Source organism: Fringilla coelebs, assembly GCF_963513975.1.
Source record: "Fringilla coelebs genome assembly, chromosome: 2".
Classification (NCBI taxonomy): domain Eukaryota; kingdom Metazoa; phylum Chordata; class Aves; order Passeriformes; family Fringillidae; genus Fringilla; species Fringilla coelebs.
Window position 1 is genome coordinate 71,855,097 of NC_140029.1, and position 136,464 is coordinate 71,991,560.

The 136,464-nt window shown below is 39.5% G+C and overlaps 4 protein-coding genes across 4 annotated transcripts in view; all 4 read left to right on the forward strand.

The window, feature by feature from the left end:
* LOC311150958 (uncharacterized protein) overlaps nt 1-7,480 on the forward strand; it is a gene marked incomplete at both ends in the record, with an annotated part of 8,546 nt that extends 1,066 nt beyond the window's left edge. Inside the window, 2 exons of the mRNA XM_084201016.1 lie at nt 1-737; nt 7,427-7,480. The exon at nt 1-737 is cut by the window's left edge and continues 1,066 nt beyond it. Coding sequence (XP_084057142.1) covers nt 1-737; nt 7,427-7,480 — 791 coding nt within the window. The remainder of the gene's footprint in view (nt 738-7,426) is intronic.
* Nucleotides 7,481-13,745: 6,265 nt separating this feature from the next.
* SPATA13 (spermatogenesis associated 13) lies at nt 13,746-40,002 on the forward strand. Its single transcript, XM_084226142.1, has 11 exons — nt 13,746-14,009; nt 17,177-17,321; nt 25,910-26,046; nt 26,605-26,784; nt 27,838-28,023; nt 30,098-30,277; nt 30,887-31,119; nt 33,474-33,603; nt 34,137-34,509; nt 38,308-38,382; nt 39,605-40,002. The coding sequence occupies exons 1-11, from the start codon at nt 13,779-13,781 to the stop codon at nt 39,784-39,786; spliced, it is 2,052 nt and encodes a 683-aa protein (XP_084082268.1). The 5' UTR covers nt 13,746-13,778; the 3' UTR covers nt 39,787-40,002.
* Nucleotides 40,003-48,914: 8,912 nt separating this feature from the next.
* Nucleotides 48,915-52,848, forward strand: LOC311151169 (uncharacterized protein; the record flags this gene model as incomplete). Its single annotated transcript, XM_084201404.1, has 3 exons — nt 48,915-49,080; nt 51,030-51,092; nt 52,043-52,848. The coding sequence occupies 3 exons, from the start codon at nt 48,915-48,917 to the stop codon at nt 52,846-52,848; spliced, it is 1,035 nt and encodes a 344-aa protein (XP_084057530.1).
* Nucleotides 52,849-54,313: 1,465 nt separating this feature from the next.
* Nucleotides 54,314-119,947, forward strand: MIPEP (mitochondrial intermediate peptidase). The gene is made up of 19 exons (XM_084201323.1): nt 54,314-54,555; nt 57,507-57,680; nt 59,523-59,611; nt 60,609-60,695; nt 61,657-61,720; nt 63,412-63,594; nt 66,140-66,296; nt 66,687-66,735; nt 67,376-67,436; nt 68,077-68,129; nt 82,193-82,346; nt 83,289-83,366; nt 84,332-84,536; nt 87,293-87,402; nt 92,271-92,345; nt 98,053-98,172; nt 111,991-112,112; nt 112,931-113,004; nt 119,707-119,947. The coding sequence occupies exons 1-19, from the start codon at nt 54,382-54,384 to the stop codon at nt 119,799-119,801; spliced, it is 2,124 nt and encodes a 707-aa protein (XP_084057449.1). The 5' UTR covers nt 54,314-54,381; the 3' UTR covers nt 119,802-119,947.
* Nucleotides 119,948-136,464: the final 16,517 nt, after the last annotated feature.

A 136,464-nucleotide genomic window follows, 5' to 3' on the forward strand; every position in this document is an offset into this window, starting at 1 on the left:
AGGATTTTGATCGAGTTCTGAAACTCGTCAGTAACGTTACAGATGTTGCAAGGAAGAAGGATGGCCCCAAGAACATGGCTCCTTCTCCCAGTGAGCTGTCCCAGAGAACAAGGTCAAACAGCAGGCTGCATGATGACTACTCCCGCAGGGTTTCCAGCAGCACGGATCATGACAGGAAGAGATGCACCTCCTCAGTATCCAGTCCAGACTCTTCCTTGCCAGGAACACCTTGCCTGCAAAGCCCTGTGATTGCTCAGGATAAAAAGGCTGAAATGAATGTAGCTGTCACTGAGGATAAAAGCCCCAGGACATCATCGGGTATCCCAGACTCCGATAGCTTTTCACCTACTCTGGATGACATTAGTCCATTTCCCAATGAAGTCTTTTATTCGGACTCAGATGAACCAAGAGCTACTCAGCAGTGTACAGATGAAGCCGAAAACCTTCACGTTCCAGTCAGGCCGACTACTCCAAAGCCTCAAAGTCCAACTGCAGGGAAGGTCAAGTGCAGTATGAATTTCCAGTGTCCAAACCATCACAGCACGTTGTCACTGAGCTCATCAGAGAGCGAGGAGAGAGTTGAGGTACCAGGGCTGAAGCTGAGCAGGAATCCTGTTTGCTTCCAGGACTCAGTGAAAACTGTGTATTATGATGATGGAAATGAAGACAGTGGCATAAGCAGCCACTCTCAGCTGAGCCTCAATTTGGCCTCTGGTACTGAAGAGAAAAAGGAAGAGGTAAGAAAGAAAGCAAAATCCTTCAGAAGCGATGTACATTCCCTATTGGGTTTTGTCTTTATTAATGCAAAACAATGCAAAGTAATGGCTGCTGCAGCTTGTTATTGCTAAAATATGCTGACAGCAATTATTTCCTTTAAATATTCTCTTTGGATGCTAATGTACAATTATTTTTTCTTTGCACATTAAAATCAAAGGAAGTTTTGGCAGCAAAGGTATTCGTGTATGTTTTCAAGGGCAGCTCATTGCGCCCTGAAGATACACCAGCTTGTCATGTGGCCTTGTCAGACTTTACCAGCCTGAGCAGGGTCTGGCTGTGTTTCCTTCACAACTGAAAGGTCTTTTTAATTTTAAAGCATCCGTGTATTCTGAAGTAGTGTTGACTTACTGTAAAACACTTTGCCTGTGAAACCTTGCAGAACATGGTAATATTTGTAGAGCAGTGTGGCGTGAAAGACACAGTACAGAGGTTTAAGCATTCAGTTGTGTCCAGTGTTTTCCCTGTGCAGTGATGACCATACTGAGGGTAAACTGCTTGCTTGTTCTTTTGCTCGCCAACTGCAGACAGCAGTACTTTAGACACTGGCCTGAGTGTTTTGCTCCTGTTGTTTTGGTGAAGACATGGTTGTTCTCACTGCACCTGATGAGTGATTTCATACTCTCAGTGAATGGGTAGATGGATATATTGCAGCACCTCTGAGGTAAATTCACATGATAACACTGTGCCCCAACCTAAAAAATGCTGTGAGCTGGCACCAGAGAACTTGCAATGATTTGGCAGCCTTGGTGAAAAGCTGTCAGACATATCCTGGACCTGTCTGAAGCAGTGAGGCTTAGCTCAGCCCCAGCTCACTGTGGCAAATATCCATCTGGATCTGTATAAATATGCAAGACATTCACAGAATAAAGCTGACATATCTTTTAAGCCACCTCAGTTTGACTAAAGTATCTTAGACCTTAGGTATGAGATAGGCAAGGCAATGCTGCAGCTGCACAAGCTTCAGGCTTTCATGCCGTGAAGTTTTAAAATGTCTGTGAAGCTGTCCTACTTTTAAAGGCTTGGCACAGTTTTTGCAGACTAACTGTAAATGGTTACTGAGCTTTTCAGTATTGTCCTTCTGCAGGAGAGAAGCAATTTTGTTTACTGTTGTGTTTGCAGCAATGGTAAGATTGAAAAAATAAACTCAGTGTGTATAAATGTCTGGGCTCAGAGTTTATTCCTCTTCTGGAACCATAGAATTGCTCCAGCCATCCATATTTTTCAAAACTCTCACTTATATGCAAGGAGTAGCTTTCACACTGCCAGAAGAGGCGAGAGTCCTAGTGTGGATAGATGCCAGCTGTATTTCTCAGGAGTAAAATGGGAGGTGGAATTAATGCTACTCATCTACCATCTAGTGGTGAGCTGCCATCATGACCCAGAAGAAATTAATCTGGTCCTTCCCCTTAGCTCCCAACAAACCAGTACAGTTTTTACATGAATGTGTGTACATTGGGTGGATAGAAGCTACTGCAGTTTTTAGTTTTAACACCACATTCTATTATTATCTAACATGCAATTTAAGCTTTCTCTTTATATTATAACATTTTTTAGGGTAATTGTGAGTGTCTTTTAGTGCTTGCTTCAGTTGTCTAAAATACAGAGTGTGCACTGGTGGTAGCTCTGGGTTTGTATAATGGGCAGGCAGACAATATGGGATGGATCCCAGCAGAAGATGGAGGGAGTGGTGGCCAGGGAACAGGCCCCTTGGCTGTAAGCTCTCACTCTGCTGTGAGCACTGCCTGGAGCCCCCGTGCTTTGTAAAAACAGCTGTGGCATAGCTGCATCCAGGCAGACCTCTCTTCTGATAGAAAAAACCAAAATTTTTGGAGGTGGTAGGTGTGGGTTGGAAGCAGGGACTGTGCAAGAGAGGGTCTGCTTTTGTGTTGCTGTACAAGGGGTATAAAGTCTGCTATTTCTTTTTTCCATGCCTGTTTCTCGTCTCATGCACAACCCTAAAGCTGTGGCACTCAGAGTGACTGCAAAACAGGTAGAGTGGTATGGTTTCTTTGGAGGATTTAATTTCCTGCTTTACAGCATGCTTCCCTCAGCATGGAGCTAGCTTGGCACCAAAGATACTTATGCCAGGTTATTTTTTAATTGGAATTTATTCAGCCTGTAGGCACTTTATGAATGCCACATACTCAATAAATGAGGTCACTGGGTTTGAACTTTTGACTACAATTCATTTTTACCTTACACCTCCACGTTGCAGAGCTGTACCTGCCCAGCAAGTTGTTCTGTGATGCCTGAATGCTTAGTTCGCTCTCAACAATCATTTGAGATGTGGTGTGGAGCCATGAACATCACACATTTTTAAAATTTTGTCTGAACCTTAAATACGCTGTGTTGATGGACAACTCTGCACTGTTTCCATGTTTCATGGATCTGCCTTTCTGTTCAGATTTCATGTATAAGCCAATATGTATTCCAGTACAGCCACTAAAGCTTGAAGACATATTTTGATGTAAAGCTTAGAAAGTCCTAACCAGTCAGGCTCAAATAAAATCACTTTTCAGGACTGGCTGCTGTAGCTGGAAGCAAGTGTAGTTTATTTCCTTACTCACTCATCTGATAGATTAGTCAGCAAATGAAATATGTGGAATTTGGACCATCTCTATATTTTCCCAAATATGGAAACTAAATAATTCTACCTTGTGTTTCCCCACTACTGTAAAGCTGATTTTGCAGTATTCCTGCAAGGACATCTATTTGTTCATCAGAATTGATGTTTTGCATTGTTTGTTTGGTTTTTTTTCTTACATGATGGAGTCTTGAGATCCTGTCATTTCACTTTGTTCATTTCACTAAAATGTTTGGACTGAAGCAGGGGAGATTTCTTGGGTTTTGGTCCTGACAGAGATTGTTTCCCAGGGAAGAGCTCATGAAGTGCAGCCTGGATCTGTGCCTCAGCACTTCTGAAGCTACAGAGGTGTGAGTCACCAAGGCTCACCTGTGACATCCCATGCTTTGCCACTGTCTGCTTCATGCTACTGCCATTTATATTCAATATATTGCATTTAAATGGCATGAAGAGATGATTAAGTACAAGCTTGTACTTGTTTGGAGTGTTTCACATAGTCTTTGCTTTCATGAAGGACGAGCCCCATGTCAATGGAATAATGAAAACTTAGTCTCAGACTAGCATGTGTCAGCCACTAAGGCTGCCTGAACAAAACTGTTCTGAATTTGTTACAAAAAGGTAAAAATCAAGTTACTTGACATTTCACCTAGTTTTTTACGAACTCTTAGATCGTGTGGTATTTAGGTTGCCTTGCTGGCATCTGGCTTCACAGTACACCAGACTTTTTATTACTTGAGTACCTTATCTGCATGACCATAAGTGCATGATAAATTACAGTGAAGAGGTAACTCTGCTGTAATTATGACTGAGTCACAGTTTATTTGCAGACAATATTTTAAATGTTCTAAGACCTGTCTGTCAACTCATTTATGTTCATGCCATATAAAAGTCACTGGTCCCAGCTAGTCCACATCATAAAGTGCCCAGTGCTCAACTGTTGGCAGAGTTGAGCTGGTTTGTCCTGGACAGGTCTCTGGGCTCTGAATATTGAGCAGACAGGGTTTAACTTGGAGGACAGGTTAGTAAAGATGAAGAGGAAGAAGACCTTTAGGGGTGGGATACAGAGGACTCAGATATGTCCTCACTGTTTGTCCTCACTATTTCTAGCTTCAAAAAGTGTCTTCCTAGTGAAGGACCAAAGGGTGGTAGCTGGATGTGGTCATGTTCAATGCCTGCAAGGAGCAAGCAGCAGCCAGGATCTGAGGGTGGTCATCTGTAGTACATGCCTCAGGTTCCTGAGTGCTGTGGGTTGGGCATGAGCACACCTGCTGGGAGCTGCTTTCCGCTCTCTGAACTCTTCCTTTTGGATTTATTCACCTCTGGTTCATCCATGTGCAATTTAGAGTGCACCTTTATCAACCTAACGTGTATAACTGTAAATATGGTAAACTGTGAAGGATAATTAGGTGAAGTAGCGGCGGAAATTTAAACTGGGTTTACTCCTAAGGGGCTTGTAATTTGGAGTGAGGGTTCACCACTCTGGTCTTGCTGACTGCAGGACCTGGGGACAGAGCAGCAGAGCCCCGACACATGCTCTGAACAGCATCTTACAGAAAACTGGGGGTTCAGTTAAGCCAAACAACACTGGATTTACACTAAACTCTAGCTGCTCTGCACAAGTCAGGATGCATTCACACCATGTCACCACAGTCACTCAGGGAGTGACTTCCAGACGCATTTGCCCAGCGCTGGACTACAAACCACTGCTCATTGCTACAAACCTACATTCCAGAATCCCTTGCTGCAGTTATGCAGCATGGAGCCCTCAAATGACAGGAATATCTTCCTATAGCAGCAAAAACTCTTTCAGCAGCAGAGCTGTCATCCATTAAGTGCAGCCCTTAATCATTTGTTGCTGTATCCGCTACTAGGAAGAAGAAAAACAAGGCAGTCATGACAGTAATCTGAATTCTGGATTGGCTTGAATTTTAGACCAAGTAACTGTGCAGTTCTTAATAAAACTAGCCATTCCTGGAAACTGTAGGATAATATAGGAGTTACTGTCATCCCCTCAGAAATGTTTTGGATGGTGACAGGGAGAGCTCAGATGGACTTCACTGCAGTTAGCCTGGGGCAAGCTGCACCTTTTCTTTATTGCATTTGTGCATCTCTGCCTTTCCAGAGCATCTCGTATTTGACTCTGCTGTAGTTGTCCAGTGCACTCCAGTAATACCCAGGTGTTGCTCACGCTGGGCTCAGGAGTAATAAATAGTGCCCCAGAAAGTGGAACAGCACTGTGCCCATGTGATTTGGTTTCTTACATCAAGTGCAGTGTTGCATTGTTGGTACTGAGAAGCCATCTCAATGCTAGGTGGCTGAGATTTCCAAAGTGAGCAGAGGCAGCTGCAGAGTTTCCCCTGGGCTATCTGCATTTTCCCTTTCTGCCATCTGGAGGCTGCCATGTTTCTTGTGGTGCCAGGATGTGTGGCAGGCTGGGAGACCAGCCGTGTGCTGGGGGAAAGCCAGCCCAGCAGCCTTGCCCCCACCCCATTCTCTGGGAAGTAATAGTTGGCAGAGTTGCCCAAGGCAGCTCCACCCCTCCCTGGCTGGGGTTGTGACTGCTGCTGGGACTTGCTGAGGGCAGGGCTTGGGCCGGGGCAATGAAGCTTTGCTCTGAAAGGGTGGAGAGAGTGAGGAACCAGAGGACCTCATTTTGGAGAGACTCTGAAGAGAGGCAGAGGCTTTCGGCTTTTTAAGTTTCGCTTTGTTAACATGAAGTTCTGCTTCCAACCTGTCATTATCATCTGGCTTTTGAGATCTGCCAGTGGGTATTACAAAGAAAGCCTGAAAGAAGAAAAAAAGTCACTCATTTTGCCAAATAAAGGGAAATTAATTTTTCTTTTTTAGACCTGTTACTTTTTCTAGGGTGTTCTGAGTAAATTCAGAAAATACGTAGAGATTTATTTAGGATTTATTAATATCTATACATCTAAAAGAAGCTGAGACTATGAATACCCCTTCACTATACACTACATGTTTGCAGTTCCAGTTCAGATACTGAAGGAAAGAAGGGACAGTCAGTATAAGAGCATCATCCAGCCATCCCCAAGTATCAAGTCACCAAAAAACTAGAGGAAACAGTTTTCTGGTTTTAGGACATTTGCATTTTTATATGAGTGATAAGATTATTTCTGCAAAGGAAGTACATTTCCCTGCAAACTCCTCCCATCTGCCATTAGGAAATATGTTAGCTGATTTGGATTTGGAAATTAATTAGAGGAGAGGACGAAGGAAATCCTTGAGGCTGAGGAACAGATTTGAGAATCATGAGATCCGCTTGTCATTTCCAGTCCTGCCTTATGCTTCTACATTACTTAAGTGCTTTGTATCTGTTCCTTATCTGTGAAATGTGGATATTGCCAAGGTGAACTCGCTAATCTTGGTGAAGCATATTGCTGAGAGGGAAAGCTTTATGCTTTATCATTGTTTGTGATAAGCAGGCTTTCAAGGATCAGGTTAAATGAAGCAAACCTGCGTTAAAAGGCCTTAGAAAATAGATGGCTAAATTTTCTTTGTATCTATATAGCCTGATCTCTTAATGTGGCTTTAGATGTAACAAATAGATGTATTTGTTAGTTAGAACACCACAATTGCTTTGGTGTTCACAGATCCCAAGTGGAAAATTATATACATTTTCCCCCCAATTTTTAAGACTTCTAAAATTAGTGTTTCACCACAGCAATTTGTTGCTAATGGGGGTTGCTTTTGCTGTGTCACGGGGCACAGTAATATAATTTTTCTTTACTAAAATGCATAGTATTTCCTGCATCTATTCTGTGAGCTTATACTGGTGTAGTGCAGTGGTATTCCTTTAGGGAGTCTCCCTCAGAAGCAGCGCTTTGCAAATTTTTCAGCTGCAGCTCCACACATTTTTTTTTGCAGGGGGAGGAAGGGGAAAAGAAAATGGAGGTTATCCTCCAAGCAGCTAAAACTTATGTAAATGTTGGCCATAGTTGTATTGCATTGATTGCTTCTGCTTTGCTTGTGTAAGTGTATTTAGTGTAAGTGTATTTTAGCAGGCTTTTTTTGCAGTTGTTTCATAGGTTGTGTTTTTCTGTCTTGCAGACCACTGGTGAAATTGCCCTTGATATTCTAGGGATAGATAATCAATGCATTTAAGCGGGGTCTTCTCAAAGGCTAATTAAAAAGAAAATACGTTAGTGGCAAAGGAGGCAGAGGGATGTAAAGAAAAAGAATATAGTGCAATTTGCATTTAATTACAAAGGAATAGATGGAAATTTTCTTGAATTGGACTGGTTTAATAATTCTTGTTTGTTTGTGATTGAAGATGCAATTACTGAAAATGTGCTTTCTTTGCAGTAAAAGCAGTCATTTCCATGGTAGTTCTTGCTGTGGTATCACTTGGAAATTGTCACTGTTGGATCAATAGGGGATCACTGGGCTCTCTTGAAACTTCAGAATCTTTTTATAAAACCTAGAAAGAAAGCAATAAATAATTTTTCTCTGGGATACTTTATTTATCCAGAGTTTCATAATCTCTGTGTCTGTCGCAACAGTTTGCAAAAAACCCCAACGTATTGATCATATCCATGAAGCATAAAACAAGCTTTTAACCTCATTTAGTATTGGTGATAAATGAACTTCAACTAATGCTCTCCCAACTGCTATTTATCAACAAGAAAAAGTGCAGCGGTTACTTTTTATCATGTACCTAGGTGGAGACATGTCCAGACTTTTACTCGGTTAGGTCAAAGTGGTAAAATAATTTATAGCTACTAGGTCACAATCCCTTGATCCTTTTTATGTTTGGTGGCTTGTATAAACTGAAAATCAACTTCTAATATTACTGCTGAGTTCCTAAGATTTGGCAGTTACTGTTTTATACAGAAATAAGACCTGTTAAATAGTCACCAGTTAAAATATCTTTATATAGCTGTCATTGCTAGTGAAAGAAATTTGTAGATTTTTATATAGATCCCTGAATATATGCAGAAATGTATCTTCTTGATGAAAATAAAAAGATACCTACATGACCTAGCACAAATACTGTGATAGTTTCAAGCCTTGTCATTTGCAAAAGAGCACGACTGATTACCCATCAAAACTTTTCACTGAGAAGATGTAGTAATTGTGTTCTGAAACTTCTCAGCCTACTCAGGTTTTCTTCATAACTTTTTCTCAGTCAGAATCATCATCTGTTTAATTTATCACACCTTTCAGTAAATTGCATTTGGTAATTTATGTGCATTTTTGTAGATACATTATTAGATTTTGATTATCTGTTTTCTCCGGGTTAGAAAAAGGCAGTAGTAGTTATCAAAATTACATTTCAGCCAGGCAGCTCAAACATACAGAGATAACAGAAGAAGAAGTATTGCAATTTATTGTGTAGCTAAGGAAAACAAACAAACCCTCCCCCCTCCCCCCCAAAAAAAAAAGAAAAAGAAAAAAATTAGAAGTGTAGTCAGGATGCTCTTTTCCCTGGGGAAGAGGAATGCTGGGGGTCTTTGTCCAAGAGGCACCTACTTGTGACTTCCCAGAAGATTACCAGGTAGGGAAAACTTTTCGGGAGAGAAATGTTCCCTTATACTTTAGTAGTTGTCTGTATGTGCATGTTATGGATCATTGCCTTGACAACTTAAAGGTTAAATTTTGAAAATCCAAATAGGTAACACTAGGGGTTGAAATGCAGATTAGTGGTCAGGGACTCTCAGCAACGTACACAGTCATCAAGACCTTTATAAAGTGGGGATTTTAATTAAGGAGTTTATTGGCTAAACACATTGGAAAAAAAAAATCACTCAGAGCTTGTTTTTCCTTTGCTATCATGGTGTCAGCCTTCAAAAGTGTCCCAACAGCAGGAGGCTGACCAGCAGCATTTTCTGTTGGGTCAGACTTGTAGTTTGGGCTTTCTCTGCAGCAGAGAATGGGGTCAGGTATGGAGGATGAAGGGTTATTCATGGTTGGTGTAAGTGCACCAGCAGAAGTCCTGCCACGCAGTTTCAGGTACTGGCAATTTCTTTGCCATATCACTGATAAAAGTTACATCCACATAAGCAACATTTTATCAGTACTGTGCAATTCAGATGTGCTCCTTGGGCAGCACTTCCTCTGAAATTAGTTCTGAGTGCTTAATTTATCAAAAGTACACAGTACTTTTCTGAGTAATAGCTGGAGAGCTGGGCTCTAAAGACTAAGCTAAGATTTCAGTGATTAAACACCTGATGCTGCTGTTGCTTACCTTGGTTATTAATGAGTACAGAGAATGCCAATAGCAGTCATGTGCCATTCAATGGAACAGGCTTGTACCGGTGCCAGGCTGAGCTGAGTGAGATCATGGTCGAGTCCTTGAAGTTGCTGTAGCTGGATTGGGAAATCAGTCTGGGCCCAGGCATGGGAGGGGTTTGGTCTGGCTAGGCACAGACTCTGTGGTGTCTTTGTTTACCTGGGAGCGAGCAGCCTTGGAGAACTCCCACTGTAGCCTCTTGGGTGTGGTCAGGGGGTCCTGGAGACCACAGCATGAACACACCTGAACGTGGCGCCTGGAGTTGAGCCCAACTAAAAATATCTGTCAAATGAAGTGAGGGGCAGCTATCAAAGACAGCTGCACACAGCTGGAAAAAACCTTGTGGTGAAACTGCACATTTCTGGAGCAGGAGGTGGGGACAAAGCAGGGTTGTCCACAGCACTGGGGAACATAGTTGTAGCTCCATCTAAACCCACCTGCAATCTAGCTTGACACGTGGCTCCTGCCTGTAGTGCTGCCTGGCTGGTCACTCAGTAGGCTTGGCTGATGATCTTGTTTAGGGGCTCAACTTGATTCCTGGAACATAAAAGATCCTGCACTGCTGGAGATGTCATGACAGGCTTTCCTTTGTCCCCAGGGGCTGCTTCTGGATGGCCCAAGCCTCCCATAGGTCCTGTGTTATACTTGCATGATGTGTGGCACGTGGAGATACATTAGATTCCTTTGGACATTTGAAATGGCCCTGGTTTCTTATGCTTATGTTCAGGCAACAAAATTTTATCCTAGGTTTCTCCTGGCTATAATGACAGCTTTATTATCTAGTTAATTTACAGACAGCTCCATTGCAGAATTGAAATTTGAATGCAGAAATCTGCAGCTAAGAGTGACATATTGAAAGGGAGCAATAGCAAATATAAGTGTAACCTGGATTGAAGTCGATATTAATTTTAAATGGTTGTATTTGTAGATACAGTGCTGTCAGGAATAAGGAAAGCAGTTCAATTACAATGATTTAACTAGTTTGCTGTTGTAGGAATTTAGTTATCCAGAAAAAATAAATTCATTTGCACAAACAAGCAGAGCTGTTTGCATTTGCAGTCTCAGAAGAAACCTAACTGAGGATACAGCCTAAAAGGCAAGATTAATAATCTTGATTTCTAGTATTGGTGATCCTGTGCTGTTGCTAGACTAACAGGTATGAATTTCAGAAAATCCAATGTGGATTAATCTTAGATCTTAATTTGTCAGAAATCTCAAAATGCCTTGAAATTTTTGACCCACACTTACAATGCATGAGCCAGTGCATGAGATTTTGATTTTCTTCCTATATGAAGTGCCATGTGTATCTCTAGACATCTGTAGATGTTCCCAGTAATAATTGCACAACATCAACCTGCTTTCACTTATAAAAGATTCATTAGGAGAAGGTAATTTGAGGTCAGCAGTGGTGCACCAGTATAAAGCCAGTCACAGGTGGAGTACAGTTGTTTCCTCAGAATTTTTTCCTTGATGTCAAGAATCACACTTATGCTTAAGTGACTGCAGCACTGGAGCCTATGAGTTGTGTACTGGATATTTTTATTCCTGCTAGTAAGTGGTCACTTGATAAGGTCCTGCTTGAGCAGGCCACTTAGAGGAATGTGAGATTATCAGTCTGGCTTCCCCTGTTTTTTGCAGTGACAGGATTATGCTTTCTCTTTTAGTATTATTCAGTGCAGTTTATAGATCTAAGACTAAAAACACACATCCTTCAGCATTGTTTGTTGTACAGCAGAGATTAATCTGGCTGTCATTTGGATCACTACTTAAGGTGGAGTCCTGCAGAATGCAAGCAGTCCTCTGCAAATGTTATTGCTCAAGATAAGGGTGTAAGCAGCAGATTATGAGATGACGTGTGACGTGTCCTTCCTCAGTCTAAAAGTACAGGATCATGGTATGAACTTTGCCTGACTGGTTATGCAGAGAGTGTGCTCACATTTGTAGCTCTTATGGACGAGACTTTGCGAAACAAAAACAAAAAATGACTCTTATGAGCTCCTTTCTCAGTCACTGTATATGTGGAGATCCTTTACCTGTGTCTGATTCTGAGGTAAGAACCTTATTTAACCTGTGACTTTGCTGCTCAGTCTTGGAGGGGCTGTGCTTAAGGGACAGCTTTGCTGAAGCTGTGTTAATGCATCAGCCGGGCAGGGACTCTCTGCTTCATTAAATGTACTGTTAAAACTGATCCTGAACACAAATCTGTAAAGAACCTGAAGTTCTTGCTTGAATGACAGGTATAGAAGCAATTTTTTTTCAAGTACTCTATTTAGAATAAATTTAATGCTGTAAAGGAAATAATTGAATGTGGAGCAATATACTTGGGAATATTTTAAAAGTACAATTTTCATAATTGCAGTAATCGTGTTGAAATATTGACTGTTTAGTAACTCTGCTTACTGGCTGAAGTGCTTTCATACCATGGAATTAATCTTAACCTGTCTTTCAAACAAAAAGCAACATCTGCCCACTGTATCATGAGGCTTAAAAAAAGCCATTGGATTTGTAGTGGCCTGGCTGAAAATGACAGGTGGACAAGAAGGTGACAGAAGATAAATTCTCTGGCACAGACATCATTGCAAAAGACTGCTTCTGGGCTGCATGTTTGCTTTGGTTATGCAATATCTGGAATGCCTTCATCTGGTCTGGAACAGATGAACAAAATATAGTTAGAGAGAGACAAAATTATGCTTTTCTTTTTTGGAATACTTACTAGCTTTCTCTCTTTCTTTTCTGTTTTTATGAAGGAGCTGGGAAAAGCCAAGAAATACCAAGAAATCAGAAATTTGAGGGAGAAATGAACATAAATTTTTGTGTGTAGGGATTTTTTTTCTGAAAAATTGCCAGGATTTTACTAGAAAAAATTAAAACAGTATTACTTCAAATGCACTGAAGTGCCTCTACCAAGTATTTCAGCTGAGATTATTTTATTTCCAAACTTGTAATTCCACTGCAGTTGTGATACTTGAAGGCATTAACCTGTGTGAGCCAGGTGTGCTGTTATATAGGAAAAACATGCTCATTTTCTAAGCTTCCTATCTAAGCCCATCATTTTTTCCTGTGTTTGTGCTATTATATATCTCTGATATAATCTGCATGACTTGAACCTCCCAGAGCATATGGGAAGTGAGCTTCTCCCTTCCAAACTGGATGAGCTCGCTCACCTAATTCAGTCCTGGCTGCAGAATCTCTAGATCTGACCAAGTGGCATTGTGGGAGCGAGTGGTAGGAGGGAGTGTGACTGCCCAGTCTGGCATCAGATTACAGTTACATGGATCTGCAAGCAGTCAAAATGCAGCCTTGCTGTTTGTTTTCATCACTGAGCAGAGGGGAAACAGAGAAATATCACAGGATGGGTTGGTTTGGAAGGGACCTTAAAGGTCATCCACTTCAAGCTCGCCAGCCATGGACAGGGACATCTTTCACTAGACCAGGTTGCCCAAAGCCCCATCCAGCCTGGCCTTGGACAATACCAGGGTTGAAGCATGCACAGCTTCCCTGGCCACCCTGTTCTGGTGCCTCACCACCTCATGGTCAAGAATGTCTTCATAAAATGTAATCTAAATCCACCTTCTTTCAGTTTAAAATTGTTGCCCCTTGTCCTGTTGCTACAAGTCTTGGTAAAAAGTCCAAAAACACAGCTGAGTTATTTTTACTGGTGTTACCTATAATATCCAGCTTGTGCATAGAAAAAAGTTCCATGAGCCCAGAGCTATCTTTCTAAGATACTATTCCATGAGTTCAGTGTCTCTGATAGGACCTATCTGTACTGCTGAGGTAATAGGTCAGTTTTTACTGTTACTGGTCTGGTTTGCCAAAGAGGTACTGATTGTTGGGTGTTTACCTTACTCACCACAAGCACCATGATGTCTCTGCTTTGCAAAGTTATCTCTTCCTGAATTGTCAATTGCATTTGTTGTATTTATGGTAACTCCTTCTGTTTTAGACACGTTAAGTTGATCTGACATACAACACATTCACAAATGATTAATTGTCAGAAAATTCTGTGGCTTATTTGACTTGTTCACATTTAAAAAGGTTGTTTCTGATGACCACTGGAAGAGGTCCACATCCCAGGAGGAAGAAAAGGCAGACTCACAAAAGGTCACACCCAGGAAATGGGGCTCTGGAAAAAGATCCCGGCCCAGACCTCTCTCAGACTATGGCCAAATGTCAATCCGAAGTTTCTCTATACCAGAAGATGCAGTTGCAGTGGAGTCTCAGAACACAGACTGCACAGATGGAGAAAATCAGCCGGGACTGGCATCCGTTGTGTCTGTGATCCAAAGCAATACTGTAGGCTACCACAGAGGGAGAAAAAGAAGACCCATCTCTGTAATAGGTGGGGTCAATTTCTATGGAGACGATCAAGTAGAAGAGAGAGAAAATCTGCTGACACAAGTAAGATAAACAGATGTGCTCTGCAAACTGCAAAAGACCCTTTCACTTCCTTGTCTCTTATCTTCAGCCTAGAAAATAGAATGGATGCTTCCTTCTCTTCCTTCCCTTTTGTCAAGCTGACACCGTGTACTTAGAATACTGCTTTCCTGGTTACTAATTACTTTGTCTTCTTGCTAAAAATATAGCATGGAACAAACCTTATACTGACTTTGGGATAATCTCTTCTGTATTGTAAATTAATCTGATTTCTTTCTTGGCATGGTCATTATGTCTTATGTTGGTCTATAAGGGCTTATTTGTGTGTAAGACAGATGTGTGTTTAGTCTCCTTATAGAGGGCCTGAGGAACAGAATAATACAATCAAACAGAATGATAATACATTATTTATTGGTCATTTCAAATTATCCAAAAGCAAGCCTGTTCAAAAACTGTGGCATTAAAACTGGTGTTCACAATCTTGGTTTTGGCATAGCAAAGATACTTAAAACTAATGAAGACAGTGCTTGAGAAAATTGGTAATAAATTAAGAAATTAATGAAATTAAGAATTTAAGAAAACTGACAATATGAATACAATGTCTGTCCATGTACTACTAAATTGATCAGATGAAACAAAGGTAGGAAACCTATAAGCAAGCAGTGTGTACTTGAGCAGTACCTATGATTGCCATCTCTGATGGCTGAAGTAAAAGAGTGAGAAATTAAAAACTTCTGAAAGGTAAAAATTGCTCCTTTCTCCCTGGAGGTAGTGCTGAGCAAGTACAATGTGTAGAGGAACTTACTGTTATGTTGGTGGTCATGGCCCCATCTTGCATTTGGTTGCAGAGCTTCAGCTTTTGTAAGACTGCGCTCATCAGGTATTTCCTACTTTCTCTGGAAGCTGGAGAACTTCTGCCTAAAGCAATTGTCAAGCTGATAAAGCAACAGAAAAAAGAATTAGTATTTGCATCCTCAAAAAATTTGATTCTGGTGGTTATTAATGAAATTTGAGTTCTGTTAGTCTTTCTCAAGCCACTTCATCTCCCTCTGGGAAGTTTACTGATAGTAAAGTGCTGAAACAATGTCAGGATTTTCAGTTTCCTGTGAAAGCATTTTGTAACATGAACACTACTATTGTGTATTACATACTTTTTCTTTGTAAGTCCCTGATGAAAAAATGCATCTTAATGCAAAACTCCATCTGAAGCCAATGAACCTTTTACCCAGGCAAAGGCTGTATTTCAAATCATATGCAATTAAGATATTTTAAAATTAATTATATTTCTTAATTTGGAAGGTTAAAAAAAGAGGAAAATTATCGTTGTAAATTCTAGGCCATCTTACTCAAGAATAATAGATGGATTTCAGGAGATAGTAAGTATGGGCAACTTGTTGTACTGTGTAAAGGATTAAACACTCTCCAGGCTCTTCATTTATAGTGCTGAGACCAGATTGATCTCTTTTCAAAGCTTGTTCACATCAGTTTAATAGTGAAGGAACATGCATCAAGGCAACTGTTTGAGTTGACTCTTGCCATGCTCCAGTGCTACCATAACGGCTTGATTTGGGTTAAGTTAGCACATTGCTGGATCACTGTGGTCAAGACCAAAACGATGAAGCATACCTAATATTATTAAACCAAATTATGGCCTTCCCAGGCCAGTTTCCCAGGACTGCCACGCATCCATGTCTGTCCAGGGAAAGGATTTGGACTGAAGCCTTATAAGAAAATTTTAGTTGCCCAGAAATAAATAGCTTTTTTTACTTACTCAGCCGGTTACTTGCATACAGTAGTTGCCACCACCCTTGTTAGCTATTTGATACAACAAATCAGACTTTTTGTGGTGAAGGATCCTGGTATACTGATAAGGCACTTAGGAAATGAGGTTTAAAGATGAGGTTGTAGATGAATCATATTCCATACACATTGAGGTTTTTGGCAGTCATAATAAAAAGTAAACTTTTTGCTGGAATGTGATAAAGGACTCATCAAGCAGGCATATATGCTCTAGAAGTATTTTATGTGGGGCTGTCAAAGACTGCTCTTCGCACTGGTGATTTTTTTTTTAAAGCTTTGAAAACCCTTGGGAATATTTGAAAAGTACAAAGCTAATTCCTCTTCGCTGTATTTTGTTTTGGTCTGACAGCTTAGGTGTGAGAAAACCTTTTCAAACAATACTGTCATGGGTTTCGTAATAGAGTGTCAGGAGGTCGTTCATTAAAAACCATCCCTGATGTTTCAGATTACCTGATAGAAGAACACTAACAACTGAACAATAAGAGATCTTAAGATGAGTTTCTCTGAAGTTCATGTGCTGAAGCCTGGCTGTCTAATGTCAAATCTTATGCAAGATCATTCAGCCGGCTAATATGGCATTGTTCAGGGACAACGTAAAATCAGACTCAATTTGCAAATAAAACAGGGGTAGGTTTTCCTGTCATAATTTAAGAAATGAATGATTTATCCAAAGAAAATGGCTTTGAGATAACATTAATAATAAGCTTAGTTTACCTCTTTCTTACGAGACTCCTAGGAACTCAAAACAGAGCATCATTTAGACAACTATTATTGTCTTGTTTATTTTACTGACAAGGAATACATTTTACTGATGAAAGCAGAAATCCACCACCTCTGCAGAAAACTCGTTCTAGTGGTTTACCATCCTCACCCTAGAAAGCCTTTTCATTAATCTAAATTGGCTTTCCTTAAGTTGAAAGCTATTCCCCCTTGTCCTATCACTACATGCCACTGTAAAGAGTCCCCCTCCAGCTTTCTTCTAGACCTCCTTGGGTACTGAAAGGCCATAGTGAGATCTCCCTGGAGCCTTGTCTCCTCTAGGCTGAACAACCCCAGCTCTCTCAGCCCTGTCTTCATAGGAGAGGTGCTCCCGCCTTCTGATTTTCTTCAAAAAAGCATATTACAAGATGAAAATTACAGAGCATGTCTGACCACAACAGAAGGCTAAGGAGTTTTCAATGTAACAAAGAACTGTAATGTAATAAAACTTGTTCTGTGATGCTGGTCGACATGGAATGCAGTGTTTAAGCAATGTCACTTCAACACGGGAGATTTTACTGCCTGTGTAATTACCTGGACTATCTGGAGAAACCTTACTTCATACCTGAGCTTTGCTCAGTTGGACTTGCCTGTGGCTTTACTAATACTGGATTTTCCTGTTTCCTCGGTAGCCTGTGGCACGGCCACCCGTTCCAGCACACAAGGTGCCCCCGTACAAGGCTGTTTCTGCCAGGTTCCGGCCACTCACCTTCTCACAAAGTACCCCCATCGGTCTGGACCGTGTGGGACGGAGGCGGCAGATGAGAACATCTCATGGTAAGATGAGTATTTTTCACTTTGTAGATCAGAAAGCCACACTCCAGGCTAAGCAAGAATTAGAATATAGTGTGGAGGACACAAGAGTGCAAACCAACTCAGTGACTAAGTAATACCCAGCTAAGTTGCTTTGTTTTGTGAGTTTCTTACTAGTACCTGCTGATCTCATGGTAAACTTTTTTTTCACGTCTACTCTTTGACATCACTATGGTTTGTTGTTCTGTACCACTTACATGCCTGTATTCTCCACTCTCTTAGTCATATACTTGCCTAAAGTCAATAGATTAAGAAGGAGGTAAGTTCTAATATGCTTCAGTTCGTACCTGAACCCTAGCCACACCACACATGTATTTTTAATATTTTGTTTGCCATGCATTCAGCTTTACTTAGACAGGCAAGCCTTCAATAAGTAAGTGGCTTGCTGGTGAGTATAGTCCAACCAGAACTCTGGTAGATGAGGGACAGGTTCTTGGTAAAAATTGCCTTTTTTGGAAGCACTGCACTTTAACAGGCTCGCTGATGTGTCCTGTGTAATTTTGCTGTAATTGTTTACTCTTAGCATGCAATGCTATCTGGAGTTAATAGAAGTGGTCTATTAACTAGTCTAGATGTAGTGGAACATTTCTTCACAGGTGGGTCTAGAAGAACCTGGGTTAACACATTCAGACACTGGCAAGACTTGTAAATAAAAGCAAAATTCTCACTTTATATCTTTCACTGTTAATAGTGAACAAAACACTGTTGGGAGCCTTCACCCTGAACCTTCTCGATCAAGGCTTCCCATGACTGAAGTAGGAAACTTAACAAATAGCATTTTCAATGTTTATTAAAATTATGTGTATGTTTACAAGTCAGTACTTGGCTTCTATGGTTCTTAGCTAAGTTTTAGCTGCAGTGATGTCGAAATTACAACAAAAATGCTTTAACTACAACTTAATTTATGTAAGAACGTGCTAAAACGGAATTCTCCTCTTTTAAATAGAACATGAAATCTTTTTTCAGGAGGTACCCTTCAAGAAACAGACTTGAGAATTTCTAACTATGGCAGTAAGAGGGACTTATCCACTGAGATGAACTCTGTTGGTTGGAGCGTGGCGTTGATAATGCCTAGGCTGTGGGTTTGATTCCCATATGGGCCATTCGCTCAAGGGTTGGACTTGATGATCTTAGCGGGTCCCTTCCAACTCAGAATAGTCTGTGATTCTGAGATACATTATTGTGCTGGTTTAGACAGCTGGTTTAGGGAACTAAACTCCAAATAAGCCACTCCCTTTCCCCCTGCCCCTTTCAGTAATGGAGGGACAATAAGGAGAAATTACAAGATAGCAATTTACTGAAATTGCAGTGACAACAGCAGCGTTAATAGCAAAAAGTATGCAAAAAGAAGTATGAGCTACCCACAAAAAATGGCATTTACCACTGTGAAAAAAACTCCAGGTCTTCCTGAAGACAGTGCCTGCTGTGGTCTCCACACAAAGGCAATATAATTACTGTTCCTGCATCTGGGCCACGTGGTATTTGGGACACAAAGGCAATATGTCAAGGAGAGCTTCTGCTGTTTTATGTTCTCCCTCACCCCAGTCGGAAAACAATGAAGGAGCAGGGCAAGCAAACCCCTTGGAAGCGCAACCATCGTGTTGTGCCACAGTGCTGCCTCAGACTGCTCTGCTTTGCTGGTTCCATTCTGCACAGCTGCCTCTGGCACTGATGCTGCTCCGCCCAGCTTGGCTCAGTCCCACACGGCTGCCTCCAGCACCGGTGCTGCTCCAGGTGGGCTCTTCTGGAGCTTGGGCTCTGTGTAGCTCAGCTGGGCTCGGCTATGTGCTGCTGCCTCCTTCTGTTGCCTTTTGTTCCCTTGGAGTGGCATCTCAGACTCATTATTGCTGTCCTTCAGCGCTGTGGCTTAAAGCTGCCACCTGAAGGGATGGGAGAGGAAAGTGGCTGGATCCACTTGGTTGATCCCAATACCTTCTCCCTGGAGAGATCCGGCAAGATGGCAAACTTTGGTTTCCAGCGCCCAGCTGCTTCTGCCAAAACCACACCCCCAGCAATGATGTGGGTGGTATGGAATAAGCAGCGCTAAAAGCTCCACCCCCTCTTCTCTCTAACCAGGGCAATTATATATACTCCATTTGTATTTTCCTTGAATTTATATTGTAGTAAAATATTGGGATCTACTTTAAAACCTATGTCTGGTGTGTGTTCTGCTGTATGCTTCTTAGTACACTTAATGATCCAGATCAGGCACTGAGGTAAATTGGACATCGAACGCTGTGACTCTTGCTGAGATTCTGTGCAGTCTCAGTCCGTGATTCCAGAAGGACCACTCACAGAATAACAGGTCTTCCATAATGTGGTTTGTGAAAAAAGGGGCTCTTTTGTTATCACAGAGCAGGAATTATTTTTCTATTTTTAGTTATCCTTTCTAATTGATGTTTGGAAACCACATGAAATAGTATTAGTTACCCAGACAACTGCCTGAGAACAATATCTCTCCAGGTATTTAGATTTTGAATTACTGGTCTCCTAAATTTAAGCATCATGGTGACAAATACACAAACCAAGATTTCAGGACAATGAAGCCAAAGCAACCTTGATTATGTTAGATGTGACTTTTATGAGACCTTACAATAAACTAGAAGTGGAGCAGGAAAAGTCTCTGAAATCAAAACTCTGAAGGCAAGTGTGGAATATCATGGACTTCACAGTTTGAAAGCAGTTACAAAAATCTGTTTGGTAGCTCCAGAAGAAAATACTAAAGTGACTAGTGTCACAAATTCTGATCTCTTTTCTTTTTTCTCTTAAATCACAAGGCACTTCCTTGTCTTTGAACATGTGAGAGTTTTTTGTTTGCTCATGCACAGTGAAATTTGATAGCACAAAAGCCCTTTATTATAGAAAGTAATTCTAAACTCGAGCTCTGAAAACCAGTGGTATCTTATTTTAGTTACTTGCTAAAGCCTAATACATTACTTGCTTTCTTCTTATAGCAATGGCAGATAAAAGTAGACATGTAAAATTTTAGAAAAGTAGATGTTACAAGACAGTAAATCATCATCTGTAGGAAAGAGAGTAAGAATCAGACAACACACAGGAAACTGCCCTTGAGACTTACATTGCTACTCTTGTGCTTGAAGGGTTACAAGTTTTAAATTACATTAAAGAAGTTGTCTATTTGTCACTACAGAGTAATTTTTATAAGCATCTGAAAAAATAACCCCTTTTTTTTTGCATATTTTTGGGTGGGACTAGAATTTGGCCTGTGTGGAGCAGAGCTTGGGAAAGTGGCTGGTTTTCTTAAAGAGAGAGCTGATGAGTGGAATCAGATGTTCAGTGTCTGCATGAATGATGTGGAAAGGGAGGTATAAAATGAAATGGTAATTCTTGCTGGTGTGCTGAATTATTCACAGTAGTAAAAGTGAGACATGAGGCACTACTCTGGCTTCAGGTGTTGGTAAAGCCAAGGTAATGCATGTGGAGGAGGAAAAGACCCTGATGTGCTTACAAAAGGATGGACTTTGAGCTGGATATTGCCATTCAGGAAGAGATCTTGCAGTCTTAACAGACATTTACAGAGTCAGTGCAGTGCATAGTAACAGACAAAACAGTAAATAAAAGGGCAGGATTTTGTAGGAAATGAATAGAGAACAAAACAGAAGGCCCAATTGTGCCACTGGTGTGTGTGGGGGCCATCTCCCTGTTCCTTTCCATCCCAAAAGGCATTTTTTACAGGGGACGATATAGAGAAAAGCAGAAGGACAAGAAAATTGACTCAGTGTGTGTCTCTGAGAGGAGTGATTAATGTGGCTTGGGCTCTGGAACATGGAAAAAAGGACAATAGGAGAATAAAAGTCTGTTTGGCATAAGAAAAATGAACAGATAATAGTTATTGTTTTCAATAATTTAAGAACTAAAGGGCACCAAATGAAATCACCAGAGAGCAAGCTCAAAATGAAAGAGAGTTTTCACAGACTGTAAAATTAAACTATAAAACTAATTGCTACACATTGTATTTCACATCCCAACAGTTTAAAAAAATCAGAAAGTGGTTTGAAAAGTCCAGTTCATTAAGCACAAAGATATAATTTCTGCCCCAGGAGGGATCTGACTGATCTGGAAGATAACTGGAATTTAGAAAAGCACATCAGAAAAATGCCATCACACGCCTCATCTATTTTTATGTTTCTCCCTGGCTGCTGTCAGAGAAGTGGTTGGGGGTGACCTGTGGTTTGCCTCAGGATGGAGGGTTCTGTGATACCAGGGTGTTTCTAGAACTGAATTTTCTTGAGTGGATAAACTAGCTTTTAGTATTTTGGTAAGTGCTACCCACAGCCTTTTCAGAGTGCCCTGCACAGTGGCTAAGCCAGCTCAGCATGCATTTGGACAAGGTCACTGTGGACTGCCACTACAAAGGACAGGCTGTGCCTCCTGTCCCTGGCTGATCTACAAGGAAATGAAGCCACCACCACTTCACCCCAAATGAGCACTTCTGTGGTGGTTCAGTTTGCCAGATGTGCCCATACAAAGGAGGGAGGGCAAACCCCCCTCCATCCGAGCCGCATCCCACGGTGGCATTAGGTTAGTCATTGGGCAAAAGCACACAGTCTGATCCTTTCTGCAAAAATCAGACCAAAAGAGTTTCAAGTTGTTTTTCAGAGGTTGTTTTTTTTTAAAGTGTCTTGTAAAAGAGCTGTGTGGGGTTTGATCTGGTTTCCTTTGGCAGTTGAACTGTTTTTCCCCGATGAGCAGGGGTTTGACATGGCAAAGATCTTGTGATCTGGCTGATTAAATGTGTGAAATTTTCACTTGCAAGTCCCAGGATCATCAGCACTTCAGTGTCACCACTGTCACTTTTGTTTGCCAGCTTGCTTTTTTTTAATGGTTTATGCCAAGAAAAATGCTGTGTGTGAAGATCTTATGTAGTAGCTTGTTTTTATTGTGCTATCCAACTAGAGTCCTTGCAGCAAGAAGTAATAGGGAAGTTTGAGAGATTCAGAAGATGATTTCTGTCAGTCTCCTGTGGAGTGCAGCACAAATAGGATTTTTGCAGAAAAACAGCATTAATATTTCAGGGTGATGTTTGGCCTTTCCTTCTATGTCTGAGGCAGCGCTGGGGAAAACCATGTGATTTTAGTGGGTGTTGAGAAGTTGCTGTATGCAGAAATGCCTCCAGGGTTTTGTGAACACATCCCTGGAGGAGGCAGTCCCCAGTTACAGGACAGGCTCAGCTGAGCAACAGTTTGCAGCTAAAGAAGAAGCCAATAAGTTTTTGGGGCTTTCCAGACTGTAGGCGTAGCGCTGTGTACAGACATAGGTTGCAGCAGGCTTTGCACTCTCCTGACGGGAACAGCTCCTGCCTTTGCTTCCAGTGCATGGCCTGATCCAGCTTCACTGCAGGAGGACACAGATTGCAAGGGTGAATACTGGCCCGTGGTGAATGAATGAGGTTGTGATCTGGCTGGGTCAGACCCAGAGAAAGATGGATGGTTTGAGTTCTTTCCTGCTTCATTCCCTATTTCATAGAGCAGCTGAATTAAGTTTGTAGTTTTAGTGAGAAAATGTCTCCCTCCTCTCTGTTTTCCTGGGAGCAGTCTGGAGCAGCCTTAACACTTGTGCTGCTTGTGCCCTAAAAAATGATACAGCATTTGCCTGTGAAGCAAGAGAAATTGTGCAAAAAATACCTTAATTGTTTACTTCTTCTGGAATTTTAACTGGTATAGTATGACAAAGATAGACCGATACTCTGAACAGTGATGTAATACAAGGAACTCCCAATTCCTGTCCAAATAGTCTCTCCCTCTGGATTGCAGTCATTTGAATATAGATTGAAATCGCGTTTAGCTGCTTTAATGAAAAACAAATGCACTCCCTGGCTTGCTGTGTTCGCAGTGTTCAGGCTCTGTGGGAGCGGTCTGGGTGGCTGCAGGCGCAGCGCGGCCAGGGCCAGGCAGCCGGGGTTTTGTTTCTTTTCTGGAACTTCCTCCCTAAGGGCACCCCATGATGTCAGAGAGCCGGGAGCTCGCGGCAGCCAGGCTGAGCGGCTGAGTGCGCTGCTGGCAGTTCCCAGCCGGGCTCGGCCTCGGAGGCACCGCCGGGAGCTGCAGGCAGCTGACAGCCTGTTCCTCTGAGCTGTGCGCAGCTCAGAGCCTCTTGTGATCCTCCACCAGCCCTGTAGGACTGAGCATCATCACCTGTTAGAGGGCTGACGGCAGCATGGTAGCCAGGGGGGCAATGGCACGTTTTTGGAGTCTGGAGAGCCTTCAGATGGGTACGTGTGAGTAGAACATGCTCGCTCTTGCTTTTTTCATGATGTTTTTTTGATTGAACTGGTAGACAGTGGCAGTCAGGGGGCCTGATTCTGATGACACCTACTCTGTGTCATCTGTGGGAACCTGCAGTACTGGTGAAAAGCTGCTAGAAGATCGGCATCAGTTCCAGGCTGTCTTAAGTTTTTTGCATCCCGTTGGTGCAACTGGAAAAGCACACCCCTCCCTCTGTATTTCTGTGTGTATACAATAGAGGAAAAGATGCAGAATTCAAGATTTCACTTGATTCTACCCAACAAAGTCAATGTAAGCTTGTTGATTTGGTACAGAGTAACAAACAGCTTTCTGTCCCAAAATTGTAGTTCTTTTTTGTCTAGAGTTAAATGAATTAGGTTATTTTGATGTGCCATTATTACTGGAACAACCCCACAGGCAGTATGGATAGTGCAGTGGAAATGTATAAAGGATCACTGGATTAATTTTTTGGATGTTGCTTTATAAGATAAAAATTGATTTAATGAAATATTTATTTGCAGGTTTTTTTAATAAAGCATTTTCAGTAAGTTTTGCAAGATGTGTTTTAAAAGTTTATCAGTGCTCAGATTAATGAGTTTGTAGGGAAAAAAAAGTCTTGATTTTTTAAATAGGGGTTGTGCATCCTTCTTGCTTAAGCAGATGATACTGTTAATGTGAATGTCTATTCAAAATGCTAGGGAGTAGAACAGAATAGCCATATTCTGTTGTATCAAGATGCCATATTTTTACATTTTTAATGGAAAGAAAAATTTTGCAAGTTTTTTATTGAATCTGTGTGATGATCTGCTTTGATCTCTCTGGCAAATAAATGCTCAGATAAGTGAAGATGCTGGTGATGGTATGCGTGCCCTTTGGAGGGGGTTGCAGTATTTCTCCGTGTAAGGGAAATAGCAGATGGCAGCAGAGTGCCTGGTGGTAGTAGGTGCATGGAGTAAAGCCAGGAGTTGTCTCCTTGTGACACTTACCCATCCAGAGCCCAGAGCTCAGCAGACAGGCAGTGCCCAGGTCTGAAGCAGAGTAGAGAAGAGGCTGTGTCAGGATCCTGCTGCTCAGCCTTGCTGCTTGTTGGAACTGGCAGGTTGAATAATTCTGCTTAGATGTCCCTTCCCAGGTACTCAGGAGTAAGAATTGCTCTGTTGACTCCGTGGCAACTTACCTGGGATGCACTAGCCTTTAGCAAAGAAGCTCAGGGCTAGCAACCTATTCTGAATTTGACTTTTAACTTTTTTATGCATTTTTGAGCATTGTATGATCTTCAGACTCTAGTTCACAGCTTGGGCTTGCCATAAGAATAAATCTTTAGGAATAAATTAACAAGGACCAGAGAGTGCACTCAAGCACAGGGCCACTGGTCATGAATGCTTCTTGATCCTGGGTGCTTTGAACATTACAGGCAGCTTTCAGAGGCAAACCCACTTGGACAGGGTCCAGCCCTGAGCAGTGTGGGTGTCAGTCAGTCAGTCAGTCAGTTAGACTTGTTCCTGAGGTCAGCCCCCAGTTCTCTTCCTTTGCCAGTGGTGATCACCAAAAGAATCTGTCACCCAGTGACAGCGTTTCTTATGTGGCTGTGTAATAACGTGAAACCCATTTTAGTCCTTACCTCTCTTTCTATGCAAAGCTACTTGGTCAGAAAATGAACAATTGTCAAACCAAGAAACTGTTGTGATTTGGGAAAATTGGAACAGGTTTTATGCAGGGCCATTCCACCGTGCCCAGTCTGGGCTCCATGCCCCCTTGAGCCTTGCTGCTAGCAGAGCCTCCCCAGTGCATGGGAGAGGTGGCAGCAGCCAGCCCAGAGCTGGGGCTGCATGTGGGCTGCCCACCCCTCTCACGAGTGGGTGGGCACAGAACCATTGGGTCTTTATGTCCCTGCAGGGGATGTGACCCTGTGAGGGCACCCAGCCTGGGGGTGACAGTGTCCCCACTGACTGCTGGGGACTGCTGGGGCTCTCACATCTGCTGCGTGGGAAATGGCATTGGGGCTTTCCTTCTGATACTGGCCTTTTAAAGTTTCCTCTGATAAAAAATAAGTAAGGAATCTTTGTAGTTCTGGATTTTTTGTGTACGAAAGCTTTATCAGCTGCTAAATAAAAAATTCTAAAAATGAGTAAATTGTATTTAATGACGGAAAGGTGGTTTTCCTGAGAGCTCTGCTGTCCTCTACTCCTGCTGTTACTGTTTTTTTCACGACAACAAAGGCAATTTCTCAGCAATTCCTCTTGCATTGTTGTCTTTCTTTGAATCATAAAAATGATGAAGCAAACAGCTGTTGCACTTTTGTTTTAGTTGCTGCAGATGGTGGGACTGAATCTTCAGCCTTAGTGGATGACAATGGCAGTGAGGAAGATTACAGCTACGAGGAGCTCTGCCAAGCTGCTCCCAGGTACCTGCAGCCCGGAGGGGAACAGCTAGCAATTAATGAGGTAATGTCCGGGGCTTTGCATTGCTGGAATGATGACACGAGGAGGCCAGGGACAGCGGTGGGGGATGTGGAGGGATGCTTTCCACAGTCTGAGATTTCATAGTCATAAAAAATTCAATGGCAGTAGCTAGTTTCTTTGGGGAGGGACTTCTGTTTGCTCAGTGGTGAATGCCTTTTTGGAGGTAAAACTTTTATTACTAGCATTATTGTGATTATTGCAGTTTTTCAGTTAATTGTGGTTCCTTCTACAACCTCTCCTAGTGTTTCCTCCACTGTAGGGAGGGAGTGGGGGAAAGTGGACAGTTTGGGTTTCATTTTCTCTGGGTTTTAAACCATCACAGACTGTAACTGTTACCCTATGTAACTACTCTGGAGCAGGAGTCTAATTGTTTTCACTAATGAGAATATGCATAGATTTCTGAAAATCTGAAATTTTAGTTTTATGCTATAACAGGAGTAATATAGGCAATCTAGTGACCTACATCGATATCTTTGTAGTTTGTAAACACTTCATAGTTTATCTTCCGTCCTTCGCAATCTCATTTTCTTCCTATCTTAGCTGATAAGCGATGGCACCGTCGTCTATGCAGAGGCTCTCTGGGACCATGTCACTATGGATGATCAAGAGCTGGGCTTCAAAGCTGGAGATGTCATTAGAGTTCTAGAAGCTTCCAACAAAGACTGGTGGTGGGGAAGAAATGAGGACAAGGAGGCCTGGTTTCCAGCTAGCTTTGTCAGGGTGAGTTACTCTTTTGCTTCTTGCTTTTCCACCACTGTAAGATTCCAAGCAGAGTGCAACAGTTGTCATGGCATTACATTTCATACCTGATCCTCAGCGTGTTTATAGCTGAACCTCAGTGGTGTAACCCCTAACGAGTTGATAAGGAAAAAAGCAGTAGAGAATCACACCCTAAGATCCCTTAGCTCCTCTGACAACTTTTACTCTGTCTTCTTCATTTGGTCCCTTTGTAACCAAAGGAGTTTCTCAAACAGAGATTACAAGAGCAGGAAGCTCAACCAGAAACTCATCAGTGTATACAGAGAGGACACAACAGTTCTCGGAAAGGCAGGGGAGAGCTATGCTGCAGGGATTTCTCGGTAAAATAGGGCTTAATTTATTATCAAGGACATTGTGTAGAAATCTGGTTCACAGTCTGAACTCTGCAGTCAGAACTCACCCAGATTAATGACAGTGTAACTCTCAGATGGTAAAAAATTGAATTATATTTTAGAAAATAATTTGAACTGCCTTTTGAGAACCTGTAGTGAAACTTGGACCGCACTGCATGGAGTACTACGTACACAAAGTGCAGCAGGTGGTTTCTCCCTTTCCCTTTCCTAGATCTCTAGGCAACCTGAGCAATCAGACAGAAGTCAGAAAAGGAGGTGCTGCTGTCTACATCATACAGATGGGGCACAGGGAAACAATTTAAAAGTGGTTGAGTGTCTGCTTTTGTAATTTTTACCCCTATGCTAACTTGGCCAAATGCATTAACTGTTAGAAAGGGTCAGAAATAAGCTTAACTCTGAAAACAACATGGACAGCACAACCTGGTCTCTCTCAAATACTGTGAGTAGAAGTCATGTATTTAACCAGACAGAAATCTCAGCACTTTATTTGAATATGCAGTGAGTACAAGGAGATAAAAATCCTGTTGTGAAGCCCCCTCTATAAGAATGAGAACATGTCTGTATTCACTCTTCTCTTAGGTATAAGAAGTTTATAACAGTTTTACCACACGTTGTAAAACTTTCTGCTTCACTCTAATTGCTTTGTTTGTTCTGGCTGCAGCTGCGAGTTAATCAGGAAGAAGTGCCAGAAAATTGTAGTAATATCCAGGATGAAGAAGAAGATTCAGATATTAGCAAGCATCGCCAGAAAATAGCTGAAAACAGGGATCAGATGAGAACCAACGTTATACAGGAAATTATGAAAACAGAACGAGTCTATATCAAGCACCTCAAGGACATCTGTGAGGTACGTGCTTTAATCTGAGGACGTTCTGCTGACCTAATGAGAACAAATCATTCCATATAAGTTGAGAACCACAGTGGTTTCTTATTTCAAAATACTCCTGATTGTGCTTCTGACGCTGTCAGTCAGATTCTTCGTTTCCTCTTACGGCTTTCCTCTCTGATGTCTGCCATGAGCCATTGCTTCCTTTCTTTTAAAAAAACTTCCATTTTTGACAGCGAAAAAGTGCCTCTCTGACTGCTATTTCCATAATAAATGAGAGAAGGAAGTCCAGTTTATTTAGAGCTTTTTGCCACTGTATAGAGAACTTTGGGTAACTGTAGTAAAATAATTTGCAGTTCAGTGACAAAACTTCTTGGAAATAACTAGGAAAGAGTATTTGCTAAATGGTTTTTCTCCCTGTTTCCTCAAGCGAGGAGATTTTTACTAGATGCTTAGGAGTTATGAAGAAATCTAAGTGTGTGCCTTGCTTGTTTGAGCCATAAAATGGGGGCAGTTCTCTGCTTTTTTTCTCAATATTTGTTGGAGGCTCACACTTGGGCAGGAAGCTTTTTAATACTTTTCACTGAAGTTTGCCTCTTCTGACATGAGTTATGATGCATTTGGCCTGCATTTGACTTGCCTTTGTGGTTTGCATCTGGAATGGTGCTAAGCAACCTACAAAAATATTCTTTGTAGCCTTAGTTTGCTAGGTCTGTCCTTGTATTTGTCATGCTGTCATCCTTTAGCCCACCACTTACCATTAGATTATTTAATTCACAGCAAAGTAGACAAGGCAGCAGTAGGTTTTTATTTGTTCTTTTTTTCTTTCTTTTTTTTTTTCCCATTTTTAGATCAGGTGTTTTTCTTGAAGAGAGAAAAAAAGGAGAGAAAGGACAAAAACTGGTTACCAACTGGCTAATTTTAAAACATTAAATGTAAATTTTGTCATTTATATTCATTATTTACTTAAGCTAGGAAGATTGATTGTGTGCATGAAAGACCAGAGAAGAATTTGTACACTCTGCTATGCTGCTGCCATGGCTAGCTGAGTTCCAGGACGACTCTCATATTTTACTCACCTGTTAAGACTTAGGCACATATTAATTAATTAATTTTCTCAAATACATATATCCTCTACCTGGTTTTTAATATCTGGCAAGCCTCTGAGTTTAGTACAAGAGAGCAAGCACACATTTTCCAAGAAGAGAAGCAATGGGCCATGCTCAACATGTGGGGTAGAGATAGTCTGCTGTCCTCAGAGTGAATCTGTAGGGTGGTGCAAGTAGGACATAAGGCTGAAAATACACTCAAGTAAGACTAAGCCAGAAAAGCTACACAGATAGTAACCCAAATTTGCAAGCTCAGCCCTTGAATGAATCACTCAGGCTGGCTGTAGCCAGGATCATGAAGCTAAAGTATACCCATAAAGCACGTTTTACATTCAAGAAGTGTCTGCAGTCCACATTACAGGAGCCGCACAGGAATTGGCTTTCCCTGTTGGTGCAGTAGGAAATGCGGTAGCTGGCTTGCAGCGTAGCCACTGCACAGCTCTCAGAGCAGATGGCTGTGGAGGAGACAGGAATATTCCTAACAGTGCCAGCAACAGTCAGTGTTACTTCCTGGTAAACCTCACCAGAGCAACTGCAAGGCTATTTCAGCTGTCTGCTCCCAGAGATGTTTGCGGGAGGCCTGCCTGCCAGCAGGCAAATGGAGGAGCCTGGCAGATAGCCCCTGTCACATCAGTTAACCTTTGCACTCCCTGAGCCCTGGTGCTGTAACTGCTGTGAGACTGGGAGCACAGCAGCTGTTCCTGGAGGTTCAGTCCCTGCAGTGCATTCACAACAGGGAGATGTGAGTGGGCTTTACACTCGGGATGTTCCCTGGTTCAGTTGGGGTACCCTGAGACAGGGGCTGGACCCCAGGAATCCACATGTGAACATCTCAGATGCAAATCTGAACTTCTGCTTCTCTGTGTGTGTAGAAAACCACTCCCTTGCCTGGAGACCACGGGGGTCTTGGCAACTCAGATGATTTTGTTCAAGGTAGGACATGTCTCACATCTTCAGACTAAGGAGTGTTTTTTATTTCATTTCAGGGTTACATTCGGCAGTGTCGCAAACATACAGGAATGTTCACCACAGCTCAGCTAAGCACCATTTTTGGAAATATTGAAGATATTTACAAGTTCCAAAGGAAGTTTCTGAAGGATCTTGAGAAACAGTACAACAAAGAGGAACCTCATCTAAGTGAAATAGGGTCATGTTTCCTTCAACATGTAGGTAGAAAAAGTTGATTTTATTTATGAAATTACCAAAATATGATAATAAAAAGCCGAGTTACCATATTAGGAGGGGACTTCACTAACAAGTGCTTCTTAAATAATAAACTGGCAGCATTTTAGAATGTAAAGTAACTTGCAATTAATTAAATATTTGTTTTAGATTTCTCCTCATCTTTAGCAGTCGTAATTTTGTAAACAGTTTTAAGTTTCTTTGTTGAAACTCTAATGATCACAGATGAGCTGGATTGTTTGCACTGATCTCATATTCAGCAAGCAGAAACTTCATACAGAGATAGGCTGTGAGTTCTTAATAGAGACTTGCTAAGCCTATAGCAGTCTTCCCCAAAGAAAAATACTTCTTAAAGTGAGTTGGTTATCCTGACTCAAGAAGAGACCTTTATTTCTGTGTTCTGACAAAGAAGGGTACATGGTTTTGACAGCTACAAAGTAGATTTCTGCATACTTTCAAGGCTGATCAGCCTGGAAGCAATATAGAAAATGGCCTACTTAATCCAATTATTTATAAAAGATATTACAAAAATTGCTTTTCTCCTTTATAGACAAATACTTTAGTAAAGTTGTACCTTTTTTTTTTTTTAATAGCAAGAAGGCTTTGCTATTTATTCAGAGTATTGTAACAACCATCCCAGTGCCTGCATTGAACTCTCCAGACTGATGAAGCAGGGCAAATACCGCCACTTCTTTGAGGCCTGTCGCTTGCTTCAGCAGATGATTGACATTGCCATTGATGGTTTTCTTCTCACGCCTGTTCAGAAAATCTGCAAATACCCTCTGCAGCTTGCAGAATTGCTCAAATACACCACTCAGGAGCACAGGTGAGAGAGCTAATATAACAAATTCTTTAATAGTAGTAATACCTAATTACTCAAGTTTTCTGGGTGACACAACACTGAAGGTTTTGAGATCAGGAACAAAACTGCCATGGACCATGATAAACAGGCTTCTTGGAACCATCACAGTCAGTCACCAAAACATATCTGAACATGCAGCACAGGGACTGAGAGGATGCATGACACAATGAGGAATAAGTCAAAGAGGGAGAAGGAGAAGAAGTTGGTGTGTAAACAGGATGCAGGGAGGGACGTGTAATTCAGAGTGAAATAAAAGGCCAAGGAGAAAGAAATCCAAAGAGGAAGAGGGGAAGACTCATGAAAGTTGTGGATGTAAGAAAAAGTGAAGAGTAAAGTTTGGGGGTAGTTTAAGAAACTTAGTAGTAATAAACATTACCTTAGTTTGCAGTAAAATCCAGATACTAGATTTTCAGCTGGCATAAATAAAAAATTGAAGTTGCTGATAGCCTTTCTGGTATACCCCTGCACTGATTCAATCTTTGACTAAATTAAGATTTTATCTGTAAGTGTCTTGTTATCTTGTATAGTTGCAAGAAAGTATTCCATTGTGACCCCTGTGTTTAAAGTCCAAATGAAGCCTGAGGCAATGTTTCCTTGGCCAAAGTCAAAACTTTAACCTTGAGAAAACTCCCCTTGGAGACCACTGGATTTTTGCCAGGGGCAAAATACAAGGTCTGTGAAGCACTGACATTTCGATGTGAAATGCCTCTGTTCAGTTCTGTGACTACCTGGGAAGTGCTGCAATAAGAATTACTAACTGGAGTTTCTCTTTCACTGCTACTAATTATAGAAAGGTTATTCTGTGAGCTATTAAACCTGCAGATAAAGTGACAGCAAGGTCTCACCACCTTCCTCCCATAATACCTATTTTCTTTTTTGTGGCACAGCATCCAGAGATGCCTTCAAGCACAGAGAGGCACCCACAGTGCAGAGATGCTCACAAACAGACAGATCTACACCCACACAGAGCCCTGGGAAAGCTCCAACCAGCTGGGGGTTTTGGGAGCATTTTGTTTTCATAAATAAATGAAGTTCCAATATGCACAGCCTGCTGCGAAGGCCACAAGTTGTGTAGCAAGTGTGGAATAAATACCAACAAAGAAAAAAGAAACTGAGATAAGGGCAAGTGTAGCAGTATGGGTATCATGTGGTCACCCTGTGGGACATCTCCCTGGTGTTCGTAGGATCCTGTTATTGTTAATCTCACTTTCTGTATTCAGTGTGGCAGAATAGAGTTCCCACAGATGTAAATAAAGAGAGGAGAGAATGCACGCATTCAGAAGGGAAGCGCATCCATCAGCAGCAGCCAATGAAAATTGGAACTGAGACAGAAGCAGATAAAAAGGACAGCAAGGCTAACGCCTTGGCAGGATTTATTTCTGGTTTGTGCTGTTTTCTGCCTCTGGCTCCCTTTTCTGCAACAGGCATTCTGATAAAAGAGGAAAAGCAGCTGCTCTGCTGGGATTCCTTAAGCACGAAATATGTCTCTTTCCTTCTCCCTTCTGAGAGACTCCATTTGATGAAGGTGAAGGAGAGATAGATGCTGTTCAGAGGAGAAAAAAAATCCTGCCTGTAAGCTTGGGGAGATTCATAGGCATGTTGACAGCTCAGGAAAGAAGAAGGGGAGCAGAGCATTGCAAGAAGGACAGGAGGATTGGTGTGAGTTAATTGCATTAGTCCCGAAGCAGGAAGAGGCAGGTGACCATGATGGCTCTTACACATTTGTCCTGTAGAAACTGAATTCTTTCTTCATATTGTCTCCTTTAATTCCCCTCCTTGGTTCCCTTGTTCTTGGGTTCCTCTCACCCTGTGTGGGATTGTTTTTGGTTTTTTTTCCTGTCCACCTAGCATTCTCCATTTGTGTTCACTGACCCAGTCACTGGGAACAAGGAGAAAATACAGTTGTAAAACATCATTAAAAGAATGCCCTTCCCAAAAAAATCTGACTAAAGGTTTTGCTTAAAAACACAGTCCTTTGGTGAAATACAGCCATCACTGAGCTCTGTGGGAGTTCTACCATTGTTTTCAGTAGAGACAGTGTTGCAGTTCATTAATCGATCTCTTCTGCTTCCTTCCACCAGTCTAAGTAATTTGCTCCTAGACAAGCCCAGCAGTACAGCAGCACTGAATTGTACAGGCTACTGTGTGGGATTTGGGATAGCAGGAATCAGGTTCTTCTTTTTTAAGTACCTGAGTAGAGGAATAAGTGGATAATGTGGGCTAATACTGCAGGGACTGTGGTTGCATCATTTCCATGGTTTGTGATTGCATCATATCCATTGTATAAGTGATCCTTGAAATGTGCTTACATTTCCCAGTGATTATAGCAACATAAAAGCTGCATATGAGGCCATGAAGAACGTGGCATGCCTGATCAACGAGCGAAAACGGAGACTAGAAAGCATAGACAAGATTGCCCGTTGGCAAGTCTCTATCGTGGACTGGGAGGTGAGTGTCAGCCTGTGCCTTTCCTGGGCAAAGGTACTGTGTACAATACTTGATGTCCCCTGCAGGAGTCTGTCTGCGTAGGTGCTTGTTTATGGTGTCTACTTTTCAAGTGGTCATTGCTCAGTTAAAAGTCCAGTTGCTTCATTTACAATGTTTCTGTTACTGATTAACCTTGTTTATAGTTCAGGAAGAGCAGTATGTAACATGGATGCTTGCCTTTGAGATGAGGTGACAAAATGGAGCTTTTAAAAATGTTGAATCTCATTTGGAAGTTTGGTAGTTTTGTCAGAACAGGAACCTGTTTCACTGACTTAAATGTTTCTCTCTGTTCATGCAGAACCACATTGATTGAATTTACCTCCGTGATATTATTTACATTGTATGACATTTTCAAATCTAATAATAAAAATACAAGAAAAGTGAGTGAACTTAAGACTTGATTATATAGTGAGACTGGTTAGACACACATTGAGATCTTAAAATATTATTTACTTACTGTGTATCTCTATATCTCTGTATACCTGTCTTCCTAGGGACCAGATGTGTTAGCCAGAAGCTCAGAACTGATCCACTCAGGAGAACTGACCAAAATATCAAAACAAGGCAAAAGCCAGCAGAGGACTTTCTTCCTTTTTGACCATCAGCTTGTGTTCTGTAAGAAGGACTTGCTGAGAAGGGACATTTTGTATTACAAGGATCGTATTGACATGGATGAGACAGAAATTGTGGACACTGAAGATGGCAGAGACAAAGATTTTAACATCAATGTCAAGAATGCTTTTAAGATAATAAACAGAACAACAGAAGAGGTTCATTTGTTCTGTGCAAAAAAACAGGAGGATAAAAAGAGATGGATGGAGGCATGTGAAAATGAAAGGAGAAGAGTTCGAGAAGACAAGGAAATGGGTGAGTGAAACAATTTCTAAACAGTGGTTAAAACAAACTTGCTTTTGCAGTTCTTTTGTACAGATGTGCACTCTGTCTTCTTGAGCTGGTGTCCGTTTCTTACCTGACCTGATGTTTAGAGTGTAAGTGAAGCCTGTTCAGGTGCATTTACCCTGTCACTGTGGGCCAAAGGTCCAGGGCAGATAGTGTCATCCATATGATTCTGGTACTTGGTGGAGCAGAATGAGAGATGAGATATGACAAGAGGCAAGTCACAAAAACCAATCAATAATAAAAATCCATCTAAAATCCTGGCACTTTCGTATGAATGATTGGTCAAAAATATCTGTCCATAAGGGCTGCTTTTTTACAAAGCCAAGCGGCAATAATTTTAAATTTGTACTGTGTCATATAGTGGCACCTCCTGTGTCCAGGAGGCCCATGCAGTTGTATGGTGCCTTTAACTGCAGACCCAGCAATAGCACCACTGGGCAGTGAGTGGCACTGGCACATTTCTCTGGCACTGGCACAGAGAAATGAAGCCAAACCTTGAGTGAGCAGGAAAAAAGGTAGTAAATCCTAGGACCAGTTTTAGACCTGCAGCCTGTGGGGCACTCCAAGGACTCTGTGTCTTCTGTGTCAATGTATAGTTAGGATTACTTTTTTGGTTTTGCATCATTTCATGCGGCCTTTAAGATCAGTGACAAAAGCTCCAGCAAAATTTCATTGGCAAAACATATGCAAAGAAAGCAGCAGCACTAATTTAAAAAAAGGAAAACTCGTTTTAGTGTTTCTGAAATGTCATGTTAGTGCATCTCTGTGAATGTCGGCTGCCTGAGAACTTCTCCTTTTCAATAAAATTCTTGAGGCTAAGGCTTTGGATTGACATCGGGTTAACACTGGAAGTGCAGTGAAGTGGATGATACCATTCAAAAATTATTAAAACTTAAACAAGATGCCAAACCTTATATTCCATGATCATGTAAAACATGTGGTCAGAATAATAGGAAGACAGGAATAACCCTTACATTACAAATGTAATCCTTTTGATCTTAGTTGCTTTCTCTTGTTTGATACTGTTGTAAGTATGACAAAAATAAGGCCTCTTCCTTATGTATTTTAGATAGTCCATAAGGAGAAGAAATACTTAAAAGTTTGTCAGTTTATTCTCAATCTAAAATCAGTTTTAATCCTTCCACATTGCACCAACTGTTGCAATTAATCCCAGTCATCTTGCATCTAGAGTAAAGAATGAAGGAGCCACAGCTAAACTTCCCTCAGGCTTTGCAAACCTGACCCTTCTCCAGTGCTGAATGTCACAGTGTGACATTACAGCCAGCATTGGTGGGCACAATGCTGACGGCTTTCATGCCTTGCTCTGTGTGAAGCTTGCTCTGTCACCTTGTGCTTACAGGAATATGAGGTAGCTGCCTTCCCCAATTCACCTAAACAGCACTCTAAAACAGTGGGTATTGCAAAAGGGTGGAGGTGATCAGAAGGTAATAGAGCAATGCTGAGGATCTGATCATAATTGTCCACACAGTCCCTCTTACAATAAAGTTACAGAACAAATCCAGTATACAATGAGAACCATAATGCAGTGACATGGAAGGATGCTACTGAGTAAAACACAGCTCCTGCACTTTTGTGAGCAAGACTGAGGTAAAGAAAATAAAAAGTGAACAAGTGAACACTTCCATTTCCATCCTTTCTAAGAAGGAGCATTCTTAAGCTCTGCACTGCTTCCTGCGTGGTTACTTTATGGAGCACTGGGAGAGTATGTTGAGCAAGTTAGATGCTGGTTGTCAGGAAGCTCCTGAGGCTCTGCCCTGGGCAGCCACAGGTCTGTCTTGGTGTTACCATTCCTCCTAAGTGACCCTGCTGCAGAAATCCCCAAGCATGAGGAAACTGCAAAGGTGCAGCAGCTACAGCCCTAAACGATTTATTCTGCTGGGACCTCATGAAAATCAACATATGATATTCAGAAGAGTAACCATCCGACAGTGGCAGTGGCACTGGCAGTGAGATTTGTCATATAAGCACTAACCCTTGTTTTGGGGCTGGGTCACAAATTCCCATGGTGGTTGAGTGCGAGAGCTGCACAAGGAGCGTCCATTGTGCTTGATGCTCTTCAGGCACAGTGCAATATAGTGGCGAAAAAAAAACTGTTAAAAGATAAACTGTATGTTTGGTAATGGCACATAGGCACATGCAGTCTTCTCTGCCCATGTAACATCCAGCTTTCTGTAAAGTTGCTTTTCAAATGTTGCAACTCACTATTCTGATGTTCCTGTTTTGGGACAGGTATGATGAACCAGAGGAAAGATAGTTGAGTTGTAATAGCTAATGTCCATCTGGTCTTGTGAGCCACAGTGGCTTGGATGTTTTCTCCATTAACTAGAAGACTGTTTCTTTTCTAAAATTTCTTCTTTTTTTGGCATAATTAAACATTTCCTTCAGCCAAAACCAATGGAAAAATGCCACTATTCTCAACCTCAGGTTTTAATTTTTCTTGTTGATTTTGTAAGCTATCTTGCTGGACTAAACAGAAAGCCTCTAATCTGACCACTCAGAGAGCAAATAATACTCTTTCAATTCAGAACTGCAAATGGCATTTTACTTCTATTTTCAAAGACACTTTGGTGTGAGTCATTGTCTCCCAAACCATATCTAGCTTTTCTTAGTTTTATGAATATATGAGAGAAAAGACCACAGCCAGAAAATCCTTCTCCAAACCACTAATAGTAACCCTAAGAAAGTGGTCTGATCTCTCTTCGTGAAATTGCTTTCAGTTTTAAAAATCTGTTTCCTTGTTTCTATAAATGAAAAAAAACAACCCTGCAGGATAAAATGAACTACTGCTACCCAAAAATTATGGATGTTTTAAGTTAATGGGCTGATTTGTAATAACTTCTTCATAAGTTCAGGATAAAAAAGAGAGTTTTAAAAGTATAGAGAAGTGAGGGAAGATGCAAAATGGAACCGAAGCAGACACTTCATTCTGGCTTTGAACCACAGCTTCTGTGCTCTTTCTGTGCATATGTGTGAAATGAGTGCAGCCTTATGCACAGCATGAAATGAAACAGCATGTGCACCCTGTTGTCACCTTGTGCAAATGTGACATTTGCATGTATCTCAACTGTGTTGTGCACAGGGAGAGGAAACTGGAGTGCCTCTACCTGGGCTCCAGTCAGCACCAGCCTCTGATGCCACCTTCTAGCAGATGTCTGTCATCTCTGTACCCCAGCTCAGCCATACACCTGTCACATTATAGTAAATAGCAGAGAGTTACCCATGTGCTTCATGTAAGTTACAGAAGTATGTATGAGAAACCCAAGTGAGGGATCCAGCCCCAGAATGATGCAGCCAAAACCACATCACAGCCTGCTTCAGCGTCTGCCAGATTTTGTGATACTCTCCTCTGAGTGAAGGGAAAGATACCCAAATTTGTACTAGCAGTGATTCCAATCTGTTACCCAGGTTAGCTCAGAATGAGTGATAAACAAAAGGATTCTGCATTTGGAATTTATTACTTGGTGTCTTGTAGATTTCAAAACTTTTATTTTACACCTTTTTTTTTTTTTTAATCTTTTGTTGTCTGGACTTATCTGTTATTATCCCAGTGGAAAACCCTCTTTAAGTTCATATGACAATACTTCTAAAAATTTCAGGTGTATTGCTACTAAGATTTACTAAAATTTGCTAATTTACTAAGAATTTGCTTAAGATACAGTTTACTTCTTTGTTTTAGTTCAATGTGATCAAGTGTTAGATATAGTAATTATGTACTAGTGCCCTAATTTACACTTTGATGTGTAGGTATGGAAATCTCAGAAAACCAGAAGAAACAAGCCATGCAGAATGCCCGTAAGTCAAGGCAAGGAAAAATTAAAGGTGGGTATTGAGAATTGCATTACTTTCTTACTGTGTTCCATTGATCTTTTCATTAGGAAATAGCACAGTCTGGCTGTGGCCGAGTTCTTCAATCTTTTAAAAACATTTTTTTGTGGCTTACATGGAGTCAAATAATTGCCATCAACCTGTATTTTAATATTAAATTCCAGTCTCTGTAAACTGTCTACTAAATCAGCTCCCTGAGCTTCTTCAAACAGACAAGTCAGTATTCTGTATATTAGAGAAGAAACTCAAGAGGTAAGGCAAGGTGTATATTTTTAAGGTTGCACAGATGAATTGGATGCACAGATTAAATTATAAATTAGTGTTACAATTCCTTCCTATGCTTTTACTCAAAGAGCTTGTTCTTCTTTACCAATTCTATGTCTTGTTTAAAATGTCCTAAAGTTCTTTTTGCAAGCCACATTGTTACATTATTTACAATAACAGTCAAAATGGCTTCTTCTGGCATCCCTCTAGAAGGAAGGATGGACCAGAAGCTTGTTTGTCATAAAAAATGACTTTTTTATTCATTTCCTCTCTCAGAAAATAATCACAACAGAAACAAATCACAACAGATTTTGTCCTTTTCCATCTTAAAGTCAAACTCATCTAATTCTCTAGTGTGCTGAGAGAAAAGTGGAATAAGATTTATGTCTGAGTTTAGGAGTGAAGGAGTTGATGTTAGGTTGTCTTCTGTTCACTGGGATTAATGTTCTTAAAGCATTTTCTCTTAAACAATAGATACCCCTGGAACCTGTCTGGATTTTCAGGGGAGTGGGTAAAGTTTGTAATTAGGAGATTCTGTTCAGAATGCACAAAGCTCAAAGTCTTAAGAACATTAACCCAGAAAAATATATTTCAAATGGAAGAAACAGCATTCTTGTTGGTAACAGTATTTTACCCAGCCTTACTCTGAGAGTGGACTGAAGTACCAGTATCTGCTGTTTGAAGTCATTCCTTTGAAATCCCAAGATTTATTTCTGCAAACAATATAGTTCAGCTGTGTGAAACTGCTGCTTGGTTTTGGTCATTCTATTACATTATTTTTACTGGTACTGTTGTCTTCTTAAGCCAAATCAATGCAGCAATTAAAAAGTCAAACATCAGAAAAGTGACCCTTGTGCCATTCAAGATCATGGCAAAATTCATCTTGTCCCCTGGCGTTGTGCTTAAATTTCCCTGGCTGATTCAGGTGCTTTCTCCAACTGTTCTTCTGCAGGTGTGAGCTATAATGGGTGTCCCATGCCTCCTCCACACCAAACCCTTCATCCCCTTCACCAGCGACACATCACCGTGCCTACCAGCGTCCCGCAGCAGCAGGTCTTTGCCCTGGCAGAACCCAAGCGGAAGCCATCCCTCTTCTGGCATACCTTCAACAAACTCACTCCCTTTAAAAAGTGAGGGGCCAAAGGACCTGGAAGGACATCAGCACAGAGGGAGACTCACTCCAGAGAAGGACCTTGGAGATATGCCTTGGTCAGGCTTACTTGAGCTCAGTGAATCTCCCATTTCAGAGGCAGAACCTTGGGTTCCCTTGAGCCTGGAATGCAGCCTTTGAAGAAAGAAGTTTGTCAGGGCTGCTCTGAAGTCCATGTTGCCAAGTGTCAGCATTGCTGATGAAGAGCAGTCTCTCTTCTGACAAAGACAACTTGCTGTTACTCAGAAACAGCAGTATTTGATCTGTGTTTCTTAGTTGTGTTGAAGTAGTGATGGAATTGTGCAGGTCATTGTAACATTTCATTTTTCTTAACCTTATATTGATGGCCAAATTTTGGATAGGGAGGAATTTTTCTATAGGGATGTATCAGCAAGGAGTCTTAGGAGAATTTTCTCCTTCCTTCTGGAGCACTGATCACAGATCACCCATTAAAATCAGGTGGAGATATCCCATGTGATTAACAAGCTGTTGCAGAATTTAGTGGACTCTAATCCTTCCTGTCTTTTTTTTATTACATTGCCAAATGGCAGGAGAACATCCCGCAAGGCCTTACCATATTCCAGATTGGAATAGGGAAATTTTATTCTGTCCTACAGAAATAGGAACAGAGTGTGAAATGGACTGTAAAGATATGTGCATTTATTGCACACGGGTGGAAACAAGGGGAGCCCAGGGCATCTCAGATTGATTCAATTCAGTCAGAGCAGATGCATGCATGTATGCTCTTCAGTGTAGAGCTTTCACATCGCTTTTTCACTCATTTCTTCACCTGGGAGACTCTTCTTTGTATTTCCAATATGTTAATTTCTCTGTGTAAAAAATACATTTTTATTTTCTCACAGAGATAATGTGAATGTACAAAATCAGAGTTGAGACAGTACATGGTGACTGCTGGCTATGTTACATAGATCTCATTCTTTTTATTCATATAGCTGGACTTAGAAAATGAATAAATTGTAATGTAAATATATTGAAGTGGTCTGGATCCATGCTTCTTGTACACATTCAATTGACAATGGGTTTTGACCAATAACTTCTTCAAAAAGAAAGAGAAATCCTTACTGGAAGTGACAGAGAAATCGTGTAGACCAGAGATGGATTTTTGTCTTGCTGTCATCAGTCCCCATGGAAGAAGAAGAAGAAGAACCTGACTTGATTAAGGTCAGTTCTGGCCAGCATGCCAGATATGCAACCCATGATTTGCATTGCTTCAATTCTTCTGTGTCATGAAGTTGATCTGGGAGAATAACTTTTAAAAAGCCACCAGGAAGAAAGAGGATCCTGATATTTGTAGCACTGATAGTTTCTGCTTGCTTGCTCTCACTGAGGATGACAAGAACTGCTGGGAATATGGAAGGAAGTAGACTCAATATGATTCAGAACTGATTTGCTATGAATGTCTTTACAGTACTTTATCCTATGCTGCTGATTAGGGGCATTACCTAATGATTAGGATAGATCCAAGGGTATTCTTTGACAGTGGGCACAATCAGCTTTGTCATGGATCTGTAATATATGAAAAACAAACAAGGGGCTAAACGCCAGGCATTTTAACAGCAATGTAAAAAAGCCTTATTTTAAAGATGTATTTGTTCCTACTACTATTGTTACCTCCAGATTTTTATTTGTCATCAGTGTTTTGAAGCCCACTATTAACTAGGTTTTGTGATTTCATAACTTTGTAGCCACTTCTGCAAAGCCCAGGTTTGTGGTTTTGATTTTAAATTACATCTTTTTGACAACTGTACATTTCAAATGCCTTGTATATAGCTCAGCAATAAGGCAAAGTCTGGTATGCTCAGCCAAATTGTGTCCTGCATAGTAAATTTTATTGCTTGTGCTTTCCCATAGCAATGGGAGATGATGTAAACTAGTTAAGAACTGGAAGTGCACACTGACATTTGTAGTGATTCAGCTGAAAGAAAATGCACAGGGAAGTCAGTGAAAAAGCTGCTTGTATATTTCTCTTGATGTTTAAGCCAGCCATTGCTGCTCAGATTTTTAAAAATAGATAATTCTAAATAAGCATTTAAACACAAGGAGCAGACTTCCAAATGCAGGCATGGATGCACACCCTTCCCCTCAAATGAGTAAGCCTTTTGTGTTTCTTACATGCCCATTTTTGTGGGTACTTGCCACGTTCAGGCCTGTAAAACAATGAGATGCACGTACAGTGCGAGTGAAGATGATGCTTTTCATAATCACATTCTGCAAGACTTGTTCTAAATGCAAAAAAAAGGCTGGAGTTGGATTGCAGTGCTCACCTAGAAACTTTGCTAGCTAGACCCGAAGACATTATGAGGTCCACACTTACATACGCGTCTTCGCTGAAACCTACTTCCTTCCAGTGCTCGGTTCTGTGGGGTGCTGGAAAAAAAAGGTTTGGGGATCTTTCTTCTGACATGTCAGTGCTCATGAAGGCTCTTCCCATGTATTAGTGCTGGTGCCTTAGCCCTAAAAATGAACAGAAATGTTTGCATATGGTTTTGGATGCAATAGGTTTTTTCTCAAGAAGTGAATTTCAAAGAGATAAAAAGAAAATATTTCATGGTGCAGATTACTCAGGACAGTTTTACATATAGTACCCTTCATGTAGACATGGTTGTTTTGTAATGCTCTCTCTGTCTTTCATTGCAATATGACCTTGCAACAGATTTAAGATCAAATGTAGTAAGACAGGCCAAATTTATACTATGCCATAGTCTTTTAAACAAATTACAGTGAAATGAAAACGCATATTATTCAACAATTAAGACAAATATTTACTTGGGAGCTAGCCTCACTTCAGAGTCTGTTGGGAGGAGTTGCAACTAAAATGTAGAAGTTTGAAGTGTAGCAACTCTTGCCCTGATTCTCCTTCTGGTGACAAAACTTATATATAGATCATCAGAAAGCTGTGATAGCAACATCTGTTCTTTTCCACTTGCATGCTTTAAGTTACTATAAAAAATTCTAGGGCAACAACTAAGAACGTTTGTGCCTCATTTTGATAAAGCCCAGCCAGAGCCTTCCTGATGGCCTGCTGAGCAGATAACCTCAGACTTTTTGCATGAGATGCAGTAAAATATAATTGTCCTCAAATGTGTTCCCACTGAGTTAGGAAATGCCAAACCATAATTGCATCCAACTCAGAACATTTGATGTATAAAATAATAAGATTGTTTTACAAGTGGCTCTTGCCATGCTAAATTTCACATTGAATTTTAGTGGTCAGCATAAGAACTGAGTTCAAAGACAGACTTCTCAAATGTTCCACATTTTAGTTGTCTTTTGGAAATAATTATATCACAATTTTGGAGCCAAAGGTCTTTAGCCATAACTAACACAGTACCTTTCTCTGACTGCCTTTCTGCTTTTTTTTCTACATGTGTGGCATTTGTATGTAGCAGATGCCTTCTAAACGGTCTCTAATTTAAAACTCTTTGTTGTAAATAATAGGGATAACTTGCATATATATTTTATTTTGGTGTTTTGTAACATTACGCCTTCCATACATTGCTTTGTGCATCTCACCCTGTGTGTGTGCTGTTACACATGTTGTAAATGAAGTGTCCTGGCTGCAGAGCAGAGGAATTGGCTGTTGACAGCTGAAGTACAATGTATAGGACAGCAGTAGCTTGATGTGCATTTCTTCTGGAGTAACTGCATTGCAAGGTTTATTTACTCTTTGAATGTTGTTTGTCAAATGAATCTATTTTCTGGAAATAAGTACAAACTTACATTCCTATTATTTTTCTCTTATTGTACATGGTTGAATTAAATAATATACAAAGCTGAAGTTCCTCATCTGTGTCTTATAAAACTTTATGTGCTGTTTTAAAATTGTTGTGCTTTTTTTTTTTATTGTCTACGAAATTTCCTTCGTGATGCAAGAATGGATCAACTGTCATATTTCTTCTAGTATTTTAAGGAAAAGTCACACCATCCTCTCTTGTTTTCCCAGTAACAGCTTCAGTACTTCCCAGCACAAGTTCATTTTAACAACACCCGAGCCTGGTTCAGGTATTGAACTCTTCATTGTTCAGCCAAAGCCCGTACTTGTTGCTGTCTCAGCCTGTGATTACTGTGCTTTACCTTGTCCTGGCAGAGGCTTCACACAGTACCCCTTGCAATACATGTAGGTACAGCTTCTGTGCTAATTAAGCTCCTGCTAACAGAGGATGGTGACTTAGGGCAGGTAAGGAGGATTTACTTTTATTTTCTTTGGAACAAAAGCAAACCCATTTAACTGGGTTCACCCAAAAGGCATGTTCTGCACATATGTATGAACAGGCTTGCTTGCCTGCTTGATGGAGCAGTGGGTAACAGCTGGGGATTCAACTTCTCTGATTCAGGGAAGTTTTCTGTATCTCCTTATTCTGACAGGACAGAGGGCAACATCTGAAAGGTGTGCCTGTGTCCTTCCTGCTCCAGGCTGTGTCAAAGATTGCGTTTTGCTGAGACACACCAGCTTTAACAAAGTAACATACTTTGCCGAAATCTTTTCATCAGAAATGTTTTGACAAGTTCAAATGCTGGCACTATAGTTGGTTTGCTAAGGCTCTTATATTTCTTGGTTCTTCTCACAGCTGAGAGTTTCTGCTTCCCAAGGTTGCTGCTGTACTGGGATGTGTGCTGAGTGCTCCAACATTAAAGAGAAAGGCACAGTTTGAGCACTTAGTGAGATAGATTGGATGATATAAAAACATACCCTAAGCAAACACTGGAGCAGGATGTAGCAATCAATAGGCTTTCTAAGGACCCTGTGGTTCATCTGGCCAGGGTGAGCTCATTTGTGCCTTTTATTTCATGCTTGGGCAGTCAGGCTAAATCCTGTAGATCATTCTGTACTTTCAGCTTCTAAGTTCCTTGAGAGTTGATCTATCAGATGGAGCTTTTAGTTTGCACAAAAATAGCACTGCTTGTCTTAGATTTTTTCTGTTGTTTAGTTTTTTTCCAAAGGCTGCATAATGATCTGTGCTTGCTAACAGAGACAAGGACTCAGGCCTTTTCATGTTCCAGAATCAAAGGAGAAACAAAAAACTCAGCAGTGAAAAACAGCACGCCATGTAGTTTGTAAGGAAAGCACACAAATACTCCTTATACAAGTGAATGTGTTTCTCAATGCTTTACAAAATCTAGTTACTCATATCTACAGGATATGTAATTGTGAGAATATGATAAAACTGTATAAACTGTTAGCACACTTTTTTGTTAATCTTAAGTCTCTGTTTAGTTCGCTGCAATCAGAACTTGTCCAGTGCTTGGAGCTGAGAACTCACCTACTGCCACTATTAGGTATTTAGGCTCTGATTTCAAAAACCAGACAAGTCTGTGTGTGTGTACATGTGTTTACACCTGCACCCCCTTTGTAGACTCCATGGGGCATCCCCAAATGTCTCTGCTGGCACCTACAGCAGATTGCACCAGACAAGTAACCCACATCCATCACACCTTCCCTCTGTGTACATGACATCATTGTCTGTTTACAACACATCATTACATCCTACATTTCTGTTGTGCATCTTGGGGGAGGGGAGTGGGGGAGTGTGTATGTGTGAGTGACACCTGGACAGCATTTATTTGAGTCATTTTAATGTTTTAAGCATTCAGAGTGGGACACCTGCATTGGCAGCCAAACCGCTCTGTGGACAAGCGGAGGTTGGAAGGTGTCCATCGCATCACTGGTGTCACATCAGTGAAGTTCAGAGGGGCAGATCTGAGAGGAAGGAGTACTACTGCTCTTCAGGGGCTGAGTTTCTCTCTGAACACACGGTGAGGTAGAATTTATCCACTGTTTCTCCCAGGGATTTTTTTTTTCAGGAAAACTGAAACTGCTTAAAAGGAAAGGAGGAGCCCCAGGTGCACCATGGCCTCTTCCTATAAGTACACCCCAAACTTGAGAGATACTCACTGAAAAAGTGTCTAGAAACTGCTCTGCTAATAAGGTCAGGTATATCTAATTAACCAGCATGGTTGTTGATGTCATATTCATCTCCTAACAAAGGTAATTAGCACAGTAGCCAATCTAAAAACCTCTGCATCTCCTGCCTTTCAGATGCAATGTTTTTTAAGAACAAATGATGAACTCTTGCTCCCATGTAATTATTTTCAAATCATTATTCTGTGATGAGGCAAGGTGCTAAAAATCAGCTGAAGGAAACATTTGTCTTCAATGCTATTTCTCTGTCAGTTTTCTTGGTTATGTGTTAAAAATGCATCAAACCAGACTAACTGCAGAGTCTATCAAGGTATAGGTAGCTAATGAATGACGTTATTCTTAACTGGCAGGATGTTTTTCAATTACTCCAACTTTTAAGTGAGAAAAGAGGCTGAGGCTAAGCAGGCTTAGAAAATTTCAGACGGTGCTTAGTGGGTAAAGAGAAATGGATTGTTCATTGTGGTTCTCGTTTCTTCTCAGTTAGCATAGCAGCAAGATTAATTTGGCTGCAGAAGTTCAAGTAGAGCAGTGAATTGCTGCCTATGGTCCCTCCTTTTCCCCAGAGTGAGGTGGACACGATGGCCCAGGTTCAAGCCAGGGCAACTCAACTCTTGCAATATTTTGGTGTCACCACAGGGTGGTGGTGAAGATCTTACAGAAAACTTTGTTTCTCTGCTGTGCTGAGGGAACGTTCTTTGATGTGTGCACAGCACACGTGTCACATCTTTGCAGTGTGGTGACACCCTCAGACACTGTTTGCAGTCACTTGAACCAACAAGGGTTCAAGTTGGTTGACACATTAACTCACGTTACTTTTGGTTTTATCCTTCACTGTTGATGATCAGCATTTAGGGAGTTGATGATAAGCTCAGTTGACTTCCACTAGTCCTTAGACAACAGCAGTTCCAGTAGTTTCAAAAAGACACAGTTAAGAATTGAGTTATGGCTTTTTTCAAATTAGTTATCACTAATACATCATTTAGTAGCCCAATAGCTTTGACTGTTGTTTGAATAGCTAGATTGGGAGCCTGCTAATTACACATGAAAAACTTTGTAATTATTTTTATTCTAGGTTTAATTTAACCTTGTTACTTATTTTCTATAAACACCTAATAATTGTAATGCCACATTCTTAGCATTTTTTGTTTTAATTTCTATAGTCTTTGTCCCTACATCTATTGTAAATTAACTGATTCAGAAATTACCTTCATTACATATTTTAGCACTACAATAATGGTGTGAGACATGTCTTCCATCCCTCAAATCATCCAACCTGTCAGAGGCTAACATTTGTGTGATATATTTGTACAAAGGAACAGGAAATCAAAGACTTATTGATCCATTTTAACAATTCCTTTTATGTAACAGTGGTAAAAGCCAAAGTACAGAGCATTTCAGCTTAATATTGGAATAAATAGAAAGATTCCACTTTAAACCTCTGTTTTAATTATTGAACAGCTCTCAAAATTAAATCACTGACCTTTGAGAATTTAGTGACCAAACAAGTGCTTGTCCTCAAGGCACATATTGGAGTGTGCATTCCTTGACGTGAAGTTTCTACACTCATTTTCAAGATGTCCAAGAACACTGCAAGTACCAAGTGAACAAGGTAAGAACAAAGGTCCTATATATATGATGATAATGTCAGGTTGTAGAGAGGAGTGCAGGTATGGGGGACCAACCACAGTGTCTATTCTTTAGGCAGGAAATGCTTCCCTAGACAACTGGGAATGGGGTTCTCTGTAAAGGGACAAGGACTGTCAGACTGCTCCGTAGGATGCATCATAACCTATGATGTGTCATACAGAAGTGTCATACAGAGCACTTCTTCCTTTTGAATGCTTATGGAGTCCTTTGACTAAGGCAGCAAATATTTATATACCTCAGAAGGAGCGATTGCTTTATCTATTTTCACCTTTCTTCAGTGCCAACAGCAGCAGCAGACAAAGTGGGATTTTTCTGGTTGGTGATCAAACATCTCTGAGTAAATCCATTGCCAAAGACACCATAAATCATTTCTAATAATGGTTCAAAAACAGAGAACTTTTCTAAACACAGAATAAAAAGATTAAGGAGCATGTCCCAAAGCAAAAGTCTTACTCTATAACTTAGTTTAAGGGTGTAATTATTCTTTTGGTGGACATACTGGTGTCTCTCTACATGGTACTTGTGTGCATTGTTTCATGAGAGTGAGAAATTGTGGTGAAGGGATTAAAGAGAAGGCATAATTTTTTAGTTAATGCTAGTTAATATTGCAAAAGAATATGGATCTTACTCCTCATTAATAAAAGAACCAATTCCAAAGCTGCATTTATGCATATTAACAATCACTTATACCTGTTTAAGTACTTAACCTATATAGCTGAAGCTTCTGTGCATTACACGTTTCTGGATATTAATTCCAAATAAAATAGGTAATAATTTTTTTGCTTTTTATTCCTCAGTCTAATCTCTTCCCAACAATTGCTCTTACACTCAATTAAACCAGCTGTGTCCAGGATTAAGTCTTAATGTATTTCAATGGGCCTATATTAAAAAACATAATATAGGAGGGACTCTCTAGTGAAAAGATAAATATAAGATGGAATTTTAGTGGCAAAGTTACATGAATTGGAAGCATCCAGCTAAAGACTTGTTTTTGCCAAAAAACTCTCTTGATCCCTCATACCTTTGCCCTCACCTCACTCTGCTCCAGCTCTAACCCCTGCTCTGAGGTCATTCAACTTATTAACCCAGTAGGGGACTAATTTGACTGAATAATAATAAAAAAAAAATTGAAAAATTTAAAAGGGATTGCTTTGTGCTGAATGACGGGGTTGAATTGCCTTAGCTCACCTCCCATGACACTATCTCCTGGTACAACCATGCAGTCACAAGTAGGTGCTGGGAGAAATGTGGATGGAGAAATGTGTAAAGCTAATATTTTAAATGTAGAATGATACCAAGACTGATATGTCCATTAAATAATTATTTAAAGTAGCATTTGGTAGTCTCCAGGACTGTAATTAATGCTATAGAAAGATTTATAAATAAAAGAATAGACATGGTGAAACCCCATTTCCTTATTTTCCTCCCTGCACCACCCTGCATTCCTTTCTAAGGTAGACATAGACAGATGTACTTTTTTTCTTCTTAAATATTTCAGCCAAAGTCGTATAACCTATCTAAAGAATGAAAAGCTGGATTGTACTGCTGGCTATTGTAGTCAGCACAACAGAAACACAGAACCAGGACATCTGCACCCAAGGGTATCCTGGCATTCCTGGCAATCCTGGGCACAATGGCATACCTGGTCGGGATGGACGTGACGGGACAAAAGGAGACAAGGGAGATACAGGTACTGTGTTCAGAATGAATGATTTAATATATCAAATGCAAATCCATTCACTCCCAATTTTGTCTGTAGTTACTCTGCATGAATGGGATTATTCTGCCTAGCCTTCAGAAAACATTTCAGACATTTGTCATTTACCTCTTTGAAGAGGGAAATATAAAAAAAGGCTTAATGAAAGCAAGACAGCAAATACTATGGAGATGTCAGGCTCATGGGATGAAAACAAAAGGAAAAAAGTCTTTACTTTCTATCATGGGAATGTTTTCAAGTGTATTTGAAAATTTTAAAGCCTGCACACCTACTCCTACTCCTCTAAGATAGAAACTATATTTCTGCAAAGAGCTTCAAGCCCACTAAACAAAAAAGCAACAACTGATACCTTGTTGGTGTAGTAGGAAGTATGCAGTGGTAAGAAGACTTCTCTTTCTTATCTAAATTATACATTGGTAGGACTTGATTCTGAGTATGCCTACTTGCTGTAACTCAAGAGTCACTAGAGTAAGTTCAGAAATGGAGACTATTGAACAACAATATAGGACTTATTTCTGCTCTAGCAGGCTATAATAGAGATTTTTGTGAGCTATAAAAGCCAGAGATAATCTCAGCATCCTAAAGCTAATCACCCCCATAATACCTTAAGCCTTAGGTTAACAATGGCCTTTGTATCCATGCTGGAATATCAAGGCCAGGGTTGCACAAGGTGATAAATCTGCAGGCATGTGGACATATAACACTTCATAACCTTTTAATATTTAGAAAGAAACAAAGATTTCCATTAGCATCTTAATAGGCACATACATTTAACTGCCCTCTTTTTCTGTATGTGGGGTTCCAGAAAGGTCTGAAAAAAAAAGAACCTAAAACTTTCATATTTTCATTTATTTTCTAAAGGCCCATCCTGCACTCCAGTGAGTTATCATGATACCATTAGATTCTGATAAACTCTCCAACATTTTTCCTAAATTCATCTGTTATGATGACTGTATTGACTGTTCTTTGTTTGAATAAAGTGGGGTGAATGCACCATTCTTTACACTCTATATAGATACATCTTTGTGGTTTAATACATGGGAATTAATTTTTTTCCTTACCAAGTCAATGAAATTTCATCAGATGCTGGGATGCACCCAATGCGCAGGAAACTGCTGAAGAACTGTTCTCTGGTCCATATGACTGGAGAGCTACTCTTGGAGTATGATTACAATTGAACTGCCAACTCTGTTTTCTTCTGTTGCTGCACTCGGGATGTATGCAGTTATTTGATCACGGACCTCTTGGGCATCTGTACTACCTCTGTACTATAAAAATCACTTCCATAATTGCTCTCTGTAGAGCAGTGGAAAGTCCATGTCATGCTAGGTACAGGGATCAAGAGTGTGAATGCCTTCCTCAGCTTTATAGGCAATATTATTCCACTCTAAAGATCCATTGCCATCAGTTAAACTCCTGCATGTCTCTTCTTGAGGTGGGACTTCACCATTCTTAGAATCACAGAATCATTACAGCTGGAAAAGGCCTCTGAGATGATCTAGTCCAACCATTAAACCAGCACTGCCAGGCCCACCACAAAACCACGTTCTTGTTTAACTGCAAGGCTTCCTGCCCCAACAATGCTTCTTGCTGAATTTCCATGGATGGAAGCAACAAGAGAAGTTTTCACACTGGTGATCCTCGCCAGGTTACAACAACTGTACACATCTCAATAACTCACCTCTTTATGCCAAGGATTTCATCTGCACCCCAAAAGCACCATCCTCAAGCAGCGTTTCTCTGCTCTTTGTCAATCTCTCTGTAAGATAAAACTACCAGCAGTGGCAGACGCTAAAAGTCAGGAATAAGGGTATGCTTTACATTACTGTTTGGCCAGGCTTGAGGAGTAAGGATTAAAGGACTCTTTCCAAATTTTCTGGTAATTTGTTTAATGACTATCTGTGCTTTTATTTCTGTACTAGGTGAACCAGGAATTCCTGGAAGTCCAGGAAAAGATGGTGTCAATGGAGAGAAAGGTGAACGAGGTCAGAGAAGTGCTTCAATTTAATATTTGTCTATGAACTGCTGCCCTTTGTGTTTGTGCTGCCCACTGCTGTGTTTGTGAACTCATCATACAATCTCATCTATTTTAAATTCTCTCATTTCTAAATTGAGAACAACAAACTCTACAAAAAGCATTATTCCAAACATGAGAAGCCAAAGGCTGTTGAGCAGAATTGATCAGCTTCTTTTCTTGATGGATTGAGCCTATGTTTTTTACGGTGCCTTTTGTCTATCAACTGCTAAAGTGCCTTTCACATCATGAGATCTTCACCTTTGAAACCTTGTGCAGCAACCAGAGCAGTTTTGAAGGCTTTGATCTTCTGATCAATGTTGGATGAAGGATAAATAAAGCATAGGGTGGCAAGTAACCAGGACAAAACACCTTTAGTTGTGCTGCAGTAGCAACCTATGTAACCCAAGAGAAGTAGAAATTATACGTAAAAATTATATAAACATGTGACAGTTCAAGTCAAGTTCATGGTATTGTAAAAAAAACCCCTTCCTCTGATTAAATTGTGAACCCTCTCACCCATTCTGTACACCAAAGGCTGTAAAAAAGTGCGGACAGATGGTGCTTTTATATGAGATCATGTGAGCTGTCAGTGTTATCATCAGCCCATAGACAACCTTCCTTTCTTTGAGCTTATTCTTGCTGCTGCCAGCCAGAGCCCCTGTTTTCTAACAAAATAGCAGGCTCTTCAGACATTATGCTTATCCTGCACTTTAATGTATGAGAGAAACTGTGTGTACAGTGCGCATAGGGGAGTATGCACAGTGGAGATGCACACCTGCACATGTATCTCCTCATGATGAACCTCAATTTGTGCCTTCCAATGGAGGATCGCAAGAAAGTTGTGGAGTTGTTTTGTTTTGCTTTGTTTTTATTATTTTTTGGTTTTGGTTTTGTTTTGTTTTTTTTTTTTCCCTTTAGGAACCAATGGGACTGTTGAAGAGAAGGGGAACAAAGGAGATAAAGGAGAAAGAGGACCGCCTGGGAAACTGGGGCCAAAAGGATTTATAGGATCAGTGGGTTACAAAGGTCAGAAGGGAGAGCTGGGACTGCAAGGACAAAAGGGGTTAAAAGGAGACATTGGACCCACAGGTCCAAAAGGGACAAAGGGTGAAATTGGCCATCCTGGAAGAGTTGGTTTCCCAGGGCCGATTGGCCCGATTGGTAATCCAGGTCCTAAAGGTAATACTGGAGGCATAGGACCACAGGGTAATCCAGGAGTTCAGGGGGAAAGAGGCTTGAAAGGAGACAGAGGAGACAAGGGGGATGTAGGTGCCCCAGGAGTCCTGCCAAGGAGTGCTTTCAGTGTTGGCCTTACAGCCAACACCAAGTTTCCGCCTCCGAATCGCCCGATCAAGTTTGACAAGGTGCTGTATAACAGTCTGAATGACTTCAACTCGGCTACTGGCAAGTTCACCTGCAAACACCCCGGTGTTTACTATTTCACCTACCACATCACTGTCTACTCGAGGAACGTGCGAGTAGCTCTCGTTAAGAACGGCATCAAGATGCTGCACACAGTGGACAGGTACCAGAGCGGAGAGGACCAGGCCTCGGGAGCTGCCATCCTCGAGCTCCAGGGAGGAGACGAGGTGTGGCTGCAGGCCCACCAAGGAGAGACTTTCAACGGGCTCTTTGCAGATGGCGATGACGACACCACCTTCTCCGGGTTCCTCCTGTTCAGCACTGCTGCTGACCCACTGGAGCCGCTGCTGCTCACCCCGTAGCTCCGCGTTATCCCTGAATGCCCTCCCGAAGAAAGCTGTTATCTGCTGGGCAATTTCTGCTGGATGCAACAGAAAGTGCTCGGTTTCAGGAACAGCTTCTGCACAAGAGAGGACAAGTCTTCAGAATCTACAGTGCTGGGCTTAAAACCATCTTTAGTGGTTTGGTGACTTACTGTAGGCATTCACAGGGGTGTGTACCCCAGTTGTGAAGAACAAATTTTAAAGCAAAGTGGGGTGAAATAAAAGACAAAAGTTCTGGAATTATGTCGTGTGGGATATCTTGTATAAACAAGAAGCAACAGTTACTTCCAAGCCAGTTTATATCTTCCAATATGGCATGTGTAGATGGACTTGGAACTTGGTTAGTTTCCATCCAACCACTTTCAAATAATTTTAAAACTTGAAATTAGTGTAGTTTGATACCTCCGCAGAAGCTGCTTGCTGTGTGGTGCAAGCAAGTTTCATTGTTTCATTTACAGCTTTTAAATATGGTATTTTCTCTCTGTGTAGTCACAGGTCTGAAATTGAGCAAAATGGAGTGATAGGAGGAAGTGCCATGTGGATTCCCTGATGTGGGCAAATATTCAAGGCCAGTGCAAAAATACAGCATAAAGCTGCTGTACTTCAGAATTAGCTGGTGCAAAATAAATTCTCCCAGATTAAAGATAATATTTAATCAACACTGAAACTGCCATGCCAGAGAACTGACCAAGAGTTATTTCCTGTGCCATAAAACAGGAAATGAAATATACATAAAAATTATGTCTTTTTTTCCCCCCAAATGTTCTTTTTCTTCTTCTTCCCCCGTCCCCCCACTCCTTTTCTCCTAAAACTCAAAAATATTAAAAAAAATGTTAGGGAGTCTCATTCACTTCTCTTAGAAGAGAATAAAGTAGAGATGCCAATGGAGATGGGTCAGCATCATGAAATTAAGGGCAAATGCAGCTTAAGGCCTGGCATCCCATCAGCACTTCAGGGTATCAGGGGAATGTGGGCATGTTCCCGCAGGAATTGAACCCGAGTGCGGATCACAGAGCCCAAACGGAAAGGGCACGGTGGGTTAATTCAGGGGGAACAGCTGCACTTCTCAAATGACAGCGAGGGAGATACAAGGGCACTCAGGCGGAGGAAAGGGCTTTGTGAAGTTTTCAGCAAGACGAAGTTTCTTCCCGTAAGCCACACGCCTCAAGTTTGTATCACAGAACCATCTAGACCGAAAAACCATTTTAAAAGGGCCTTAGGTTTTACTGGAGAACGTGTAGGACAGGTTATCAGCCGGCAGAGGCCCCGGTGCGGCCGGGTCGGGCCCTGGTGACCCGGGAAGCGGGACAGGGCAGGGGAGCGCTCAGAGCCCGGGGCAGAGCCTCCCGGCGGCCCGAGGGCCCGTGGGAGCCCTGAGCTCCGCCTCGCTCCGCCTCCTGCTGCCGCTCCTCCCCTCGGCGCGGACGCGCGGAGGTCGCGGCCGAGCGAGCGTGCGGAGGCCGCGGCCGTGCCGGGCCCGCTCCGCTCCGCCGTGCCGCGCTGCGCTCCGCCATGCTGGGCGGCTGCCGGCGGGCGCTGCCCGCGGCGCTGGGCCGGGCGCTGCAGGGCCGGGCGGCGGGGCAGGGCGGCCGGGCCGTCAGCACCAGCTGGTGCCCCGTGGGCACCGCCTTCGATGTGAAGCAGCAGCAGCAGCCGCTGCGCGGCGGTGCGGCGGGCAGGGACACGGTGAGCGGCGGGAGGGGAGGGCCGGGCCTGCTGCGACAGGAACCCTGGTCGCTGGCAGCCTCGTGCTTCGCTCTGCTTGTCTCAACTGTTTTAAGGGGGTAATTTTTCACTCGGTGTAGTTTTTTTGGTTGTTTTTTTAATAAGCGTTTATATTGGTTCTAGCAAACCCAAACGTTGTTGGTTTTGGACGCAGAAGCGTTTGACAGTGCGTGGGAATGCTCTGAGCCTCAGCGGTGCCCATACGTCCATGAAGTGAGATTGCCCCCTGCCATTCCCCACTCCCTGCCAGCCCTGCCCTGGCTGTGCCGTCGTTCACGTGTCGGTGCCGTGCCACTGCGCTCGGACACTGCTTCGGGAGCAGCCACGCTGCTCACATCCTCTTGCCTGGGCTCATTCTTGATGTCTTGGCTGTGGCAAGAAAAGGCTTTCTTTGCTGATTTGGTGGCAGTTGGGTTTTCTGGTGCTTGTCTTTTTAGAGTGAGTCAGGGACGTTTGTTAATGTGAGTCCGGGGAATGAACACGCTCCTGGAGAGGGTAAGGTAGCACAGTGCATACAGAATAGGTGCAGCTGTAAAATCCAGGTGTTTGCCTGCTGACTCAGCTATTCCTGCCATGGTGCCCAGCCTGGTGCAGCTGTTGAACTTTGGGTTTTAGAAGGGACAAATCTGACCTCTGTATATAATCTGGCACTTGCTTGGGAAACCTTTCTTCAGGTTCTCGTGCCTCTGTATGCACAATGGTGGAAGTCTTGCTTCAGGAAATAATGCAGTTAAATATTGTCCATGTGGCTGGTCTAGGGAATGTGTTCCAGGTGATTCACTTGGCCCATGGCTCTTTTGGAATAGAGGTGCATATTTCAGACTCACAAAGAGGCTGTGTCAGGTAGGATGTAAATGCTGAGACCAAGTGAAGACAAAAAGGTTTCAGCCATGCAGCCAATGGCATTAAAGAACAGAGAGAACTACGCCAAGCTTCATTTTCTTATATTTTTTTTTCAATGTTAAACTTGATATCCTATGTAAGAGGAGTTCCACAGCTAATTTATCTCTAAGAGGAGATACATCCTGGTCACAGAGCACTACATGTGCAGGAAGAGCTCGCTTAGGAGGGTGGGTGATGATGTAGGGCAGCAGGAGGACCTGGAGCTCCCAGGGATATTGCAGGATACTGCATCCTCTGGCTGAAGATCTGAGTGAAAGGGCAGTCTCGAGTGTCTTACACAGCAAACATTATTTAAGAGTGCTGTGATACAAGTATGTTTATGTTTGTGTGCACATGTGTAAGTATAAAAAAGTACCTTTTTCAGTGTTCACTTCAGTCCAGTTCCTGTTCCCAATAATAAATTAAAACATGAGAAGTGTGAGGAAAGGTTTCCTTTCATTAGCAAATAAAGAAGGTGCTTTTAGCAACAGTGACAGAAAGAAAATAGGAAAAAGCAACCCAAAATGTTCCAGATGTGTACTTAAAGGGTTGCTTTTGCTTCAGAATATATACTTGTACAGACGAGCTGTCAATTTGTAGCGTTTTATTTGGGTAAATATTAGCAAGCTGCAAACCTGCAGCTGACTGCTGTAATACGAGGAGTTTTCAGAACATGGATTATAAGCTGACTGGACTGCAGATTTAAAAATCCAGGTGGTGGTTTTTAGATACTGAGGTTGAATTTGGAAGGGATGGATTTTGTGTGAAATCACATACCTTTCACTGTTCGATGCTGTAGTCAGGGGGTGAGGAGATGCTCATGTTGTAGTTGGGCAGTGTATTGCTTGAAGAGATGTTGCTTTAACTTAAATGAAATTAAGGAATTACTAGGATAAGGTTTTTCACCCAGGGGTGATTGGGCACTGGAATGGGCTCCCCAGTGAAGTGGTCACAGCACCAGCCTGACAGAGTTCAAGAAGTATTTGGACAGTGCTCTCAGGCACATGGTGTGACTCTTGGGGAGGGTGCTGTGCAGAGCTAGGAATTTGAATTCAGTGATCCTTGTGAGTCCTTTCTTCATGTGGAATAAAACTCAAAGCTTTTTCAAACAGTGTTAAAATGATAATACAAAAGCAAATCTTTAACTGAAAGCCTTCAAGGTGCACAACATGGTGATATGTATGCATGATACTGTAGTTCTACATTTTTGTAAGGTTAGTTGATTAGTATACCTATCAAATATTGTCTAATTAGAAGAACAGCTGGGTTAGATAATTTTCCCTCTGGGTTCAGTCCCATTGGAGCTTCCCCCCAAGCCCCCCATGTCTTCTAACTCTGCATTTTATTATGTCTATGATACATGGTGCAAAATAAAATGTTCTTGCTAAACTAACAGGCAAGACTAAACAGAATTTCAAGAATGCATCAACAGGAGTTTGTTAGCTGTGAGAAAGAGAGCTGGGAAATTGCTAGAAGTTATAACTATGTATTAACAGTCTACAAAGCTACAAATACATGAAGAATACATAAAACCCCAAAATCTTTAGCCATCACTTCCAGCTGGGGGGATTCTGTGATTCTTTGAAATCTTTTTCCTGTTGTATGTCTGCACTGTGGAACTTCTCTAGCTGCTAGCCTTAGTAATTTTGTTTGGTCAGTGGTAGAACCTAAGTCTCTTCCACAAATGCAGAACATAAGTGCCATCTGCATTTACCCTGCATGAATAATTGTGTTTACCTTGCCCTGTGGGACAGGGCCAGGCTTGATAGGAACTTCAGGAATAAAACTGTTCATTCCACAAACATTTTTAGTTGTTGTTGATTATTCCTTTGAGGTCTGCTTCCAATATTGGGGGCTGTCCTGTTGCCTGCAATCTCTTGATATCTGGTGCTGCTGTCCAGTGAAGTGTTACAGTGTGCTAGCTGGGATCATTTGGGTAAAATTCTGTAGTGATAATTCAGTCTTGAAACAAAGGTAGAGAAATCAAGAAGGGCAATAGTGATGTGTTTTCACTATGTTTTGCACTGCAGGGTCTGTTTGGTGTTCCAGAACTGAGCTGTCCAGAAGGATTTCAAGAAGCACAGGACAAAGCATTGCAAGAATCAGAACAGCTTGTCCAGAAGGCGTGTTCAACACCACCTGGGCCAGAGACTGTAATGATCTTTGATCAGCTTTCAGATAGCCTGTGCAGAGTAGCAGACTTGGTATGTTATTTTTTTTATTTTTATATAAACACTTTTAAACTGGCTGAGCTCACACTATGTTCCATTTTATGATTTTCTACCCTGCAGTAATAGCAGTGTAGAAGTAGCAGATCAGCTCTGTGAAGTTTTGTGTTAAGACAGAAAATTAAATTGATTGAAAGTGACTTAGGATGGTTTTTACCAAATGTTAGTGAAGTACAAATCCTGTCAAACTGTCCAGTTATTTTTAAGACAGATGCAAAAATAGTATAGAAGCCACAACAAGAAAAACAACAGTGAAATCATACTTGTGCTTCTGCTGCAATATTAACACATAAGCTTTCCAGCGTTACTTATATTGTGGAAAAGAGGGTTCTGATTTAAGAGTTAAAGTTGGAGTGGCAATGCACATGTTTTAACTTTATGATCATTTATGGGTAAAGGTCCATAAAGAACTTCCAGAGTAAAGGCAGCAGATGAAACTCAACAGTATCTTTTTTTAAATTAAAACAAGAAAAAGGCAGCAATTTCTTGGATTGTAGTTTTTGTCGTCCACAGATTGGTCTGATATTCTGCATCTAACAAAACTTTATTAGAGCATTTCATACTGCTCTCTGGAAGTTTGCCCAAAGTATATGTTTTATCAAAGCACATTCTTTGGTTGGAGGAAGCAGAATTAACCTTCACACTGAAATTAGTTCTTAGTGAATAGGTCGCTGAGTTTTTGAGATCACTTGGGTTTTCACATTTGAATGTCTCAATGTGTTTTCAGTTCTCCAACCTTGTTTATTATTCTTTTGTAGATTTAAACATCTTTTGTGCCAGGCACTTTTTCCTTCTGAAAGTACTTAAAAAATCTGTGAAGTCATTAGTTCTTATGTTTTGTATAGACTAGGCCTAATTCTGCTTAATCAATCAATACCTAAGTAAAACATTAATGTCAGAATTCAATGGCCATAGTTAAGTTTGCTGAGCTAAAATTATCTCCTTTGTACTATATTCAGGCTTTTTATGTTCACAGCTACACAGCTTGCAGAACTGTCTGAAAGTTATATGGTGATTGATACCTGTTGTTAGAAATTTTGATATCTGTCATTCAGCACCTTTTCTGTCAGTATTATACAGGATTTTTAAAAGGAATTCTAAGAAGTAAAAATTTTAAATGTGTAACATTTCTAAGGCTGCCTTTTCAATCGAAAGGCAATAGTATTTTACACTGTCAGCTTGTTGCATGTATTTTCTGTGAAATCATGCTTAATATCTTCAATATAGTCCTAGATTGAAATATATTCCTAATATTTTGAGTCTATCATTTCAATGCTAAAACTGCTCTGACTTCATGTCAGCAGTCATGGAAGCCCCTAGCTCCCCAGCCCCTTTTAGCATCCTTCTAGCCTTATGAACCCCCTGAAGGATTTGGAGATTTACAAAAAATCAGTATTTCTTCTTGTTAGGAAATGTGCACATTTAGTGGTTGGCTTTCATCTTAACTAGAAAATTTAGTTTTAAAAATGTTTTTAATAGCATTCAAATACGTTAGAGTAGGTCTGTATAAAAAGGACTCTAAGATACACACTGCATAAAATGTTTTAAGAAGGGTGTGAATTAATAACGTTTATTGGAAGGACACAAGGCACTGTGTGGTTTAATAATTGTCAGCAAATTTTTCCAGTCAGCTTTATATTTTAGACAAATAAAAGGCAAATTCTACAAAATGATTGCATAGAACCGTAGAAATAAATCATAGAACTGTAGAAATAAATGTTTATATAAGTGGAACTGCTTGAATGGAATTTATTTATAAACTGTGAGTTTGTTTTATTTGTCTTTTTGCCTCACTGTTTTCTTCTTCTACCGTGTCAGGCTGATTTTGTAAAAGTTGCCCACCCTGACTTTGCATTCAGAGAGGCTGCTGAAGAAGCTTGCAGGAACATTGGTACTGTGGTAGAGAAGTATGTTTTCTTCTTTTTTTATCTTTTTTTTTTTTCTGTTTCCATATGCAGCTTTAAAAATTACTGTATGATCATCTATGAAAACAGCAATCAACAAAAAATATTTGTGCATAGAAACAAAGTGTCAGTCTTCTGTTACAGATATTTAAGGGTTTAGTTTTGTTACAGTATCTCATGAAAGGCTTTCTAATTTAGTTCAGTTTATGACTCCACATCCCTGAAGCCCATCAAAGGCTGAAGTGTCATTTTTCTAGGACTTGTGACGATTCTCCAGTGGTTGTAAAGTTTATGCACAAAATGCTTGAAAGTGGATTTCTCAGGACTTTGATTAAGCATACCATATATAACAATATGACTTTAATATCTGAATACCACTTCAGATATGAAATTTGTAGAAAGAAGAAATTACTCATATATTATCTTGGGAGGCTCATAAACTGTTGTGTGCATGTATTTCATTGCCCACTCTATCCCACCTGGGAGTGCAGGATAACATGGCAGCAAATCCAATGGACACAGTGTTATCTGCATGGGGACAGTGCTTGGTGTGTGGAAATGTTCTGGGTAAGCTCTTAGTCTAGCCCAGTGGCAGTCAGCACCACATTTATCTGATGGCAGACTTGAGCAAAGGTTTTGCTTTAATGGAGTCCTTTCAAAGTAAGGGTTAGAAAACCGTTCTCCCACCTTTATACTCTCATCTTTGTTCATAAAAAAATAAGCAGTCAGTGTTAGACTTTCTCATATTGCCACAAAATACCATCCAAAAGTATTTTTCTGTCAGATGCCCAACACCTGTTTCCATGTTGGTTTGTCCACATATGCTCTGTATAGAAATTTTCTACTTTCTAGCTGTGATTGTGAACCAGGAAGCGTTTTAAAGTACAGTCCTTGGCTTTAATGTTGTTTCACTAAGTACTGCCTTTGAATGAGTAATACCATAAAACTGAAATATTAGTCTGTTGTTAATGCACAATTCTTTTACCCTGTATCTTTTCAGATTAAATACAGATGTTGAACTGTGTCAGAGTCTGAGACGTCTGCTAGCTGATGAAACTGTATTGAGTTCCTTAGATCCAGAAACCAGGTACTTATTAATGCTTATAGATCTTTATAGATTATAAATAGAATCTTGCAGATTTAGTTTTTTAGATGGTATATGCTGTTCCTTATTGTACTTATATTTTGTGTTTTCTTAAATTAATAAATACATCTTTTGGGAAACAAACCACATCTCCATTTTTCATTTATTAGTCTCTACCAAAATACCTGCACAGGAGTTAGGAAGTTTGTAGTTGTGTAATCTTGGAGAATGTGACTGTAGAGCACAAGATATATTTATGCTGAATAACTGATATATTGCAAGAATAAAAAAAAAGAAAACTTAAGATTTTCTTCAATAATATTCTTTTGATTAAAATTATATACTGTACAGTGTACATATCAATGTTTTTAGGAATAAAATTAGGAACAGACTATATAACTTGATTTAACTTAGTAGAAGTTTATTTATATTATTCAAAATCAGATTTGCAGTATATTTATTGAAAGTTTACTTTATGATTATTGTAATAGGTTTTATTAGCTGTTTATGCAGTTACAGTTTTGAATTACTTATTCACTGACATGGTTAGACAAGCTTAATGTGTAAGTTATTTCCTTCTTCCTTCTTTCACCATGATCAGGGATGTTAGATTTGGAAAGATATTTTTCTGATGTTAGAATAAATGAAGTGTGAAAGGAAATGAAAATGGTAATTTCCACAAATTGTTTGAACATGTAGATTAAGGTACTGGAATTATTTTGAAGGATATTTTCAAAACAGATGACTAAACTAAGAACAAAGGACAAATTGTTTCTCACTGAGTGAATTTTTAAGGACCTAAAACATAGAAAATCTTTGTCCCTAATAAAAGCATTTGTATAACTATGGTATTAATCTCTGTGAAAGACATGAAGCATAAGTAACTACTAAAGGCAAGATCTGTTAAGAAATGCTGCTTATTATCAAATGAGGCTGTTTTAACAGGGGTTTACTGTATTTTTAGGCGAGTGGCAGAACTTTTTATGTTTGATTTTGAGATCAGTGGCATTCATTTGGATGAAGAAAAGGTAATTTCGGGCTACAATTTATGAACAGAAATTTGTCTGTCTACAAAAGACCAGATAATGAAACATGTGGGACGTGGAATCACGCGCTTCTGGGTCAGTTTGTCCTATGTGGAATTTTGTCGCCTTAGAAGTGGTTAATTTTGTCTATTTAAAATCACTTCTAAAGATAGTTTTTCGATAGTTGGTTGCTCTTTCTGCTTTGGTCCTCATCATTCCTTTCAGTTCTGAGGAGTTATAAGCAGGTTCTGGGATCATGTTTTCTTTCTTTGGTGTCTGCATCAGTTATTTAAAACGGCTACTCAGCTGTCAGAACAAGATATTTACAGAGAGGGAAAAGCAGCATTCCATGCACCTTGGTGACCTTGAGGTTAATCAAGGGGAGTGTGTTAGAAGGGTTCAGGTGTGCAGGCACTCCTGGGGTGCTTACATAACCAGAAGTTGTAAATCTTGTTCAAAATTGAGTATCTGTGCATAGTCTGATTATCTGTCTTGGAGCTTTTATATATTTTTGCAGTAGTTAGTGATGAATTTTTCAAACCCAGCAGCTTACACCATGCTCCGTGGTATGGATGATCTGTCTGTTCATAGTTCATGTTCCTGTACAAAGTTAAATCCTTGTTTATTTGAGTCATCCCCTCCAAAAAGATCTGTACAAAAGCTCTTCTACCAGACTGATGATAAAGAGTTATTCTGAAGATAATGATTTTGATGGTGTTTTGTGACCTAGAAAATAGTTCTAGAATATATTTTTACAATTACATTGTCCAAAGAGCAACCTTGAAACTTCAGCTCTGGGGTTTATGTCTGATTTGGCTATTGGTTTTATGGCACTTCATCTCCTTTCAGTTACAATTTCACTTATTTTTGCATCTTTTTTCCTCTTCCTCCCCTGCCTATCCCACTTGCTTGCTGCTCAGTGTTTCTTTTCAATTCTTAATTCAATTTAAGACTTTAGAAATCCTTCCCTGTTGTAAGTTGAAGTTTACTTCTGCTACAAAGACTTCCTGCTTTTTAAAATAAAACTCAAAGATATATTTTCAAGAGAAAGAGTGGGAATGGGAGGACAGAGATCAGGTTATGTTATTCTTTGGACTTTACAAGTTATGTTGTATCTGTACCCTCAGCCTTTGTTTTTTTGAGCTGTGGATGCACAGACAATAGAGACCACACTCTACTAATGTGAGCAAGTTCACTGAAGCACATCTTGCATGATTAAGTGTGTGAAATACTGTGATGATGATAAAACTCTAAATCACAAACTCCTAAGAGAAGGGATTGAAATACTGCAAATAGTTTACAGTCTTCAGAAAACAGCAAATACAAACAGGAAAAAGGGAATTTTATTCTATATCTATTTTAGGGTATCTCTCTAAAAGATGCTTCTTTTTTTTTATTCAGTTTTCCATAGCAATCAGTTACAAGTTAGCAAAGTTTATGTAATTTCTACTTGAACTCCACTGTTTATTTTCTTACTGCAGAAATTTGGGCATTTTCTCTGAAATTTCAATGCTTTATGAGCATCTGATCTTGTTGACTTGCCTTGCATTATGACTTTATTAATTCTGTAGGTATAATCTTAAGTGTTGTATTTTCCGCTTAATTTTTGAAAAGAGTCCTTTGAGGTTTAAAAACTTTGAGTTCTGCTTGTACTCTGTCTGAAGATATTATTTTGTGCTTTATTTTTCTTACAGCGTAAAAAGGCAGTCGACCTCAATGTCAGAATATTGGATTTATGTAATGAATTTCTGATAGGAACTCACATTCCCAACAAGATTGACAAACATGTGTTGCCAGAGCACATTCGGTATAATTTTACAGCTGAAGGCAATTACCTACGAATTGCTGGTCTGCATGCTGATTGTCCTGATGATCTGGTTTGTATTCCTTGACTTTACTTTGGCATCCTTTGTACCAGAAGTGCATATCAGTTATTTGATATGTTAGTGAGGCAAATCTATGTGGTTTGTGATTATGCTGTAATTACTAACAGGGAAAAACTTTGGTAGAATGTAATAATCAATGGCATATTTGATAGTGGCAGGTATGAAATAATGGCTGTGCAGATCCTGAATGACTGTAGGACGAAGAGGGGCAGAATACAGACTGGATTTTAGGCAAGCACACTTCAGTTTATTCAGAGGTGGGATCCCATGAGTTGCAATTCTGAAGGGTAAAGGAGCTCGAGAACTCTACCAGCAGCATCCTCCAAGGGTGTGAGAGTATTGAGATACTCAGTGCATCCTGATCCTTAGAAAGCCAGGCAGATGTATCAGGAACCAGGCTTGACAAGTATACACCTCTTAACAAAGCTTCGTCTCCAAAAGATAGCATACGTGGAGTGGAAGGTAAAGGATCCAGAGGAGGAATGTAGTTATGATGTTGGAAAAGTCAAAGCTCAACTGCAGTTGTGACTTGGAAGGGACATCAAAAGCAATGAGAACAGTTACTGTTGCATTGTTACTGAAAGCCTGTGCAAGGAAAATGTAGGCTCAGTGCTGAGTAAGGTGGGTGACAGTGGCAGCAGACAGATAAGTGGCAGCTGAGATGCTTATCACTTGCTTTTGCCTCAGTGTTCATCAGTGATTTTAGTCCAAGGCAGGAGATAACAGTTTGGATTGGTAAAACAACAAATTTCATGATCAGAGAGTGGTAGTTGCAATGCACCCTACAGGAAGACTGGAAATGGAAGAATTCTTGCAGCAGTCTATTCTGGGCCCCCTGTTTAACACCTTTATCTGTGACATAGGAAGTGACAGAATGCTTGCCTACCAGATGAGAAGGGGAGAGCAAATAGGGAGGAACAATCAATACACTTGAAGGTGAAGGCTGACATTCAGAGTGGCCTAAAAGCTGGGATAATGGTTCAGTGGCAGTCTTACATAATTCAAAAAGGAAAGGGCAAAATCATACATCTGGAAATGGAGAACTCCTGGTTACAGGTCAGGCTGGGACTGCCTGGCTGGGTCTGATCTGTGGCAAAGGCCCACAGTGCTGGTGAGCAGCAAGCTGAGCATGAGCCAGCAGTGACCCTGGCAGCAAAGAGCCAACAGCATCTGGGCTTCCATTAGAGACTGTGGGGTGAGATTATAGCCCCACTCTTCAGGAGTGTCTTCACCAGAGGCCACCAAGATGGGCAGTAAGTGGAGTGCTTCCACTGTGATGAAGGGCAGAGGGATTTGGGCTTGTTCACCCTGTGGCAGAGGTGGTTTGGGGGCACCCTGCCAGTACCTACAAGGATGTCATGGAGAAAATAGAGCCAGGCTCTTCAGCATGGTGCATGACAGGAGAACAAGTGTCGGAATGCAAAAGTTGAGATGAGAAATGCCAGTTGGAGAAGTTTTCCTGCTGATGATACCCAAGCAGTGAAATAGTGAGGTCATACTGTCTCTCCCATAGGTGCAGGGTTTCAGGACCAGACTGGAAAAAGCTCTGTGACTTGGTCTTAGCTCATAGCTGTCTCTGCTTTGTGCAGGAGGTTGGATTAGAGACCTCATGAAGTCCCATCCAACCTGAATTATCCTGAAAAAAAACTTATTTTAGTTATTGCTAATATTGTTTTTCTAAAAAAGAATTAATTTAGAGTTATAAATTTAAAACTAATTTAGACTCATTGAAATGTGGTGGTGGCACCCTAGACTTTTAGATACAATTCTAAGATCAGGAGCATATTGAAACATTCTAGGGTTCTTTCTTCACTTATGCTATGTAGAGAGAGGGTTAGTTCAGATGAAGGCAAGTATAAGTTGTTGCTGGATTTCTTGAGCTTATTCCATATGTAGAAATAAAATTATTTGTGATTGGTTTGTGAAACATAAAAGCATTTTATTAAATGTTATGAGTCTTCAGGTAGTTTTATTTTCAGAGTTAAGAAAAGACCCAAACTAAAGACCCTAACTAAAAATATGAGAAAAGGAAAAAGTTTGTGGGCAGATGGGCAGATTAATAGTTTTCCACTACAAAAGAAATAAGGCTTTTTTCTTCCTCTCTTTTCTCTCCCCTGACCCTGTCTCTTTTTCTTGCCAGATTGTACCATAAGCAAACTTAACTGATATGCAGAGAACAACTTGGGTTTATTTTCAGAAGTTTTAATGAGTTAAGACAGCCCACAGAGTGGTCTGAAAAGCACGGATGTTGGCAGAAAGAGGGAGGTGATGAGAGACTGTTGACAGGAGTAGAGAACAGGACCCTTTTTGGCAGTCTTGGTCTGTTAGATTGTCTCATTGCATTTCCTCATTCCACTTTTAATGGGTAAGAGTTGTAATTGTCAGGCAGTTGTAATTACTATTGTTAAAAGGCTTTAGGCCTTTTCCCACCAGTATCAGTAAAATACAGCTGTTATGCCAGATCTTCAGTCGCACCCTTGTTTCTGTTAGAAATTACTCTGTAACAATGTGACTTTTTGTTTTTCCCTTGTATTAGGTGCGAGAAGCTGCTTACAAGATTTTTCTGCACTCAAACACGCAGCAGCTGGCTCGATTGGAGGAGTTGCTTGCCAGCCGAAACAGCCTGGCACAGCTGGTTGGCTATGACACCTTTGCCCACAGGGCTCTGCAGGGAACAATGGCCAAAAATCCAGGTAGTAAGGCATGTATGGAAGGACAGGTTAAGAAGTCAAACGTGAAACTTATGAGATCTAAGGTTGTTAGTTTCTTTAGCTAAATTTGCACATAATTCGTCCAGTGAAGTGTTTTATTGCAGTTACATTTGCTGTATGCCATATTCAGCGGTCATTGTAAATAACAGTACTCACGGAGAAGGATCTGGTGTTTTGGTTCAGAATTGATGCTCACTCCTTAGATTATGAAGGCGTCATTTTCTCACCACATAACAAAGTAAATGGAATACTAAATTCTCTTCAAATAATGTCAATGGAGTAGTTTTTAATGTAATTTTGTTTGGAATATTCTCATGTAAATTTGACATCCTTTAGGGAAGAATAATTTTAATATTTTTTCCTTCCTTCTAGAAACAGTAAGACAATTTCTGGAGAAGCTTTCTGAGCAGTTGTCTAAAAGGTATGCCTTTTTCACTAAGTTTTTTTTTAATCATACTCTTTATTTCAGGAATAGAGGGACTTGTGCAGTAATAAGTTAGTGCTGCTTATTATGTGCTCTGATGAATCAGAAACCAAGACTTCCTCAAAATTTTGAGAGAAAGAGAAAACTGTGTGCTTAGAAAAAATTCTGTGTCTGTGATCAGAGAACACCCAGGACTGAATGCAAGAAGTGCAGTTAACAGCAAACAAGCAAACCAAGTTCAAGTGTAGAACACCTCTCCTGGTCTTCTTGCCATATGCACAACTCCATACATTTTGCATCTATAAACGAATTTCCATGTTTGTCCCTCTTGTCACCCCGAGCTCACATAGCACAAAACAGTTTCATCACTGTGTATAAATGGGATATATTGTAAGAATGAAAATGCTTTTGAGCTGTGCAACCAGAGGAAGAGGGGCTGAATTTGAAAGAATGGCAGAAGCAGAGTGAAAAGGTTTTTCTACTGTTGTATGTGGATCTGCCATTTTATCTAGTCATTTTACATATTACTATAAATCTCTGATGATGGACATTTTATTAGGATGCAATATTATCATGTACTGTATTTCACTGCTCAAAAATCTTTCATAAACACTTTCATAATAAAAATATTTTTCAGAACTCAAAAAGACTTTGAAATGATGACAAAGATGAAAATGAAGCTCAATCCCCACAATTCAGTAAGTTACATTTCCATGTGATTGTCTGTTTTATTTCTTTTAAAAAATATAGTATAAGGTAATCGTGTTCTACAATTACTTCTACTTTAGTGTACAAGATGTAGTAGAATTAGAAACATTCTCTTTACTGGCTTCAAATGCTTTCTGACTACTTAGTTGCTATATTAAAACCAAATACTGAGTATGAGAGAGCTGTTGGTTTATACAAAGTGATACTGAGATAACCAAAACATAAAGCAGTGAAAGGGACTATCACTTTGCTTTGAATTAATTGACTCATTTGATAACTAATGGCTCTACTTTAGGTTAGATTCAAGCCCAGTTTGTATACTACATTTAATGTATCTTAATGCTGTACTTATCTAGATTTATCTTTTTATTTGAACTGAATGTATTTATTGAAATCTGAAATGAAGTTCTATCATAGTTGAATTAGAAGACCAATCTTCAAGACATGTTAAAAAAGTTTTCAGGTTGTGATATATGATGCTATTTTTGGTTTGAGCCCTAACTATTTCTCATTACTTTTCAAAATTCTGTGACTTACTGAAAGTGCAAACATACTCAAGTGAAACAAAACTTTTACTTTGGGTTCACTTGTTGTCTGTTATTGTAATTATAAGCTGGAATTCTCTTTCAGATGCTGATGCCATGGGATCACCCCTATTACAGTGGAGTCCTTCGTGCCGAGAGGTAAGCTCCTTATGTTCCTGATTGTAATGTAAATGAGTGTCCTTGCAGTAAAGACAAAGTCGTCAACCTAAACAGGGTTTCTTTCTTTGAAGATGTACCTCAATATGAAGAAAGAAATATTATCTGGTGGGAGTGTTGTTTGTAATATTTTTTAATTACTGGTCGAATACCTGTACAAGTTTTTGGCTCGTCTGTTGTTTTGCAGGGAAGTATTGGCCCTCTTTGAAGATAAAAGAGGATGAAGCAGTTCTTGAACAGATAGAGAATCCTTATTCTTGTTTTGCTTTTAGTTCTTAGCTGGGATGTAGTAATGTTTAAAAATAAATTTTGAACCCTGAATACAATTCAACTTCATATTTTAACTTCATTGTGCTTCTTACTGAATGTACAACTTCATCCTCTTTTGCAGACTTGAAATAGGAACTTCTTCTGTAAATCTTTACTGCTTATGGACAAGAATGAATTCTATCTCTCTTGCAAAGACCGGGAAATAAATTCTTTACACAGACTTAAGTAGTGCACAGGGCCTTTGCACATAATGAGATGTCAGCTCTGAAAGATGTAAGCCCTGCATGTTGCCTTTATTAGATCAACAGCAGTGACCTTTGAGGTTTCTGTTGGAAAAGATAATTGAAAGACGTGCTGCTCTCACAAGGGGGTTTAGAAAAAAAATCTTCCTTCACTGCAGACTTACAGTTTTTCCGTTTTTAAACAAACACACACTAGATGTGTCTGATTAAAATAGTAGTTTATTCTGGATCAGAAGGCTGTGGTAGTATAGACATGGCATGAAAGGATTGCTAGCAGCTGGCCTGGTTGTTTTCAGAATTGGTGTATGCCATAAAGGTTAGAGCATTATGTGTAGCAGGCACAGTGTTTTTTACTTCTCCTGAAAGAGTGTCTTCTGATTGTCCTTAGTCTTACTGGTCTTACTGTCCTTAGATCTCCTCATGAAGCCAACCATCTCATGATTGAGTTGCTGATGATCACAAGTAGATTATTTTGCTCTTTTTGGCATTAGAAAGAAAAATATTTCCTTTCCTTGGAGGGCTTTGTAAGAGACCCTATTAAGTTACTTTAAGAATTGCATGGTGTCTTTGTGAAGGGAGAGCTGCAGGTAAAACAAACCTAGACATTGGCAGTGTATCTTTGCTATTTTTTTGTATTCAGTCAGCAAGTCTGGAAGTTGGATCAGTGTGCAGAGTCTCCTGAATCTGTGTAGGGCCTCCCTGATTACAATCCAGGATTGGGGCCCAGTGCTTTTCTCCCTCCAGCTTGGGTCGGCTATTTGTTTCTGGCAGATATACAAGCATCTACAGGACAGGGGAAAAAAAGGAGTTTTCCATTGTGTGCAGAGCTGCTTTGCTTTAACACAAGAGTGAGATCTTTCACAGAACTGTTTTCTGGATAGTTGTCTGTCTTTGGAAAAAGTGTTTGATCTTACTGCCTGAACAAGGCTTTACATTTATTCTGCTCATATTGTGGATGGTAAACAGGGTACTGGACACAGGGTAATCAGCTCTGAAAAGTAAAATTCACTACTCCCCTGCATAGTCTCAAGGACTGTGCTCTATGAGTGAAACTAGGCAGGAATCAGAGTATTCATACAACAGCCAGAGGATGGGAATATACCTTGTCATGTCTATGCCCTAAACGCCCTGTTACCCAAATGGGATTCTCCTATCCTTTATCTTGTATTTGTACTTACCTTGTTAGACCACATCCCTTCTTGAATGCCCTGTGGATGCTGTGGTATGTTCAGTTCAGCGCTTTTGTAACTGAAAGATGAGAACTGTTATCTGTCACACAAACCTTGATGCTTGGCTGGAGTTTGAGTTACGGCTATTTGTTGTTGCTCTCTTCCTAACTGAGCCAGTTATCTCATAATATTAAATTATTCATCTAAGGAGAAGTGATGTTATTTTCCTTGGTTGTTTTTTTCCATAGGAAAATGATGGAATGCTTTTTAAAAAAAATTACTGTTTTTCTTTTTTTAATTTGTAAGCTCAATAAATAATTTATTTTTACTTCTGTCCTATTTTATTTTGCATTTTTTCACCTTGGAATCACAAAATATATTTTAAAACAAGATGCACTTAACTGTCATGCATTTCTCCTGTTCTTTGTTTGGTCTATTACATTTTTTTTTTTTTGTTCTCCAAGGGTTTCTTTCTTTTGGAAGAAATTTACTTTTAGAAATGCCATGGTTGTATTTGTAGCGGCCCTGGGCACATAGCATGGCTTATGTATTTGTCTCTCATGTTTTGGGACTCAGTAGCAGTTTGCATGGTAGGTTTTTGTATTAGGAAATTCTCTTTTCTTCTGCTTAGTAAACCATTTTTGTTGAAAGGGAAGCAAATGTATGCTTTTGGGTATTCCCTTTGGACTACTGTTGTCACCGTGGCTCCAGCTGAAGTACAGACTCATGATTTTCTAGGTATTGTCAGGTACATGAGATGCAGATTATCTTTACAAATGTAGGTATAAAGAAAGAGACTATGGGGATTCAGTTCTTGATTAAGTAACTCAGCACTAGGGGGTGCAAGAAATATTAGATGGGACAGTGTGTCTGCTGGAAAATGTTTACTGTTTCTTAGTTTGGCCTATTCAGCCATTCCTCTTTAGTCCTCCAGAATTTGACTAGTTATATTTCAAATGACACTGAAACTCATTACATGTTTTTAATGTGTCTATGTTATATTTGCAGCATGTTGTTATTTTAAATCTATTTTTATATTTTTATCTTGTAAATATACGTTTCATCTTTACTGTAGCAGAATTAAGGGAACAAATCCTTCACCAGATTTCTAATAACTAGTTCAAAGAGGTAGACGTTTACTTCTGAAGGATGCAGGATGCCTTCATGCGTTTGGACTGTAGAGTTTGGATGCTATTTGCTGTCGCGTCGGGTTGGTTTTTGTCACTTCTCGGCGATACCGACCTTTGCTGCTGTTCCGTCGCTTGAACAGCAGGAGGCGCTCCAGACTCAAGCCGCAGCGTTGCGGTTGTTCTGTCTAAACCCGGCCACAACAGTTTTGTTTCTGTCAGCTTTCACCAAGTCTTTTCCCTGGAAACTTGATCCTACTTCAAAAGTGCAAGCCTCCTGTTGATGGGAACAGGATATGTTCTTTTTTTTTTCCCCCAGTCTATGTTAAGTAGCCTCTCTGGCTTTAAACCTACACTTAAGACAGTGTAATGTTTTTGTAGCTATAGTTTAGGAGGCAGGGAAAATACATGTCGGTATAAATGTACTTTTAAGAGAAACAGGAGACAAAAGTCTGAAATTCATGGTAGTAGTGTCTTAAAAGAAGATAGAGTAATTAGGAGAACCTCAAGAATTTTGGCAGGCAATGGGTAATAAATCAGTGAATGCTAGAACATGCTTTAGCGTCTAACAAGTAAGAAGATGTCTAATATGTATATTATAAAAATAATAATGTTGCATTTTAGTGCAGACAAGTACCAAAGTATTAATTAAATTGTATTACTTCTCAGTAAGCGCAGCTGTAATTCTCAAGGCCCTGATCTTGCAAAGATGTGGTAGTCCTGCTGACTTCTTCCAGGTCAGAGAAAAAAACACAACAGAAAATCACCACAAAATGCTGTGAGAGACTTTCTGAGGTCAGCTATTTGCCTTGAAGGTAGGATTGGCTGTGCTTAGTCACTTCTGACAGAGGTGCAGAACTGTTCTTGAGAACCATCAGCAGTGAGCATTGTGTATTTGCTCTTGACTTCTGTTTCCTCAACCTGTGATTCTTGCCAGGCTGGGTTGACTTTACTGGCTATAATTCACTGTTAGGATTTTTGCCAAAATGTCCCAGGTTTTATTCCACTTGAAGCTGTGATGTGCTTGCAGTACTGACTCTGTGCTAGTCCCTTTCTGTGAGACTGCAGAAGGAAACAAGACCAGCCTTGAGGATGACAGATCAATGCAAAAATAAGTTTGTTTCCTGAAGTGTAGGAAAGAGAAGCCACCATGACAGCTGCAGACATTTTGGATCTGGGGGTGCCATCTTAGCAGAGATTAGGAGTAAATCACCTCCTTTCTTGTTGGGATTGGGACTATACATGGTTTGTTGGCTTCAGGGGAGGGTGGGCACCACTCCTGGGTTTTTTCAGAGGGTTACCAAGTACCAAGGTATGAAAATGTGACTGGATGTTTCACAAGTTCCTAAAAGCTGCAATTAATATTGAGGTTTGCAAGTTACTAGTAAAGAAACTTGTTCATGGCTGCTTTTTGTAAAATTATTTTTAGTTTTATGAAAGACTGTTCTCTTTTGGGAATGCCATGTGGAAGTATAGCCCAGACCTTTTGCAGAACACGTGAGAAAACTGTCACTCTATTCAGTTTGAAAGCTGAAGTGGAAATGTAATGCAAAATATAACTAGGAAATCTTTCAACCAAAGTGCTCAGACAGGAGGAGAGCTTTGTGTAACAAACTTTTTATAAGAAAGGTAAGGCATGCCTTCTGTTAAATCAACTAACGGAGGTATAGAAAGTCCACTTTCACTCACCAGTCACTAAAGCTGGCGGATTAAGCTTTTTGAAGGAAAACCTGAAAGTTATTGAAAAGCATTGCTGTAAAGCAAAATTCAACTTTCAGGAATTATTTCTTATTCAAAACATTGTGGAAGAACAAAGAAATTGTTGATTTGAAAACTAAAGGTTGTGTGCAGTGTTGATATTCTAAAGTACCCCTTGACCTCCTCCAAAATATTCTAGGAAGTACGATTAACAGAAAGAAAAAAGGAATGTGAAATACAGGTGCTACTTTATGGTTGATGAGAGTACAAAGGCATTCTATTATTATTATTATTGTTATTATTTTTAAGAAATCCAGAGTCTTCTATAAATCATGGTTCAGAGCCTCCCTTTAGGTAAAGAATTAAGTTTCATAGTCGGGCATGTAATGAAAATTGGAAGGGGTTTTCCTTGTCTTGATCTCTTCAAGTTAACCTGAGGGGTTCACCTCACTTTTATCTTTACTAACAAGATCTTTTCAAGTTTCTTTGAAAGTTTTGACAGGATCTGTTTTATTAGAGATAGTTAACTTTGTCGTCTATATTTTTGTGGATGTCAACAGGATAATAATTTTTCTCACAAAATCCCCCAAAGAGGTCAGGAGATACCAGGGACTACATATAATAGCCGCCGATAAGAATTTTTGCCTGGCAGCTAATTTGCATTTGTTAAGAGTCTGAATGCTCGTGTTCTGAAGAACGGTGATCCTAATTCAAATATCCCTAATGTTCAATTTTATAAAAAGCATTCTTAATAGAATAGATGAAAGTCATGTTGCACAAAACAGATTTAGCCTCTTTCCATAGACACAGCTTAAATGAAAGTGATTTTAGGAGTCTGCATTTTATTTAGACTCAGTGAAGTCATAGAAGATTAGAAATAATTATTTATAATCACATACTAAATCTTTGTTTCTCACAGGGGCACAGCCTTTTTGTTTGAAGCCTGCTGTTCTTGAAGAATAACCAAACCTCATTGTGTCAGTTAACTTCTTTTTATAATAGTTTTTTTAATTGGTTTGGCTAGTTTGCTTCTCTTAAAAATACTGCTGGGCTGTAAACTGTGAAAGTAAAGTGTCTGAATTTCTTAAATGTAGTTTATCCTTTAATAAGAAGTAGGAATTTACATTAAAGAAACTACAGCTTTCTTTATTTCTACTTTTGTTGGGAGGCTACTGAGATTTCTCTTCGTAAAGTTACTTAGCTGACATTCTGACATAGAGTATATGAGAAAATTTTCATTCTTTCTTGGGCTTTGTTATAAATACAAATGCTTTGGCATTTGAAATCAGAGGTTCAGAGTGAGTTACTGGAATATGCAAAATGAATACAGAGCAAACCTATTATGTTCCAGTTTGTGTTTCAGTCTTTTACAGTTTTCGACATGTAAGCATGAGAGTTATGCAATTCTGCAGGAGAAACAATTAATTTAAGGTTCATTATTACAATTAAAGGGAACTCTTTCAGTCTTGATTTTTATCTTTCTTAAGTCAAAGCAGCTTAACTGAAAGTTTGGCACAGAGGAAAATTATTCTTTTCCATTGTAGAGGAGTTCACATATGTATTTGTTGATGCTGTTACTGATTTGTGCAGGGTGAATGTGTGTTGCTGTCCCCTTTTTTTTTTACATAAATGCTATATTTCCTACATTAAAACTAAAAGCAACCTTTAAAAAAGAAATTATTAATATCTAGGCATGTACAAAATCCTTGATTTCAGGAAGTCTTCTTTTAGTTTAATCATTGTGTTTTCTGATGGGTGTGTGTGTCTGTAATGGATAGAAGTTTTGATACTTCCTTTTCCTGTTCTTCCAGAATTATATTTAGATCCTTTAAGTTTCACATAATGGCTTAAGAAAAATTCATGTGTTTAAATTCAAGGGTAGTTGGGAAAATCTTTTTGTAGCAGAGCAAATTGCAAATATCAAAAATCAATCCATACCTGCATTTTTTTTTACTGGGGATATACTAGTGGAAATGTTACATGGTAAGGAATCTTTTTGACTGGAGTATATAGTTCTTTGCAAAGTTAACACCATCTGAGATCCATCTCTTTTGCCTGCATTTTCAAAGGCAAATTGCCATAGAAAGCACCGTGCTCTTCATCCTTTTGGGATTCAGCTATCCAACATGCAGTCCAGTTGGGAAGCCTAAGTTACAGCAAGAAGCAAGAGCTCATAGCTGACCTCTAGACTTGTTCTAGTTGCCTCTAACTGGTACCTTATGAAGCTTGAAAGTGTCATAATATTTGTGTCTGCCCTTTTCTGGTGACATGGGCATCCTAAGGCCCAGAACTCACATTTTAAGCAAAAGGGTATCCAGACAGGGTGTTTGATTCTTGCCCAGGCTTGCTTAGCTGCCCTGAATCTTTTTTCTTCCTTAGGAAATACTGTAACCATGTTTCCATGTGTTTGCCAGCTTTGGAGACAGCAGTACAATGTCTTTCTGGTGATCTTACTCCACCACGTGCAGAAGAGTCTGTCTGCTCTTCTGAGGCTGCAAATTACAGCATACAAGAAAACCTGTCTTCCAGGTCTCCTTTGCAATAGTTATTGTCGCTAAATGCTGTCTGTCTCCAGAACATTAACCTTTCTTCCTAGTAGCAGTAACCCTTAGCAGAAATTTTACTGGTAGCAAAGTGCCTGTTACTGTAGTTCAGTGTGGGTCATGATAATTTCCTTTCTGATTTCTTTTCCCAAAAATACTTGAGTGCACTTCCTGTTGGAGATAAAATCGTAACTTGTCTGAATAAATGTGGAGGCCGCTTGCCAAAGAGCGTGCTCATCCTAAAGCAGCTGCTTCTTGCAGTTTTATTTCAAATTTTTACTATTTGTTTTAAATAGAAGGCACAAATCTGTACAACTGTTCAAGCTTACAGTTGATAACAGCTTGAAAATTGTGCATAAAGTGAGTCTTAGATTGGTTGCTGCTTTAACGTGTAGTATAATAAAAATAATTATATGCACAGTAGGGTCATCAACATTTATTAACATGTAGATTATGAAGACAGCTGTGCTCTCGCTAGTGAGCATTTCAAGGGCAGGCTATAAGCTAAAGCACTTTGGAAATTCTGCTCCTTTTTATCTAAGTCAGTCAGTATCAGCTAATTCATTGACTGAAGTTGTACTTTCATTCCATCAATTGAAAAGTAATGTGCGGTGGAATCCCAGAATCACAAAATTGTTGGGGTTGAAAGAGACCTCTGGAGATAATCTAGTCCAACCCCTTGCCAAGGCAGGAATGCCTTGGTTTTGGTAGGGTTTTCTTGGGAGGCTTTAGTCTGCATTTACAAATACACTTGATTTCATGTTTGAAAGAATAGGGATCAAAGAAGCACCATACACCTGGGATAGAAGATGGGGAACTTTGAGTTTTCCCTTTAGCTTCAGGAGAAATTAATTTTACAGTTTTGGATCAGCCCTCAAAAAGGCTCTGCATCCTACACAGACAAGTTCTGTCTTTGTTACTGGGCAATTTAAAATGCTAAAGGAGTGTATTGAGAGAAGTCTTCATCTTAAAGTTTTATGTGTTTTTTTACAAAATCTGGCCCAGATCAGAGTGTGTTTTGAAGGTACAACCTGAGACCCTTTAACAGCAGGAGAATTTTCTTTGAAAGGACTGAAGGAAGAGAAGTTTCGATTGCTGTCACAATCACAGTCCCCTTTGCTGCCGACAGTTGAGCTACCCCGTTTTTTGATTGGTATGAATTTGAATGCCAAAACACTGTGCCTGGGAAATGTGTTCTTGCAGTTCCACTAAGACATGAAACTGTCAGTAACTGAGATTGGGTAATCATTTGCTAGCTAACAGATGCTTTTTTCTTGTCATCTGGAAACAATGAAGTTGCTAATGACTGCTACCATTTGAGTGTCTGAAATCAACCAAGAATCTTCAACAAGGGAGCCTCTACTTTGTAAACTCTTCCAAATACTTTCCTATCCACACCCATATGCCAGATTTAAGTTTTAGAGATCTAGTAGAGATTGCAGCATTTCCTGTTCTGTTCATTGAGTATTTTTATTTTTGGGAAAGGTTCAAATCTTTAAATTTCTCCCCTTTTCCCCAGTATCCTCTAATCTTTTACCTAGTGTTGCACCTTTTATTTTTCAGTGAGTAGCATTAAATCTTGAAGGTGGGGACTCAGAAACAAGTCAGTCATATGCTTGCTCTTTCCACTGTAAGGCAAGACCATCTATCAGTAATAATCCAGGAGCTGAGGTTTTGGTTATAGAACATAAGTTTCAGATAGCTGAAGTTTCAGCTAATTGCTGTTCCTAGGTAAGCCCAAAGAGAAAGTTTTCCTGGAATCAGTGCAAGTTTGGGGTTAGGTTTTTTTCACTTAGAGTTGGTTGTATTTAATTTGTGAAAATAGAGTTCACGTATGAGGCAGGACCAAATTCAAAACTTGGGAATTGAATCTGTGTTTTGGTGTCTGGAATGATTACTGGTTAGTGGGTGTAGACTGGTATTTAGACAAAGATTTTTGAAGATGTATTACACACTTTTTAGAGGAGTAGCTTTTTTTTCACTACCCAATACTCATTTTGAAGTATTATTGGTTATTATAATCTGATTGGGATAATTGCTCTATATTATGGGTTTTAACTCCTCTCTACATAACTCCTCGGACATTGCATTGGCTAGCAAACAGTGGATGCCAGATAACTCAAGGTATAATAATCTCTGCTGACTGCTGCCAGGTGTGTCCAGAAGTAAGTTAAATATTCAGTCTGTGGCATAAGACTCTACTGGTATTTGAGGGTTTTTCAATATCTTCAGCTTTGATTTTTTTTTTTTTTTTTTGCACACTGGTGTAATAGGCAAGGCAGAAATGAAAAATTGAGATCAGAAGTAGAAACATTTTTGCTTTGGCATTCTGTATAAAAAAATGCTGTTTTTCAAAACTTTTTTTCAATTTTCCATTGGCAAGAAGAACATTAACACACATCTTTCATTAAATGTGGGAGAGGTTTGATCCTGGCAATGTTCTAGCAGAAGGGACTGACATTAACTTTATGTAGTTTCTATTAAAGTGGTTGTTTAGTCAGGACCTCATTGTACTCAAAATGTCAAGATTGTGACATCTTCAAACATTAGCCAGAGTAGGGGGCTAGTTCCTCTGGGAAGTCTTCCTTTAAGGCATTATAGTCTGTAACTACTGTTTTTCTGAGGGGGTGGATAAGTATCATGCTTTTTTCAAAGGACAAAGCTATTGCAGACTGACTTCCTGCCGCCACCCCATCCTCTCTCCCCACTTTGGACAGTGACAGTATGTTACAAAGTATTTATCAGAAAACCTTCTTCACATACTTTTCATCCTGGGGTGGGGTCATGGGGACATTATGCTTGTTCAAGAAATGCTGAGAATGAGAAGTAGGCATTGATCTTCTCCCTGCAATATATCAGTGTCAGCTGTTCTATCCATGAAGAAATATCATTGCTTTGTCCCACTAGTACATCTCTGTGTATTTGACTGAAATGAAATTAAACTTTCTTTCAGAGGTTGTTTTGTTCCACCCATCCAGCAAACACATTAATCCAGTATTTCAACTGAATGTGGTAATCCTTTGTCATTAGTATGAAACATTGTCTTCCTCTGATAAAGCTGGAATCTATCTCATGCTGCAGCTGTGTGCTCTTAGTCCTAGGTTCCATATGACATCTTCACAAAGTAGTTTGAGTTGGAAATTTTCTCTGGAGGTCATCTGGTCCAGCCCCCTGCTAAAGCAGGGTCTGCTAGAGCTGACTGTCCACGATCATGTCCAGGCAGCTTTTTCAGTATCTCCAAGTTGCAAGACTTTGTAGCCTCTAAGGATAACCCGTGCCAGTGCTTGCTAATGCTCACTGGGAAAAAAATGTTTGCTGATGTTAAGATGCAACATCCTGTGTTCCATTCTGTGCCCAATCCCTCCCATCCTGTCACTGGGCAGCACTGAGAAGAGCTTGGCTCTGTCCTTTTTGCATCTTCCCTTCAGGAATTTATACTTCTCAAGATCCCTTAGAACCTTCTCTTTCCAAGGCACAGCAGTGTGGCTGTGTCTCTTCCTGATGAGCTGAGCACTGGGCGCAGCACTTCAACACTGGACACAGTGCTGAGTAGAGCAAAAGGGTCGCCTCCCCTAGCCTGCTGGCCATGCTCTTCCTAATGCACCCAGGGTGTTGGTCACCTTCTTTGTGGCAAGGGTCCCTCACTGGCTCATGCTTAACTTGGTGTCCACCAGGATCCCCCCAGGTCCCTCTATGCAAAACACCTTTCTTGCTGGGTCTGGGTGTCCCCCAGCACATACTGGTGCATAGGGCTGTTCTCCCCAGGTACAGTGGAAAACTTTTTGAACTTCTTGAAGTTCCTGTCAGCTCATTTTATCCTGTAAGCCTGTAAAGGTCCCAGTGGATGGAAACAAGACCCTCTGACGTATCAGCCACTCCTCCCAGTTTGGATGACAGTTTGGTGTTATCTGTCAATGACTAGACCAGACAGGACTAGACCCAGTCCTGACCCCTGGAGCACACTGCTGGTCCTTGGCCTCCAAGCAGCCTTTGTGGCACAGATCACTCTCTGTGCTCTGCCATTCAGCCAGTTTTCTGTCTGCTCATCCAGCCCATACATTGACAGCTTCTCTGTGAGGATCTTATGGGAGGCAGTGTCAAAGGGCTCACTGAAGTCCAAGGAGGTGATGTGCTCTCCCCATTTCTGCCTGGCCAGTTATTTCATCATATAAGGTTATCAAGATTTTTAAGTGTAACTTGTCTTTGCTGAATCTATATTGACTGCTCCTGGTGACTTTGTCTTTCATGTACTTGGAAATGGTTTCCAGGGTTAGCTAGTCCATCAAAAAAAAATTCTGCTCTTCAGAAAATTTTGAGCAGTCTCTACACATCTTTTGATTTTTCTTATTTCTTGTGTAAAAGTTATCTAATTTCATGAAATGTTTTCAAGGGGCTGTTCTTTAATTTCTTTTTATTTTCATGTTCTCTTATCCTGCAGCTGAACTCACTGTTGGGAGTAACATGTTTTAATTTTCTGCAGCTGTGAAAATCTGATGTTTTATGAATGTGAGCTGTTGGTAGTGTTAAATTTTGATTTACTGAAGTGTGTGTTTGTAGTGCTGTATCATATGTTTCTGTCTTGAAATACCTTGTACTCTTGTCTCTTCTCCCACTGGGCAGGGAGGAAATAGCTCAGGAATCCTGGGTGATAGTGGATGTCTGAGAGGGAGGAGGGTGTGCAGGCTTTGCAAATAAGTGTAGATTTGGCAGGACTGGTTGAAATGCACTCAGCAAAAAAACCCTGCAAAGAGCCCTTGTGCATTGTAGCCACTTGAGCTTGTCTGTGGTGTGTTTTGAGACAGTACTTTTGTAGCCAGATATTATTTAAAGAAGCAATTCTTTGAATTACAAATGGAAAACTCAGGTTACTATTCATAGTGGCATGTAGGATGATAGTACAAGATTTTAAAGTGATATGACAAAAACCAGTTCTAAACTGTTATGGAGGTTGTTATGATTTGCTGCCAAAAGAAGGGTCATTTCAACTGGTCTTGTAGTCTGTATGCAGGGAGAGCTTCAGAGCAGACTCAGGAGGTCTGAAGCACTTACTGGTGTGTTTTAGTTTTCATGGTAACAGTCTGGCAAGAAGGCAATCACAGGGCGATTCTGTAAAAGTGTGGAGACATCTGAGATTTACCTGCTGAAGCTTTCCAAAAAGGGCCACTGTTGAAAGCATTCAATTCTTAGGAATTACTGAGTTAAAAATTCTTAGGATATTCAACACATACCCTGTAATTCTGTACACTGGGGTGGAAGGGGCAGTTCTGTGTGTCTATCCGTGTCTTTTGTACTCCAAATTTCTGTGGCTTATATAAAAACTAACTCATCTCTTCTGCTTTTTTTTAGAGACTTGCTTTCAGTCTTTTTATCTAACTTGATCTAAACTGATTTATATAATGCTTATTCCTTGAGTGTAATGACTTTTTGACTAAGAAGGAAAACATGTACATGGAAGCGTGCAGTGTGTGAATTTAAGTGTGAAGTTCTTGAAAAACTGTCTGTATGGTAGAAGCAAAATCTGCTTTATTTTCTATGTTCTAGTATAGTTTAAAATAGAATGGAATACACAGACTTTAGCTTCTCGCATTTGTGATGTGAAAATAAGCAAAATCTTGTACCTCAACATATCATGGCTTGGAGGAGTAACTCCACCCTGCTGTGCCTCACAGCTCAGTAATGCCCATCAGTGAATCGGAGCTGTGATTGTAAGCAGCACTTTGGCAAATGAAGTATCCCCAGTGGGCTTCTTTTTCAGGTCTTCTCTGTGGGAGTGGGAAGGAAGGGAGAGTAGGTGTGTGTGTAGGGACTAGCTGGTTCTTTCACAGCTGGTCAGTAACTAAGCCTTTTGATCCCAGGCATTAAAACAGCATGATTCTCATATTTGGTGTCCAGCTATTGTAGTTTAACTGATGTATGTGTAAATTTCAGTGACTGTGATTGTCTAGAGTTAAACAGTCTTTACTCTCAGACCCTAGAAAATAGTATAAAATAATGATTGGGCTTTGTATGTGAAAAGAGAGGAGTTTTTTTGCCATTTGGGGTACACACAGTTACAAGCAGATTCCACTTCTGATTTTGCTATTGGCTCAAAAGCGTTGTGTGCTGCTGATCAGCTTCTGAAAGGAGTAATTTAGCAAAGCATTTATTTGCTTGATACACTTGTAGTGTGTTTACTTGTTAGGGTCAGAGTCTCAGGGAGTGTAAACCCTTCTACAGACTGCATACATCTCCAAACCCCTTTTAAAATTTTTTATTCATTCTGTTTATGTGTGTGCATGCAGATACATGATGTCTTCCTACCTATGTCTTCTGTACTACATCTTGAGCATAGTTGGCTGAGGTTAGGCTCAGGAAGCTATGTGGCCTGTGTTAGGCCATGTTTGAAATCCATGTTGCATACTGAAATTTTCAGGTGGCTTGCAGCTGTAAGATATTTTCTACATGCTTCGAGTCCCCAGAGCTTGAGGTGTGATTTTTGTGTGGGAGGTGATTGTGTCTACTTGGTGTTTCTGTTGCTGCAGTGAAAGGCAAGACTGCAGAGTCAGCAGTGCTTACCAGTTGGTTTCCTGCCCTCGCTGGGGATTTGGCTTTTACCACAGCCAAAGCCAGCTTGTTTTTCTGATCAGTCACACGATGCAGCCTTGGCGTGGGAAAGGCACTTAAGTGCCAGTGGCCTCTTGAGTATCAAAAGCCACTGCTTGGCCACCCATCATGTTGCCATGGTCTGTTTGGGCTGCATGTTCACCACATTTCTGAAAATCATAGTTGACATCTGTTGAATTTGGTATCCAGATTTGAATATAAGAAAAATTGAGGTACTGCAAAGCACTGTGTCTGTAACTTGGTTTCAGTATTTGAAAAATAAAGCCAAACATGCTTGCTGAGGGTCTTTGGGATAAGCTGGTGTATTTTGTGACATCCTGGGGCTTGAAGGTGAGTACTGTAGTTTATGTAGGTCTGCTGACTGACTGGTTTGGGATTTTTGTATTCCCTTAGGTACAACATTGATCCTGGCTTGTACTGTCCATTTTTCTCTCTTGGGGCGTGCATGGAAGGTTTGAACTCTTTATTCAGTCAGCTCCTAGGGATCTCTCTCTATGCTGAACAGACAAAGAGAGGAGAGATTTGGTCTGAAGATGTTCGAAAGTTGGTAAGTATTCTTGTTCCCAGCATCTGAAACCAAAGGGAAGATAACCAAGGTAGTGTGTTCCTGTGAGCCATGAATCAAAAAAAAATTACTTGGATACCTATCAAAAACACAAACTAGTTGTCTAATTTTAGTTGAAGTTAGACCTCAAGAGCTTTATCATCTCTTTAAGTGCCTTTTGGATGTTTGGTATTTTATGGCCTTTTAATAGCTCTGTGTCAAGGATGCCTGGATCAGAAACAGTTTCTGTTTGGAGATTACTGTTGCACCTTTCTGAATGGGCACTGTTAGTTTTAGTTTCAATTTGTAGATGACCGTCCATGACTAGAATGCTGGAGGTAGGTGTGTGTCCTGGCTGTCATGTGTCTTTGCCTCTTTTTTTTTTTTTTTTTTTTTTACTCTTAAAGTCATCTTTTGAGATTTTTACTTTTATTTTTCTTCCCTCTTTTTAGGGGAGGGTGGAAATCAAAACTTGGGCAGTAACTTACTCATCAGGTTCCCAAGTTCCTCTGTTGTCCTCCTACATTTATTCATTGCCAGATCTTCTCCACAGCTCTTCTATCCTCAGCCTGCAGCAAGAGATGCTGTTCTTTATATACTGTGGGGCAATTTATAATTACTCCTTACTCTTTCTATTTTTATTTCTGTGGTAGATCACCTTCTGTTTATCATTTGTGGGCTTTTTTAACACAGAAAGTACTTTTAATACTAATCTGTGACTAGCTAGTTTGGAGTGAAATGCAGAAATGTCTGCTGTTTGAGATACAAGACATGAATTTTGTCCATATATTTATTTTCAATTAAAATTAAGAACAGATTTTATATTAATTATTCCCAGTTTGTTTGTTGTTTCTTCATTATAGGTCTTGGGATTTGAGTATTATGTCTTCAATTTGCACGTTATCAGTGCTTTCACTGTGGAAATTATACTCTTTTTTTCTTCAGGCTGTTGTTCATGAAACTGAAGGTTTGCTAGGGTACATCTATTGTGACTTCTTCCAGAGACCTGATAAACCTCATCAGGTAACATTTATGATCTGACTTCAGCTTGGGTTTTATATAAGTAATGACTGTAGCATTAGTGCTATTTGTGTTCAATATAAATTTAGTAAAACTTTCCTTGTTTAAAATAAATTTAAACAGTGAATGTCTGTAACTTCATGTGTGGGTTTAGGTATTTTTTAGAGCAAACTTTCATTAAAAAAAACACCCAATAGGCTGAACTCAGACTCTTTGTGGTACAGAATAACAGGTGCTACAAAATGTTTAGAGAACTCTGTTTACAGAAATGGTAGATATTTAAACACTTGTTTTCTGGCCCACTGTTTACAAGTAGAAACAATCTGACATTTATGCTTTCTTTAAACTCAACTAATTTTTATTCTAAATTCTCTTTAAAATTGTTGATTATTCTAACTGTTGTGGCTCAGTCACTACCTAGTGCCAGTATATTTTGCAATAGGATGCAATACAGTAGACACTTCACTCAGTAGAAGCATCTGCAAATTACCACCTTTAATGAGGTGATGAGTGGACAAACTTTGAATCTACATTAGTTTGATATATAACTCTTTTGCTAGTAATTCACAATATACTAGTTGTGCTGTGTGGTATATTTTGTAAAGAAGTTACTGCTGAAGGTTGAGGAGAGAATTTAATCTCTACATTATGGATTTGACACATCAGTAAATTTCTTGTCACTAGCGATGCCTGTTAGAAAGTTTGAACAGTTTTGATAATTCTGAAACATAAAGAAATAATTTTATTTTCTAGAAGCAACACAGCCTTTCCTTTATGGAACAAAGTAATTTCTTTATGAATTTGAGGTATATGGTAAGGATGGAGAAACAGTGTTGTTCAATAGCAGCTACTTGTGTAGCTGAGTATATGTTCAGATTTGATTTAACAGTTTAGTTTAATTTAACCATTGTTTTAGTATCACTGATATAATGACATTGGCTGTCCATGTTTACTTTTACCTCGAAAAGGACTGTCACTTTACAGTTCGAGGAGGCAGGCTAAAGGAAAATGGAGAGTACCAGCTACCTGTAGTCGTTCTTATGCTGAGCCTTCCCAATTCAGCAAGGGGTGCACCAACGCTACTAAGTCCTGGCATGATGGAGAATCTGTTCCATGAAATGGGACATGCTATGCATTCTATGCTGGGGAGAACTCGGTACCAACATGTCACTGGTAAGAAAGTTATAGTCGTGATTTTTTTGTTTTAGTCAAATGTTTAATTTCCAGCCGAAAGGTGTAGATTAAAAAAAAATTAAAAGTAGAACAAAACAAAAGAATAAAAAGAGTATGAACCAAAAATGGTTGTCATGTTCATAGTTCTATACCCTTGATGATTTGAGAATACAGTATCAAATCTGCAGATATTATGTAAAACTCAACCAAACAACATTTGAATATTCTTTTTCTAATAAGAATTAGGTGTTTGTATCTCTTCTTTATGTACTGTTGATCTTCATTCTGTTGGCGTTATCCACTCTTTCAAGTTTCTTATGTGGAGTTCATAATCATTGGGATAGTTGGAGTTTGGGAAATAAGTTGTACCTGCTGTAAAACTATATTGAATCCTGGAAATGACTTACAAAAATGAATGAAGGAAAATCAGTGAATTAGTTCTTGCAAAGAGTAGTGAGAATATTGGCTGGCAGGTCTCTGGCTTCTATAACCTTCTGCAGTTGTGGCAAACAGGTCAAACACCCATGCTGGCTAAGGCTGCTTGGCATGCTACTTTTTTTACCTGTGGACAGCTTGGTATATTCTTTTCTATAATAGTGTGCTGGAAATCTCAAGTGCAGTAGACATTTACTTATTAAAAAATAGAAACCAAACTATCAAACATGAATCCCTTGTTTGAAGAATTAGTTTTTTTAATATGTTTTACCCTTTTTATGCTAATGATACAAAGGGGTGTTAATGTTAAGTTCATGTTTTATCAATAGATACCTTTGCACCCAGTGGAAAAATACTCTTTTTTTAAGTTGTCCATTTAAAATTAAAGTTGACTGAACTATTTTTATAAGTATGTCACTACTAGACCTTGTTAAAACAGATAAACACTGCATAATTCCTTCAGTATAAGCTCTGTATAGTCTTTGGGACAGCTAAGGGCTCTCCCCCACTCCTTCCACTCATATAGCCTTGCACATCTTGAGCTACAGGAATACTTACATGCCCAAAATAGCTACTTCAGTGTGAGTTCTCCTCTTGTGTTGAATCATGTGTTTCTGCATGTCAGACTCTTGAAGGGGCAGGAAGTGGCTAATTGTGGGGCTCAGATTTTCCAGGAGTCCCTGTGTATGGTTTCTGTGTTGCCTTAGCTCCGGGCACTCCTGCATCCCAGAGGATTTCACTCCAGATCTAGCATTGCAAAAGCAGCATTGGAGGTTGGAGGTCAGCTGTGTTGTTTCTGAAGAGAATCCTTTTTTAATGGATTTGGAATGTGCAAAAATCAAAGGGCTTGTCCTGGGGATGTCTGTTAGGGGCTGTCTACTCTCATGGAAGGCAAGGGTGGTAAACTATGGAAACGATATGACTACAGGCTATTCTGAGCACAAAAAAAAAATGACATTCTAGTTGAGATGAGCTGAGTAATTTGACATCTTTCCTGCTCTCTCTTGCCTTACTTTTCTTTAATTTAGAACTAAATGCAGATCATGCATTTTCAGAATATAAGGAGAGTTTTTGCTACCAAATGGATTGTTCAGCAGTGGTGCACAAACAGAACCACAGTTTTATGTGTCAATGCAGAAGTGCATATAGCTGATGTGTCTGTGAAAAGGTCAAGTGTGATCTGAAGTTACATCAGAGCTGTATCTAACAGCAGCAAGTATTAGAACGGTAAAGGTACTGGCGAGACCTCATGCAGTGTTTGGGCATGTTCATTTTGTGTGTCCAGTCTGGAGGTGAATTCAAACTGCAGCAGGTACAGAGAACTAGAATGGATAGTTTCATATCTTGCCTTTGGATAATGATGGCTCAGAGACAATACAGTTTCTCTCTATTTAGTAGGTAAAAACCAGTGTGATAAATGCTATTTGTATTAAAGAGCAGTATCAGTCTGAATCACTGAGTGCAAACAGATTATAAGTTAAGATTAAAAATTAGAGAAGGGTTTGTAGAAGTCGAAGGAGTGATTTTAAAACCAGTCTTCAAATAATATTAAAAGCAGACTGGGATTTAAGACTGATTCTGAATGTTGACCTTTTCTCTGGCAGCCCGGGATAGAGGTGATGACCTAGTCGGTCCACTATGAAAGCAGCAACTTTTCCATTTAATATAGAAATTAGAAATTCAGCTTTGATTTGGCAATGTGTTACACTTTTTAGTAACTTCCATTGGGTAAGATGCTGATAAAGATTAGAGTAAATAAGGTTTTTGGGAAAGTGTTTTTTGAAAATAGCTGAGATATTACCTCATTGCATTTACATAGAACGTCTTCAATCTGCAAGAGTGTTTCTTGAATGAATGACTCGGTATCATAAAGCGAGGTTAATATAAAGCATAAGAGAGCTCAGCAAACAGATGGAAGCTAAAACTTGTAACTGTGAATGGGATTAAGGCAGAGTTTTATTTACATTGTAGTTTAATTTAGGTTTAGGACACTTAAATAGATTTGGTGTTTCATGTAGGGCCAGTTTGGCTACAGTCTGGTTTAGTTTAAAAAGGGTGTGATCCAGAGCTTTATAAGGTGCCTCACCCAGCTGTTCAAATATTTTGTTTTACTTTGTGATTTATAGTAAAATGTGTAGGATTATAATGAAGCTTTTCTGGCAGTATGTACAATAATAGAAATAAAATATTGACTTAGTAAATGAAAGAACATTAAAGTTCACCAAAAGTCGAAATTGAAAGTTGCAAAACCTTTTGGGAAGAGTTAACTATTTGTTAGTGAAAATAGCAGATGCTAATGTGTGCAATTATTCTACCTCTAGGAACCAGATGTGCTACTGATTTTGCTGAAGTTCCCTCAATTCTGATGGAGTACTTTGCAAATGACTATCGAGTGGTTAACCAGTTTGCAAGGCATTATAAAACAGGACAGGTAGGGAAAAAATGTAAAATTTTGAAAATTGGAAAAAATGTATGTAGGGAAAGAATCATCTTTACATGTGTTATTAATTAATAATGTTTAAAATAAAAATGAACAATGGATAAAGTTATTTTAGTATTACAATTTCAGTTATTCAGAAAAAATGTTGTCATTGCAAAAAAGATAAATGTAATCTCTGTAAGAATACTAGGTTCTTATATCCTAGGTTCCAATTACATATTTAAAACTTCCAGCCTTTTTTTCCTGCAAGGTATAGTAGGTGAACAACTTCTGTGTGAATCAAGTGGTTTGGAATGATTTAATATCATTACAGGTAAGTTATGACAAAAATAGCATTTGTCATTGAACTCTCCAAGGTCTGTCTTAAAATAAAGCTCAGGTAACAAATCTTGGATGTAAATGGAAATTATCTGCAGTGTTTCAAAAATTCCATTTTTAGCACAGTGTAGGGCAGTGTGTGAAATATTTTGTGATGAAAAATATACTGCTCTATTTAGGATTATATTAGGATTACTTAGATTCTGTCAGTCATGAATTTCTGCATTAAAACTCTGATGATGCCATTCTTACATGAAGTTCTTTATCAGTCTGTTTCAAGGATCTGCTTTCTGTGGGGTATTTGGAAAGGAGTGCTCTTTGGAGCAAGGTGACTTTTGGTAGTCATTTTAAGACATGTTGTGTAGTGTTATAGTCCATTGAACAGTTAGGAAAATATGTTGTCTAACTTGTATTTTAATAGATACTGTCTGAGAAATTTGCTCTGTAATTTTTCTTTTTCTTTTTTTTTTTTTTTCAAGAGAGCAATTGTTTCTGCGGAATTGATTGCACTAAGAAAGGTCTCTTTGAAACCTGGGAATTAAACTCAGTTCAGGAGTGTTGATCATTTGTCTACTTGAATCCACATACAGAAATAGGGCTTTCTAATGTTCTCTATAAAGTTCATGTAGTGTTTAAACAGCATGGAGTTAATCTGATTGCATATGAGTTCAGAGAATGAGCTTCACTAAAACATCTGAAAGAGATTTGTAGAACATTATTTATGACTTTGTATTTTCAAAATGACTTAACAAATCTAAAGCATGTTTAGTTTCAGTGCTAAGAACCAGACATTGTGTCCCATTTGGCATTTCCATAAACTACTTCTGTTTATTGGTGGTGAAATCTTCCCTTTTGAGACAGCAATTGAGAGAGGTTTGATGTAGAAGTCCAGTCTTGAAGAGGGCAAGAATGGATTATGCTGGATGATGAGAAGAAGAGCCTGAAACTGCTCTGTGGCTCTTGAGAGCGTTAGATTCCTTCCTTTTAATGCTTTTTTAAAATTCTAGAATGCATTTTAAAGCCATTATTCAACATCTGTAAATCTGCTTTTGCTTCTATTGGTTCATCTAAGCTGACTTTAAGAATCTGATATCAGTTTTCTATGTTTGTCATTTAAATACAAATAGGTTGAAGCAACCTTTTCTGTTGTGTATATGTTATGAAGTACTTTGACTTGAAAGTCCCATCTCTCTTACATTTTCAACTTCACAAAGATCTTTTTGGGACTTAATTTCTCTGCTTGTTCCTTGATTAATTCTTTTGTTGTGCAAATAGGAAATTCGATTTTATTTGTTTCTCCGGTTTTTGATTTATTTGAAAAAAAAAAAATTAGTCCACTTTTCCCCCTTTTCAAGGGGAAGTAAGGAAGATGGACAAAAAAAGTAAAATTTGAAAATTGTGAAACCATTTAATCAGTATGTTGTTCTTTGTGACAACCACCGTTAATTTTCTTCTTATGGATTAAGACTGAGCTTCTGTGCTAGAAGGCTGCTAGAAAGCTGTTTTCTTCACCAGCTACACCAACAGAGCCTGCTGGATGTTGGCAGAAGGTGGACTTGCTGCAGACCCAGTTTGTGTTGGAGGCAATGCAGATAATTTTACAAAGCATCCTTCTTTTGGTGTTGCTGCATCTACACTCTAGTTTTTGCATGTAAACTTCAGGTGGTGTGGTTTCTAATATTTCTACTGAGCATAATTGCATCAGAAAAACTTGTCAGTGTAATCTCATTTTATATTATCCATTGCTATATAAGTCAGTTGTAGAAGGATTCATCTTTGAGGATCTGCACTTACAGTCAGTGCTTATGCTTGTGGGAAGAGGAGGGGGAAGAGATGTTTTGATGACTAAAACATGTGAACTGTTGAAAATTGTATTTTAGTAGCATTGCGGGAAAAGAAATTGATGGGCAGACCTTCAAAGATGAGAGCTCATTTAGATGTAGATCATGAGGTTCTGGTCCAAAATATCTTGGCGTTTATAGAAAGCTTGTCTCTGCTTTCTGTCCCTTTTGAAAGGTTGTGCTGTTGAATGTTGAAGATTGACAAAACTTGCAAGCTCTCCTGTCAAAAGGAGCAGGTCTTTTGAACTTAGTTGAAAAAGCTGGCCAGTACAAATCTATTTGTTTCAAGAAAATAGCAAGCCTAGTTTTCCTTTCATCCAAAAGATGACTCAAACCAAAAAATCCTTGAGATAAAATTAATAAATAGAGAGTACTGTAATAATTAGTTACTAAAGTTGGATTAGTCAGGTGAGCTCATGAAGTCAAGCCATACTAAAGTGGGAACATTACAGTACTTAAGCAGACAGTCTGGTGCATGGGTGCCATTCTGTAACACTGTGATTTTGTTTAATTTCATTTGTGAAGTGCAGAGATATGTGGTAGGTCTGAGCTAAATAATTTTAAGCTTGTGTGTCTTTGGAGGCTCTCTTGAAGAAAGGCCAGTGTTTCAGCTGTTCAAATTTGAACTGAGTTCATTTTTCACAGAGATGGAATTACAAAGACAGTATTGTATTAGCATGATTACAAGAATAAGCCCACAGATAGTACAGTTGTAATGTGTTGTGATTACTACACAACCGTAAGGAGTTAAGCATGCTTTGGAACACAGGGAAATCTTTTCTTTTAGCCACCATGAAAACTGAAAAATTCATTCCAAGATCTTAAAGTTACTTAATGGAGAAGGATAGAAGAGTGGACTCAAAGTAAAGCCTGTAGTATTTAAATTTTAAAAATTGAATGGTTATTCAATGACATGGTTTTAGGCAAAGTTCAGTGAAGTCTTTCTTTTAGAAGGAAGATGACAGAGAGTTCATCTTTCAGGAGAAGTGGAGTAAGAATTTAAATTCATTCAGCTGCTTATTAAACAACTGTGTGAGATCGTAATGGAGCAAGGAGGAATAGTTTCTACTGCCTGAAACAGTACATGCTCCAGTTCAATACCTCAGTGTATCTGTGTGCATGACATTGACAGAAACATACCTTGGAGTGGAGTTGTGATCTTTGAAAAACACTCTGGAGTCAAATTCTGCTTCTCAGAACTCTTAAGATCCCAAAGGTGTTTTGGGAAAGATAAGTGACTTCTTTATCAATTTAAATTCTTTCAATTTAATCTAATTTTGGCAGTGTTTTTCTGGTGCCAAATCCTGCTTGGTTGTGAATTATGATCACAATACAATCTTTTAGCCTGGTCAGTAACACTGATAGATTTAAGAAAGACATAAGTGTTTTTTCCTCCTTTGCCTTTTTGTCAACAGGTGGTCATAAGAGTGACCTGTACTTTAATCTTGATTTTACTTTTGCTTTCATCTTGATTCTTTTGATTTTCTGCCTTATTAAATTCTTTGGTTCTATACCATGCTTGACCTAGCTAACTTTTGACTTGGAGAAGAGGTTGCAAGCCTTAGCAAGTACTGCATAAAGCAGCTGTGCAAGCAGAGAATTTTTCTTGCCTGCTTCAACTCTGAGATTCTAGAGTCAATTGATAAAATTTCTTCACTTAGGTGTACCTTCTCTGGAGCTGGGTTTTATTCTGTGAACATTGTTTGTCTGGAATTCATATAATTTGCAGAGAATCTAAACATATGGCTCTGCCATATCTGTAGACTTTCTTGGTTTATTTCTTGAATGCTTCAACACGCTATAAAAGCATAGGTATGACTTTAGAGTCAAGTTTAATACCTAGCATCCCTATCACATAGAGATGCTAGGTATTAAACATAACTCTATACATGTTGTACAATTTGTAGTACCTTTCTTAATATTTTAGCAAGAATGCAGTTTGGTTAAGGAAGCTGCTAGGGAAAAAAAGAAGAAAGTGTTTGTTAGGAAAAACGTCTCTTGAAAAGCTTCAGCAAGTAGTGGAAGAAGCATAAGGTCAAGCATTCATAGACAGATGTTCTTAAAAATGTGGCATTAAAAAGTCTTTGGATGTTTTTGCAGACATCTGGATGGAAAGTTAAAAGGTTTTTTTATAATTACTTGAAAAGTGTTTCTGACTTTTCAGTATGTGGTGGCATGGATAGTTTTATTGCCATAGATGTGGAATAAATTTAACTTTGTTAAAAATTTCAAAGGGTAGATATTTACTGTTCAGTACAGCTAAATATTTTTATGTGGGTTAGGGTTGAAGGATGCTGTCTCAGTTGAATTTATGAAAACCCAGTATTATTAAGCTGAGTATTATGAATTATATGATGTGGGAGAGGTTTAACTGCTCCAGTCTGTTCTTTATGTCTAAAAATAGTAATAACATCTTTAATAGACATATAAGGGAATGTGGAATCAGTTTATAGAAAAACAAACAGATTTCACTTAATGATTTCTCTATTGCTATGTGGATTAATGCTGATATCTTAATTGGCCATTTAATGCTTTGTTTGGCAAATATTTCCTTCCTCAATGCAAAGCACTTCAAATGTGTTTTATTACCACCAGGCATTTTTTGTGTGTCTTCAGCCCCTTTTAATAATTAGCTATTTAAACACAATTTATAAATAAACAATAAGTCTAAATGTGACCTGTTGTTTTTTTTTTTTCAAGCCACTACCAAAAAACATGGTGTCAAGACTATGTGAGTCCAAAAAGGTGTGTGCTGCAGCTGATATGCAGCTCCAGGTATGTGTTTTGCATTCTAGTTTCTACTCTCTATTCAGCACTTACAAAACGTGTTTTTGTTCTTATAATTTGACCAAATCTTTTATTTTTATGTAGATGTGTTATCTAAGTATAAGAAAATTAATTAAACGAATGTATTTTTATATTAACTTATATGTTTGTTTTTTTGAAACATGTTCTGTGTTGTCTGCTTAAACCTAAATGCTTACATCTATAGGAAAATATAATGAAAACTACAGCTTTTGAAAATGGTTGGATTATTGGAATTCCCAAAGGTAGTTTAAGATTGAATTCTTGAGTTAATGGAATAATTTAAGGAGAATTTGAAGTAGAGGAAGTATTGTGTACCATGGATCATTAAAATATAGTAGGACTGAGAAATACAGGCTACCACAGTAAAATCAAACCAGCACATCTATTTAGTAGAACATGATTTGAGTTCCTTGTCTTCTGCACCTCCAGATGAAAGTGGCCACTTGTCACATCAAAATTGCTGGTTGAGCTGTAAGGATGTAAGACCTTTCTCACAGTGTTAGGAAAAGTAACTGAAATCGTAAACCTTTCTTTTCTGTGGGTAGGTGTGATTGTTTTTTGTCATGTGATTGTCACATAGTGATTTGCATAAACAATCAGTGATGCTGTTCTTCAAAAGAAGTAAAGGAAATCAGAGTTCTATCTAAAATGGTATTTGGTCTTTTTCAGTCCTGCAACAGCAGTTCTCAGATGTGTACAGTAGCATTAGCATCCAGCCAAGTTTTTTTTACCCGTAAGCATTTGGCTGTGCTTAGTGTGCTACAAGTTCTTACTGTGTGATTTTTGGGATTTTGCTTTCTTCCTTGTTTTGCCTTAAGCCTGAAGCATATAGTATTTCCTTCTACAATTAGCCTGGTGTTTAGGTGAGATAACTCTGCTAATACTTCAGTGAAGGTTAGTTACTGAGATGTGAAAAAAACCCCATTTTACAGATCTTTGGTATTTCTCCCTTTCAGAAGTGGCCAAATTGTCACAACCCTGTCTACAAACCGGAGTTGGGCTGGCTAATTGAAGTTGATTTGAAAGAGAAACTTCAATATTTGCAGTTTTCTCTGTGCAGTTACATAGAAGACTTTAAATTAATCAGAAGCCTGGAGTGTGGACTTGTATACATGTCATTTACACTAGTCAAAGCCAGACTGAACACTGTTTTCAGTATATACATGTATTTTTCCTTGGTTGAATTTAGTGGACTTTTGAATTGGACTTTTGAATTGTGCTTTCAGTGCAGTGCTGGCTGTCAGCAGCCAATGTTGGCTGGGCAGGTGCTATCTGTGGCTGTACCTCTGTGACATGGAAAATATAACTGCACTCTCTCTACAGGTCTGATTTTAATATGCACACTGCTGGCTTTGAAAGATTCTCATAGACATGTCTCATAATCCAGAAAGAATGTGGGCAAGAATATAAATAATTAATGCAGGAGGTTTTTATTGGGGAAAAAATTCTGGATTGAAATTAAATTTATACTGTGAATGCTTAATTGAAGACTTTTACTCATGGGGGCACAACACATGTACAGATTAGTAACCACCAAAGTGTTGATGAGGTCCTTTGACACGCACCCTTTCTTTTCTGGTGTCTCTGTCCAGAACAGCTATGTATCAGTCTGTCAGATTTCTTTTAACTTTTTATATGTATTTGCTATGATCTTGTCAAGGTTTGAGACCAAGCTGGCATTGTGGAGGCTAAATGGGCTCAGATATCGAGCAATGTAAGTCACACAGATATTCACAAGTGACATGGCCTCCCTGTTCTGTGGTGAAGGAGAGAGTATTCCAAAAGGAGAAGTCATTGCATCAGTTGCTTGTGGTGGGGCTGTGCAATGTCCCTGCTGTTGTTGGCCCTCAGCTGCTCCTGGGTCTGTCTTGGAGTCATTCCACACCCTGTGGCTCAAGAACACCCACTTCTGGTGGGCGCAAGTTCCCATAGGTGCCTAGTGGTTGACTGGTGCTGGCAGTGATGCAGTGATTTAGCAGGCTGCTTGCTATCAAATTTTTCTTGTGTAAATTAAGTTAAACTAGTTTCAACGCATACCAAATGACCACAATGCCATACTGAATAATATTATTCATTTCCTACTTTCAGCACTATGTTTTTGGAGATGTCAGGTGTAAAACCTGCAGAAGTGTTCACTCATTTCAAAGAGACAAATTGGCAGACCTGTTCTGTTGAATAATTTAAAAAAATGTCCCAGAGAAGTTGACTACATGTCAAAGCAAATACAAAGTTGACTACATGTCAAAGCAAATACAAAGCGAATACATTCCATTTTAGAAATGCATATTGTAAGTCATGCAAATTTAAAAGTATAATAATTAATTGAAGCAAAATATATTTTAATTTGCCGATGCCAAAATAAATGCATGCTGCTAGCTGTATACCTGAAAATACTGTGAATGATAATTCTAATACTGTTCCTTCAGACTTTGCAAAGACTATATTCTGTATTGATGGCTAGATGCTATGTTAGCTATATTTGACTTTTAAAAGTAGAAAAAATGCTGACAAATATTCCAGCAGTGTGGAAAACACCTGGAGGTGGTTCTTCTGTGGTCTGTTCATAAAATAAGTCTATTGGCACATGAAAGTAAGAAATATTGCTGCTTTTTCATAACTATAATACCTCTGAATTTTCTTTTAGGTCGTGTAATCAGTTACTCAGAAGGAAAGATAGGAGAGTCCATACATCTTCTCCTAAGGCTTTTGCCAGGCAGATTGAATCCCAGAGTCTTTCAGTCAGTAGTAACTTCACTGGAAAATGCCTAGGTGTGTGCATATTAATGCTATTAAGCAGACAAGGAGCTAGAAAGAACTGGAATCAAGTGAAACTAATAAATACCAATGTAAGTGCAAAATAGAGAGACAGTATGAAGATTAATGAGTATTTGATGGCGTTTTTATATTTTTACGTCTTTTGAGAAATGTGTTTTACTGAAATTAAAAATCATCTTCTATCTACTGCTTGATATTAAGTACTAGCTTGCTCCTCAGCAGTATCATCTAAAATCCTGTGGCCCTGGAATGTGTTTCCCTTTCCCATTTCAAAGGCCTGTGTAAACACACAGAACTGTGGTTTGTAGATGGAAATGCATGTGGGTATAAAGTTCATCCAAGTTTATTTTCAGGGATGGTTTTTTTAACCGTGCTGTCCAGGTGGCCTGGCTCACAGCTTTCTTCCCACACTGTACATGTGCCAGGATCAAGGGAGAGCTTATAGCTGACTTCAGTGACTCATTTCCCTGTCACCACATTGTTCTTTAGGCAGAACATTTCACTGGCCTTTGGTTGACATTTCCCCACTTCCTAGCTGTGACTTGAGCTTTTGCTCCTTGACCACAAACTGCTTCACTCCAAATTTTACTTTGGAGAAGGTCCCCTGTGGTGCAGATGTAGTTCCCCCATCTTGTGAAGATCACTGAAGAGCAACTGCAGACTGGTCCAGACAAAGATGGGAGAAAAAAAGAGGATAAAGGCTGTGCTGAAGCTTGAAGCTAAAGTCTGTTATCAGATGCTGAAGTTCCTCATGTTTGGTTTGGGTTTTATAGAGAGGAGAGGGGAAGTTAGTGTGAAATGACAACTGCAGAGTTAAAAAGGTCTAAGGTAACAGGAGAAAGTGACCTTTTTAGGACTATTACATGAGGTAATTTTCAGGTCTATTCATGGTACTTACTGCAGGTCATACTCTCAGTCACCCTTGCTGTCATAAACCTGTAGCTTTAGTTAAACTGTGTAAAAAAAAAAAAAGAATGGGATTCTAGTGACTAGGAATGCAAAGCCATTGTAAAGCCTCTTTCTCTTCTTAGATATATAAGAGTAAAGTATTTTGCAGTCTAGATTTCTCTATTTTTAGTCTGAACAGATGCTTTCTGGCTACTCTGCATTTGTAGATGGACGATGTTGAGTGCTTACACGTCTTGTTCAGTGTTGCTACCTGGGACATAAAATTTGCAGTGTCATTAATGGGTAATTGTGCAAGTTGAGTCTTACTGACCTCTCTTCTCCTCCTTAGCCATGGCTAATGAGGAGCAAGCAGGAAATCTAGGAGTAGCTCCTGCAAGTCACAGTTTATTCACCCCCCTGCTTATAACCCTCAGTTTTTCTTGGAAAAAAACCCAATGTGCCAAATGAGACTGTCAAAGGTTTATCAGAATTCTGTGTGTTAGAAGACAGCTTATCCAAACAGAAGGAATATACTCCTTTAGAAACAGTCATAATTTTGGTGAAACTACATGTCATATCCAGAGCAAATAGGAAGATTCTGAATTCTGATAAATTATTAAAGAGTTCAGAAATATTTGTACTAACATTTTATAATAAAGAATCTTTTCTGATGTTCACGGGCTTGTGTTATTTAGGTAACATAAAATGTCCAAACAACTTTTTTTTTTTCCATAAAATTTCATGGTTATAATTCCTGGAACAGTGTGCTTATGTCATTGGGGATGGTATTGCACCCTGGGAGTGTGGCTGGGCCTGAATATCTAGCCAAATTATTTGCTACATTCCTTGCAAAAAAGCTTTTTGATGCTCCTTATTGTCAACTTTTCTATGAAGTGTGCTGACTATAGGATGACCTGGCCTCTTCCCTTAAGCATCTGGATCCATCAAACTACTTAAAAATATCTTGTGTTGTAGAGCAGTGCGTGTCCTCTGTCTTCCTTTCACTTCCACAAAATAGGAAGTCTTCATACTAAAAACAAAGGCTGCAATAATTTTTTCTGTCCGTGCCTGTTTCATGTTTTTTGTTACTGTCCCAGAGACTCTGCCTTGCTGTCTTTGCTTGGAAAGTCTTTTTAATGGTGCTGCTTTCCCACTCTCTGAACACTTCAGTTATTTGGTCATGCACCTGTGAATTTTTATGCATGTGAACTACAACAGAATGCACCTGCATTCTGTTGTAGTTCACATGTATAAAAATTGCTTATGGAGCAGCTCTTACTTCTGGCAAGGTAGCCTCCTGGTGCAGTGTGCTTTTAGCTAAGCTTACACTTAAACAATTTATTGCTCTGATGGTGAGAGCTAAATTAAAGGAAAGATCGGCCTTAGTACTACGCTGTTGCAGGGCTCAGGCGGAAACTCAGTAGCATCTGCAGCTCTGTGTAATGAGCAAGGTGCTTTTAGGTCAAAGGTTGGACTTGATAATCTTGGAGGCCTTTTCCAACCTCATTGATTCTGTAATATTCTTAACATAATTCTTATGTTCACTGCCTAAGCCATAAGTTGCCCCTGCAGGGGTGAGGCGTTCTCATGGCTGCATGTACACATCTTGAAATAGCTTATTTTGCAGTGTCCACTTAAATAACTTCAAAATAGGAATTTAAAAATACTTTTCTTGAAAAGGGGAACTGCTGGAGGGCCTTAGGGACAGATCTTAATTTATTTAAAAGGTGCAGACACTTTAGTACTCCCAGTGTGATAAATGACATAAACATGGAAAGGTTTATGAAAGGTTATGAAAGGTCATGATGGTGGTGGTTGATGAATTCCAAAAATCTGTTTCTCTCCATGTATAATGTTAGTATGTTATACTAATTATAGAAGATTTCCAAACCATATATATTTAGACTATTCCCTCTCCCTAGTCCATATCTCATATTCTTTTCTTTGTGTCTTTTTTGGTTTTCATATGCCAATAATATGTGCCAAAGACAAATGTATTTTCCCTCTTCAGGTTTTTTATGCTGTCTTGGACCAAATCTACCATGGTAAACACCCTCTAAAAAAGTCAACCACAGAAATTTTAAAGGAAACACAGGAGAAGGTTTATGGATTGCCATATGTACCCAATACAGTGAGTAACAACAGAATAACTGTATAAACTGCATCTTTTCTTTGATAGCATAATACCCCTTCCTCTCACTGACCCTTGCCCTGCACACTCATGTGTTTACTGCTGTATTGTTATATTGAAAGAGTTTTCTTTCTTTCACTCACTTTATCCAGAGAGTAGGTTTTTTTTTTGTATAAATGTAGTCTTTTAATTATGAACTTCATTACCTTGCCTTTATTTTCGTAGTAAAGAAGGCACTGGAAACAATATATTGGAAAGAGGGTTTATTTGAGCTTTTCAAAGGCTGCTTATAAAAGGCAGCAAAACACTGTGCTGCAATTGGTGTGTGTATGCTGTCAGCATGAGAGAAAGTGTGAAGCAGGAAACGGAAGTGTGTTCTTCTCACTGTATTCCTGTGACCTTTGTCATGTCATTTATGCTTTCATGTGTGATCTGAAAGTGAAGAAGTCTGGAGTTCTACTGAGCTATCTAATTTTGATCTTCATCACAACATGCATTTGTTCTGTACATCATGTGACAGCCAAAGGTGTAGTTTATATATAGCAGTCACAGGATTTCGTAGTCTGTGTGAAGCTGAATTCCTGCCTGGAGCCTGGGCCCCCCCCCATCACTGTTTGACACTGTGGTCAGAATACCCAAATGCTTTTGCTGCTTCACAGGAAATGTACTTTCCTCCTTAGCAAAATGTCTTTCCTTCTCTGAGAACGGTGTTGGGAGGTCCGTTTCCTCGTCATAACTGTACTGCCCCTGCTCACCCCTCCAAAAGAGTGTAACATCTTGTACTGAGACTATGATCATTTTGGAGTGGGACAGCAGGTTTTGGCCTGGAACTTAATCCCAGCAAAATAAACTGTGAACTTCTGAATAGTGAGAAAGTTTATGTTTATATTTATTGAATGTAAAATTAGTGTCAAGAGCTGTAAAACAGTTTAAATTTTCAGTAAAACATTGTGGAAAATTGCATTAGAATAACATTAGTTCTCTGTAGAGTATTTAATGTCTGTAGTTTGTCTTGCTCTCCTTTGCTGAGCCTCCTTCCAAACTTGAGACACGTTTGCATGTTTAATTTGTAGTCCAGATAAAAAAAAATAAAAGCCTTGAAGTAAGGGTTGGGGTTTTTAAGGGAAAAGAATATATTTCTTCCTCTCACTTGATTTCAGAGCTAGACGTTGAAATGCAATAGTAGGGACCATGTGCTTTTTATGTCTGTTATTTGGCTAGGTACTTACAGAGCTGGCAGAGAAAACAAAGTGTTTTGATTATTTGAATTTATCTGTTCTCTATACATTTAGATTCCATTATGTATTGCTAAGTCAGGCTTCTATATCTTAAGTTAGTGGGGTTGGATAAGAGTATTTCTTCCTTAGTGAAGATCTTCACTGCATCAATGTGATTTTTCTGTAGCAGCATTGTCTGTCAGGGCTGCATGCATCCATTATTATCTCTTCCTGTTGAACCCTACTTCTCTTTTATTGCTCTCGACAGGCAAGTAAACTCAGTAAATATCCTCTGAATGTACTTGGTTGGGCTTCAGTCTTATTGTACAGACTTATTTTCTGGAATAGAGCCACAGCATGTGTCTTCTGTCATTCTCAGGCACAGCTCAGATAATAGGACAATTTGCACGTGTCTTTTTGTTACGGTGCTTTCAAAATGAGGCATACAGACTACACCTAGTAAGTAAAAGCTGCTGTGGCACCAATGGGCTGTACCTGTTTAAGGTAAACCTAAGCATCTCATGTTACATGCCAACAGTAGGAGGGATAGTGCAAAAGAAGTCCTGTTGAGAGAAAGTGGAAAATAAGTCCTGTTGAGGTCTGTATTTGCCATTCAAACAGATTTTGCAGGCGCTGGGGCAGCAGGCATTGCCCACAGCCGTGTTTGTATTGGCTGCTTTGATGCAGATGGGCATGGGAGCTGGTGCCACGTGCAAGGCGAAAGGAAGTCAGATGGAAGCACAGAGAAACAGCACCCCACTAGACTTTGTTTGTCTGAATAATGCAAATCTCAATTTCTGGCTGGCCATTGGTTATCTGTTCAAAAGTATACAGAGTTTACTGCTGGCTCCTGGAGGATGAAATTCCACTGGGATTTCTTTGCTCTGTTACTGAATCCAGAAGCTGATGATTGCCAGGCAGGGGGCAAGGAAATGTATCTGCCTGTTTTTGTAGAGTCGGGCAGTTTTGTTGCCAGAGGAGATTAGTGTTACTGAGTTTGGAAAGCGAATAGCAATTTTGCACAGGCTAGATTCTTGGAGTCCTGGTGATCCCTTTAAAAAGCAGCCAGTCTTCTTTTTGATTCTTGTAGGTAAGCAAGATAAACAAAATAGTAATGACCATACTTTTTCCAGCCATTCCTTCCTGAATGTACATTGTGTCAAAATCTGTGTGCTGTGGGGAATTCAGTACTCTGCTTTTGCTCCAAACTTTTGTTCACATCATAGCTTATTTCTTCTCTCTTGTGAAGTCAGTTTTCGTTAATTATGGCCTGCCTTGCAGTTGATGATACTGTCTGCTTTTAGAGTGTCTCCCCTGGTCTCTACTACATTTGTCACCAGGATGCCCAGAGAGGCTTTTGAAAATGTATCGGGTGACCCTTTGATCAATCTGAGACATGATCAAAGTTTCTCCCCATAGTCTGTTGCTTAGTCCCCTCATGTCCCCCAGGTTCAGACATGAAAAGTACTTTCCTTTGAGACGGTAATCAAAACTTAATGATATGCCCTTGCTAGTCCTTCGCCAAGCATAATAATTCCTATCTCCTGCTGGGGGCTCGGTTCAGTATTGTAAGAGAAAATGACACACAGGGTAAACAGACTCTGCAATGATAGTGGAGTTTGCAGCCTCCTGCAGTTACAGGAAGAGCTCTCAATAATGAAGTAGTAGTACAACAAACATCACCTGCCCAGATCATCATACCTGTATTTTCTTTGTGAAGTAGTTTGAGTTATTAATTCTTATTTTCAGAAAATTATGGACTTATATATTAATTGTCTGTCCATTGTAGTAACCTTTTCTAATCTGGAATTTTGGTGGGAGATGGTTTGACTGTGACTGTGAGGAAAAATAGTTTCAAGAGTGAGGCACAAGGAATCTGGGTTCTTTTTTAGATGACTGCCAAGTAGTCCCTTTTGCATTTTTCAAAATTACATGGTCTTCTGGTAGGCTTTTTTTCCAGAAACAGCTGAATTTCTTGTGTGGTACTTGAATACAAAGTGCGATGCTGGAATTTAACCACACACATCATTATAATTACTTTTGATAGGAGGCAACATGTTGGTATGCAGGGTGCCTTTGATATTTTTTGGAACACTGAATAATTTCCTAAATGCCTCTTTGTTTTAACATATTAAAAATACAGATTACTTCAGAAGGACCACCTTTACTGGTACCTTAAAGTGTACATCAGGTTACAGGTTTAATTATGGCTATATAGTTTTGTCCAGAGTGTAAGTTTCTTTGGCAGCATAGCCTATGGTTGCTAGTGTTTGGAAAGACCAAAACACCTGTGAGACCAAAAATGTTAGCCAGCCAAGTTTGCCAACAGAAGACAAGGCAGGTATTGTGAGAGATACCCTAGAGCAAAGATGTGTATGAAAATGGTGTATCACCAGTGTGGTTGTTAGTCTGTCTTCTTCCTGCAGCTGGGAGGACTCTGCCCAGACAGGGATCCTGACCTTGGAAGGCTCCACCTAGGTCCTAGTCTTAACTTGCTGTAATTGTGTCTGTCATGTTCCTGACAAAGGAAATCAATGGATGAGACGCAACCTAACATTTGGAGTGCTTGCTCAGGGAGGCTGTCAGGCACTACAAGAAGATGTGTCTTGCCATGGGAGCTGAAAACACAAGTTTTTCATTAACAGGGAACATGCAGAGGCATGGCTGTTTGGTCAGCTGAGGAGGAGTTGATGTCAATAGGCAGAACTGGCTTCTCTACAGAGAGAAAATAGTTTTTGCATCACACATGGTTGCCATGAGCCAAAGCCTCCTGTTTGGTTGTTGTTGAAGAAAATGTGTGCAAGAGAGTGTAGTTTTAACAGGCTTATTCCTCAGCCTACTGAGGGCTGGCTGGCAGTTCGGATGAAGTGTCTTGTTACAGAATTTGCCATCTGTTTCCTTGTGGCATCTGTTGTCTTAAGATTTCTTGTTAGGTTTTTGGAATGACTACTAATGTGCAGTTATATATAACTCTGTTTTTGTATAAAATTTCATGTGAATATCAGTAATGCATATAAAAAGAATAAATAGTCAGACTGAGCAAGCAATGAGGCAGCTGGCTTAAAGTAAATAAGAGATAACCTTTAACCTCTGATGGTAAAAGTGGTTTTGAATTCTGAAAACTTAACTCAAGTGGTGAACATAAATCTTAAAATTATTGGTAAGGAAGACTAAGTAGTGGCCACCTATTAAATTTTAAACTGTAATTTCACTTCATATTTATTCTGTCTAGAACCTTCCAAAATTCATTTAAGATTTATTAGGCTAAACTATGATGTAACCTTAGAACCTAAGCAAAACTGAAAGCCAGATTAAAGAAAAAGTAAAAAAAAAAAACAGTTAAAAGGTAGAATGGATGCTATTGGCAAAGAGCTTTTAAAAAACCAATTCTGGATGGCACATGAGAGAGTAAAATTTATGGTGCTAATCAATAAGATGCTAAAAAGAACTCAGTGGGAGAAAAAGCCTGTGTATCTGACTATCTGAGAAAGGGAGGTTATTAGAAAAATAAAAGACATATAAAAGTGTGAAACACAGAATACAGGGTAAGTTCTAATGAGCCAGAAGTAAAACTCTGGAAGTTTCAAGCAGCTTAAAAACCAAACCCAGCAATAATAATTCAAAACAATGCATCAAAAAGAGGAAGGCTGCCAGATATTTGCTGGAACTGGAACATAGTTAAGTATGATGATTCAGAAGACATTATGTAGTTATCCAAGAGACTGAACCAAGGATACAAACCATCCTGATGCAAAAAAGATCTGGCAGTAAAGGACCAAGCCCTTTAAAACTTTATTAAGATAATAAAAAGTAGAAATCATTGTATGACTAGAGATAATTAATGAAAGAATGCAAGCATTTGGAACAAAAAAGGCTAGAAATGCTGAGTTGAGAATTGCAAGTAGAGAAGATAATAGAATTCCATAATTACTCAAGAAGCAAGAGGAGAGTGGGAGAAAGAGCAACAGTAAATGTCAGAGAAAGCAGTGATATTCTGTTCTGCCTCAACATTTTTTGAACAATAAGTGAATTTTGATTAGGTAAGTAATACATGCAATTTTGAGATGGATTAAAACAGTAGTGAGATTACATAATAAAATAGAATAACTGATTAGATGTGGTCAGATTTTCAGAATATTTAAGCTTGTCAGAACAGTCAATGACTTGGCGGAATTATCACTCACAAACTCATGAAAAAGTAGTAGTGTTATGATAACTGCTCTTATGAAGGGAGAAGAACTTGGGAACTGTAGACTAATTGTTCAGATTTTGTCACTCAACAAGTAATAGCAGCAATTATCAAGCAGCTCATAAGCACCTTGAGAACAGTCAAGTGAGCAAAGTAACCCAAGTTTTGTTAAGAACTGCCTAAGATGGAAAAAATCCTCTTTCTTCCTATGACATTGATTGATCTTGGAAACAGGATGTAAGTAATTGATAGCATAACTCTATGCTTAACAAGCTTTGTAACACTTGCAAATCATAATTCTACAACCAAATTGTAGATTTGTTGCTGAGTCAACACACAGAAAACATGGTGACAAAGAAGGTGGAAGCTTAGTTTCAGACAGGGACATTTTAAGTGGACATCACCAGGAATCTGTCCAGATTGGAAACAGGAACTATGAGGAAAGTTAAGGAAGTCCAGAATTGGGCTGGCAAAGAGAAATTTATATGAGCACACATGAATGGTATTGAAAATCTTTATGAAAAAGTTATTTGGAATTGAGGCTGTGATTATTTGTTTCTTATTAATGAGAAAATAGTAGGAGGGGGAAAATGACTTAATTTATAGCAAGTAAATTATATCTAATATTTTATCTAATCTTTTAAAGTATTGTTAATTTTTTCCCTCATTTGTTGAAGAGGGAAGCAGACCCCCAGTATATCTCGCATCTCTCATAGGCAGTTTTAAAGAAACCACTGTTGTCGATCACAGAGACATGTTTCACAGTGAAGCCAGAGAGCCTTCATAGAGGATGGCTTTTCCACTTCTCCCTCTGCAGTTACTTAAAAGGTACTGATGTTGCTCATATTGCACTTTTTTGAGTTTTGAAGAGAGATGAAGTCATATGTTATTACTCAACCCCTTGAAGTTTGTGTAACCCCTTCAAGGTAATTTTTTTACCTTGCATGTTGGAAACTAAAGTTGTTTATACAGAGTGCAAGTCCCTGGATTAGTTTTCATATGAGCCTTTTTAAAAGTATACTGTAAAATCAAGTTGAAGAGTCTGGGTCTGAGGAAAAGATTAATAAATGAGTGCACAGTGAACTCTGGGGAAGTGATAGTTCTATAAATAATTAATAGCTAAAAGCCATTTCAAGAAGATTGGTGCCCTGCTGAGGTCAGTATTAAAGTAGATGCTGGGACTTTCAAAAGCTCTTAAAGTCACCTTTCAAGGTTTGTTTAGGTTTCTGTCTTTGTGGAGTTGAGTTCATTTTATGATAAAGAAAATGCCGATAGCAAATACTGTGAAGATTTGTTTTCCAGCGGTTATATGACACTATTCACTGGGCAACTATCTACAGCAGTAGAGTGTTTACAGATATCATAAGATATGAAGCACTTTTAAGGAAATTCTTTTTCCAAGTGTTAGCCCCATGAAACTCAAACATACTTTAGTGATAGCATTTGCCATATTTACCATGTGGGAGACCTTTTTAAGGAGCAGTGCAAGAAGCAGTTGCATACGTCTCCTGTTGAAATTCTGAATGTATTTAGATGTATTGTACATATATTTGAAAGCACAGGTAGCTTAATCTAGTTTGATATAGTTCTGTTTTCATGGCTCACATGTTCTTTTTCCCCCCTGAGATTGCATTACTGGAGCTGTATTTGACAGTGATATATACAGCTGAATACCTCATTGCCATAAACACAGCCTAGAGAGTCTCAAATGAAATTCTCTTCATGTGCCATGGGGGACTGTCCTTTCTATGAAAAGTCAAAACAGAAAAGAACAAGACACAGGAACTATTAGCACCCCTACTTCACAGGAGGTGACTGAGATGGGGTGAATGTAATTTCTTTAAATTCACACTGCACCTGTGGCAGATTAAGGATTAGAGTAGTGATCCCTTAAATCCATTTCTAAAATGAGTCTAGCAAAAGATAGTAAATAAGCAGTAAACAGGTGGTGATTTCATCTTCCAGTGTTGGTTCAGACACTTTACTTGATTAAGTTGTACTTGCAAATATATTTTGCAATTACCATGTTGCTTAAGGTATTTTTTGGTTGTGTAAGGGCTTATTTTAAGCAGTGTTCATGATGTTTATTTTAAAATAATAGGTCAATACTTAAAATTAAGCTTAATTGGAAAAGTAGTGTAAAAAATTCGGGCTTCAGTGCAAGTCTGTACACAAAGGAAACAGTGACCTGATTCTGTTTATCTCAGGCTTATGAATTTAAAGCTTAGGCAATAATAGAAATTGCTAATTATAATTGAAGAGGGGGTATTGCATGTGTATATATATATATCTCTGTAGAATTGCATGGTATGACATGAAAGATTTGTTTGAAAATCATATGTTTGCAAATTTCTTGTATTTTACTTCGAAGACTAGCTGTAATGTTAACAAGTAACAGTCTCTTAACTTGTCCAAATAAGATCAGTTAAAGGACACAATAAAGAATCCATTTTCATATCTCTGTCTTTTAAAGATTTGAAGCAATGCAAATCATACATACAGATTTTTGATGTCAGTATTCTTTGTTATGACCCACGTCTCCTTCCCTCAGTCCATTTCTGGGGAGGAGAGAAGAGGTATAGAGTAAATAGTTCTAAATGATTTTGCTATAAGCAGCTCAAATTCATGAATAGTTTATAAGTAAAAATGAAATATTTTTCTTTAAGCAATTCGAAGACCATATGGTACATATCTAGAATCACCTAAGTGGTTAATTGAATGTTAAATTCCTTTCCTCTTCCATAGTGTAAACAACTGCAAAAATATTTACATTTCCTGCCTTGCTGGATTTATTTATCATTTTATAATAAAAACACGGAAGTGTTATAAATTGAAATCTTAATCTCTTGCTTGACTCACTCTGAAATGTCAACGGTGTCTATGGTTTGGTTTACTTTGTGTTCTCTCCATTCCTAACACTGAAATGCAGAGCACTGGGAAACTGAAGAGTATTGATATTAGGCAAGTTAGAGATGCAGCATGAGATGAGGTTTCTTGAAATTAGTTTTCTGTTATTCTAAGCAAGATTAGAAACTGCAGGAAAGAAAGTGGTTCTTTATTGCATTATATTATTATTGTGAAACTCCAGAAGAATGATTATGCAATTCTATAAAACTTAGATGGGTTGAGGTCAAAAATCCAGAATGTAAGTTGACCATGCAAGCTGCTATTTACATATGGAGAGAGTTGTTTCTACAGTCAGGGAGTGCTACAGCTTTTCTCCAGAGGTAGCTACGGGCACAAACAGTTTGCAAATTCTGCACTCTGATACTCATCAAACCATTTCAAAGCACTGGCCAAAGTGTGCTCGTCTGCATGGCAGAGCAGCACTGTCCTGGGCTTCCACTGGTGCTGATAAAGCTCGGCCTCAGCAGAGGGAAATAGCCTGTGCTGATTCCTCTGCTAACTGCCCTTCTCTCCTGGCTCCAAGGAGCCAGAACCTGCAGCTTCCCCTTGACCCCCCAGAGTTTTCCACCCCTGCTGATATCTGAATTCAAGGGCACTAGGAGCAATGGTGTCACGTGAGTGCCAGACACGAGGGGTTCTCCGCCCAGTAGCCCCTGAAGGAGATAAGTTGGCTGCTCCTTCGTTGGGTTTCCTGCCAGAATAAGATTTTAATTAAGAAGAGGGAGGGCACCAGATATCATCTCCATCAAATATTGTCCTTCATGGAAACAATTCAACAACTTGCTCATTGATGTAATTACTGTAGCACACATTTTGTAATTAGAAGTCTTAAATGACGCAAGTACTTCCCTTAATTTAGTATTGGGTCTTTTCAGGTTCTCACTTCTGTTTTTTGTCTTAACATGCAAAGTAAAATGGACATAAATATACTTTAAACTACCTAAAGTCACAGCAGAAACTATTGGAAGAATTTTTTGATAAGTCCAAGCAATAGTCAATAATTTCTGTAAGATTTCTTTTCAAAAGATGTAGTAGGATTTTGTAGTACTGATTGCTGATGAAATTAGTGGAACCTTCCAGAGCCATGTTCACCCTCTCAAGCAAAAGCTAGCTTAGTATATATTAAGATACCTACAGATTTTCTTTCAATTTTGTCTTTTTACCATCACATATAAATTTTTGTATCAGATAATTTTTGTGACAATATTAACAGTTCTAAATTTAAATTTCAAATGAATCCTAAAGTAATGGAACCTGCAAAATAGTTTAGTTTAACTGATCCTACCATATTGTTAAAATGAATGAAGCTGCTTAACTTTTGAATAGAAGATGGAAAGTGTAGTAAATCATTCAGATTTCTCTAAAGCAGTAATCCTATCCTCTCAAAAGATAACAGGATAAATATTTCTGTCCTCTACTATAAAGGAGGCCTATCTGACTAGTTTGGGCAAGACACAGTTTAAGGTAGCTAGAGTAAAATAAACTGAATCTTACCCTAAGAATGTATTCTACAACGACTTTGAAAAAAGTCCTGATAAGGTGTGAGAATACAAAGTATCAGTAAGGTATTTTTGTTTTCACATGATGGGGTGGAAAGCCATTGCACATGGAATTTTGGAAATGCTTCAGACATGGTTATAAGAAAAGATTGATAATGTTGGTGGAAAAAAAGTCTGTTTAATAACAGCAGTGGATCAGTCATCCACCTTTATTGCAGTCTGTTGTGCTGAATAAAAAGCAGGCATGAACATGACCTGTGGATGGCATATTATCATAACCCATGGGCTATGGTGTAAAATGCACTGTTTTATAAACTCCTGGAATGGGTTCATGGAACTTTTTGAAGTAAGCTATTACCCAGAGTCTTCATTAACTTTCTAGCTGCTTACCAAAAATATAGCATTTAATAAGGAGACTGCCCTAGTTCTGCGTGTCTAGCCTTTACCCTGTCCAAAAGAGAATTTGATATGTCTTTTTTTTTTAATGAAGAAATGTCTCCTTGTTGGAAATAACACAAGAAATCAAGTATTCTTATAGCTGAATTTATTAACATGGAGAAATGGAGTTTTATGCTACAAGGTCAATAATTTAGTTTTAAATATTTGTGATCATCTTTTAAAATGTCTCTCTTTTTTGTGAGAAATATTTTTAAATATTATTTGTGATTATCACCCTAGTAAGGGGGGATGTCCTTTATTCATCATAGAACTTTTTAATGGAGCAGTAGCCTATATATTCTTGTGGTTTTTGAACATGTTATTGCCTGGGTCATAATTTCCTCTGTATGAAGTAGGAGGAGAGGAAGAGGTTTTTTTATGTGGGCAGGTAGCTTCTTGTGAATTAGGCCAGAGGATGGGTGTTTTAATGTTTAAATATATTTTTATAGGTAGCTACGTTCAGTCTTGAAAAGTTAATTGTTAGGACAGAATAGAATCAGAAAATGTACTTGGATAATTAATGATTTCTGGGTAATATTGAAGATTGGGAGTTCCTGATCAGGAACTTTGTGTGAGGACTTGGACAAAAGTAGTGACACGAAATGATGACATGCTAGAGTTATTCAGGCTCTAGAGTGGGGAAAATGTGTACTGATTAAAAAAAGAAATTAAATACAGGCTTCAAATTTCAGTAGGGAATAGCACTCTTTGTTATTGGTTTTCCTTTACTGCTGTTTGCAGTGGGAAAACAATCTTAGTTTCAGTTTGACTCATCCTCCATTTCTGTTTCTTGTTTTAGATACTGTTCTGTTCCACATGAATTTTTGAAATTTCCACTTCATCATATTTGCAAGCCTCCCCAGATGCAGAGAGGGAGAGGAGCAGTGTCATTCCTTGGTCTTTCTGTACTTTCCTTTTCTCTTATGAAAGGAAACAATGTGACATTCATTAGTAAAGCTTAGCAAAGACAAGGTCAAACAGAATTGAGCAGAGCGTACTGCGGCTGTTTTAGGCGCAGACTTCAACATCAAGCTTTTGGTCTTGGACAGATTGCTGAGAAGTTGTTCTTTTCTCCTTGCTTAATTGTGATACAGAATTTCAACAAACCCAATAAATTGAGTAGTTGATCAACCTGGAAATGCAGATGAGCTGGTTTAGGTGCAGACCTTTAAATGCCAAGAGCATTTGAGGAAACAGTGTAATCTGAGGTTTCAAGCAAGACATACTCTCTTCGTTACAGTCTTATATGATTATCAAAGTAATTCCTTTCTGATGGGAGAGGTAGGAATATCCTTCAGTATGCCAAACACCTGGAAATTATTTTTGTTTGTAGCCTAAAAACCATTTCTGAAGATGTGAAACCAATTCATCAGTAAAGTTTTCCACATTCCAGAGAGAGAGAGAGAGAGGGTAAAAACTTCTAATCATAACTTTTAAAATTTATTATAAAAGAAAGTGACATGTTTTCCTGCTCAGTCTTCTAAAAATGTAGTCTCTCTGCTCTGTTTCAAAATGTGCTTTTAGTTTAATGATTATGGTTGTAATTAAGAGACTAGTTAGAAAAACTATAGCTCTAAAGTATAAACATGGCAACCAAAATACGTTTCAAAGCAAAGCGGAGACTGTGTCTGAGCTGGATGTTGTAACACACTTGCATTACAATGAGATACAGTACAGTGCTTTAAGGTAAAGAGAAAAAAAGTTAGTAATTTTAAAGTATTTGTACCATGCATCAAGACCCATAGAAAAATTGAAGGCTGAAGATCTTTTTTCATCTCATTTAACCTTGCTACTCCTACTTTAGTTTTGTGGTTCACCAGTACAGGCTCAATTGCTCACCCATGGCAAATTCCCTTTGTTTTGGGCACCTGTCTTAGGGCGGAGGTAACCATCGTTTAAAAAGTAGCTTTTGAATGGCTGAACTACAGCTAGCTTAGAGAACTTTATTTGTAGCTGCTGCTCAGGAAAGGTAGCGTAGCTAGCAACTTGTTTCTCATCAGCTGTTAGAAGTAATTTAGATTATGAAGCACTGTTTGTTCCCTTTTCTTTTAAGGAAAAAAGACTAAGTAAAAGCCAAATACTTTTTCCACCCTTTCAGTTGGTCATTTTTTTAGAATACACATACACCTTTTTGGGTAATGGAGAGAGTAAGATAATAGTCAGGACTTTCTTGAATAAAGAAGCATAGTCCATTTCATCTGTAAAAAAGAAGGAATTTGTTAATTACAGTGTGCAAAAGAATCACAAAGACAAAAAGTTTTGGAAAATTACATATGCCCTTTCACTTTTTTGTTTGGCTTCATCAGAATTTCAGCCATTGACTGTAGGATAAGAACAAGCATCTGAGAGCCCATGGATTTAAATTTAAAACATCTGTTATGCTACATTATTGTTTATCTTTTAGTTCCTCTGTGAAACTCTGTTTTTTATAGTACTTGAAAAAATCATGACAACAGACATATCACAAGAATGTTAAGAGTTTTGACTTTGGATAGGAAGGCAAATAAGATAGGCCACTTGTTTTCTCTATGGAGTTTCCTCAGAGCCAAGGGGTAAAGGAAGTTTCATACTCCTTCCTTTCTACAGTCATTCATTCTCATTTCAGTCTGTTGGGAAACAGCATTTCAGTTTGGACCTACTTGCTTTACACATCACACTGGAGAGGTGAAGAAATCTTTATCCCTGGAGACTTTAGACAGGGACCTGAGAAATCTCTTCAAACCTGGCTTTGCTTTGAGTAAGGGTTGGACCAGATGACTTCTGGAGGTCTGTCACAATTTAAGTTATTCTGTTGCAGTCAGGGAAATAAAAAGAAAAAAGTATTTTGATTTCTGTGAAGATAAGGCTGATAGTTCTGATTTTCTTTGCTAAGAAAACATAAGGAAGCAGTCAACACTAAAAAGCATTAAAAAACGTCTGTCATCCCTTGAATGAGTCACTATGTGAAGTAACAACCCATAAATGAATAGCAATATAATTGTGGATTATAATCTGCTATATATATACACACATTTAAAAATGTGCAGACAAATCTGTGAATTATGGCACTGCATGTGGATGGAATTTGTGTACCTCTAAGATGGCTGCTGCACAGAAAGCTGTATTTTTTTAAATAGCGTTAAACACAAATCACTATTACCATTTTGTTTCTGACAAAAGTTATAAATTGAACTTTTCTGAGTGTGATACTGCACATACCCATATGGAAAATTATAAAATACTGTCTTACTTGTAACAAGGTAATTGTGGGTTTCATTCAAGACCAGTAGACCTTTGCAGCTATTATCAAATGAGTAATTTATTTTGCTGCTTTATTTTCTCCCCTTCTGATCCTGTTTATAATTTGTTTCAATCATGATGATCAACATATTAGACATACACCATTTAGATTGAAAAATGCTGCTTCTGATAAAGGATTGTTCATTCTGGGATTTATTTCTGGTGGCTATTTTTTTTTTCTGTTTGTCATTAATAGGATCAGATTTCTTCTGGCATACACAGGAAAATGTTGAACAACATAAAGAATTTAAAAGATAACACGGGGTTTGGGGTTTTTTTTGTTTTACAGGCCTGGCAGCTGCGATTCAGTCACCTCGTGGGCTACGGTGCCAAATACTACTCCTACCTCATGTCCAGGGCTGTCGCCTCTATGGTGTGGAAACAATGCTTTGCTCAGAACCCATTTGATAGGTAAAAACACAGAAATATTAAATAGAATGAAATGCTGGTTGCTTCGGGAAAACATAAAACAAATTAGGTTGGTGGGCTTTTTTGATGCAAATTAGTTTTTAGTGTTTTTCTTGATTTTAAGAGGACTACAAAGCAGGAAATAACCACAGGTGTGTATATATACATATATATACACACACACACAAATATATGTGTGTGTGTATATATATACATATATACTCTGGGACATGTTCATTGGTGCAAAAAAAATGTGTCAATGTTTTAAAATACAGGTGTGTCAGTTGGGAGACACTGAAATCCCTATTTAGATGTAATTAGAGAGCTTGAAATTCATAGATGCCTAATAGCTTGTAATTTTCTGTTGAAATCAAAGTAACTGTGGGTATTAAACAAGCTTTATGTCACCAACATCAAAGCTCAGTAGAGCTATCCTACTCATTTTGCTTTGTGAAATTAAAAAAACAAATTGTGACGTCACAAATTGTAAGCATTCTTATATCTTTGCTGAATGTTCAGGACATTGTAACAGAGCAACTTTTCCCTTTGGCACAATGAAGCCTGAAATGTTGTTCACAAATTAACTTCTATAGGCACCAACATACATTCCTGTGAATAAAATTTGTCTAGTTCAGTTCCTCATAGTGGGATTTTAAAAATAATTTGAATTTGAGGAGCTAATGTGGCACCAGCCATTGTTTCAGGGTGGAAAATTTTATTTGGTCTCTGTCAGTGAGTTCTGTAGAGATCCTAGAAGCAAACCTGAGTGAAGGCTGGACAGGTTGTGTTTGCAGATGGCTCTAACACCTGTGTTTCTCCAGGGCAATGGGGGAGCGCTATCGTAGAGAGATGCTGGCACATGGTGGTGGAAAGGAGCCTATGCTGATGGTGCAAGGTAGGGAATCAGTTGTAACTCTTTTATTCCCCTGCAAAAGGAAGGAACTTCAACTTAACTGCATTTCCCAACTTGGTCTTTTTACTTGGATTATGATGTTCACTGGATTTATGAAAGAAAAATTTAAGTGGACTGGTCATCACCTTTGTATCATGGTCAGTAGAACTCCTTGTGGTATGTGGAGTACACACAGATAGCTGGGCTGAAGTGTTGGAAAGGTTTGTGTTACAAGGCTGTCTAAAGAATTCAGAATAAACTTGAAGGAAGACAGATTACATTATTACTACAATAAAGTAGTAACTTTTCCATACATGGAATTCATAAAATCTCTGGTTATTTTGTGTAGGAGAAGTTGAACTTGGTTTGGCTGCATCATGTCAGTGTCATCAAAATATCTTTGGCTGTATCAGTACTTCGAGCGTTCATTTTCATGAAATGCAGCTCTGACAACTGTAATACAGAAACACAGTTCATTATTCATCTCACTACAATATTTGCCTCTTGAATCTGGAAAATAACTTTTAAAAATCATTCATACCCATAGCAAAAATACTCTGTGTGTTCATACCTTAAAAAATAATGCCAGGAGAATAAAACAAGTTTGAGAAACTGCTGACTTTATCTCAAATCTCTGAAATCAGGGTAAAGACTTCCCTGTGTAATGTTGCAGAATTCAAACCAACCATTACTTTTGCTGTTTGTAAGGTGAGCACTTGCTAAATCCTGGCACGTCTTTCAACTTTCTCAGAAATTCTTAGTATTAAGAATGAGTATGAATTCACTGGCCTCTGTAAACTCCATTTTAGCAGACTGGAATTTCTGGGACTTTTTTCAACAGATAAGGAAGACAGTGGTAATGTGTCTGTATTTTATCATGAGATTGGCGCTGTTTCATGACTAGAACATTTCAGTTCTTTGACCCGTCTGTTTATATTTGAGGCCATGACCTCTGCTCTCCTTAGACTCATCATATATTAAGCAACTATATATTCTTTAGGTTGTCTATTTATGTTTCTGATCTACAGGGTTACTTTTTATTCAATATGACTTCCCAAACTTACTTCTCTTTACTGTTCTTGAAGAGTTTGTGTTTGTAACCTTTAAAAACTGCAGCCCAGAACTGTGGATTAAGAATTTGCAAGACAGGAATGTGCATCTTTACAAGCATATCTAATCTTTACATTGTAAGTCCCATGGTGGAGAAAGAAAAAATGTTTTTAAACACCAGAAATGCTTATGATCTCTTTCTGGGATATATTCTTTATTTTACTGAACATGGAATTTTGCTGGAATGTCCTGGAAACTATGTTGAAGTTGCTGGCAGTGTGCTTCTGTGAATCAAGTACTATTTGAATGAAGTTTGAAACTTCATCTGTGGATGGTCTTACAGAATATCTATGGAAGTCAAACTGGCTTTCCCCTTTACATGTGATAGGATCCTATGGAAGACAGTGTCAAAGGGCTCACTGAGATCCAAAGGAGGTTGTGTGCACTGGTGTCCTCTTTTCTGCCAGGCCAGTTATTTCATCATATCAAGTTATTTAGGCATGACTTGCCTTTGGTGAAGCCATGGTGACTATTCCTGATTTTTTTGCTGTTCGTGAGTCTGAAAGCAGTTTCCAGACCCTTCCTGGGGACTGAGGTGAGACTGACCAGCCTCAGTTCCTTCTGCTTGCTCTTCCTGTAGACATGACTTTTGCTTTTTTCCAGTCTTATAGTACCTCTCCTGTTTTAATAGATTACTGAGAGTTGCCTAGCAATGCCATCTGCCAGCTCCCTTAGCGCTCAGGGGTGCATCCTGCCAGGGCCTGTGGGCTTGTTTATGCCTAGTTTTCTTAAGTGTACCATGATCTGATCCTCTTCCATCAAAGATACACCTTCCTTGCTTCAGAGTATCTCCCTGGCCACTTTTGTATTCTGAATTTCACTTTTACACTCTTTATTCAGAAATCCTAACTGTTATTCAAGACTGTAAAAATAGCAAGTGTTCATCAGCAGATTCTTTGTCTGTGCCTATCATGATGTTCATTTGCAGACAGTAAAAGTAGTTAAGTAAAAAATTTAACAAACGTGCTTGAACGACTCCCTGAAGAATGAAACCAGGGTGACTCAGGTGTTCTGACAAGACAATAACTTGATTGCTGATTTGGGATTATTGGAAGCTAAATCATAGAACACACCTGATGAAAAAAGTTATATTTGTACTTGATTGGTCTGTATTTCTTACAAAAATGAGAATTTATGGAGAAAAGTAGGAACAATTTAATTTGTTTTGGTTCAATGAGCTGATTTCTCTTGCTGCTTTTTTTTTCATTATTAATATTCCAGATTACTTGACTTCCACCTCCTGTTGGTTTCCATCAATTGCAAAACTGTGCTCCCATAGCACATAACAAAACATACCTGATTAAAGACAGATTCCACTTTAAAGCCTGTTGATTTTACTCATCTTCAGAGAAACAGTCCAGAATCTGTGCTCACTAGTGCCCTATTTCAAAAAGTTCTTTAGGTTGTTATTTCAGGTGGTTTTTTATATGGGCTTGCACATGTCTGGCTTCTGGATGCACATCTGCAGCCTCACCCTTGAAGTGTTTCCATACCTCATTAGGAAGTTAGCCATGTTCATTGGCTGTTTGATAGCAGGTTACTTCACGAGCACATTTCATTTATGCAGCTTCTTTGTTATGATTTCTTCTCAGAAGCTATCTATTGTTTTTCTTTTGTTTTTGGATATGACCCTAGCTTTTCATCTTTCTCCAACATGATTCCATAGATGTACTGATTAGGAAAGATAAAGGACCTGACCTGTGGGGTTGCTGACAAGGTTCCTGTTTGAACTAGTCTTTAATTAGGAAACACAGTATACTTTTTGTTGTTGTTGTTGTTTGCATTTGATTCTCTTGGTATTTGTTTCCTTTAAAAAAACCAAAATCATAGAGGTTGAGAACTTTTTAAATATTTTCTGAAGAGACTATTTTTATCATACCCCCTTGATAGTCAAGGAAATACAGAAATAGTCGCAAATATGGATATCAGGAGCAATTGAAAATGGGTAGACAATGTTTTGTCCGAGAGGCTTATTTTCTTTGAATTTTTCCTTAGAGAAAAAAACATTTTGAGAAGAACTTGATTCCTCTCTGATTTTGTGTTGATTACATGGCTCTTGCAGATTTTTTCCTTCCTAGGATTACATGGCAATAGGGATTCCAAATTCCTTTGAAGTTATATAACCCAGGTATCCCTTCCAGGTCCAGTTGTGTGCTGGTTGCAGGTCTGAACAAGATTCAGGTGTGCACCATTCCTCCCTCTCTCCCTTGGCACTCTTTGGCTGGAAAGAAACCCAGGTGCATAGGCAGAAAGTGAATTGCAGTGTGAAAACTACTGGGTTGGATGTTTTGGGAACTAAGAGCATGGAACATATCCTGGAGTGCACTTCTCCTGCAGTGCCTTGGTGCAGGCATGTTGTCCTTGGGGCTTCTGAAGAAGTCCTTGTGTGAAATGCGTGTGAGGTTGCGTTCTTGCTTTGTTGATGCCGCATGACATTGCAGACAGTCATACTCAGCTCTGAGCCTACATGGTAACCAAACCGACTGGCTGTATAAATAAACGCCCATTTGCTCCAATGCTGTTTGAAAATTTGCTTTTCCATGCCTCAGACTGTACTTCATGGAGTAATTATAAGTTGAAGAGGCTGCAAAAATCTTCAGATAATGATTGAATGTCCCTTTGAAAGTGCAAGAAACATGCATAAATCCTAGAAGGTGACGTGAATGGCAACATATGTTAGCTCAAACTACATGGACCCAGAATAATTAGTGTTCCGGGGGGGCAGAGGCCAAATTTTGCCACAGGCTTTATTCTTCTCTCAGTTTTCAGTGATTGTAGGTTATAGCTAACCATCTCTCAAAAGGGTGTGGTTAACCACAGTGCTGTAATGTGAAAGAAACTTCAAAGCAGCGAAGATAAGCTATGCAGTTGCCTTAGGCTTGGGAGAGACTGAGCTGAAATAGGAGTTGGGCTGAACGTATTAAAATACACTCCTAAATTTGAAAACTGCAACCATCAGACCTTGTGGACATCTTACTAAATCATTTAGACTGAAGTGCTGAGTACTTACAATATATCAAAGCTGATCTTGCTTTGATATATTTTAATGGGGTTTGGAGAGAGGCATGACCACTCTTCAGCACATCAGTGTAGAGTAAGAGGTTAAAACACAGAAATACCATCATTGCCTGTTTCTTTTGGAGCTGTCTTACTCCAAAATCTGTAGTTATTTATTTAATGAAGGCATGATCATTTCACTGCAGTAGGAGTTCTTTAGCAATGACCTCAGTTACTCTCTGTCCCTTCTTTGCAAAAGTGAAGTCTGTTGGTGTCTGCTTTTGATGTCAGTGTTGGGAAAATAGGAGTGCAGCAAACCACTAATGCAAGAAATCTGAAATCTGTTTTTGTTATCAAAAGCTGGAACTACTGGATCAGAGGTCAGTTGACATCACCATTGCCAGAATGATTTTGGAATCTACATATTTAAAGCAAACTTGGTTTTAATAAAAAAATACAATTGTAACAAGTTTCGAGTGATATTTGGCAAGACTGTATTCAGCTGCCATACTGTAATTAATTATATTTCTCTTATTAATTTTATAATATCGAGGGTTGGAATGTTTTTGTTATGATTTGCCATTTTTATGTAAGAGGGGCAGTTAAATCTCCTTGAAGATAATCCCAGCTTCAGTTTCTTCTCTTCTGCCTATCATTATACTGTTGGCTCTTGGTTTTTTCCAATGTATTGATAATTGGCAGAGAAATTGTTAGTGTGTCAAAGAACTGGCTGAACATCATCCAGACTGGCTGTTTTTTATGAAGTCAGTAATGGAAGGGAAGTTTTGTATAATAATGGGGCTCAAGGAGTGGTGGTTATATCTATTATGGCTATCTTTATGTAACATCTCTGCAGTATTTTAGTCATCTCTCCATACTGATATCTGGTGAAAAAGGAATGACTGTACATGTTCCAGTGGGCTGCCATCCCTGTCACCTTCTTAAGGCATTCTCTCCTCTTCTGTGAAAACTGCAGGAAAATATGAGTCTAACTGGAATTTTTCCAAGGCTGCTAGGGGGCAAATATGTGTGTTCCCCAGCCAGGAACCTGAGAGAGTGAGTCTGCAAGAGGCCACAGCTCTCTGGGGAGCTCAGATCAGTAGCTGGGTATCTGCACACATCTGTTTCTCAGCCCAGCACATAGCAAGCCGTTTTTCATAGTGAACTACAAGTAATTCCACTGTGATTTTTCTAACATTACAGTAGATGACAAGTTTACCAAGGAGTTGGAAATATTAATTCTGTTCTATTTCATTTTAAAAATAGCTTGATGCAAACTTCATTTAACAGCATTTCAGTCAATCTATATATAGTGTGAGATTTGTTTTCCTTGTAGTGCCTGCTATTAATCTACTGGGCCATGGCAGTTTGTGTTCACACTTGTAACATGTTTTTGAATCAGATTGAAATGGAATTCTGTAAGGTCTTAGGAAGAAAATTCTTCTTAATTGCTCACACCAATTTACTTTGAGCTGGTCTGTTTCCTGATGGGTTTTGAATCATTGTGTTATAGTAAAAGATTATAGTCTTTTTGCAGCATGCAATTATAATTTCCACCAAAAGCAAATATTGTTGAGGATGTGAAAGAATATAAATTTATGTTCGGTAGGTACACCGATCAGAAAGGGTAGAACAAGGTTATATTTACATTGGCAGATGCCAGAAAGATCACTTCAAAGAAATACAAAGATTAAATTTTACATTATTTGGCAGTTGTACTGTTGTTTTTTGGGTGGTTTTTTTTTTGTTTTTTTCTGGTACAAGTTGTGCAGTAAATTTTCATGTGTAATCTTGAAAATCTTAATAACAGTGAAAAGACCAACTGTAGGTGATGTTAATTATAAAGAAACATCTGAAAATAATTTAAAGGATATATTCTCATGCCATCTAAAAATTTGGCTTCTGGAGAGGAAGGGGTGAAATTTTTAGTTTCTCTGTTTATAGAATTACTTGACGAAGTAGTTGGGCATGATTCTAATTCATGATGCTAATTTTCTTGTCTGTTATCGTGTAGACAAGTGCTACAGCTAACAGATATAGTAATTTAAAGTCTTAAGAAAGGTAAGTCCTAGTAGTGCAAAAAAGCAAAACTAAAACTGCAGTATATTGAAAATGCTTTTTTATGTTTTGTGCCTTGTCAAAAATTTCAGATATAGCTGTATTTTAAATGTTAAATTAAATGGTTCTAAGGTGTGTGTAATGCTTTGAGAAAATACATTTTTTTCTGGCTTGGTCAGAACTGAGACTTAGCAGGTAAGGATTTATATACCTGCTCAATCACTATTTTGTTTCAATCATATAGGAATGACTGAGTCTGAGGTTACATTGCTTTAAAACAGATATAATTCCCTGCTTCAACAAAGTCTTAATGACAGCAATCAGTTAACAGCCTTGAAACCAGTCAATTCTGTGAAAATGTGTAACAGGTATCTTGAAGAAATTAAATAATCCCTCTACACTATAATTGCACTTTTTTCTTCACAAATCCGATAGCTGTTTCTGCTGTATAGCGATATTCATAGTTAGCAGTAAGTGCTATCACTGACAAAGCTGTCAAGGGTACAGCATCCTGATGAAGAGTGTCTTGGTTTTTTCTAGGTATGCTGCAGAAATCCCCTTCAGTTGAAGATTTTGTGGATGCCCTTGTTTCGGACTTAGACCGTGACTTTGAAACGTTTATCATGGACTCATAACAACAGAATTGAATTCTTTTACGGAAGATTGCATATGTCTTCAAAATTGTGGATAAAATATTTTTGTGACTGGTATTTTGTTTTTTGGTGAACACTTTTAGAGTTTGACTGTTCATGTTGGTGGAGCGGTAATAAATACTTTCATTGGATAACTTGGTTTCATTTATGAAATGACTGTTTTCCATTGCATAGGAGTTTAAGCATGGAATTTGGGAGAACTAATCCTCTAGCATGGTCCGTTAGAAAATTTGATCTTGTTGGAAGAGAGTAAATGGGAGTTGAACTCATGTTCAGTGTGACTGGAGGGGTTTGAAAGGTCTTTTGGTGCACACATTGATTCACTGTTAGGGTTTACCTCTTGATGTTATGGCCCAGAACTGCTCACACAGGCCTTTCTCACGTGCTCATGGATTTTTTTTACCTTTGTTTAACCATATTTTTTGTAGGAGTCCTGCATTGAGAAGAGCAAACTGTGTTTGAAAGAAAGGGAAAATTTGAAAGAAGAGACTAGGAGCTGTATTTGAGATAAGGAAGAGAAAGATGGGAGAAGTAAATCTGTGGTCCTACTGGTCTGTAATGGAAAATTTTAGGTGAGGAGGAAAGAGATGTGTTGCAACACATAAGAGCGACAAAGGAGTAAAATAGATACCCTACAGATGATCTGGTCCCTGCATGTTTGTTCACATGGAGTTTCCTTTTAATGATGAGTGGACGAGTTTGGGGAATTGTTTAAAGTACAAAAGGGTGGATTTTGGAGGGGAAACAAAATAATTCGGAACAAAAATGTTTTTTCCAGGATAGGCTGGAGCAGTTTGGTACAGTTGCATGTTATATAGTGGATGATGAACAGAGGGAATGTTATCAGTGGGTTTTCCCCTCTAAGTAAATTGTGAAATGGTATTGAGGATGTTTTGGGTGTTTTGGTTGAGGGTGTTTTGGGGAAAAAAAACCAACCAACCAAAAAACCCCCAAAAAATCCAAAAAAAAAAACCAACAACAAAAACCCACACACACACACAAAAAAAAAACCAAACCAGAAAACACAAAAAAAAACCCCAAAAAAACCCCAAAACACTACAAACCAAAACAAAAAACCCAAAACACCCACCAAAAAACCCTGGTGATTTTTGCTGTAGGAATGGCCTTGTTTAAAGGTCCTCTGTAGGTTGTTATAAAACGCATTGTAAGTGTCCTGCTCAGCGAAAATGCAGTGAAAGAAGCAAGAGAGGAAGAAAACCAAAGCTGAGAGATGAGAGCAAATAACTGAGAGAGAAGCAAGTAAAGGTAAAAGAAACCAGCCAGAGAAAGTGGTTGTTTGGGAAGCGATAAAGAAGAGTGAGAGCTGATTGGATGATTTGCCCTCTTTTTAGCAGAATCTGTGCAAAAGGGTATTGTTTGGTATTTTACCCAATTTTTTTCACTGCCTGTTTTTGCAAGCTGGAAGTTGCCTTGTGTGAGTAGCGCTGTCATTCTGGTAGAGCTGGGTTTAGACATTTTTAGATGCATTGGTTAAACCATAGTGGGTGCATTTTCAGATTTGTACCACAGCTGGGCTTATTTCTTGTTCTACTGACTGACTCCACTGTGTGTCTGCAGTTGGTCCTTGAGAGGAAAGAATGAATGGCTTTGCTTAGCAAACTAGGTGGGCATTTTGCTGTAAGTAAAGTCATTAAAAAACCCACAAAGTAAGTGTCAGTTTAGGTATGAGTAGAACCACATTGTGAGGACGGGGAAGGCCTGTAAAGTATACAATAGCTGATGAATGTAAATTTAACAGCCCATAGTGGGGTATTTAATGGAAATGTATTTCAAAGGGAATTCAAGGGTGTTGCTAAGGGAGCCTCTCATTGTTTGTTGCCTGGGTTTTGTACTGGAACAAACTAGCGATTATGTTTATCTGGAGCTGGCACACGTTGAAAGATTCATTGTGACAAAAAGAACTGAGCAAACGGAAATCCTCGCGCTGACATGGCTCTGGAAGCGATCCGGTAAAGAAAATAAAGCATCATAATTGGCGGAATAAGCAGAGCATTTACAATTAAGAGATTGCTCCTACATTTTAATTTGAAAGAAATTCTAGTGGTATTGGATTTAGTGTACAGATAGCTCTTCAAACTATATGTAGTAGTCACATTGCTTTATGTTCATGGCTGCTATTACTTCATTAATTCACCATCTCATTTGATCCTCCTGCAAACAACAGTCTTTTCAAGGTTTTATCTAAGTGGCATCAAACAATATCTTCCTAATATGAAATCAGATGCCAACAAAGAAAGGAAGAAAATCTTGCCTTTTGCCAGAGCATGCTGGATTGCAGCTTATTGCTCAGATTTATAACTTGTGAGATATCTGACAAAGATGAGAGCTGGTAGAAAAATAAATACATCTCAGAATGACAGCTTCAGGTTCTTTTATGAAGAAACTCTGTTGTCTGCACTGATTTTTTTTTTTTAATGAAATAACCTTTGAGGATTGAACAGTAGACGTGATTAAGCCTCTAGGGAACATATTATATACCACCACAACGAGGCTTACTACAGAAGGGGAAATATTATTCTGAATTTTTTCTTTTTTTTTTTGATAGTTTCTGAAAATGCTTCCAGCTGTTCAAATGTCTGATGCTTTTTCCTTTTTTTTTTTTAGCTTTTCAAGAGACTTTTATTTTCCAGCAAATAATGTGTACTCTCAGTAACATGAGACCTCTCTTGTGACCAGCAGTGTAACTCTTCATAAATGTAAAAACCACTGTAATCCTTTTCCAGCATTCCATGCTTTCCCACTGGGGCTGCTGAACCAGCTATCCAAAAGTTTGGTTTATAATACTGTATCTCAGCATCATGCTTTTAATCTGAAATTTTACAATGTTTTGGATTTTGGCTGCTATGGAAAATAAGTAGTGAACATCTTCAGAAGAAATTATACCCTTATGCAATCCTGAAATAATAACACATAATTATAACACATCAGAAAAGCACAGGTGGATTACATTTGAAAATCTGAGGTGTGAACTTTGCTGCTTTCATTTTTTTTAATGTTTGATATGATTATTTTTCTGATTCACTTAAGAAAGACTGAAGTATTGTGTAATAATTACTTTCAGGTGACATAGCTGGTGCTGGATGAAGTTCTCTAAACCTCAGAGAAGGTAACAGGAGGAAAAGGCAGTAGTTAAGAAGGTGGGGAAGAGAAGGGAAATCAGACAGGGAAGAATTTGATGTTGATTAGAAACCAGGCATGGTAATGGGTTGATACAGAAGCAAAAAAAACCTCTGAGTTAAAAGCCTGGGCAAAGAAAAAGAGGGCTTTCTTTGCACAGCAGTAAGTCTGAAATGGAAATTACAGCACTGCCAGCAACAGAAAAGGCAGAGGTGTTCAAAAATGTTTCTGCTTTGTGTTCAGTGGAATGCCAGATAGAAGAATTCATATCATATGCTGATAAAAGCTTTTCTGCAGATGTTAAATAGCTGCTTGTACAGCGAGTCAGAATCTAAATCATTGTGCAAAAATAAAAAATGAATTTATATCAAAGTAAGAGACTTTACTATTACAGATGACACTGAGATGGAAATGTAGAGAAGAGATTATTGTAACAGCAATATTGATGGCTTAGAAAATATGCATCTTAGTCTGTCAGAACGTTAATGTAATGATGATACAGAAGCATAAATTCAAAAGATATTGAATTTAGAATCAAGAACATTGATCTGAAAACAGGGGTTTAACAAGAGCTGGTAGCTGAAATTAGACAAAGTTGCACCTGCTTTCTAGTTTATATGTTGACAGCAGGGACAACATATGAGAAGAGCTGGGGTTGACTAATCAGCACCAGAAATGTACATCAGAACTGGACTGTTTTCTGAAAAACCTGCCCAAATTCAGATTAATTGAGAGAAGCCCTGTAGCCTCAGTTACACTAGGGAAGAGCCACCTTGTGTGCTTCAACAAGCTGTGAGTGAGGAGAGTGTCTTTTGAAGGAGGTTTTTCCTCAAGGGTAGCAAGTCTGTGCTTGCTGGATAACTGTCCTACTGGCAGCTTCCCCTTGTCTTCTGTGGAGAGCTGGAAAAGCAGTGCCAGCCAAAGCACCTCCTCTGCTTGCTGTGAAGTGGGAGGCACTGTGTGTCTGCTATTTCAGATTGCTTCTGGGCAAAGTATTGGAGATTTTGTGTTCCCAGAGCCAGGGATTTATTTGTGTGCTCTTGGGAACAAGTTCAAATTGGCTCCTTGCCCCAGCAGGTTCGCAGTGTACCAAAAGGGGAGTATTACATTAAAATTAGAAAGAATTCAAGACTTAAAGAACTTAAGAATTGAAGATGCATGATAGCAGAAGGCAAGCACACGGATTTCCCTGGGAGAAGGACCGTGGGAGAGCAGCTAGTGTTCTGGGGAGGAGAGGGAAGGAGATAAAAGATAAGGAAGTATAAATCAGCACCAGCAGGGCTGTCTGTCGGCCCTTCTGATCTTTCCCGGGCTGAGATTTGTTTGTTTTCAAGTCCGCTGCGCTGCTCCTCAACAGCTGGCATGCGGAGCTGCACGGGTGTAGGAAATAATTACAACTTCTTGTTTGGAGGAAGTATCCAAAAAATCTCTTGGAGACAAACTACTTAGACCAGAAGCAAAGTAGCAATACAGATCTGACAGGATGACTGGTTGGTGCTCTGCTGCTGTGTAGATTTAAAAGCACAGAGGAAAGGGAGTGGGATGCCTCTTGCCAGCAGTTGCCAAAGAGCCGGTAGCTTCTAAGGCAGCTTGTAAGTGGCTAAAACTTGCCATTCTGGCTGCATTCACTCTTTATGAGAAGAAACAGACATCTTCAAAATGGCATGTATCCTGCCAGTCTAAGGATGGGGTTGAACCAGTTCTTTTATGTGCCTTTTCTTGCTCCAGTAACTAGAGAGAGAGAGAGCACAGATGCTGGAATAGAAGTGTCAGGAACTCTGGTTTCTGTCCAGAACACCTCAAAGTACAGGACTTTTTTTTTTTTTTTTAATGTTACAATGTTTCAATTGTCAAATGCCACCATTGTTTGCTTTTGCTGTCTGTCATACATGACTGAGTTCATGCCTCATTGACAGCATCACGTAGTACAATACTAAAATAGACACAGAATATGCTCTTAATTAATCTTCAGGACATCTTGGGTTCTATGAAGTGCCTTTTGCTCATTGTCCCTCTGACTCCTTACAACCCTTTCACTTTACTCCTTAGGCACCTCTAAATGCCCCCATCTCCACCTGCTCTTACAGCTGCACTAGGACATGACCTAGAGGGTAGAAGGAGGCGAGGGGTGCTTTGGGCTGTGACTGTCCCGAGGGTTGTGATCATGTCAGAGGAAAAGCAAAATGGCAGCATGACAGGTTCTTCCCACCCTGTCCACAGCTGCTGCTGCTGGTGCCCATTCAGCCTGGAGTTTGTATCATGCTTTAACAGCATTTCTCATCCACCTTCCCCATGCTGTGGGAAAGCTGGGCCTTGGGGAAATGCCCTGAATATGACCCACTAAGAAGCTGAAGCATTGCCAAGCTGGGCCAAGTCAGGGTGGATAAGCCCCTTTAGGTTACAGGCCACAGGACAGCAGCTCTCAATACACTGCCGGCAGCTGCTCCTCATGAATAATTTACCAGGTAGGTGTTGGAAGGCATTTGGCTGATGTTTGCAGCAGCCCTTAACCTCATCAAGCTCCTCTGGCATACTCACAGCAGATTAGCAGGGCAGTAGTTAAAAATAGTCTGTTTATTAATGGTGCTCTTCAGAAGTAGCCACAAGGCTCAATCATAGCCTACATTCAGTATTTAAAATACATGTGAAATAAAAAGCATGTATAAGATCAGAAGGGCTTGCTGGTTTCACTTAGTGCACTCTCATTCCAGTTTTCTTCCTCACAAAGATGGAATCCAATTAACTCACCTTGCAGCTCCCTGCACAGAGACAAATCCTCTTCCAACATACCTTTCTGTAGCTCAAATGAAGTTATTAAAGACTTGTGCTATTTATGTTGGGTGTTTTCCCCCAAGGTCATTTGACAGCATCCCAGCTCCTGGGTTGCTGATCTGCAGCATCTGCTGTGGGCAGCCAGGCGCTGTGTGGAGGTGGCTGAGCGACAGCCTGGAAGCAGAGGGTGTCTTTGGCTTTGGGCAGCTGGTAGGGCTGGAGCCCACAAGTGCCTGCATTTCTTCACATGGGTGTTAGAAATGAAAAAGGCATTAAAATTGTCTTGGATGCCTTGGCGTACAATGCCTCTGACATGCAAATGTGCTCAGTTGTCTGCAGTTCACTTCCAAGGAGAATACAGTTGTAACAAAATCATTTTATAAGAGAGCCCTGGGGGAACACAAGTGATAGAGCAGCTTTTATAACATACTAAAACTTCTATAAAACTAATTATATATGTTATCAAAATGATTCATGCTAGCCAGAGCAAATCCTACTCATTACAAATGAGAGCTGAAGTGACAGTTCATTGTCTCTTAGCTTTTGCACAAATATATTGCCTTTTCTCCCTGTGCTGTCACAGGAGGTTGGGGAAGGAATTCCCCAAGAACTGGAGGTGCCATTGCAAGAAAGAGGCAGTGCCATTGGGGTCTGTAACCTCAGCTGATGGTGACAAGGTAAGTTCTCATCACGCTTGATTCCTCACCATCAAGGCAAATTTTCTTATCTCTTGTGAGTTTAATTTGTTGTCTTGCCCCGAAGCCTGCCCAGCAAACGTGTCCCTCATGCATGGAGAAGTGCCATGTGTCCGTAGGTTTTGCTCTCATTGAAACTGTTTAACATTGAAGGTCTTCTGCAAAACAGTGCTGAATTGCTGACGGTGTTTTCCCTAAGTAGGGATTTAGATAACTTGTTCTACTTAATCAAATTAGCTTTCTTTTATTTAATCTGGTGTTTAAGCCAAATTCCCAAGACAAAGTGGTTTTAATAGTCTGTTCAGTTTATAATCTCTGTTTTCCAAGAAAATCAGCTTTTTTTTTTTTTTTTTTTTTTTCTTTTTTTTTGTGTGTGTGTGTTTGGTTATGAAAAACTAATGTACAGGGAAATAGCTGACTACAGGTAAGTAGCTAATTTGACATTCACTTTCTTCCTTTGTGAGCTATCCCATTTCCCATGCCTTTCCCTCAGTCTGTCAGAAGTGTCTGTCAGCTGGTCTGGCACCTCTGCCTCTCTGGCTATAGCCTGTATTTTTTTTCTTCCCTGCTTTAGGTTTGTTTCTCATCCCATCTTGCAACTCCAGCTCTTTCTCCTTATTTGGAAAAAAAAAAGTTTTGTGAATTAAAGTGAGTCGGTAAAAGCTACAAACCCCCCTTTTTAGAACTCATTCTCTGTCTGTCAGGAGCCTTTGTTCCAGCTGAGACCACTGCAGATCCCAGTCAGCACACCCTATGGAAAAGGTCACTTCAGGAGTGCAGGACTTGCTGGAGCAAACAGGAGCCTTGAGCTTTGCTCTTCCTTTTCCGTTATTCACCTGGGGTTTTGGCCTGGAGCAGAGAGGCTGTGCACCTCCTATCGACATCAGCACTGGGGAAGGGGACCCTCAGCTCAGACTGTGCTCACCCAAATGTCCCTCTGGTGCTCCAGCTCTAGGTAGAAAATCCATCAGTCAACTAAAGGACACATGTGTGAATGCTGCATTAGCTCTGGACCTCTGAAACGGTGTTTAAGGGCCAAAGTCTGCATTGGGCTTCTGTGAGTGTTGAGAGGCTTTGTTAAAAGTGAGCTCCTGGATAGTTTATTTATCAAGACCTGAAACCTCAGTCACAGTATGAACATAGAAATGGGAGAAATAGAAAGTTTGAGCTGGTGGTTTGGCTGATATCCTATAATTCTATTTTATTTCCCCCTGAATGTTGGGGGAAATGATGGGGTAGGTGAAAAGCTTTGTTTTCTGCAAAATGGAGAAAATTCCTTGTTACGCCAGCTTATCAAAGCCAGGTTTGGGTCTTTCCATTTGTATCACTACTGCTCCTTACCATTCCCCACTGAACTGAAATCAAACCTGAGCAAATCCTCCAGATAAATTTACCCTGTTTATACTGACTTACCCTATAGAGAAATTCCATCTGGACTCAGGGTACTGCTCTCCAGCCCTGCAAAGCTGGTCTGGGAGAGACAAACTCTGTCTCTGCAGCCAACTCATTCTCCTACCTCGTATTTGCCTTTTTCCTATTACTATACCATAAATACTACAGCCTCCTGGACGCTGCTGTTTGTACTAAAAAAAACCAAACTACAAACAGAACACTAACAGAAAGGCAGGAAAGTGTCTGGCAGGGGTGTCTGTAACTTCTCTCTTCATTATTTCTGCTCTAAGCAATTTAAATGTGAATAAACCAGCTCAAAGTGGAAGGAAACACTGGATTCAGCATGACATGGTTAGAAAAGAGTAGGTGTTGATATGCCCAGAGGTCACCTGGGGCTTTTAGCATCCCTTGTCAGGGCCCGTGGCAGCCAAACTGGTATTTTCTTACTCTTCAGGAGCACTGGGCTGTTTGCCAGCAGCCTCCACATCTCGCTCCACTTGCAGGATCGTTATCAGTGAGGCTGCTGAATTGCCATCTCTAGTGCAGGGATGGAAGATCTGGGCACAGAAATCTGGGCACTGGTGACACTGAGGGGATGAAGTTGTTGGTAATTGGTGGATTTTCTACAAGAGGGCTGGACCAGTGGAGACTGGGCCTGCTTTGCTGCTCAGCAGCACAGCCACAAGTGTCAATGTCCCAAGAGTGTTGATGCCTTCAGTGACTTTTCCTGTGTCCTGAGTCTAGCATGCCTCTTCTCTCTCTCCCAGAAAAGGGATGCTGAAGTGACAATAGTTGTTGGCTGGCTCAGCTGGAAGTTTATTTAAATTACAGTTCCAGGTCTGAGTTTCACACTCAGACCAGTGAGGTGGGATCAGCTAGCAAAGGAGGAGGTAATGAAAGGGCCATTACAGCAAGCTGGTCCCAAGGGAGCCATAATGGTGCTGGTGAAGCTGCTGCAGGCACACTCAAGTCACATCCTCGGCTGCCTTGCTGAACTCAGGGGCTGGGAAGCGTGTTCTTATGGGTTGGTTTGAACTGAAATGTGCACAGCTGTGCTCATTCGAAAAGGAATTCACAAAGCTCTAAAGAGGGAATTAAACCTTGCTGAGGCCCGCCAAGAAAACGTTGAGTTTTTTATTTTGACTGGAAACATATAAATCACCTGAATACCTTACTCAGACTTGGTTAAAAACTGCTTTCAGAAGCGTTCATAGAGAGACAGGCCACTGTCACTGTCTTCATACAATCCCAGATGGCATGATACAAATGTTACTCTTTTCTAGGATCTGTTTTGTACAGCTTGCTTTCCATCTTGATTTTCTTCCCTTTTGGCGCTGCTGATGAATATGTTTCATTTTCCCATGGCTCCTAGTCCTCAGTGCTGCACTGAGTTGGCTGCCAGCTACGCCAGCTCTCTGTGGTGTTTGGAATCCCCCTCCTTGTCCAGGTCAGCCTGAGACTTCACTTTTGCTTAATTAAAGCAAAAGAGGAGCAAAAAATCCCAACCCAGAAGAACACTGGAAGAATTTACACATGGTAGTGGCAACATTTTCAGACAGTCCTGAATCTGGGCTTCCACACACCACAAACTGATGGATTAATTGCAGACAGAAGTGCATTCTTCAGCTGCTGGAGGTCCATGAGTAGTGCTAAGAAAAAGGCTCACTCATTGACCCAGTTTGCAGTTTCCCACTCCATCACCTAATAAAGAGTTTGAGACAAGCAGGCCAAGTGCAAACGTTCCTTTGTGGCCACATGTCCCAGCCCAGCAGGACATTGCAATGGTGTACATATTTCCTGTGTAAAAACCACTCACCCACTGGAAGACTTTGAGCAAACACCAACAAAACACTTGGCAAAAGCAAAGGGAGGGGCAGATGCCACGATAACACAGGATTGCTCCTGCTGCGGGACAGACAGAGGAGCTGCCGTGAGCCATGGCCACAGCATCGCTCCTGCCTTCACTGGGGGCAGGTGAGGAGCTGCAGAGAGACTGCAACAGCCAGAGCCCAGCCCTGATTAGCAGCTGAAGGGGCCCTTGAAAGCCCCCACTTTAGGGCCCTGTAGTTTTCTCTCTTGTAGAAGTGTAAAGATTGTAACAGCATAATATAAAAATATATAATTCTATTGTTTACACTAGACCTGTTCAGCATCAATAGCTGGGGAGGTTGAAGAGATGAATGAGGGTGTGAGGTGGCAGTGGGGTGCTGCCAGTGAGCCTGCAGGCAGTGGGTGTTTCCCTGCCCAGGCATCCCCTCCCAGTGCCCATGAGGACTCTTGCCAGTTTTGGCCAAAATTAGATTGGATTCGTTTTCTACTTCTTCCATCTGGCTGTTCTTAAGTTTTTGAAGCGTTTTTAAAAATTATTGTTAAAATAATTTCTGTTTAACTGAGTATAACCAAATAACTTATAACCATTACAACTTTGGGCTGATTTATAATTAGCAGTTCTAAACTGTGTCATCCCCACCAGCCTAAGAGCACAGGAGGGAATGCCCTGCTGTGTCTCAGCTAACAGGTCAGCCCAACCTGCTTTGACTCACCCATTCAGGAAATTGAGTTGAATACCAGGTGTGCAAAGTAGATCTGATATGAAGGATTATTTGTTTTGCTGTAGTATTTTGCGGTAAGATTATCTCAGGGAAGAGAAAGTGAATGTTCCACACCAAAAAAAGAGGACAGCTTTGTGTTTCCAGTCAGTTTAAACCATTACGCTTTCCTACTGACCTGTCCAATCTTTTCTACAGATAATTATTTTGCAGCACCTGAGGGTAAGTCCTCTTATCAGCAATTTTTGCATACTGTCATGGGGAGCTCTGTCTCCCTGCTGTGACCAGCTCTTGTCCCTAGTTTTTATGGAGGGTTCTTGCAGATAAACCCCGATCAGGGCATGCACTTTAAAAAAAAAAAAAGTCACCATTTTAAGCACTTTACCATTTTCTTCCATTTCAGAAGCAGCTGTCCACAGATAGGAATCCAACCAAATAAATCCCTGGGTAGATTGCATTTGAATTTGAGCTCTCTGCCTTTCTAAAAGTAAGCTTTACCTTGTGCATGTGTTACATCACATCTTCCAAAGGAATGAATTTAAACCCTCAATTCAGTTTTCCAGGGGCAAGGGGAGATCAGACTGGGCAGCTGAGGAAAATGGGAAATGCAGACCTGGAGGCAAGCAGGCGAACAAGTACCTGGCAATTGCAGCAGTGATAAATAAGGCAGACGGGTAGGAAAGAGCCATAAAACAGAAGGAGAGGGGATAAGAAAGAGAGACATTCCTTTCCTGAGTGGAAAGAGTCTTCACTGTGTTACTATTTCTGACACGGGGCAGGGGATAGGGAGGACAAATCCTCCTGTGTCAAGAAAAAGGGGTAAATGCAGAATGTCTTCTTCACAAAATGGATATTTTATGAAGACTTAGAAGATAAAGTGCCTGGTATGCTTGAGGGGCAGGGTAATTCTAGAGAATAGAAGAGTTTTCTTTCCTACTTGTTTTCCCATGCAGCCCAGAGTTATTTAGCTGAGCTTTTAATACACAAGTGGGACTTCTGCTGAATGATTCTCCAGTACAACTCTTATGCAATTTTTTTCTCCTGTTTCTTTCCCCCCCCCACCCCTTTTTATTTTCTTTTGTTTGAACTACCCATAGGCAGTGGTTCAATAGCAGACTTTTAAAGAATGGGTTGTTGGTGTGGGTTGGGGTTGATCTGGTCAAAGATGAGGGGTTTTTTGGTTTTTTTCTGGCCTGGTTACCGGGCCAGAGGACAGAGCAGCAGTAAGGGCATGAAGCAGTAGCTGATTTCAGGGCTATTAAGATTCTTAAGATTCTGGGTGGCATTAAAATTGCTTTCTTTTCCTTTTTTTTTTTTTTTGCCCATGAGAAAATGTAATGCAAGTTAAGCAAAATCTGAATACAGTCCTTTTTTTTGTTTTATCCAAAACCTGAGGCAATTAGGAAAAGAACAGAGATTGTCAGGCATTTAAACCCTCCAGCTCTCACAGCATGGAGTGTGACAAGGCCGAACTGAAAGCCAACTTCTCTTCCCTAAGATCAGGTAAGAGCCACAGGGGTATCCTCAGAGGAGCTGCAGCAGCTGTAGACCTTGGACTGGATGAAAAGCAAACATCAGAAAGCAGATCCAAGGAAGCCTTGAGTCCAAAACTTTTAGTTGTTTTTGGTTCACTCCCTCAGCTAACAGATGATAATAATTGCTTTTTACTTGCCTCTCTCAGCTGCTGCAGTTACAGCACTGATACATCTGCAGAAGGTGCAATATTGCATCTTTGGGGATTTTGGGGCTTTTGCAGCTTATGTCTGCACCCCTAGACTTGCAGAGGGAAACCAGCTGCAAGAGGTTTCCATGTGCTGGAAATGCCAGCACTGCCCCCTGTTCTCCCCTGCCTCCTGCAGCTGTTCCTGCTGCCCCCACTGCCCAGAGTCCACTCGCTGCAGGAAGGCAACTAAACGATTTCTTCTCTAGGAAAAGAAACAATCTGGGCCATAAATGCCACAAGCCCTCCTCAGTGACGCTCTGTGTATTAGGAAACATTGTCTGGCACTCGGATATTTTTCAGGAATCACTTCTACAGTGCTTGCGAACACCTTGAGTCAACTCCAACGCTGTCTATTTGTTGTTGAAAGCCACAGGAGATGTAATTTATGGCATTCTTCAGTCTTCCCTGCAGATCCCACAGCTTCTCCCATTGTATTAATGAGAAGGCTGAACCCACAGGGCTTGCCATCGATACAATAGGCATTTTATCACCTAAAGGATTTAGAGTCTCTTCTGCCTGAGTCCATCTGTTCTCCCAGTTCAAAAACAGTGTATGAAGATAACTTTGAGGTAGTTCTTGCCCATAAAAAATTGATTGGTCCTCCTTGTGTAAGCAACAGATCCTCTAAGGTTTAAAGTATATTTAAAGGTATATTTAAATTGAGGATTCATTAGACTGAGGGTTTGACACGGAGAGTAGCTGCACAAATCTTCCCAGAGAAAGCTTCCTCATGTAAATTTTCACAGCATTTTGTCAAAGTATATAAATTTTTCCAATCAAGGATTTTTGTCTTTTCATAGTCCCAAAATATCAAAAAAGTGTGATCAATTTTGACAAAATGCAAGTGTTATTTGCTGGAATAATATGGATCTGTTTTAGTATTACAGTCAGAAAGATATTCTCACTCTTGCACTGGTGCTGTGTCCCCTTAGCTTTAATTGTTGAACATCCTTAGGGAAAAAGTTTAATAAAGCTGAAACTCTGATAAAGGAACACAACTACTGTTGTATCTAACAACATAAACCAACACCAGGTTGGTCAAAAACTTTCTTTTTTCTCTTGCAACAGAGACACAACAAATGGCCAAGCTGATACTTGCTGCTGAATTTCTTCAGGTTAAGCTCAGCTAGCAGATGTTGCTGGAATAAAGATCAAAATGAAAAAAAGAACATTTGCAAGGTATGGACAAAACTGGCATGGTAAATGCTGTTACTCTGCTGATTCCAGATCAGCCTCATTTTGCTTTGGGCTGCTGCCAAGTTTATGCGTGTTTAGGTGACCATGAAATTAGAGAAGTAAGGTGGCTGTAGACTACTGCTTTACTTTGGCTTTTAAAATACGTTTTGCAATGTAACAGTCCCTTTTTGCACTTTTTTTCCTTTTTTTTTTTTTGTGCACAAAAAGCTAGATATCCTTTTCTCATTCTTGTTTTAATGAAAAATAACCTCTGCTGCTGCCATTTTTTTCAATATTGGGCTGTGGAACACCCATTGTGTGCAACTTTCCCCTCTAAGGCTCCCATATTGGCCTGTGAAATGTCTACAGTGCTTGGATGCCTGGGCTGAAAGGCATTTGAAAAAACTGAAACACAACCTTTAGTATTTTTTTTTAATGTTCTCAGTTCGTTTTGTAATCTCTGCCACATGCAGAATAAGTGCTTGGGTGGTGGATGTACAGGCCTCCCCTGAATTGGTCCACAGTGTTCTGTAATTTCCTCAAGTTTAAGGACTTAGGAATAAAATTACTAACTGACCTGGACAATGCCCTGCCTCAGGTCATGTGCAAGGTGACAAGTTCATTATTTTGTACACATTCTGTATTTATATATGTTTATTGTTACGTTCCAATTAACTGTGTGAAACAGATCTGGGGCAAATCAAAATGATCTCTGGAATTCCAATGGTTTAATATTTTTTTCTAAGCTGTAAATCGGTGTTCTCCCTTAAACTGTTGGTTACAACCAGATTTTGATATATTAGCTGCTATACTTAAGGGAATTTTTGCATGCTAAATAGCATGTGAATTAGCTATCCATAAACTGAGACTGAAACCTGGGCAAAAGAAATGGAAAACTCCACAAAGACTGAGGCTCAGGGGAAGCACTTTCTAAAAGCTGCTTTCTCTTTTTGTCTGCTTTTCCACCAATGCTTTAGAAAAATGTCATTTATAACCTTTTGAGCAAGCCAAATCTCCTTTTGTCAGATCAACCAAAAGGAAAAAAAATCCAACTGTGATAAGGATTTAGAAAATCAAATGATGGGAAAACCCCCTCAGTCCTCCTTGGCTGACCCTGCTGTTGGAGTTGTGGCACTGTGTAGAAGCCTCAGTGTGCCCCCAATCTGCCACCCTCTCTGTCAGTTGGCTATTAGAAAACATTTCCTCTAATCCCATCATTCACTGCTGTTGTGGAAACCAGCAGGCTCCCCAGCAAATGCACCCACGATGGTTTTTGTCCCATTGAAAGCGCAGCCACCTTATCGGACATAATCGAAATGGCTCATGTGCTGCTATGTGAAGAGCAAGTGGGTTTTACCATTACTCAGGCCAAAACTAAATATGGATTAAATTGCACCCTGCCAGCACAAAGTGTGCATTGTGTGGCTCTGCTCTGCAGTGCCCAGCCTCAGCTTGCTCCATGCCTGATAAAACACTGCACCCTCCTTCAATCCCTCTTTTTTAAAAGGGCAAAACAAAGCAGCAGTGTCTGTGCTGGAATGTGCTGCAGGTAGTGATCTAAACCTCCATCACCAAAGACAGTGAGAGGATTAATTTAATGCATGGAGGTTGTTGCTTGGAGGGACTTCATAGGAATGCAAACCAAAGGCCCTCAAAGAGCCCACAACAAAGGGAAAAGCCATGTGATCTCGAACTCCTGGTAGGATGGGGAGGACTGGATTAAGGGCTTGGTCTACCTTGCAGAAAAGGCAGGAAATACTGTTGTACTGAATAGGAATGCAAGCAGGGAAAAGATTTTGGGGTGGGTGGGTTTTTTCTAGACCTTCTGGAAAGCTTGGATGGAAAATTGCAGCCTGGTTAATTTATATAGTAATTGGTGTGAGCAAATGTTTGTGCAAATTTTGTGGTCATGTATGTCATGTGTTCTGAGTTGTGCTTTGTTTCCAGATAGAGTAAATATCTGTTTTTCAATTCCTGTTTATTGATTATATTTTTGTAAATTTTTGTCAAGGGCACTTCATTGCAACTCTGGCAGCGCTGAATCATGAGATCCCTGTCCTGGCAGAAGGTGACCTCCCAAACATGCCACGTGCTGCTGTGCAGACTTGCAGATATCCAGGTGAACTCCAAGGACACTCAGGTGGGCTGGGCATGTGGCAGTCAGGGCAGAAAACAAGTAGAAGACTGCTCAGGAGTGCAGCACATGGACACAGGGGTTTAAGGGGTCCTTGCTATTCTGAGCAGGAGATCCCCAGGTAAACTCTAAATTATGTGCTTCAAAGAATGGAGAATAACAGCATTACACTGAGAAGAACCAATGTGAAATTTGCTCAACTAAACCAGAGGCAGAGCAGCTTTTGAGTCTCCCCCAAACTTTCCCCCCAAAAATCACACAGCCCAGTACAAGCACCCTGGCTTTATGTTATCTGCAATCCCTGTCTGGATTCAGTTTCCAGTCACTGCTTATGGCTTTACCATATGGACCAATTTTATGCAATTATCAAATTATTCTTTCTTCTCAGTCTTCAACTCTTGTCAGTCAGATTGTGCCATTCCTTTCTTATTCATTTAAATTGGGGCCTCATTATTTATCTGTCTTGTCTGAAACAACCCAGCGGTGTGGAGCACCAGGTTCTCTTTTCTAAGACATTGTAAAAGACAGCAATTTGACTTTTCCTCCCCCACTTCTTTTTCCTCCCCCTTTCTTGAGAAGCAGTTTTGAAGCACTATGATTTTAAGCATTGATGTTAATTTGCTGCTTCTTCAGGGTCCTCCTGCTTGAAGAATGATGTTACTGCTAAACTGCAAACATCTCAAGACAAAGATGCACCAAATTCTACCATAACCTTAATGTCATTAGCCCATTGTGGAATTCTAAAAGAATTAGAAGAATTCGTCACTAAATTTGTACAGAAACCTATTATTAATTTGAGGTCAACAAACCAAGAATGGTTCACGTAACATTTTATTCACAAGTAGAAAAAGTATTACAAAACAATTTATACAAGGTTTTAATTTACATTTGTTAAAGGAGTATTTAAAACAGCACTGTAAGTCCCTAGACGTGACATGTGGGCAGTCTAAATGCAGTGAGAGTGGATGTTTTCTATTGGCATGTACAACATTGCTTGCCACAGGCAATATACAAAAGACCAATTTGGTTAAATTAAGGAAAAAAGTATATACAAAATATACACATA

Excerpts from the sequence above, each read along its gene's own strand:
- SPATA13 (XM_084226142.1), top strand. The coding sequence starts at position 13,779 with ATGTCAATCCGAAGTTTCTCTATACCAGAAGATGCAGTTGCAGTGGAG. Across the intron at positions 28,024-30,097 it reads ACCTCAAGGACATCTGTGAG|GGTTACATTCGGCAGTGTCG; the intron begins GTACGTGCTTTA and ends ATTTCATTTCAG. Across the intron at positions 33,604-34,136 it reads TCTCTATCGTGGACTGGGAG|GGACCAGATGTGTTAGCCAG; the intron begins GTGAGTGTCAGC and ends CTGTCTTCCTAG.
- MIPEP (XM_084201323.1), top strand. The coding sequence starts at position 54,382 with ATGCTGGGCGGCTGCCGGCGGGCGCTGCCCGCGGCGCTGGGCCGGGCG. Across the intron at positions 61,721-63,411 it reads TTCATTTGGATGAAGAAAAG|CGTAAAAAGGCAGTCGACCT; the intron begins GTAATTTCGGGC and ends TTTTTCTTACAG. Across the intron at positions 66,736-67,375 it reads TCTGAGCAGTTGTCTAAAAG|AACTCAAAAAGACTTTGAAA; the intron begins GTATGCCTTTTT and ends AATATTTTTCAG.